This window comes from Salmo salar, chromosome ssa12 (assembly GCF_905237065.1).
Source record: "Salmo salar chromosome ssa12, Ssal_v3.1, whole genome shotgun sequence".
In the NCBI taxonomy this organism is placed as follows: domain Eukaryota; kingdom Metazoa; phylum Chordata; class Actinopteri; order Salmoniformes; family Salmonidae; genus Salmo; species Salmo salar.
Window position 1 is genome coordinate 68529373 of NC_059453.1, and position 144179 is coordinate 68673551.

General features: G+C 42.0%; 2 protein-coding genes across 3 annotated transcripts; both read right to left on the reverse strand.

Moving 5' to 3' along the window:
• Positions 1 to 1896: 1896 nt before the first annotated feature.
• LOC106565628 (major facilitator superfamily domain-containing protein 4A) lies at positions 1897 to 10481 on the reverse strand. Its single transcript, XM_014132940.2, has 10 exons — positions 10085 to 10481; positions 5639 to 5837; positions 5191 to 5445; positions 4519 to 4648; positions 4115 to 4230; positions 3847 to 4020; positions 3271 to 3418; positions 3123 to 3193; positions 2923 to 3043; positions 1897 to 2837 (listed from the first exon to the last, which is right to left on the reverse strand). Exons 1-10 carry the CDS (start codon positions 10315 to 10317, stop codon positions 2791 to 2793), a joined length of 1494 nt encoding a protein of 497 aa, XP_013988415.1. The 5' UTR covers positions 10318 to 10481; the 3' UTR covers positions 1897 to 2790.
• A 478-nt stretch (positions 10482 to 10959) lies between these two features.
• Positions 10960 to 72630, reverse strand: LOC106565629 (cyclin-dependent kinase 18). Of its 2 annotated transcripts, XM_014132942.2 has the most exons (16): positions 72337 to 72630; positions 39152 to 39287; positions 27210 to 27358; positions 25277 to 25423; positions 23433 to 23489; positions 20769 to 20883; positions 19982 to 20076; positions 19807 to 19869; positions 19593 to 19716; positions 19017 to 19137; positions 14469 to 14566; positions 14248 to 14353; positions 14118 to 14160; positions 13934 to 14024; positions 13729 to 13806; positions 10960 to 13612 (listed from the first exon to the last, which is right to left on the reverse strand). In XM_014132942.2, exons 2-16 carry the CDS (start codon positions 39258 to 39260, stop codon positions 13578 to 13580), a joined length of 1431 nt encoding a protein of 476 aa, XP_013988417.1. In that variant the 5' UTR covers positions 39261 to 39287; positions 72337 to 72630; the 3' UTR covers positions 10960 to 13577. The 2 variants fall into 2 exon arrangements, with proteins under 2 accessions (XP_013988417.1, XP_013988419.1); XM_014132944.2 differs by lacking the exon at positions 39152 to 39287.
• Between the last annotated feature and the right edge of the window lie 71549 nt (positions 72631 to 144179).

The following is a 144179-nucleotide window of genomic DNA, read 5'->3' on the forward strand; positions in this document are numbered from 1 at the left end:
GATGGAATCCGCAGTTGGTGGAATCCACGCCCCTGGCCACACCACCACTGTTGTTATTATTGTTCTGGCCGAGCTGAGAAAAAAATGCAGTACATAGTGGTCTTCTATGTTGCGTACAATGATGTCCGAGGGGGAAAAAACTGTTTGCAGTAACTTCTTTGTTCTAATATTGCAAACGGACGTGGCTGTTTCACAATTAAGGATTCCAGCTTTAAGTATGGAATATCGTCACCCACATTTGCAAGTCCTGTGAATCAGGAACATGAATGAGGTTTTAATGTACCAAGAATCCTGTTTAGAGTGATTCTGCTAAGCTCGATTTTTGCACAACTAAGACATTTTCAGTACACAATCAAAGCTCCCTTTCCCTCTTTGTATCTGACAAGTAAATAAGACAATCAAATAACAAAAGTGTGTATGTACTTAAGCTGAATTCCACCCCCCCCCACTGAATTGTAATGTGTTTTTGTAATATGGCCAGATGCTAGGCTCAATGCTGTTCTGTAGTCTGTTTTTAACGCTGATGTCTTGTTTGATTTCATTTTTTCCGTGGGTTTTCTTTACTCACTGTTGGGAAGTGGTGATGACATTGACTATTTGCAAATCAAAGCCTTACAGAGGGAAACTTAAACTTAAATCCGTCTTTGTTAAGTAGGCCCAGTGCAGTCAGACTTGATTTTCATGTGTTTTTATGTATCCATCCATCCACACAGAGGTTGGAATAATAATGAAATTGTGAAAATGATAATGCCCTTTTAGTTTAAGAGCTGTTTGAAAAGACTGCCTGAAATTTCAGCCTGTTTTGGTGGGATGGAGTTTTGGCCTTCCATGGTGACACCATGCGGTAAATTAGTTAATAGACCAATAAGAAACAATTCCAAGCCTCTGCCAATAACTCCTTTTCAGTTTCCCCTCCCCACTCAGACCACTCCGACAGTCCTAGCAAAATTATTGCTTGAGATATTGCTCTTTGATAAGAAGCTATTTTTGTTGCTTTTTTACAAATTGTATTAAACAATCAGTAAGGTAATTGTTGCCCATAAAATATTTGATGTTGACAATGCATTGGACTTTAATATTTGTGTGTGTCAACATTGGCACTTAGAACAATAGGTTACCTGTAGTATTGGATTTGTCCTTTGTTTTAAATGACTTTTCTTTCCCTGTGTTTGAAAAATCTATAACCCTAATTATAGCTGTAAATGAATTCTGTACATTTCTTTTCCCAAATCAACAGTAAAGCTATGCACAAAATACTTTAATATTGCAAATCTAAAGATTACATTTAAAATGTTTAATTCTAATGAAGTGCGTCTTTAAAGGGGCAATCAGCAGTTGCTACATCCATTTGACTTATGAATACGTACCTATTGATTCTTGAAGAATATAACTTAATGGTTCATGAGCTTAGTTCAACTCTCCTGGCCAACAGAACCCAGAATAAGCTTGTTTTACTCGTGTTTGGAAACAAACACTATATAGCCTCAAAACATGGTTAAAACTATAGTTTTGATATAGTTCTTGCATCCATCTGAATTTGAGTGCTTACATTTCTCCAGCCCCATCCTTCAGCTTTTTACCGAAACAAGGGCGAGCCACCGCTTTATCATTTCAACTGCTGATTGCTTCATTTAAAATCCTAATGCCTCTTAAAGTGGCAGAGTCCCTTTAGTTAAGCCCTATTACAAATGTGTATTTTCTAAAGAGTTAGATTTGTTAACTTGATACAGTAGTCGGAGTTCTATAATAGGACCATAGTTGTGATAAAGACAACCTCTGAATAGGCAGCCATATTGTAGATGAAGGTAGGTGTGAACATTCTGATTCAGGTTTCATTCATTAGACCCTATTCAACCCAGCATTACACCTAGTGCATATTTCTGTAAAAAAAAAGTATTTTACATTTTAACAATTGTTTTTATTTGAATCACAATTCAATTATAAAACCAGTACTTTTGCAGTTGAAATGACAAACTGTTTGCTTCTACCGTTCTTTTCTTTTGTTCACTTCTGTAAATGTATTTGTTCAATGCTTTTCAAATGTTTACAAGCTACTTGTCTTGGAGTGGCATGTTTGAGGTGAAATAGGAAACGTTTAACAGAAGACTATTAAAAAAAAACTTGCTCTAGTCTCCCTGTTTGTTCCTTATTTCCAAATCTAGTCTTCGAGGCTATGTCCCCACAAGACTTGTTTTCCTAATCCAGTGAGTTTTACGAGGTAACCAACCACCACACCTTGCTCACATAGCAACACCATCTGTCCTCATGTGACCACTCCAGAGTGGATCCAGCAGGATACCAGCTGCCGTTGAGTTTAAATAAACAGCATGCCAATGGAGGAAGCTTTGGTCTCCACCTGTTCATGGCTTTACACTGTATCATGGGTCAGAGCATTTAAAAAGATACATGAACAAGCCAAGTTAACATCTATTCTTCCAACTCCTGGTTTATGAATGCTACAGTCATGGTCAGACAGGTAGTGCATAAAACATAATACTGTCTCCACTCATACTGTTAAGAATGATACATTGGAAGATGTATATAAGGCCAGCTGACTCAGTTTGTTTGATCTGGAGGAGTACTGGGTAGGATGGGATAGTCTTTGGGGATTAACTTGATTGTCTGGGTGTTGAGAGTGGGATGAAAGGAGCAGAGGGACTGATGTCTAACATTGGACTGTCTTTCCTCCAGCCATTTTAAACATTTGGGTCATTTCTGTTTTTCCTTCACTTTGTCATTTGTTTAAACAGTCCTCTCTTTCCATTGATTCATCCTCACGGCCTCTCTCCATTACTCACTTGAAGGCTTCTCTGTCATGGCGATTTCCTTACTAGTGGCTGTGGAGGGAAATAAATCAGATTTGAGATTTAGTTGACTAAAATAGTTTCATCACAACCTGTTGGTGTATGTGTGAGTGTGTACCTGCTTGGGAGCTCCTGTGTTGATGCTGGATATAGAGTAGGCCCAGGAATACTGTGAATCCGATGCAGGATGATATCATACCAACCAACATGAAACTATAACTGCCTTTACTGTGGATCAACTGAAGAGAGAAAGACACATTACACCTAGACAACACAGGCTAGCCTATTCAGAGCAGTAACCCCCCCTGAGTTTCTTACCTGTCCCGTGAGAAGCTGCAGCACCATCTCTCCTGTACCAGCACTGGTCACCAGGACCGTAGTGGCACACCCTAAGATAGGGAGAGGACACTTTACCCTTTAACATTTAAAATGCAAGCATTCTTACTGTGTGTGTGTGCACACATACCTTTATAGTTGACCATGTCTTCTGTGAGGGCCACCATGCAGGGGAACACACTGCTGATGAAAAGGCCTAACACACATGTCCCCATGAAGAGGAACACAGGGCTGGAGTACAGGATCAACAGCAGACACTGCACCGCCATCATCCCCACCTGAAACACAGAGAGGGAGGGAGCGCAGGACAGTGGAAGTAAATTATTTATTTTCACATGGTCATATCATGTCCATGCCTTTTTCCCTAAATAATGTAAGGAGATCAATATATCTACCACCTGTAATCTATACACTTGTTAAGCATCTATATGCTTGTTATGCATTTCGCATGACACAAAATAACATTGATGCAGATATGTATGACTATTTGAATTCAAATTGCGTTTTGCGCTCTTCACATGTGCATGGATGCATTGTGTGTGTGTGTATACTGTGCGTGTGCAATAAAGCCATCCACCGGACTTTTAAAAACACCCATCAAATATTTCATCATCTCTCAAATAACATCTGTTTTAAAAGCAGTTTCACTTCAATACACACACACTACTAATACAGTATGCAAAAACACTAGAGTGTGTGTCCGTACCAGGCTGACCGAGATTAGTCGTTGTTGTGTGTATCTGTATGACAGATATATAGACACCAGTCTGCCCACGGTGACGGATGCCCAGAACACACTGGTCAGACAGCCTGCCGTCTTGTGAGGCAGAGAGAGGGGAGGAGACACTGCGTAGGTGTAAATGAATCCTGTGTAAGAACCCTGTGTAAGAGAACAAATCTATATGTTAGAAGGCTGATGGTGATAGTTAGCACTAACAGTCTGTGTGTTGGGGGGGGGCAAGGTTCAGTCTCACTATTATGCCGTCAGTGATGAAGAGCACGGCTCCACCCAGAATGTAGAGGAGGAAATAGGAGGCAGGGCGATCCTTCACATCAGCATAGTTACAGCAGCCAAACAAACCCCCGTGACCTGGATGGACAACACAGGAAGGTTTAGTTTAGGGGTCTTCAACCCCAGACCTGGAGAGCTGCAGGTTGTGCAGGCTTTTATTCCAGCCCAGCACTAGCCATGTTTTAGTTGGTGAGACATTTGGAGATGGGGCTGTATGGGATTCTACCCTGGCAGCCATTGTATATATTTGAGGGGGGTCTTTCCTTGGGTTGCGTGAATGTGTTGGGGGGGCTTAACACTGGATTTGTGGAGGTGTGAGGGGAGCATTGTGAGACTTACCCTGAGTTGGGTAAGGGGTGGTCTTACCCTGGATATTGTGGTCCTGTTGGTTCTTCTGTGAGTTTTTCTCCTTGTCCAGTAGACGTGGGCTGTGGTTCGAGCAGGGAAACAGCCTCTCACGGTACATCAACACATACACTGCTACTGGTACAGGCAGCTAGCGAGAGAACACGCATGCAGTTGTAAAAAATAAAAGTCTCTCTCTGTGACTCCCTCGTTACGGTCTATGCAAAAGAACCATCGCTCTCTGATCGAGGAAGCCTGTCCTGCAGAACAATCTCCCTTTTGTTTTGCTATTCAAATGTACCAGTTGCTACTGCTAATCTGCAGCTACAGTATCAACCTACAGCTACAGTATCAACCTACAGCTACAGTATCAACCTACAGCTACAACACCAACCTACAGCTACAGTATCAACCTACAGCTACAACACCAACCTACAGCTACAGTATCAACCTACAGCTACAACACCAACCTACAGCTACAGTATCAACCTACAGCTACAGTATCAACCTACAGCTACAGTATCAACCTACAGCTACAACACCAACCTACAGCTACAGTATCAACCTACAGCTACAACACCAACCTACAGCTACAGTATCAACCTACAGCTACAGTATCAACCTACAGCTACAGTATCAACCTACAGCTACAACACCACAATCCAACTGCTAACAAAGTGTTCATACACTTACATTGATAAGAGCCATGATCCAGAATGCGTAGGACACATTGGTGGTGATGATGCCCTCTGTGTGGAGGTGGTAGTGGTGGGATACGTTGTGCAGAGGGGTTGTCCCCTTACCTGCCAGGGAGCTGCGGAGGTGATGGAGGTCAGTGGAGGAGTTGGCTGTCAAGTTCCCCCCCAGAACACAACTCCCCTCCGACAGGAATGGGTCTGCTACCAGGGGACTGACCAACGCTCCCAGCCCTATGAAGAAATGCAGGACCTGGGTAGAAGACAGGGAGGAATAGGAGAGAAAGAAAGGAACATGGAGGGGGGTATGGTGGGAGATGGAGAGAAAATTACCACCTGTTCTTTGAATCATCTTTGCATAATTTGTGATCAAAATACCCCTGACCCCCATTACTTTCTCCTCCCCTCCATCCCTTCCTCCTCCTTTACTCCTGCCTCTCCCTGACCTGTAGGAAAATGGCTGAGTCTTTCTGGTAGAGCTTCACCAGCTGCAGGTTGGCGATGGTGTCAATCACCCCCATTGCCGTGCCAGATATCGCCATGGCAACAGCCAGCATCAGCACATGGTGGCAAAGTGGGATGATGGCAAACACCACGGAGATGACAAGACTGGAGACGAAGAGAGCTGAGAGGGAGCAGCGGAGCCTGGAAAGGGGTGGGGGGAGAGAGGATATTAGAGCACTCTTGTGGGTAATAGTGGCTTTTGGGAAAGAACTGTTTTCATTTAACTACAATTTATAGCTCCCTCTGTTTGATTTAATTGAGCACCCTTACTGACCCTCTCTCTCCACTTCCATTCTCATCTGGTCTGCCATCCAGGAAGCGACGGGACCCAGCCCTCTTTTGCTCCCTCTCTGGCCTTAGCCCGGTGCTAGAGGCAACTCCATGGAGGGGTAGATGAGGGGCTGTTTTTCCAGCTCTGCTAACGTGGGCCGTATTGTAGCTGGAATGTCACCTTGACCCAATACCTAGGTAAGAGCTATTTATTTACCTGGTTTATCACAGTTTATCAGACCCCCTGATGCACCTAGTGTACAGCGGAGACGCCTTATCTACACCGCCGCCTTGCCAACTTTCCACTAACTCTCTGTGTAGTGGCCTCAGTAGTAATGTTCTGTTCAACAAGCTGCAATTAAAAACAGAATGTAAATCTCTATTTTTTCTAGGTCTCTCCCTCCCCCACATCTCTCGTGCTTTTCTCACCATATCTCCCCCTCCCCTTCTCTTATCTCTTCAGCTCTGATAGAGGTGTATGTGTATTTAAACACCAGTCATGTGGCAGTAGCTCAGGAAACGTATCGGAGCAGAACTATTGGACTGGAGATCTGTGAAGGTCACGAGGACAGACAGATACATTTGGTTCAAACAAACGTAATTAGTATAGGAACAATATTTCCAGTTGTCAGAGGGAAATCATTTGTTATATTCTGGGGTGGTGAGAGAGCAAAATACTCAACTTTCCAATTCATGAGCATCACTGAGATTCACACTCAGCCAGGCTCAAGGCCTTGTTGGCATTGACATGTATACCGAACAAAAGTCATTGCATGGGCATCTCGGCCCTCACAGCTAACGTCCATTTGGAGAGCATAAACTGGGGAGTTTGAGTCGTTCAGTCAGAGTTTCCTCTTGATTGCTAGCAATAGCATAAATGCTTTGTTTAACAGTTATCTGACAAAGGTATTGATGTGAGTTTCTGTGCCTCCCCACACATTTTTTTCACCATATCAATTGTGGCCGCCGGCCGGTAAAATAAGTGTTCTGCAATAGTGTGTGGTTTCATAGCGTAGCGAGCCTAGCCATTCACTGTGGGAATGATTCAAGTGTAATGGTCAAGTGCGGCTTTTACCCATAATCTAAGGGTGCTCTCTGGTTGAATTTAACGTTAAGGTTAACCACAGTACAATGATTGAGATACAAAGACGGTATTCTAATATATATTTTGTTGTATTTTTTTCTGGATTTATATCAGGCAACGCCACATGGGGTCGCGACCCCTAGTTTGGGAACCGCTGCCTTAACCTTTTTTTAAACGGACTATCATATTTGTGGATTAAATCAGACTATTAATACACTTAACAAAAATATAAAATGCAACATGAATCAATTTCAAAGATTTACTGAGTTACAGTTCATATAAGGAAATCACTCAATTGAAATAAATTAATTAGACCCTAATCTATGGATTTCACATGACTAGGGTAACATATGCATGTGTTGGTCACAGATACCTTAATAAAAGGAAGGGGGGTGGATCAGAAAATCAGTCAAAATCTGGTGTGACCATCATTTGCCTCATGCAGCGTGACACATCCTCCTTCGCATAGAGTTGATCAGGCTGCTGATTGTGGCCTGTTGATTGTTGTCCAACTTCTCTTCAATGGCTGGGCGAAGTTGCAAGATGTTGGCAGGAACTGGAACACGCTGTCGTACATGTCGATCCAGAGCATCCTAAACATGCTCAATGTCAGGTGAGTGACTTCCTGGCGGCAAGTAAGGACCCTATGGTAGTAGAGAAGATCATGAGTGATCTGGATGAAAACAAAGACGGCGAAGTGGACTTTCAGGAGTTTGTCATCTTGGTTGCTGCGCTGACCGTGGCCTGTAACAAGTTCTTTGTAGAGAGCCTGAATGAATGAGTTCGGAAACAGTCTGTGACCTTGGCTTTCTACTCATTATTCCTGGTTAAAAAAAACATGTATGCTTTCATTTGATTGAAATAACTATAACATCGAAAAACTGGGACATTTTCAGCTTCCAGGAATTGTGTACAGATCCTTTCGACATGGGGCAGTGCATTATCATGCTGAAACATGAGGTGATGGCGGATTAATGGAATGACAAAGGCTTCAGGATCTCATCACGGTATCTCTGTGCATTCAAATTGCCATCAGTAAAATGCTATTGTGTTCCTTGTCCATAGTTTATGCCTTCCTGCCCATACCATAACCCCACCACCACCATGGGGCACTCTGTTCACAAGGTTGACATCAGCAAACCACTTGTCCACACAATGCCATACTATTGCCATCTGGCCGGTACAGTTGAAACCGGGATTCATCCGTGAAGAGCACACTTCTCCAGCGAGCCAGTGGCCATCAAAAGTGAGCATTTGTCCACTGAAGTAGATTACGACGCCGAACTGCAATCAGGTTAAGACCCTGGTGAGGATGGCGAGCATGCAGATGAGCTTCCGAGACAGTTTCTGACTGTTTGTGCAGACATTCTTCAGTTGTGCAAAGCCACAGTTTCATCAGCTGTTTGGGTGGCTGGTATCAGACGATCTAGCAAGGTGCTCACTAACAGGGATGTAAACTAATCTGTCCACAAAATGAGAGAAATAAGCTTTTTGTGCGTATGGACATTTTTTGGGATCCTATTTCTGTTCATGAAAACAACACTTTACATGTTGTGTTTATATTTTTGATCATTATATAATGAGCATTCCAGTAATGTCACAAGTTAATTGACACGTGAAAACTCAAGAAAATAGCAACTCTACAGAGCGCAATGACTACAATAAATGGCTAAATTACTTCCGGACACAAAGGGTCTGTTATAGCGCTGCCCATGCTGTCACAGAAGCTATAATGGCACAGATACAAAGATCAGCCCTCTACCTATCTCTATGTCCTGTTACAAGCATATCTGCCCTCATTGGCTAGAATGGACCCACCTGATCTCGCCTCCTCCCATCTTTGTGGACTCATTTCCATTGTTAGAGTGGTCACTTTCTTATCAATATTATAGGACCAGGGGTATTCAACTCTTTCCGTACGAGGTCCAGAGCCTGCTGGTTTTCTGTTCTACCTGATAATTAATTGCACCCACCTGGTGTCCCAGGTCTAAATCAGTTCATGATTAGAGAGGAACAATGAAAAACAAAAAGCAGTGAACCTGGCTTCGAGGTCCAGAGCTGAGTTTGAGGCTAGTAGACCATCTTTGTCATAGAGCAGTTCTGGTGGTAAATGTCAGATCCGCTCGGCCACCTTTAGCCTATTGGGCCTGCATAAATTATTATTTGGCTAATAATGGGGGCCTCAACATGAAAGGGCCGGTGTGTAATAGATGCTGGGCCATTTCTGGTCCCAGTCTGTACCTGCATAAATCTAGCTGACAATTCAACTCCATGGTGAACAAGGTTTCTGATAAAGTCCAACGGAGTTGAGCAGAGACCAGGCTTTGTGGAATTCAGCTCCAACTACATCGATTTGCCCAAGGTCAATACTTCCAAAAATGTAAATTATGAAACGCATACCTTGTACCTATGTTTGTCCTCTGTAGTTGTGTGCGTGCCTTTGTTTGCTGAAATATATACTTTTAAAATAAACATTAATCAAATACAACCAATGACTGTTTGCTCATTGCTGTTGCTCTAAGATGGCAACAAGGATACAGTCTGGTTGGATTTGATTAACATTTTATTAAAAAGTATGGATTTCGGTAAACTAATCATAACACTACAGAGGACAAACATAGGTACAAGGTAAGCGTTTCATAATACAATTATTGTAAGTATTGACTTGGGGCGAATGTAGTCCAAGCTGAATTCTACAAAGCCTGGTCTCTGCTCAACTCCATTGGTGGAGTTCATCAGAAACTGGGTGCAATTAGTGTTTTTCCCCCTAGCACTACACAGCTGATTCAAATAAGCAAAGCTGGATGATGAGTTGGTTATTTGAATCAGTTGTGTCGTGTTAGGGCAACAATCCAAACGTGCACCCAGGGAGGGGGGCCAGGACCGAGTTTGGGAAACCCTGGGCTTGCCTAACCCTTTTCCTAACCTTAACCCAATTCTCCGAACCTATGTAAATTATCCTAACCTGCTACGAGAAGTGAATAATGACATTAACTGTATAGCATCTAGTCAAAACCAGACAGCTTTCACTCACGTCTTCTTGAAGAGTCCTCCCAGGGCGCTCCCCAGCATGAGGAAGAACTGTTGGGCGAAGAAGACCCAGGTGATCTCCTGCAGAGTGGACTGAGTCTGACACCTCAGGTCCAGGATGGTCGGCCCCAGGAACGCGATACACAGCCCGAAACTGAAGAACACGCTCCAGTAAGTCAGTGTGTGCTGCCAGTGGCCCTTGAACAGAGCCCAGACACGATCATCTACTAACATCATCTCGTTGTTGCTAGTTGGTTGCGTGATGAACGCTGGAGCAGGTTATGGTTTCATTGGGAGGAAGGTTTTAAGATAACTTTACGCGCGCCGACAACACAACCCTTGACGTCTTTTGAAGTGGACTGGCAAAGTTGGGATGCCTGCATATGGCTAGCATATATGGTTAAGGAGAGTTGATAAACTTGTATTTGCCTTCCAGTCACGTCACGCTGATAGACTTCGAACTAGCAGTGCCCTCCCCTGGAAACTGATGTCCATCAGTTAACTGTGCTGCTGTGTAGGAGACTAGGGCATCTTCCACGGCGATGTGAATTGTCATGATTACACGTTATTTTTCGTGTAATGCATTTGTATGGATGACTACATTTTCTGTATCTCTATTAAATATATCTATAGACCTGTCAATTTGGTCTCTGTGGTGTAGCGCCACCTGTCGGTTCTCATGATATCATACAAAGGGTCATGAGTGACAAAATAAGGATGATTAGATACCCAAAGTGGTATTAAAGACAGATTGGGAATTGTGGCAAGGCCTATTGAACACTTAAAATGTTCTCTTTCTGTTTCTTTTCAAGCATAATGGAAGACACTCAGACTGTATTGTATACTGTATTAGTACTGAATGAGAGCTAGTCAATGTACTACAGTGATAATGTATTCATTTATTTGTTATTTCTTATTTGATCACTTTTGGCTTCTTGGCGGTCACAATACATTCAGTTTCTGGTTTTAATGATGGCGCAGTAAACAAATCACATAAAATATTGAATATCACATTTCATACAAAATCTAAATATACGTGTCTTATAAAACATTTAGACATCATCTACAGTCATTTAATAGAGTCCTCTCTTGTTTCATCTGGCATAAAATTCACTGAGAAAGAACATGAAAACATCTGTTAAAATACATATTTCTTTTCATTACAGTACTTAAAATATCTTAATTTACCACAACAAAACACATACAATAATACTTCTGCCTCATGGGTTGCTAAAATAGAGAGGGGAAGTTTTCAAGTGTAACACACATCGCCTTCTTTCCCAGTGGATCCCAACGATTTTACATGGCTTCACCTTCTTTCCTTCATGACCACTGACAGTGTCCACCATATAACTTTCACCTCTTCAATTCTTTCAGTTTGGGGGTGAGAAAGCAAAGGACACATGGAAAGGTAGCTCTGTAAGAGTATTGGCTTCTCCAGTGTGGGGTAAAGAGAACTGCATCTCATTAGTCTAAAGTGGCTTCTTTTCCTTGTCTCCTTTACTTCATCAGATGTGAAAGTGCTGGGCAGATCGCTTTTAGCAGATTCACGGTAGCCATGAACAGAAGGAAAGGAGGAATGGAAAAGGACAAGTGGAAATGGCGAAAAGAGAAGAGGTCAGTGAAACATGAAGAGTGATTGGTTGGCTTGGATGTCTGCATGGGGCTGAGGGGAGGGTACTGAGTAGGAGAATGGGAGAGATTTCCTGGTCAGTCCCCAGAATCAGCAGTGGGAATCCAGTGTGTTACTAACATGACAGTAGAATGCTAATATTCATGTTGCACGTTTTGTCACTATTGTTTTGAACATTCATTTTATGGCTGATGCCCGACTGCGCATCAAAGAGAATGGACATGAACCTTCTTATGACGGTATAAAAGGTCTGCCATTTTGGCAAGGGAGTTGATAAGCCAGTGCTGTGATAAGATATTTTGTAAAACAATGAATGTGAAGATTATCTGCACAGTATGTTTATCTAACTAGATAACCATTTTAAGTGGAATGATTCCAATATTTTGTCAAATTAACAGCCAATATGCCAACATTCCATACAAACAATGCAGTCAATCAACAGCCATACCCTGACAAGTTGCAAATGCAACAAGTACTGATTTTGTATCATATAATAACTCATAGCTTTTGAAGGAATCAATAATTTCGACATTTATGGTCTGTTTATATAATATATTCATTCTATAGGCTATTTATAGAGAATTGGTTAAAAAAAATCCCTATAAACGGTATAATTATATGACAATGTTTTACCAATTTCTGATATACCACGTCTTATTTTGTTGCATAAGTAAAATCAAGATTATGCCTCTACTGCCATTCATTCCAATTAGACTGTTTTGGATTTCTCCCTGACCAAAATAGCTGCCATTATCATCCCATTCTGCAACTTTGAGGGTTTATGACATAGTTCCTTTAGTAATTTAATAGGATCTGTATGGAGTGAGGGACCTAAGCTCCAAACCTTTTGAGGTGTAGTGCAAGTTCATTCTCAGAAACCCTGTCTGTGTCCATTCTCTGTTGTGGGGAGCGTGAGGGGATCAGATATGTGTTTGTTCATTTAACTTTAACCTTTATTTAACCAGGAAAGACCTTTGAGGTTGACCAGAGGGGTATACTACGAAGCAAGCTAGATCTATCTACTCAGCTAGCCAGCTTCAGTTAGCTTCCCATTCCAGCTCGGGCTTCAGCCGTACTACAGCGGTGGATATTGCTCGTCCGCCTGCCGCTAACCCTAGCAGGGTTGTAACTGTGCGTGCATGTGACTAGTCAAACCCCCAACTCGTCATTGAGACGATGCTGAAACATCAGTTCATGGGCAAGTCAGTGCCACATTTTCATTTGTGCCAAAATCAAAATTCAGCGGGATATTATTTCAAATCGACTTTCAGAAGGGACATTTTGATTTGTTTCTTTGGTGTGGTTATCAATGCATGAGCACATTTTCTCCCCACTCCATCAATAAAATACTTGTATAAAGTCATACAACATTTTTACTGTGTGTGATGTTTCAAATGCATATCTCATTAACAAAATGTGATAGGTATTTTAACATTAGGATTTTTTTATACACATTTTATTAATAAAATATTTAATCAGTTGTCTTCCTCAAATGAAGTGGATGATGCAATCATATGAGAGAGGGAGGGGATCTGATTTCATTGGTCCTTAACTCGTGGCTCAGACACTTAAATGTCTTTTAGTTAGACTGGCCCAGAGCAGGTTACATCTGAAGGGTTAGTTGACATAGAAATGTACCTGGCTAAAAGGTGACCAACTTTCGTGGTACCAGTTATCCCAAGTTGAACTCAGAGGTGACATCGCTAACTCCTCAAACTACATTCGTAGTATAGGGCTCTGGATATGACCTCGAAGTTTGTATTTGTATGGGGGATTGGGGTGTTTTTGTCTTCAAATCCGATTCCTCCTTGATGCTTTCTCAGAATAGACTCTCCCTGTCTGTACCCCTCTGGCTGGTCATCCTTTAGAATATGCTCTGTCTTCTGTTCTTTCCCCGACCTGGGTTTGGTAAAGAGAACACGGACATGACATGACTGAACATGGTTTCATGGTTTATTTCCAGTAGTCATTTCATATTGTTGTGATGATTTCTGGAAGTAATGTGTTGAGACTACCTGGAGGCTGGAACACTGAGCTCCGGTGGCCTGGGTCTTTCTGCAGTTGAATCTCTCTGAGGGAAAACACTGAGGAGGCTAAGGTGGGGGGTGAGAAATATTGGTCAATGGTGTTTTTTGCACATAATGCACAAAACAATTTGCCACTTAATACATCATCCTCAGCACATGACTGAAGTCAAATACGTGTGTGTGTGTGTCTTACTGTCTGCGAGGCTGTGGATGTTCTCTCCCAGGCTGAGGAAGTAGGGGTGTCTTAGAGATGCTTCAGCCGAGACTCTGGTCCTAGTGTCATACTGAAATAACACAGAGATACACACTTAAAACCAGAATAGCGGTTTGGTATACAACACTAGTGGTTAGAGGTTGGTGTAGGTGTGGTTTCTTACCAGGAGTAGAGCAGTAAGCATGTCAATCCCTTCAGTATCCAGCCTGGAGAAGAAACACAGTACTTGTTTAGTTGTGATTTGTGTTACATGAGCAAGTGGTTGGTAAGTGGTCTTATTGTGGTTGTGTAACCTGGGCACGTGGTTGATGAGTGGTTGAGGTCTGTACTGGGAGAACATGTAGGATCTGAACTCATCGTTATTGGAGATACCTGGCCAGCTGTCCTCTGTTGGTGTACCTGAGAGAGACAGGAGAGGGTCATTCTTCATATTCTATGTCTGTATGTATTTGAATCCTCACGACTTACCCCAGCAAGATGGCTCCCTGTGGTGTAAATTAAAAAATATAATTACCAATGAGTCTGAAGACCAAGTGCAGCTCCTCCTTCACTGTGGAGCCGGGGAACATGGGACGACCCGTCGCCATCTCAAATAGAATACAACCCACGCCCCTTTAACACACAGAAAGCACAGGATTTAAATGGAAAGTGAAGGGGCACGTTCGACATTGCAGCCGACTTTAAAGTTGAGTCAAGACTGACTGATCTACAAATCACCTTGCGTCATAAATAAATACTCTGGATTATTTGTAGATCAGTCAATCAGTCACCATTTACCCACGATGCATCATGGATTTGCTGCTCTCGAACACAGCCAAATTGATCTTTGGAGACTAATGCCTGAAGGGAGGTGGTAATGGTGGTACTGCCTTGAAAAATGAAAGGAGAGCCGCACACACTAGGAGCTCAGATGCAGTAATTGAATAACCAACGATTCGACAGACGAGCCATCAGGGTATAATGACAAACACTTTGGGTCACTAGTTTTATATAGTGGTGTCTAATCATGGCCGGGTGTGGCCTGGTCATTTGTTAATCTTCAGATATAAAAATACCATACCAAAAACATGAATGGATTGCATACGATCATAGATGCCACATAGGACTACAAACATTTACAATAGCAAATCACAATCACAAGAATGTCTTCAGATCAATGTCTACATTGAGTCCGAAGGGAGCAAGGGTCTTTAAATTAAAGATCCTGGCAGCCTCTCGTTTTAACAAATTGTCGAGGTCACCCCCTCTCCTAGGGAGGGTGACATGTTCGATGCCGATATAACGTAGGGATGAAATCGAGTGGTTTTCTTCCGAAAAGTGGGCTGCAACTGGGTAAGACGAGTTTTTGCACCTAATGGTGCTACGGTGCTCTGAGATTCGTACTTTTAATTCGCCCTTTGTTTTACTGACATTTTTATCGCAAGGACAAGTTATAAGATAAATAACTGCCTTAGTGGAGCACATGACAACACCTTTGATTGGGATCTGTTTCCCTGTTTGGGGTGTTTTAAAGGATCTACATTTATAAGTGCCATTGCATTGAGCACAGCCATTATTTACACTTGTAGTTTCCATCCAGTAAACGTTGTGCAGGGATATCTTGGGGTGGTAAATCAGATTACCAGTTGATCTCTGAGATTTCTTCCCCGCGAGAATACGATCAAGGGAGGGTCCGAAAACACATTACCGATACTGTCATCGGATCTTAGAATGTGCCAATATTTGAATTCCCTTAATTTGTTCAGAGCACTTTGAATAGCGGGTAGTTAGAACGCAAGAATGCTTCTTTTTGCGAGACTGTCCTTGAAAAAGATCATGTCTCGGTTTGTTTTGAATTTTCTCAATGGCAGTATTAATCTGACCATTTTTCTACCCCCTCTCCTTGAATTTTCTTTGCGTCTCAGCCATATTTCTGTCAATCAAATAGTTTTTTTTGATTCGACAGAATTGGCTGTAGGGCAAACAGTTGTCACCAGCTTCCCTTGAAAAACAATCAGCCCTCAACAAACTGCTATGATCAGTAGGTTTCCTGTAAAGATCAGTGTATAGAACATTATCCTCACACAAGATTAGAAGATCAAGGACACTGATTTGACGTGTGTCAGATTGCATAGTAAATCTCAGATGCTCAGAACAAGAGTTAAGAAAAGCATGGAATGCCTGGAGCTCTTTGGCATCACCCCTCCATAGAACAAAAATATCATCAATATACCATTTCCAAATAATGTTAGGCAAGAAAATGTTTTTGAGAGGTTTGAAAATGGACTGTTTCTCCATGTAACCCACATACAAATGAGCATAGTTAGGAGCCATGGGGGATCCCATAGCAGTACCCTTCGTCTGAATAAAGAAATCATTTAGAAACATGAAATAGTTGTGTGTGAGTACTATTTCAGCCAATGTTATAAAGCATGCACTGGAAGGTGTCACGGTGCAGAAGAAAATGTTCCATAGCTTCAATACCGCCCTCGTGTGGAATATTAATGTAACGACTCAACATCAAAAGTAACTAACAAAGTATTCTCAGGAAGAGGATCAAGAGATTCAGTAATAGAGATCATACTGCTGGTGTCCTTTACCAAGGAGGGGAGCTGTTCTGCAAGTGGTCTAATCAAAAAATGATAAAGGGGCCGTTTCTGCATCAATGCTCGCTACAATAGGGCGCCCTGGAGGTTTTGTAACATTCTTGTGTAATTTCGGCAAAGTATAAAAAGTAGCAATTTGAAGTGTTGAATAGCCAAAAAGTTATTTTTTTGTTATCTGACCAGAACTTAAATACCCATCTAGGACAGTAAAGATCGTGTTCTGAAATGGGGCAGTGGGGTCACTTCTGAGTTTCTTGTAAAAGGTGTTATCAAGCAGCTGTCTATGACACTCATTTATATAAACAATCCTCTCCATGAGTACAACCGACCCACCCTTATCAGCAGGGGGGTAAGGACTGACATATCGGATTGTACAACCGACCCACCCTTATCAGCAGGGAGGGTAAGGACTGACATATCGGATTGTAAATCAAGCAAAGCTTGTTTTTCATCCTGAGGTAAATTATGTGAAGATGTGGACTCCTGTTTGTTCTTAAGGAGATGAACAACATCTTTTTCAACAAGTCTGCAATATGTCTCAATAGAGTGACTGTGATTGGATGGAGGTACAAAATAACTCTTACTTCTAAAAGGAGTCTGAGAACGTGCAGGTGAGCAGCCTACTGGTTCAGTAGAAACATCACGATTAAGGAAGCAAAAATGTTCCCTTAAACTGATGTTCCTTAAAAAACCTTGAACATGTCTACCTCAACATCGAAATCATTGCACTGAGTTGTAGGCACAAAGGATAACTCTTTATTAAGCAAGGAGACATGTGCGGGGCTCAATATCTTGCTTGATAAATTGAAGACACTCAGTCCCATGAGTTCTGGGACCGTGTGAACGGTCCCCTCTGACTCTGGTTGTCTCCATGGAAATAACAAACCCCTGGAGACACGCACGTATGTGTGTGTGTGTGTGTGTGTGTGTATATATATATATATACACACTGATGGAATCATAACATTACATCACATGGGGGCCAGCATGCACACACACAGTTTTGTTTTGCTAACCTTGTGGGGACACACAATTGACTCCTGTTCAAAATCCTATTTTCCTAACCTTAACCCTCAACCTAACTCAAATATAGCCTTTAACCCCTAACACTAATTCTAAACCCCTTAGAAATAGCCTTTTTCCTTGTGGGGACTTGCAAAATGTCTCCAGTTGGTGTATTTTTTTTGGTTTGTTTACTATTCTTGTGGGGACTTCTGGTCCCCATAAGTATATTTAAAAATGTCCACACACACTAATCTGCCCCACCCCTGCATACACACACACACACACACACACACACACACAGACAGCAAGAGGTTCGTCGGTAGAACAGAGACACAGACACACACATCAAAGACTGTGTGTAGGGATCACAAGCAGGCCTATGTAAGAGGCAGGGTGTCATAGAGTACACTGCTTCCCTTTGTTTATCACTGAGGGTGTCTGCTCCGATGGAGACCCATCCACTGATGAAAGGAATGTTTTGCAAATGAGTTTATGAAAGGTTCTGTATTGATGTGTTGCTGGATAATAGCCTTTGGAGATTCAAGGTTAATGAATGTGATGCAGAAATTATCACCATGGTGATTGCTCACATCAGGAGTGGTGGCTTACATACGAGTTAAGTGAAGGAACAGCTTAGCTATATTGCTGTGATGATTCATAGTGTGGTAAACATATCTAATCAAAACATGTTCTCCCTCATTTAGGTTTTCACTCTGGTAGTGTTGATGAAGGTTAAAACTTCTTCAGGATCGGTGGGTCCCCTGCTGGACGGTTGAGCTAACGTAGGCTAATGCAATTAGCATGAGGTTGTAAGTAACAACAACATTTCCCAGGACGTAGACATATCTGATATTGGCAGTAAACTTAGATTAACAAGAATTTAACTGCACTGTCCAATTTACAGTAGCTATTACAGTGAAAGAATACCATGCTATTGTTTGACGAGACTGCACAGTTTTGAACATGAAGTTATTAATAAACAAATTAGGCACATTTGGGCAGTCTTGATACAACATTTTGAACAGAAATGCAATGGTTCATTGGATCAGTTTAAAACTTTGCACATACACTGCTGCCATATAGTGGCCAAAATCTAAATTGCACCTGGGCTGGAATAATACATTATGGTGTTTCTCTTGCATTTCAAAGATGATGGTAGAAAAAAAGTTTTGTTTTTCTTTGTATTATCTTTTACCAGATCTAATGTGTTATTCTCCTACATTCCTTTCACATTTCCACAAACTGCAAAGTGTTTCCTTTTTAAATGGTACCAATAAAATGTATATCCTTGCTTCAGGGCCTGAGCTACAGGCAGTTAGATTTGGGTATGTCAATTTAGGCTAAAATTGAAAAAAAAGAGGCCGATCCTTAAGAGGTTTTAATCTATGTGACACTGAGTAGGTTTGTTGAAATGTCTCTGAGTCAGAATGGAGGTGTGTGTGTGTGCTCGCATATGTGTGGTATGTACTCACCACATGTCGATGGGTGTAGAGTACTCTGTGGTACCCAGCAGTACTTCAGGGGGGCGGTACCATAGAGTCACCACCTCGTTGGAGTAGGTCTTAGTTGGCACAGACTTGGCCCGGGCCAGACCTGACCAATCAAACAGTCATGAGCTGGATCTCAGAGAGGGAGCATTTTATCTACTGATCTGGTCTTCTATCTACATGCAGGATGTGTGTTGAAAAGGTTAGGGATAATATTAGGGCTGGGACAATACCAATTTCGCAATATTTTGTTTGTATGCCAAGAATGAAAACAGGAAGCAGACCAAACTCTTTGCTCCTTTTAAAAACCGTCTGTAGGTAAATTAATGTGTGCAGTAGCTTGGAAAATAAATAAATTACTCTGGATGACAACATACTGATGTTTGTTTCTAACATTAGGGCAATTTCTCTAAAGAAGTTAAATCGTGTTTTGTTTCCTTGACACGATACTAAAGAGTAACGCGACGGAATCGGCCCAGCCCTAGATAATATAGAGGGAGATCTGTTACTAGGTTGTCAGTGTGTCTGTATGGTGAGACTATCTCTGTGTGTGTGTCATACCGAAGTCTGCTAGTTTGAGCTCTCCCTTGTCATTGATGAGCAGGTTCTGAGGTTTGAGGTCTCTGTGAAGGATCTTCCTCTTATGGCAGTAGGACAGACCACGTAACAACTGGAACATAAAGATCTACAGAGAGAGAGGAGAGGGGGCAGAGAGAGAGAAGACATAACGCCTCTGTCTGATGATGATTAACAGTGTTCAGTAGGGTGGACTAACCTTGACATTGTTCATGCACATGAGGTTTCCACAGTTGTCCAGGTACTGTTTCAGATCACTGTCCTGAGACACACAGGCACACATTTTCAGAACTTTAACTTGTAAGTAAAAAAAGCAGATAACACTGGTTAATATACTGATCATGAAGTATTTGAAAGATGTGTGTACTACTCACCAGGTACTCAAAGACTAGAGTGAGGGAGCGTTCTGTGTGTATGATGTCATGCAGCGTGACAATGTTGGCATGTTTTAGGTTCTTCAGTAGAGACACTGCAGAGATGCACAGAGAAAATGGTTGGATGCTGCTCTGGCTGCATGGGGGCGTGAGGACATGCGAATGACATTTTAGCGCCACTGGGTGGTAGTGTTCTACTCTTGAGTTCTGAAAAGCTACTGTAGTAAATCTGAGACAAAAAACCTGTTGGTACAGTATGTGTTTTGTGAGGAGGGTGAGAGGTTAGGAGAGGTTTGATGGTTGTATTAGTCTCTCTAGACGGACGGGATGCCTCCCACAATTTACCAATGTTCCAGCATACACATCTGTACTTTGTCCGCCGTCAGATTGGAAGGGATGAGTTGGATGCCAGAAAATCAGCCCAGAGCCCTGCCGTAAACGTGTCCAGCGGCTAGCTAGATGGAGCTCGCCGAGGATAGTTTCAATGTGTGCATTCTGCAAGCGAGTCGTTTGCATGCGCTATGATATTAGTGTTACAAGCTTACAACCACTGACTGTGGCTGTAGCTAGGTTAGTTTTAGCCATCTTCGCCCGTATTGTGTCCGCCTCTGTCATGTTTCCGAGGGGATTATTTTTAAGTGCCGCATACCCACTCCTGATTTGTTGGGAGAGTTGTCTGTGTGAAGAGCGTCCTCCAAATCCAACATAATTCCCAGACCTAGCGCTGTAGCACTAGGCCTGGCATTTCCGAGACAATGGTTGTATAGGGTGCTGTGTGTTTTTTTACCTTCTCTGATAGCTGTACAGGGCGCTCCTTCCTCGTGCTCTAACCTAATCTCTTTCAGCGCCACCAGGTTTTCCGTCAGTTTGCTCCGCCCCTTAAAAACCGTGGCGTATGTCCCCTACACAGGAACAGGAAGTAATTGAAACGGGAATAATTAGTTAATCACATCAGTACTTTTTTTGCATGTATAATGGTCGTCACTTTATGGCCATTCCAAATATCTAACCCTGACTACTGAGCCTAACCCTTAACCCTACCCCATAACCTTATCCCTACCCCATAGCCTTATCCCTAACTCTAACCTTATCAAATCAAATTTTATTAGTCACATGCGCCGAATACACCAGGTGTAGACCTTACAGTGAAATGCTTACTTACGAACCCCTAACCGACAGTGCGGTTTCAAAAAATACAGATAAGAATAAGAGATGATAAAAGTAACAAGTAATTAAAGAGCAGCAGTAAAAAATAACAATATATACATTGGGGTGCCATTACAGAGTCAATGTGCGGCAGCACCGGTTAGTTGAGGTAGTATGTACATGTAGGTAGAGTTAATTAAAGTGACTATGTATAGATGACAACAGAGAATGGCAGTGGTGTGGGGGGCAGGCAATGTGAATAGTCTGGGTAGCCATTTGACTAGATGTTCAGGAGTCTTATGGCTTGGGGGTAGAAGCTATCCCTAACACTAACCCTACCCCATAACCTTATCCCTAACCCTACCCCATAACCCTACCCCATAACCTTACCCCATAACCTTATCCCTAACCCTACCCCATAACCTTATCCCTAACCCTACCCCATAACCTTATCCCTAACCCTACCCCATAACCTTATCCCTAACCCTACCCCATAACCTTATCCCTAACCCTACCCCATAACCTTATCCCTAACCCTACCCCATAACCTTATCCCTAACCCTACCCCATAACCTTATCCCTAACTTATAAAGGTTTGTTTGGCTACCAGGTAGCTTTATGTCATTGCTGTCTCTTTTTTTGAAACACTGGCTTGTCTCATGGCAGGATGTAAGGTATTTTAAACATGACCACCTTGTTATGTAGATGAGCAGTCATGGTTGACCAACCAGACACTAGTTCAGTTAGGACATGTCTTTACAGTAAACTAACCCCCCCCCCGATTTCAGGTGACCTAGACTGCATGCCATTCCAGAACACTGCTCACACCCTGCGGTCTTCCATGTTCACCCCTTCACAGATCTGGCAGGACTGCATAGGTGTAAGCAATATGAAGGAAACTAAACACAGGGATTGCTTACACCTATCCAGCTATTGTGAAAGGGAGTGAATGAGGACAGATGGAAGGGGACAACTTTCTGTAATGAGATGCAGCCCAGTTGTTGACCCTAATGACTGAGCATGACTAGAACAGATGTAGCCTATTTAGTCTGACTGCTCCTCTGCACTAACAGTAACTCAGCATTCATGAGTACAGTCTGAGACAACAGATAAGTAACCACCGTGTGTGAGAGTACATACACCAGTTCTATAAATCAATCTAATATTGCTATGTAGAACTAGGTATGCAGTAGGGGAGACCAGTGTTGCTTGTCATACGTTTTACACTCGTGTAGTTCTCAGCACCAGTATATCTTACAAGACTCTCTTCAACATTATAGAAAGGAAGGTCTTGGGTTGAAATGGGGACCATTTTTATCCTCATCTTATTCCAACATGGAGTTATAAGCAATCAAACACACTCTGTCCACTTGTGACAACCAGTATGTAGTTGGTTGTCACAGTGTTTGCTAGTAGCTTATTCCTTTTGGAACAGGAAATGCATACATAGTCTTAGAAATAGCCAAGCTTTTCTTTGCTCAAACAATATTTCAAACAAAGTTCTGCATTTTATGCCTTGAGAACAACATATGACATTTTGAGTAGGTTTGTGTGGGTGTGAGACAGAAGAAATGTCTGAGGCAACAAACCCAGATGGCCCAGATTCCTCTGCCCAACGGATGTATATGTGATGCATCGGGAAGATGCAATTTAGATATCGTTTGCTAATTGGCAAGACGTCTCAGATGTATTTAGAATATCTACATTCTAAATTCTAAATCTGTTTATACGTCGGCCAGGCATCAACATTCTTTTCTGATGTCTCGGCGACGTCTTTCCAATGTGTAAACGCTTTCCACACTACATATTCCCTAGACATTTTGATATGTCGGCCAAAGGTGTTTGTGTTTACTGGTAAGGGGGGTCTTTATAACAACAGCACAAAAGAGCTTGGGATTTATTGTATACTGGCAGTGGCAATGTCCCCAATTAATATATGGTTATAATGGAGTTGATAGGGACAACCAACCCCACGTTCCATGTGACAATCCCACCCCAATGCTAATTACCACATTGCTTAGAAATAGGTTTGGAATGTAGTCTTTCTGCTTTTCAGCAAACACAATTTCATAATTCTAACATTTATACAAAACTTTATTTTACTTTCACTTATGAAATACACAAATTCCCCTCATCTCAGGGGTTAAATAGAAGGTGAAAACCCATGCACTGAATAACCACACTGGGAATACCCACACCTTTAGTTTCAACGATTCTAATTTCTCCGCATCCTGCACCTATTAAATCAGCTGGATGTGTGCCTTAAACTGCAGCTGAAAGCACGTAACCATAGAGACATTCTTACCTCTCCCAGTTTTCCCAGTTTCACGTATGTCTCCAGCTTTCCAAAGCCAATGTCAGACTGTATGGAAAAATACACAAGGTAGCCTAAAGTTAGCATAAAGTTATGCAACACCCAATTCCCCTTTTGTGAGAAAAGAATTGCCCCCTTACGCTCAATAGCTGTTTGTGCCACATTTGGCTGCAATGACTGCATCCAAATTCTTCATGTAGTTGTTGATCAGTCTCTCACATCACTGTGGAGACATTTTTGCCCACTCTTGCATGCAGAACTGCTGTACATCAGCAACATTTGTAAGTTTTCAAGCATGAACTGCTCATTTCAAGTCCTGCCACAACATCTCAATTGGGATTAGGTCTGGACTTTGACAGATGGCCTGACATTCTCCTGTAGAATTCTCTGATACAGAGCAGAATTCATGGTTCCTTCTATTAAGGAAAGTCGTCCAGGTCCTGAGGCAGCAAAGCATCCCCAAACTATCATACTACCACCACTACGCTTGAGTGTTGGTTAGTGTAGAATTCAGTGTTTGGTTTTCGCCAGGCATAATGGGACCTGTGTAGTCCAAAAAGTTGACTCAAGTTTGCCAAAAAAGCACCTGGAAGCATCTGGATGATCATCAAGACTCTGACAATGTTTTCAAGACAATGTTTTATGGACAGGTGATTCAAATGTATAACTTTTTGGATGACATGGGTCCCATTATGCCTGGTGAAAACCAAACACTGCATTCCACAGTAGAAACCTCATACCAACAGTCAAGCATGGTGGTCGTATGATGGTTTGGGGATGCTTTGCTGCCTCAGGACTAAGACGATCCAAAAGACACAATCAAGTCTACATGAAAATGGCTAAAAAGCAACACATTTAAAGTTTTGGAATGGTCAAGTCAACTTCCAGACCTAATCCCAATTGAGATGTTGTGGGAGGACTTGAAATGAGCAGTTCATGATTAAAAACCCACAAATGTCACTAGTTAAAGCAGTTCTGCATGGAAGAGTGGGACAAAATTCCTCCACAGCGTCGTGAGACACTGATCAACAACTATAGGAAGCGTTAGGTTGGAGTCATTGCAGCTAAATGTGGCACAACCAGTTATTGAGTGTAAGGGGACAATTACTTTTTCACACAGGGGCATTGGGTGTTGCATAACTTTGTTTATGAAATAAATGAAATAAGTATGTCATTGTTATTTGTTCACTCAGGTTCCTTTTATCTAATATTAGGTTTGGGTTGAAAATCTGATAACTTTCAGTATAAAAAAAAAAGAAGCAAAATCTGAGAAATGTAGAAATGGCACTGCATGTAAGGTTATGACCATATGGTTTAGGCATCATGGTATTGGGTACAGGGGGGTAGTCTACTGACCAGTAAAGCCCGCAGGGACATGCGGCTGAGGGATTTGATTTAGGGTATGCGTGTATTGGGGTACTGCAGTATGGGTGTAAGGGGGTACAGGGTACTTAACAGTGATGACTGTCACGACATGTGTTTGAGTGGATTGATTTAGGGTATAGGGGTATGGGTGTATTAGGGTATTGCAGTATGGGTGTATATACGGGTTTGAGGTATGTGATACTAACCAGTGAAGCCCGTAGTGACATGCAGCTGAGGGGTTAGGGTATTGGGGTATTAGAGCAGTTGTTCCCAACAAGGGGTACTAGGACCAGTTGGGGTACTTGGTCTATCCACAGGGGGTACTTGAAGACTCATGAGACCATAGGCCTACTGGTAAAATTCAAATGGGGGGGTTCTTCAGGGGTACTCCGGGCAGAGCAAAATTCACTTGGTGGTACAGTAACCGAAAAAGTTTGGGAACAACTGTATTTATGTATAGGGGTACTCACCAGTGAAGCCCGTCGGGACATGCGGCTGAGGGGTTTGCAGGGAGGAGAGTTGTTCTCATTCTCCATTTCTCTCTGCATCTGCAGCTTTTTGAGGATCTCTGGAGGCAGGCGGATGTCCATGGGCAGAGACATGCGTTTACTCACATCCTGCAGAGAATCAATCAGTCATCGATATGCAACACTCACACAATCATTATTTGTGCAAATACACACATCATAAATGGCCAATTTTCTCACATAATTCATGACACATTGCACCAGAACAGGTTTATTGTTGTTGTTATTGTTATTATTATTATTATTATTATTATTATTTATTGCTCCATCCACCACCCCGCCCTCTTCGGAGGACTTTGTTTTACAAAAAAAACTGCAATTTTTGTTACATACACATTATTCATAACTTTCACATACATGGTACTTCTATACACAGTATTACATGACACAAAATATAGTTTGATTTACACATGAAATGGTATTTTCGGTGCTAACTATTACAGATCATGAGTTGTTAATCCCACCCCGCTGCTACTCTCAGCCCACCCCGCCCATCTCCGTAGCCCACTTTTTTCTCAATTTCCATGTGCCATATATTTTTCAACTGTGCTTCTGAACCTTTCTAATCTCATAGTATCCAAAGAGTATTGCTAACAGTATTATTATGTAATGCTAATCGATTGACTGACTTTCCAAATGGCCAACAGTGCTATTTGTAGGGTTAGTTGCTCCAGTTTCAACTGTTCTGCCTGCGGCTATGGAACCCTGACCTGTTCACCGGACGTGCTTGTTGCACCCTCGACAACTACTATGATTATTATTATTATTTGACCATGCTGGTCATTTATGAACATTTTAACATCTTGACCATGTTCTGTTATAATATCCACCCGGCACAGCCAGAAGAGGACTGGCCACCCCTCATAGCCTGGTTCCTCTCTAGGTTTCTTCCTAGGTTTTTGGCCTTTCTAGGGAGTTTTTCCTAGCCACTGTGCTTCTTTCACATGCATTGCTTGCTGTTTGGGGTTTTAGGCTGGGTTTCTGTACAGCACTTTGAGATATCAGCTGATGTACGAAGGGCTATATAAATAGATTTGATTTGATTTAGTTTTAGGTTAATGCTGTGATCGGTTTTTACAGTGTAGAGGTAAGGAGTGATTGTGTCTACTTAAAGCTAGGGATGATTAGACGATCATTAGTTTGAGAAAGTCATCTTCTGTTCTGTCTGTGGTTCTGAATGCAGACCTGTCTTAATGTAGGACAAGACAAATCAATCCTCTGTTCTGTTAATCTGTTCTTCCACCCTATGACACAGTTTCTCCTGTGAGTGACTATCTATCTCACACTTCCCCCCTGCACCACACTTCTGGAACTGTCTGAAATAAGGTGTTTGTGTGTATGTGAATTTCCCCAGGGTGTGTGTGTGTGTGTGTGCATGCACAAACACGTGTTTGTGACTGTCGCTCTTTGCAGTTATTTTTGTTGAAAAGTAAGATGGCTGAATTTTCTAGCTAAAGGTGTCTGGCATGGCGGGTTATGTGGAAAAGAAAGAGCATTCAGATGATGGCTTGTAATTCCCTGTGGGCTGTGTAGCAGCTGCTGCTGCTCTGAGGCTGAGAGGAAGTTATGGCCACTCAGTTTTGAGAGGGAGGAGAGGAACCCAGTCAGTAGCTCTTATGATATCATAAAGGTGTAATAACAGGTTTTGTAAAGGTGTTATGAATGTTTAATGTATACCCCCTTCAAGTCAAGTTTTACCTAAATTTGTACAGGAGGCTATATTTGCTTTAGTGTCCCTCTCACTATAGCAGTTCTTCTCGGATTGGAACCACTTTCGTGTTGTGAGCTAGACTATACTAATTGGCATGTCAATGTGAACTTTATCATTTCTAAACTTTCCTATTTCTCCTTCTCTAACTCTCCCTCCCTGTCTCACCACCATAGAGAAGTGTCGGTGGGGTGCTTTGCTGCGGTACTGGTGATAGGAGGGGGACTGTGCTCCGGGCGCGGCTGGCTCAGGGCTCACTGGACTGGGACTGGCCTCAGGGTGCAGTGACGGCAGGGTCAGGCTGTCTGGAGTCAGTGCTGCAGGTCAGACAGAGAGGGAGAATGCACACTTTAGAGTTATGGAAAACATTTACCACACAGATGCTGAGAAATACTCCATATTGTAGCTTTAAACACGCACGGACAGGCTTGCTTGAACAGCCCCTCTTCAGTGTTGTACACAGCAGATTGAGTGGACAATTACACTTTACGAATAAAAGAAATACAGCACTCATTCAGACACTACACAAGGCTGCATCAGCTACAGTGTGGAAATATGTGCATGTGTTTACAGTCCTCTGAACAGCTTGTGTTTCAGCCTTGGTTTGATCCTGTGTGTGAATGGGTTGTTGGTCTAGCTGCTGTTGGATGTGTCTGTTCCATCGCATCGACTAACACCTCTGTGTATGTGGATACGTGTGTGCCTATGTGTGTATACTTATTGGATGTGTGTGTGCACATGCATTCAGCACGCTGCCTCTCGGGGTGTTTGATGTAGACTGCGGTGAGCTCTTTAACTCTGTTTCCATGGGGACACTGATTGTTAACAAAAACGTGTGAGCATGTGGCTAAAAGGAGGGAGATATCCTCTCTCTCTTCTGAGGAAAAGACGTCAACTCAATGACTATTCAATGTTGATTCAACGTAATTTCATTGAAATGACGTGATAACATCAAATCAATTTGTCACATGTGCCGAATACAACAGGTGTAGATCTTACAGTGAAATGCTTACTTACAAGCCCTTAACCAACAATGCAGTTAAGAAAGTGTTAAGTAAAAAAAGAAGTTAAAAAGAAGATAATCAAAGAGCAGCAGTAAAATAACAGTAGCCAGGCTATATACAGGGTGTACCAGTACAGAGTCGGTGTGCGGGGGCACAGGTTAGTCGAGGATTGTTTCAACCAGTGTGTGCCCAGCGAGCTCTCTGTCTGTATCCGTCTCTGTCTACGTATTCTCTCTGACCGATACAGTATCACAGCCTTTATTAGTGGAAATGAAAAAGCCCTGGCTACTTCTACATACACAGAGACTCACACAGAGACCATTTTTGGCTGTACATCCATGCAGGTGATGATGGAGATTTAGATGTTAGATTTGAGTTGAGCTAAAAGTTAGGAGGCAAGTAGCTCTCAGTATTTAGAAAAATAAGGTGACAAAAACAGATGGGACAAAAGAGCGATAGAGAGATCAACGAAGGAGAGAGAGGGGGAATTGGATGGAATGAAGTGGCAATAGATGAATGGTTCTAAGTTTGATTAATATTCCTGCTGTGAGTGGGCACAGAGAGGGAGAGAAAGAAAGGGAGCCTGTTTGGCTCATCATTTAAATATCACAGTTACAGCAACCCTTTGATCTGTATGCTCTTAATTGGGGTCAGGTGAGACATGCGCACACACAATGTTCTAGTCCTATCCTGTCTGAGATGGGAGATGTATATCTGATGAAGTGAATTATGTAGTAAAGGGCAGACTCTCACATGGCAAGTTAGGAAACACAATCATTGGAGAAGTGGACAAAGACACGAAGGGCTCTATTTCTTGCTGGCGTTAAGGCGGCTCTAGTGTCAAACGTATGTTAGTTTGTAATTTCGTCATGTAAAAACAGGTCCACTGGCATTTTCCAGCCATAATGCCATGTTCGGCAATTTACCTGTCTTATATCAGCTCGCTTGCGCTCAGATGGGCGGAGTGGAAATATGAGATGTGTCCTGTAAAAACATGATCCAAAGTGCTACTTTCAGGGTGCGCTGATGGGGATATTTAAGCCCAACCAAAAGCTGGTGTTGGTGGTAACAGTTTGTTATAGCATGCATTTTGACAGCGGAAACGCAGCCTATCCGGCACACTGCCCATATGCACATGGAACAAGAGTAGCCCAATGTGCTTTTGATGCCTGTATATTTCGTATTTAGAAACATTCATCTAATGTTTTTCCCATTTCGTTTGATTAAAAACCAAGCATAACCTGCCCTCCTCTCCATTAAAGCTTTTTTTGGCCTGCCCAATGCAATCGCGAAGTAGGCAAGACTGCCGATAAAGGGTTTGCCTCCTGAAACCTTCTTGAAAAAAATCTTAATCATTCATTAAAATATTATTAAATTAAAATATCAAGTTTGAGAGGAGTAAAACTGTGAGCTGAAATTCCCTTTTTATCTATGCATTGTAGGGAGGCCCACATTATTTTAGCCATGTAGGTCCCATTTTGGACGTGATTAAAACCCCCTCGATGATGTAGGCTACGTGTCCATGCCCATCATGAAACGAGAGATGAGAACCTCTGAATACCGGTGAACCTCGCATTTAGAAGTTCTGTAACCTGTAAAACTGTAAAAATAGCTTGGTTTCTGTTTCAAACAGCAATGCGTGTCTTTTCTCCTGTCGATTTGATGAAATCATTACATTTTACATTTATTTGCTTGTTTTTCAGTTTAATTTTATTACAACCAATCTTATTAATCTTATTGGGGTGGCAGGTAGCCTAGTGGTTAGAGCATTGGACTAGTAACTGAAAGGTTGCAAGATTGAATCCCTGAGCTGACAAGGTAATAATCTGTCATTCTGCCTCTGAACAAGACAGTTAACCCACTGTTCCTAGGCCGTCATTGTAAATAAGAATTTGTTCTTAACTGACTTGCCTAGTTAAATAAAGGTTAAATATACACTGCTCAAAATAACAAAGGGAACACTTAAACAACACAATGTAACTCCAAGTCAATCACACTTCTGTGAAATCAAACTGTCCACTTAGGAAGCAACACTGATTGACAATAAATTTCACATGCTGTTGTGCAAATAGATAACAGGTGGAAATTATAGGCAATTAGCAAGACACCCCCAATAAAGGAGTGGTTCGGCAGGTGGTGACCACAGACCACTTCTCAGTTCTTATGCTTCCTGGCTGATGTTTTGGTCACTTTTGAATGCTGGCGGTGCTTTCACTCTAGTGGTAGCATGAGACGGAGTCTACAACCCACACAAGTGGCTCAGGTAGTGCAGCTCATCCAGGATGGCACATCAATGCGAGCTGTGGCAAGAAGGTTTGCTGTGTCTGTGCATGTGTCTGCTCAAACGGTCAGAAACAGACTCCATGAGGGTGGTATGAGGGCCCGACGTCCACAGGTGGGGGTTGTGCTTACAGCCCAACACCGTGCAGGACGTTTGGCATTTGCCAGAGAACACCAAGATTGGCAAATTCGCCACTGGCGCCCTGTGCTCTTCACAGATGAAAGTAGGTTCACACTGAGCACGTGACAGAGTCTGGAGACGCCGTGGAGAACGTTCTGCTGTCTGCAACATCCTCCAGCATGACCGGTTTGGCGGTGGGTCAGTCATGGTGTGGGGTGGCATTTCTTTGGGGGGCCGCACAGCCCTCCATGTGCTCGCCAGAGGTAGCCTGACTGCCATTAGGTACTGAGATGAGATCCTCAGACCCCTTGTGAGACCATATGCTGGTGCGGTTGGCCCTGGGTTCCTCCTAATGCAAGACAATGCTAGACCTCATGTGGCTGGAGTGTGTCAGCAGTTCCTGCAAGAGGAAGGCATTGATGCTATGGACTGGCCCGCCCGTTCCCCAGACCTGAATCCAATTGAGCACATCTGGGACATCATGTCTCGCTCCATCCACCAACGCCACATTGCACCACAGACTTTCCAGGAGTTGGCGGATGCTTTAGTCCAGGTCTGGGAGGAGATCCCTCAGGAGACCATCCGCCACCTCATCAGGAGCATGCCCAGGCGTTGTAGGGAGGTCATACAGGCACGTGGAGGCCACACACACTACTGAGCCTCATTTTGACTTGTTTTAAGGACATTACATCAAAGTTGGATCAGCCTGTAGTGTGGTTTTCCACTTTAATTTTGAGTGTGACTCCAAATCCAGACCTCCATGGGTTGATAAATTGGATTTCCATAGATTATTTTTGTGTGATTTTGTTGTCAGCACATTCAACTATGTAAAGAAAAAAGTATTTAATAAGATGATTTCATTCATTCAGATCTAGGATGTGTTATTTTAGTGTTCCCTTTATTTTTTTGAGCAATATATATATATATATATATATATATATATATATATATATTCTTTAAATAGTATGGTTACAACGTCGGATGCGTTGTACACATTCACACATTCTGGAGATGTGTGAATGTGTAGGATTATGTTCATACGACTGGAAGCTGGTTGAGAGAATGCCAAGAGGTTGCAAAGCTGTCATCAAGGCAAGGGGTGGCTACTTTGAAGAATCTCCAAAATATTTTTGTTTAAGACTTTTTTTGGTTAATACATGATTCCATATGTGTTATTTCATAGTTTTGATGTATTCACTATTATTCTACAATGTAGAAAATAGTAAAAATAAAGAAAAACCCGGGAATGAGTAGGTGTGTCCAAACTTTTGGCTGGTACTGTATATTGGATCTTTTTCCAGCTACTGTGAAAAGTTTGGATGTGTGTAAAAACCTCCATAGTCTGCCTAGGTTTATTATTAATATTATATAATTATGGAGCCTGTAAGTGTGACAAAGCCTTTTTAAAACAAGTATTTTTTTTGTTCAGAATTTGATTAGAATTATTAGTTATCTTTTTAGGCCATATCAATAATGAATTTATCTTGCTTATTGACAATGTTTGGCATGTCCATGCTCAGCCATAATGCAATTTACAGTAAGCCTAGCCCCTATATCCGTGTGAATGCTATTGAAGCCATGCAATTACTTGGAACAATGTGGACTGCAGATGGGTTCAAGTTAACATACAGTGGGGGAAAAAAGTATTTGATCCCCTGCTGATTTTCTACGTTTGCCCACTGACAAAGAAATGATCAGTCTATAATTTTAATGGTAGGTTTATATGAACAGTGAGAGACAGAATAATAACAAAAAAATCCAGAAAAACATGTCAAAAATGTTATAAAATGATTTCCATTTTAATGAGGGAAATAAGTATTTGACCCCTCTGCAAAACATGACTTAGTACTTGGTGGCAAAACCCTTGTTGGCAATCACAGAGGTCAGACGTTTCTTGTAGTTGGCCACCAGGTTTGCACACATCTCAGGAGGGATTTTGTCCCACTCCTCTTTGCAGATCTTCTCCAAGTCATTAAGGTTTCAAGGCTGACGTTTGGCAACTTGAACCTTCAGCTCCCTCCACAGATTTTCTATGGGATTAAGGTCTGGAGACTGGCTAGGCCACTCCAGGACCTTAATGTGCTTCTTCTTGAGCCACTCCTTTGTTGCCTTGGCCGTGTGTTTTGGGTCATTGTCATGCTGGAATACCCATCCACGACCCATTTTCAATGCCCTGGCTGAGGGAAGGAGGTTCTCACCCAAGATTTGACAGTACATGGCCCCGTCAAATGGTGCGGTGAAGTTGTCCTGTCCCCTTAGCAGAAAAATACCCCCAAAGCATGTTTCCAACTCCATGTTTGACAGTGGAGATGGTGTTCTTGGGGTCATAGGCAGCGTTCCTCCTCCAAACATGGCGAGTTGAGTTGATGTCAAAGAGCTCCATTTTGGTCTCATCTGACCACAACACTTTCACCAGTTGTCCTCTGAGTCATTCAGATGTTCATTGGCAAACTTCAGACGGGCATGTATATGTATTCTTGAGCAGGGAGACCTTGCGGGCGCTACAGGACTTCAGTCCTTCACGGCGTAGTGTGTTACCAATTGTTTTCTTGGTGACAATGGTCCCAGCTGCCTTGAGATCATTGACAAGATCCTCCCGTGTAGTTCTGGGCTGATTCCTCACCGTTCTCATGATCATTGCAACCCCACGCGGTGAGATCTTGCATGGAGCCCCAGGCCAAGGGATATTGACAGTTCTTTTGTGTTTCTTCCATTTGCAAATAATCGCACCAACTGTTGTCACCTTCTCATCAAGCTGCTTGGCGATGGTCTTGTAGCCCATTCCAGCCTTGTGTAGGTCTACAATCTTGTCCCTGACATCCTTGGAGAGCTCTTTGGTCTTGGCCATGGTGGAGAGTTTGGAATCTGATTGATTGATTGCTTCTGCGGACATGTCTTTTTTACAGGTAACAAGCTGCGGTTAGGAGCACTCCCTTTAAGAGTGTGCTCCTAATCTCCAGCTCGTTACCTGTATAAAAGACACCTGGGAGCCAGAAATCTTTCTGATTGAGAGGGGGTCAAATACTTATTTCCCTCATTAAAATGCAAATCAATGTATAAAATTTGACATGTTTTTCTGGATATTTTTGTTGTTATTCTGTCTCTCACTGTTCAAATAAACCTACCATTAAAATTATAGACTGATCCTTTCTTTGTCAGTGGGCAAACGTACAAAATCAGCAGGCATTAGGTTTGTTAAAATGGAGCCCTTAGGTTTACCACTGCATTAGGTTTGTTCAAATGGAGCCCTTAGGTTTACCACTGCATTAGGTTTGTTAAAATGGAGCCCTTAGGTTTACCACTGCATTAGGTTTGTTCAAATGGAGCCCTTAGGTTTACCACTGCATTAGGTTTGTTAATATGGAGCCCTTAGGTTTACCACTGCATTAGGTTTGTTCAAATGGAGCCCTTAGGTTTACCACTGCATTAGGTTTGTTCAAATGGAGCCCTTAGGTTTACCACTGCATTAGGTTTGTTCAAATGGAGCCCTTAGGTTTACCACTGCATTAGGTTTGTTAATATGGAGCCCTTAGGTTTACCACTGCATTAGGTTTGTTCAAATGGAGCCCTTAGGTTTACCACTGCATTAGGTTTGTTAATATGGAGCCCTTAGGTTTACCACTGCATTAGGTTTGTTAATATGGAGCCCTTAGGTTTACCACTGCATTAGGTTTGTTCAAATGGAGCCCTTAGGTTTACCACTGCATTAGGTTTGTTCAAATGGAGCCCTTAGGTTTACCACTGCATTAGGTTTGTTCAAATGGAGCCCTTAGGTTTACCACTGCATTAGGTTTGTTAAAATGGAGCCCTTAGGTTTACCACTGCATTAGGTTTGTTCAAATGGAGCCTGAACTGTCTGCTGACTTTAGGTTCCTCACTACATGTGATTTCTAATGAAACCTATGGTTGTAGGCTACTAATATGTTTCTACATCTATTCTTCTCTGGCTGGCTCTGTTACAAGTTGGTATGACAGTGATTGATGTAATGAACTGATTTGATTAGATTTATCTTTCCATCAGTACACTTGTTAGAATATAAAAAATAATGATCTAATTGAGAAGCTGCACTGGATATTAACTAGGTATTAGATTGACTTAAAGATTAGACTGGCAGTGGCAGGTGAGTGGCCTCCCTGGTATACACACACACACACACAGCTAGGAGCTAGCCCTGCAGTAGTGGAGTAGTAATTGTGTTAGGCTTGTGTGTGAATCCAAACTGATTTGGGATGTCTCATTAGATTAGCTGTAACGCTGTAGATGTGCGTGTCTGAGTTTGTTAGCCTGTGGGATATGATACTGAATTAATCAGCCTAATTCAGGTGTGACTGACTTTTTTCTTTGTCATTTTAAGTTTGATGTAGCTGCTTACCAGCTGAGATGGGCGACTGAAGGGGATATTATGTTGATAAAACTTCCCTAACGAACCTAGATGGTAATTCTGATCTGCGAGGTGATTGTGTTATTCTCTTTTTTTGCAATAAATGTTACCACTGTAAAGACAGCTCCTCTGATGTGACCGCTGTAAAGACAGCTCCTCTGATGTGACCACTGTAAAGACAGCTCCTCTGATGTGACCGCTGTAAAGACAGCTCCTCTGATGTGACCGCTGTAAAGACAGCTCCTCTGATGTGACCGCTGTAAAGACAGCTCCTCTGATGTGACCGCTGTAAAGACAGCTCCTCTGATGTGACCGCTGTAAAGACAGCTCCTCTGATGTGACCAACTGATTGTGTGTTATGGTATTTCAGTGTCAGGGAATTTAATTGAACTATATTTTAATGTGGGAAAAATAATTATTTGAAGGTCTGTTGCTGATGTATCCCAACCTCATTAGGAGTTGAAAGGAATATCCAGGGAATGTGGTTAATCCTGGGAGAAATGTGAGCTAAGTCTGTCTCCAAACATGGACAGACAGTTGGACAGCATTGCCCTGATTCAAATCAAGAATTAATTTGACATTTTTGTTCAGTTATTGTCTGAAATAGGCTGTGATGGAAGAAGGGGTTGTGAAGGGCAGAATGTCTGGATTGACAGAGAGCCTATTAACACACTCACTCACTCAGACCTGGAGTTCTCTCTGCATCAGGGGGTACAGGACTCTCTGGGGTTAGATCACAGCTGCTTTCCCCAGACAGCTGACGACGGCTGGCATCACACAATGCTACATTCCCATCCATCCAGACCTCTATTCTGAATCCCAGTGTGCTCCATGTTCTTTTCTATAACTGTTCTGTAATCTTTCATTTGCATGTATTTTATGTGGAACCCAGGAATAGTAGCTGCTGCATATGCACCAGCTAATGGGGATCCTAATAAACTAAACTTCTGTACAAGGTTAGCTGCCTCAATAGTGAGAGAAGTAACTATGAGGTCAAGTGTTGCTGTGTCAAGAGTGCATGAGAAATGGTGAACAGCATGAGAAATGGTGAACACCAAGAACACAATGTTTAAAAGGTTTTGAATGTCTTCTCAATTTGCTTTATTGGCATGACGTAGAAATGTACATATTGCCAAAGCTCACTTTGGAGATTTACAATATTGATATAATAATAATCAATATTGTCAACATTTGTTTTCTATCACTGCTGCAGGGCAGACTGGTGCTAGATGAGAGGATGGGTGTTACTCTGACCCAGTAGACCACAGCGAGAGAGATTTGCTTGTATAAATGTGTCTTGAACCCTGCTTATCAGCCTCAGCTCCTGGCACCCCCTATTACTCTCTCACACCTCTCTTTCTCCTTCACTTCTCCATCTCTCCACTCAGAGCTTTTATAAATGTGTGACTTAACCTCTTCTAACCCCCAGCCTTCCCTCAGCCCAGCCGGAAATCAGTGTGACTAATCAGGCTGTGGAGACTAAGTGGGGCTGGTACAGAGATGACGGGGCTGGTGGTTTGATTATGAATGCATCCAAGAATGGCCTGATCCATGAATGAATGGAGGGAGTAATGCAAGATCTGGGATCAGGACTTTGAGCTTCCTGTGTCTAAATATAGTCCCAATATGCTGTGAAAGGGACTGGTCATTCCTTAGCAATGCTCATAACAGCAAGACCCACTGGAGACAAGGACAGAGGAGAGGATTGCTGTGTGTCATTGGGCATTGTCATCACTGTCAAACGCTCCCTGAAACACTTCAGCGAGCAGGCCTTTCTAATCGACCTGGCCCCGGTATCCTGGAAGGATATTGACCTCATCCCGTCAGTAGAGGATGCCTGGTTATTTAAAAAAAATGCCTTCCTCACCATCTTAAATAAGCATGCCCCATTCAAGAAATTTAGAACCAGGAAAAGATAAAGCCCTTGGTTCTCTCCAGACCTGACTGCCCTTAACCAACACAAAAACATCCTGTGGCATTCTGCATTAGCAGCGAACAGCCCCCGTGATATGCAACTTTTCAGGGAAGTTAGAAACCAATATACACAGGCAGGTACAAAAGCCAAGGCTAGCTTTTTCAAGCAGAAATATGCTTCCTGCAACACAAACTCAAAAAAGTTCTGGGACACTGTAAAGTCCATGGAGAATAAGAGCACCTCCTCCCAGCTGCCCACTGCACTGAGGATAGGAAACTCTGCCACCACCAATAAATCCACTATAATTGAGAATTTCAATAAGCGTTTTTCTACGGCGGGCCATGCTTTCCACCTGGCTACTCCTACCCCGGTCAACAGCACTGCACCCCCCCACAGCAACTCGCCCAAGCCTTCCCCATTTCTCCTTCTCCCAAATCCAGTCAGCTGATGTTCTGAAAGAGCTGAAAAATCTGGACCCCTACAAATCAGCCGGGCTAGACAATCGGGACCCTTTATTTCTAAAATTATCTGCCGAAATTGTTGCAACCCCTATTACTAGCCTGTTCAACCTCTTTCGTGTCGTCTGAGATTCCCAAAGATTGGAAAGCAGCTGCGGTCATCCCCCTCTTCAAAGGGGGGGACACTCTTGACCCAAACTGCTACAGACATATATCTATCCTACCCTACCTTTCTAACGTCTTCGAAAGCCAAGTCAACAAACAGATTACCGACCATTTCGAATCCCACTGCACCTTCTCCGCTTTGCAATCTGGTTTCAGAGCTGGTCATGGGTGCACCTCAGCCACGCTCAAGGTCCTAAACAATATCTTAACCGCCATCGATAAACAATACTGTGCAGCCGTATTCATTGACCTGGCCAAGGCTTTCGACTCTGTCAATCACCACATCCTCATCGGCAGACTCAATAGTCTTGGTTTCTCAAATGATTGCCTCGCCTGGTTCACCAACTACTTCTCTGATAGAGTTCAGTGTGTCAAATCGGAGGGCCTGTTGTCCGGACCTCTGGCAGTCTCTATGGGGGTGCCACAGGGTTCAATTCTTGGGCCGACTCTCTTCTCTGTATACATCAATGATGTCGCTCTTGCTGCTGGTGAGTCTCTGATCCACCTCTACGCAGATGACACCATTCTGTATACTTCTGGCCCTTCTTTGGGCACTGTGTTAACAACCCTCCAGACGAGCTTCAATGCCATTCAACTCTCCATCCGTGGCCTCCAACTACTCTTAAATACAAGTAAAACTAAATGTATGCTCTTCAACCGATCGCTGCCTGCACCTGCCCGCCCGTCCAGCATCACTACTCTGGACGGTTCTGACTGTTCTGACAACTACAAATACCTAGGTGTCTGGTTAGACTGTAAACTCTCCTTCCAGACTCACATCAAACGTCTCCAATCCAAAGTTAAATCTAGAATTGGCTTCCTATTTCGCAACAAAGCATCCTTCACTCATGCTGCCAAACATACCCTCGTAAAACTGACCATCCTACTGATCCTCGACTTCGGCGATGTCATTTACAAAATAGCCTCCAATACCCTACTCAATAAATTCAGTGCAGTCTATCAGTGCCATCCGTTTTGTCACCAAAGTCCCATATACTACCCACCACTGCGACCTGTACGGTCTCGTTGGCTGGCCTTCGATTCATACTCATCGCCAAACCCACTGGCTCCAGGTCATCTACAAGATCCTGCTAGGTAAAGTCCCCCCTTATCTCAGCTCACTGGTCACCATAGCAGCACCCACCTGTAGCACGCGCTCTAGCAGGTATATCTCACTGGTCACCCCCAAAGCGAATTCCTCCTTCGGCCGCCTCTCCTTCCAGTTCTCTGCTGCCAATGACTGGCACGAACTACAAAAATCTCTGAAACTGGAAACACTTATCTCCCTCACTAGCTTTAAGCACCAGCTGTCAGAGCAGCTCACAGATTACTGCACCTGTACATAGCCCATCTATAATTTAGCCCAAACAACTACCTCTTCCCCTACTGTATTTATTTATTTTGCTCCTTTGCATCCCCTTATTTCTACTTTGCACTTTCTTCCACTGCAAATCTACCATTCCAGTGTTTTACTTGTAAAATTGTATGTACTTTGCCACCATGGCCTTTTTTTGCCTTTACCTCCCTTATCTCACCTCATTTGCTCACATTGTATATAGACTTATTTTTCTACTGTATTATTGACTGTATGTTTATTTTACTCCATGTGTAACTCTTGTGTTGTACTCCATGTGTAACTCTGTGTTGTATGTGTCAAACGGCTTTGCTTTATCTTGGCCAGGTCGCAATTGTAAATGAGAACTTGTTCTCAACTTGCCTACCTGGTTAAATAAAGGTGAAATAAAAATAAATAAATAAATTGTTGGGTAGAGTTAAAGGTCTTACCCTGAGTGTGTTGGATGTTGAGCTGGTTGATTTGCTCGGTGAACTCGTTCTCCTCTATGGTTTCGGTGCGAGGGACGGACAGAGAGAAACGTCGCTTAAAGTTCTTCATCTTGTTAATGTCACAGAGGAGCAGTACCTGATGAAGAGAGCGCGAGACAGTCAGACAAGGCATACGTGTATGTGAATGACTGGGTATTGAACACTGTTTTTCTGTATTACTCCAAGCCATGTTAGCCCACTGAGGTAAAGCCAAAGCATTAGCCCAGGGAGCTACCACAAGTTTTCAGATCCAAAGCAAAGTTACTCAAACAACACCATGTCCTTTACTCTTACAGTAGAAGCGTCCAACTCTACAGGCTACAACCACATTTATAGAATTTCAACCACCACTAACCATCACCCCTTGGGTGAAAGAGAATAACGATTAGACTGTCTGAACAGAGGAAAGTGAATATGTAACTTCTTTGTTGATATTACTCCTGATATCTCCAGGAGTGGTAAGTATAATTTTTTTCTTCATCTGTTGTCTTGTACTGTCTTTTTGCTAGCTAGGGCCATCTACTTTAAAGGACAACTTCACCACTAGACAGTATTTGGGCTGTTTTTTTCAGTCTACCTACATGAGGCTGTTTGACATAATTATGCTGTATTAGCTGTATTAGCTGTATTTTTGTCCCGGGAGAGTTCAACCAATGATGTCATTGGTTGAGGGAGCCTACTGTCTTATCTTATGAATGGCGTCATGTTTTGTAGCAATTATTGTGGCCTTTGTGTTTCAACAATTGCACGATCACACTATCAGCGAGTAGGTAAGGTTGTCCTTGTTCAATAGAGCCATTGGTTCCCATCTGCCAGGACATTGCAGGATGTCTAGGTTGACTCATTTCCCCTCGCTTTGTAAAGACTAAAGCCTGACGGAGCCATATTTTCTTGTTCCCACTCTCGAAGGCAGGCTTTTCAAAACGTGAGCAGTACTAGTTTACAGTTTCACCGGAGCTATGTTACCTTGCACTGTCTATCCAAGATTGCTAAATAATTAGCAACAATGGCTGCTTCTGATGATTCCTTATTCCAAGAAGAGCTGGACGACCAAACATTTATGTTCTTTTACATAGGAACATACAGCCTTATTTAGTTGAGCCGGAATACACTGAAGAGGAGTTGAGACAGGGAGAATAATTGCGAGACCAGCTGGACCAGGACTCAGAATGGTAAATGACAAACGAGCAAGTTGTTTTGCTGTCGGTAGCAAGCTAGCAATATAAGCTTTTTTTTTTGCACAAGGCGGTGTTGTTCAATACAATTTGGTGATCAATTCAGGCATAACAGGGCTTGCTAGTACCACAACTGGCCAAATTTAGCTAGCTAGCTGTGTTTACTATACCTAAAATGTACTGTAGTCGCTAGCTAGGTAACTAGCCTAGCTAGCTTCAGTGCCTCTCATTAGGAGCAATACTGTAGAAATGTTTTGATGGCAGAGGGTAAAATAATGACTTTGGCTTGAGGACTCATATTATTCTTGGAGTAACTACACCTGTGTGTAGTAGCTAGCTAGCTAACGTGTCTGTGAGATGTCTCATGCTACACCATGTTGCTACAGTAGGAATACAGACAGTACACAACGATTGCTCATGAATGTGTAATAGCGTTTGTCTTTCTCACAGACAATACAGCTTGGATACAGAGGTTGATGACTCGAGGAGATGTGAAAGGTCCCATAACAACGATCTCCCCTTGTATCAAAGTGACTCAGAACACCTCACTGCACCACCCAAATACACCATTTGCAAGTGTTCCCTTTATAGAACTCTAGTATTTATTAAAAGCGTTAGTAGTATATTTTTCTTCTTCTGTATATGTCATACATTGCCATAACTGTTCCTGCATACTGCTGTGTAAACTCACCTCGGTCTCCAGAGCTAATAAATGCTTTCTTGAATACAAGCCATGTCTACGTATTTGCTATAGTAACTAGGTTTCCATCTAATTTGCAACAGACTTTCATGCGATTAATCTAAAATCTACATAAATAAAATATGCACATTTTCCCAGCAGAGATGTTTCCATCAAATTGACTTGTTGCAGATAAGTCTGTGCGTGATGATGTAGTGCACATAAAAAAAAGTTTGCGATTTAAATTCCCATTAAGTTAAGTGCGTTTCCATCGCATTTTCAACCCTACTGATGGTTTTGTATAGTGAATGTGCACAATCTGGTATTGGCACATGCGCTCTAAAAAAACAGCTTGCGGATACAGTGCAGGTATAGCCTACATGATGAGATTATTATTGACAAAAGAGCGATATTTTAATTTTTCGAATGGCAGCCAAGCATCAATCATCATGTCACCAGAATAGGACCCTCAATATTTATTGGAGAGGAGCATCAAGCTAATCACCAGCACTTTCACCATCCTGTGAAGTTCATCATAACTTATTTCATATGGAAAGTCCAATAAATTGCATGCTTTCCCGAGTCGTAGTGGGAGGACCACACCGTATCTTCACGTGATTAAGTTTACTTCGATATGATGGTTATTACGCTGATCAAAAATATAAACGCAACATGCAACAATTTCAGTTATTTTAGTTATAGTTCATATAATGAAATCGGTCACTTGAAATAAAGTCATTAGGCACTAATCTATGGATTTCACATGATTGAGAATACAGATATGAATCTGTTAGTCACAGATACTTTTTTTTTTTTAAAAGGTAGGTGTGGATCAGAAACCAGTCAGTATCGGGTGTGACCACCATTTACCTCATGCAGTGTGACATCTCCTTCGCATAGTTTGATCAGGCTGTTCATTGTGGCCTGTGAAATGTTGTCCCACTCCTCTTCAATGGCTGTGTGAAGTTGCTGGATATTGGGGGATACTGGCTGTCGTACACGTCGATCCAGAGCATCCCAAACATACTCTAAGGGTGACATGTCTGGTGAGTATGCAGGCCATTGCAGAACTGGGACATTTTCAGATTCCAGAAATTGTGTACAGATCCTTGCGACATGGGGCCGTGCTGAAACATGAGGTGATGGTGGCGGATGAATGGCACGACAATGGGCCTCAGGATCTCGTCACGATATCTCTGCATTCAAATTGACATTGATAAAATGCAATTGTATTCATTGTCCTAGCTTATGCCTGCCCATACCATAACCCCACCGCCATCATGGGGCACTCTGTACACAACGTTGATCTCAGCAAACCGCTCACCCATGTGACACCATACACACTGTATGCCAGCTTCCCGGTATAGTTGAAACCGGGATTCGTCTGTGAAGAGCACACTTCTGCAGCGTGCCGGTGGCCATGGAAGGTGAGTATCTGCCCACTGAAGTTGATTCCAACGCCAAACTGTAGTCAGGTCAAGACCCTGGTGAGGACGATGAGCACGCAGATGAGCTTCCCTTAGCCTGTTGGGGCTAGGGGGCAGTATTTGCACGGCCGGATAAAAAACGTACCCGATTTAATCTGGTTACTACTCCTGCCCAGTAACTAGAATATGTGTATAATTAGTAGATTTGGATAGAAAACACCCTAAAGTTTCTAAAACTGTTTGAATGGTGTCTGTGAGTATAACATAACTCATATGGCAGGCCAAAACCTAAGAAGATTCCATGCAGGAAGTGGAAATCTGATTTGTGGAATCACCTTCAACACTTTGCCTATGAGACACACCGTGAGTTAGGATTCATTTAGCACTTCCTAAGGCTTCCACTAGATGTCAAGTCTTTACAAAGTGGTTTGAGTCTTCTCCGGTAAAAACTGACCGAACGAGAGGCCTGGAAAGTTGGCCATAGGGGGAGGGCCATTACTACTATGACGCGGGCACCCGTGGGTACCCTTTCGTTACCGAAACGTTTAGTAAGACAATGCAATCGTCCGCCTTGAATATTATTGAAGCTCTGATTTGAAAAAGGCCCTAAAGATTTATGTTATACAACGTTTGCCATGTTTGAACGAACGTAAATATATTTTTTTTGCACATTCGTGAGGACAAGTCCCGCGCGCCTCGAACATTATGAGTAGCCTTCGGAACGCGCTAACAAGAAGGAGCTATTGGGACATAAATTATTAACTTTTTAGAACAAAACTACATTTGTTGTGGACCTGGGATTCCTGGAAGTTCCTTCTGATGAAGATAATCAAAGGTAAGGGAATATGTGCAATAGTATATTTGATTTTAGATGGTTCCAAGATGGCGCTAACCTGTAACGCCTAGCCTATTTTTCTGAGCATAGCACCTCGTTTATTGCAAAGTGTGATTTCCCAGTAAAGTTATTTTTAAATCTGGCAATGCGGTTGCATTCACGAGATGTTAATCTATAATTCTTTGAATGACAATATTACATTTTAACAATGTAATTGAATAGTAATTTTGTAAATTGTAGCGCTGATTCACCGGAAGCATTTGAGGGAAAATATTTTCTGAACGTCACGCACCGATGTAAAATGCTGTTTTTATATATATGATATTTATCGATTTTTTTTTTTTTTTTAATGTATTGTGTAACATGATGTCCTAGGAGTGTCATCTGATGAAGATTGTCAAAGGTTAGTGCTGCATTTAGCTGTGTTTTGGGTATTTGTGATGCATGCTAGTTGCTTTGAAAATGGCAGTGTGATTATTTCTGGCTGGGTACTCTCCTAACATAATCTGTTTTGCTTTTGCTGTAAAGCCTTTTTGAAATCGGACAACGTGGTTCGATTCAGGAGAGGTGTGTCTCTAAAATGGTGTAAAATAGTCATATGTTTGAGAAATTGAAGTTATAGCATTTATGAGGTATTTGTATTTCGCGCGATGCGATTCCACTGGCTGTTGACTAGGGTGGGACGCAAACGTCCCAGGTTCCCAGACAGGTTAGACAGTTTCTAACAGTCTTAGACGATCTAGCAGGTGAAGATGGGCTGGTGTGGTTACATGTGGTCTGCGGTTGTGAGGCCTGTTGGGCATACTGCCAAATTTGATAAAGCAGAGGCGGCTTTTGATAGAGAAATTAACATTAAATTCTCTGGCAACAGCTCTGGTGGACATTCCTGCAGTCAGCATGCCAATTGCACACTCCATCAAAACTTGAGACGTGGCATTGTTGTGTGACAAAACTGCACATTTTTAGAGTGGCCTTTTATCACCAGCGCAAGGTGCATCTGTGCAATGATCATGCAGTTTAATCAGCTTCTTGATAGGCCACACCTGTCAGGTGGATGGATTATCTTGGCAAAGGAGAAATGCTCACTAACAGGGATGTAAACAAATTTGTGCACAAACTTTGAGAGAAGCTTTATATGGAACATTTCAGGGATCTTTTATTTCAGCTCATGAAATATGGGACCAACACTTGACATGTGTTTATATACTGAAGAAATCTATAAATGTAACATGTAAAAGTATTTTTTTTCATGTCAATAAATCATGCATACTAACCTTCACACACTACCCACCCCCAACAGACATCAGTCAGTCACCCACCCACCCACCCACACCATCCCCTCCTTACTAATACCTCCCTTTCTCCAATTTAGACTTCAAGCCTTGCATGAAAAAGCAACTAAGCCTCCATAATACAGAAAACTACTGTAGAAGTTGTAGCCTACTTGTAAACACACGAACTATGACAACAAGACACGGATCATGTTTATGCCTAGCTCCAGCAGATTTTTTTGCTCATCATGGAGGAGTCAGGCAAAGATTGTCGATTTTAGAATGTGGCTTACACTAGTTCCTGGTGCTGAGCTTGATGTTGATGCAGATGGGATCAGACTCTAAATAGAAAACAGTTGCGTTAACCTCTGTGGTCGTTGGTTAGCTAGCTAGCTAAAGGTTAGCTTCATTAGGTTACGTTAGCTAATGTCAGCCTGCAAAGTTACAAATCACATTGCCAGATATAAGCTGACTCATTACATTGATATGCTTTGGAATGTCTTGCCAGTATATTCTGAAAGCTAGCTAGCTCTTTTCTGCTGCGCTGATGTTGGCTGATCGGATGCCTTCCTCTTTGAACCTCCACGGGGCAGTCCTCCACATCCTGAAATCACTGAATTGTGGGTATTGGGATTTGCTTACAACAAGGAAATGTAGCTGGCCCGTTTCTTCCGGTGAGATGCAGAAATGCTCATGTTTGCATGTAGTGAGGAAATTCCAAATGTTTATAACACATATGTTAACATTAAAAAACTTCTTAGGGCTAGGGTCCTTTTTTCTGAATTTTCACCTGACTGATGTGCCCAAAGTAAACTGCCTGTTACTCAGGCCCAGAAGCCAGAATATGCATATAATTGGTACCATTGGAGAGAACATGTTGAAGTTTGTAGAAATGTTAAAATAATGTATGAGCCTATAACACAATTGAGATGGTAGGAGAAAATCCAAAGAAAGACCAACCCAATTTTTTCTTTTTGAAATCCCATGCTCTCACAATGGAAAGCTATGGGTCCTATGCAATTCCAGCTCCAAGATTACAATTCGTATGGCTTCCACTAGATGTCAACAGTCTTTGTTCAAGGTTTCAGGCTTGTTTCTTACCAAACGAGGAAGAATTTTGAGTTTTGGTACTGGGAGTCACAGTTGGAAATCAGTCTTTGTGACGTATTTTAACAAAGTTTAGCGGTAGCTTTTTGGATTCCTTTGTCTGCATGTTGAAAGAGTGGATTACTCAAATCGATGGCGCCAACTAAATAGACTTTTTGGGATATTAAGAAGGATTTTATCTAACAAAATGACCATGCATGTTGTAGCTGGGAACCTTTGGATTGCAAATAAGAGGAAGTTTTTCAAAAAGTAAGTGATTTATTTAATCGCTATTTGTGATTTTATGAAGCCTGTGCAGGTAGAAAAATATGTTGTGGGGCGCCGTCCTCAAACAATCGAATGGTATGGTTTCGCTGTAAAGCCTATTGTAAAATTGGACAATGCAGTTAGATTAACAAGAATTTAAGCTTTTAACCGATATAAGATACTTGCATGTTCATAATGTTTAATATCCATAATTTTTATGATTATTTATTTGAATTACGCGCCCTCCAATTTCACCGGATGTCGACAGGTGTCCCGCTAGCGGGACGCCTAGCCTTGAGTGGACATACAGCTGAAGTCGGAAGTTTACATACACCGTAGCCAAATATATTTAAACTCAGTTTGTCACAATTCCTGATATTTAATCCTAGTAAAAATTCCCAGTCTTCCCAGTTAGGATCACCACTTTATTTTAAGAATCTGAAATGTCAGAATGATACTGTGGAGTGCTTTTATTTCTATCATCACATTCCCAGTGGGTCAGAAGTTTACATACACTCAATTAGTATTTGGTAGCATTACCTTTAAATTGTTTAATTTGGCTCAAACGATTCGGGTAGTCTTCCACAAGCTTCCCATACTAAGTTGGGCGAACATTTTTTCCCATTCCTCCTGACAGAGCTGGTGTTACTAAGACAGGTTTGTAGGCCTCCTTGCTCGCACACGCTTTCTCAGTTCTGCCCACAACTTTTCTATAGGATTGAGGTCAGGGCTTTGTGATGGCCACTCCAATACCTTGACTTTGTTGTCCTTAAGCCATTTTGCCGCAACTTTGGAAGTATGCTTGGGGTCATTGTCCATTTGGAAGACCCATTTGCAACCAAGCTTTAACTTCCTGACTGATGTCTTAAGATGTTTCTTCAATATATCCACATAATCTTCCTACCTCATGATGCCATCTATTTTGTGAAGTGCACCAGTCCCTCCTGCAACAAAGCACCCCCACAACATGATGCTGCCACCCCCGTGCTTCACGGTTGGGATGGTGTTCTTCGGCTTGCAAGCCTCCCCCCTTTCCTCAAAACATAACAATGGTCATTATGGCGAAACAGTTCTATTTTTGTTTCATCAGGCCAGAGGACATTTCTCCAAAAAGTACGATCTTTGTCCCTATGTGCAGTTGCAAACCGTATTCTGGCTTTTTTATGGTGGTTTTGGAGCAGTGGCTTCTTCCTTGCTGAGCGGCCTTTCAAGGTATGTCGATATAGGACTCGCTTTACTGTGGATATAGCTACTTTTTGTACCTGTTTCCTCCAGCATCTTCACAAGGTCCTTTGCTGTTGTTCTGGGATTGATTTGCACTTTTCGCACCAAAGTACGTTCATCTCTAGGAGACAGAACGCGTCTGATTCCTGAGCGGTATGACAGCTGCGCGGTCCCATGGTGTTTATACTTGCGTACTATTGTTTGTACAGATGAACATGGTACCTTCAGGCGTTTGGAAATTGCTCCCAAGGATGAACCAGACTTGTGGATGTCTAAAAAAAAATATATAAAAAAAAAAAATTCTGAGGTCTTGGCTGATTTCTTTTAATTTTCCCATGATGTCAAGCAAAGAGGCACTGAGTTTGACAGTAGGCCTGGAAATGCATCCATAGGTACACCTCCAATTGACTCAAATGATGTCAATTAACCTATCAGAAGATTCTAAAGCCATGACATCATTTTCTGGAATTTTCGAACTTGTTTAAAGGCACAGTCAACTCAGTGTATATAAACTTCTGACCCACTGGAATTGTGATAAGGTGAAATAATCTGTCTGTAAACAATTGTTGGAAAAATTACTTGTCAATAGTACTGGGAGTTGTGCTCTTCACCTCCAAGGCAATTTGTATGAGTACTTCAGTCTTCCTTGTTTTCTCAGCAGGAGCTGTGTACCGGTGGTCTTGTCAGTTGCAGTCTCGTTGTTTTGCGGAATTATTCGTGGAAGGAAAATTGAGGAAGGCTCCATACCACTCTCTCACTTGACTAGCTTTCCTTGTTATTTGCTCCACACCCCTTGGTTGCAACCCTTCTAATTTAGGTTGTGCGTGCAGGGTACACTATGTGGAATTCCTGGTCTCTGTCAGTGTTTTGGAACTGACAATCTGAGGTCAAGAAGGCAGAGTTCATCCTCAGTCTATGCTGCCCTTCAGTCCGTTGACTATTTGGCCCTGACGGAGACATGGATCACCCCAGATAACACTGCTACTCCAGCTGCTCTCTCTTCATCTCACTACGTTTTTTCTCATATTTCCTTTGTTACTCACCTGTCCATCTCCTCATTTGAATTCCGTGCTGTCACTGTCACTTGTCCCCTCAAGCTTGACATTGTTGTCATCTATTGCCCACCAGGTGCCCTTAGATTTCCTCAATGAGCTTGACACCTTGATAAGCTAATTTCCTGGCAATGGCTTACCACTTATCGTACTTGGCTACTTCACCCTCCTGACATCTGCCTTTGATTAATTTATTTGTAACTACCTTTCCCTTCCTTGCCTCTTTTGCTCTCTCCCTTTCACAGTCCCCTCCCACTCACAAGGCAGGCAATACGCTTGACCTCATCTTTACCAGAGGCTGTTCGCCTACTAATATTAGGGGTGGTAGGTAGCCTAGTGGTTAGAGCGTTGGGCCCGTAACCGAAAGGTCGCTAGTTCGAATCCTGAGCTGACAAGGTAAAAATCTGTTGTTCTTCCCCTGAACAAGGCAGTTAACCCACTGTTCCTAGGCCGTCATTGTAAGTAAGAATTTGTTCTTAACTGACTTGCCCTCCAGGTCTTTGATCACTACTTTGTTTCTTTTTGTCTCCCTCTCCAACCCTATCCACTCAGCTCCTACCCAGATGTTAATGCGCTGTCTCAATCTTCGCTCTCACTCTCCCCCTCTACTCTTTCCTCTTCTATCCTATCATCTCTCCCTTCTGTTAAATGCTTCTGTCTCCTGATTCTGCCTCTTCGACCCTACTCTTCTCCCTTTCCACATCCTATGACTCAAGCTCAACCTCAACAAGACAGAGCTGCTCTTCCTCCCAGGGATGGCCTGCCCGCTCCAAGACATCTATATCACCGCTGACAACTCTGCGGTGTCCCCCACCCAGAGTGCAAAGAAACTTAGCGTGACCCTGGACAACACCCTGTTGTTCTCTGCAAACATCAAAGTTGTCACTCACTCCTGCATGTTAATGCGCTACAATATCCATGGAGTACTACCCTACCTCACACAGGAAGTGGCACAGGTCCTAATCCAGGCTCTTGTCAACTCCCGTCTAGACTACTGAAACTCGCTGATGGCTGGGCTCCCTGCTTGTGCCATCAAACCCCTGCAACTTATCCAGAATGCTGCAGCCCGCCTGGTGTTCAACCTTTCCAAGTTCTCCCATATCACCCCTCTTCTCCGCACACTCCACTGGTTTCCAGTTGAAGCTCACATCCACTACAAGACTATGGTACTTGCCTACGGAGCAGCAAGGGGACCTGCCCCTCCCTACCTTCAGGCTATGCTCAAAAACCCTACACCCCAACCCGAGCACTCAGTTCTGCCACCTCTGGTCTCTTGGCCCTCCCACCCCTACAGGAGGACAGCTCCCGCTCAGCCCAGTCCAACCTCTTCTCTGTCCTGGCACCCAAATGGTGGAACCATCTGTAACCCTACCTCTTCCAAGAGCATCTTAATTAATCCCCCCCCCCCCAAATGCCTTTTGTGAACTAACACTTGCACTTGACTTTTTTCCCCGTACTAGCTCTGACTTTGCTGAAAGCTACTTTATTAAGGAGAAATGTGGTTGGCCCACCTAGCTATCTTAAGATGAATGCGCTAACAGTAAATCTCTCTGGATAAGAGCATCTGCTAAATGACTAAATTGTATAACTGAGGGATGGTGTCATCCTGCCAGCCCATTGCACAGGCGGACCTCTGCTGAGCCAACGTTCCCTTACCTAATGTGCACTGGATGCCCTTACACACCAAACAGAACAGCCAGTGATTGGGTTGTGGTCTTTGGTTGAGGTCAGGAACAGAGAGACAAAGAGGCACTCTGTGTGTGGTGTTCCTTGGCTGTTGTTGATGCTAATCTCAGATCACTGATGGATTGAATAATGAGGCAGAAAAACAGCAGGATAGCATTTAATCAATACAGTCACCTCTTGTTCACAACCCAGACACTGCTGTGTCAATACCTTATATAACCATACCCCCCCTCACACTCATTACATCTCTCTCTCTAGCCATCTCTCTAATCGTTCTCTCTCTCATCATTCTCTCATCTTTCTCTGTGCAGCAGTGAAGGCTGGTTTCTATGGTCTCCTACTCTCTATTAGTCTCGTGTGTGTGTGTGTCAGTCACACTATCAAAGAGCATCTGGTCGTATTGGGGTGCTCAGTCCAGCCGTTCATTCCCTCTGATCATTCCTGGACACAGACGGCCTTAATGGTGCTACCCTGATCCCTGACTCATCTCTCTCCGCTTTCTCTCATCTCTGTCCCTTTCTCTGTCTTTCCTTCTCTGGCTCATCCACACCTGAACCAGCCTGCAATAGGCTGAAATGTGTTTCTGGGCTGAGTAGTAGGAAAAGCCATTACCACCCAGTGTGTCAGCAGTCTAATCTGATGTGTGATTTTACAATAACTTCCTATGAACCTGGCAGACCTTCTGTCCACTCCAACATAATAACATTAGCTGTGGTCACCAGAGGGGAGACAACAGTCACACACAGACAGATATTTCCTTGGAAAAAGAGAGGATGAGAAAATTGAAATAGATGTTCAATGTCCCATGACAAGTATGCATCACAATCCTGAATACCACTTCAGCCATATTGGGTTTCCATTGACGTGGTTTGATGGACTTTGTCCATTCTAGGAATTCTGCAACGTGAGAGAGGAGTTTAGAAAGAGATGGAAAGCACATGCAGCAGGAATGGCATGTGATTAGAGGGGGGTGTGAGAAGAAGAGAAAAGATGGAGCGCTGGTGTTTATTTTTACAAATGAAATTCAGGAAGAATAATGAGTGTGTGTCTTTGTACTGTACTACGGACAGACTGCTCTTCTGCAGTGTGTGTTTGCCTAGCTGCGCAGTAGTGAGGATCACGCTGGGCCTTTGGTCATATTACCTCTCGCCCCAACAGTTCACACGCGCTGAAAGACTGGTCATTCAAGTGCTATCTGTGTAACCGCCAATAGCCACCCACACACACACACAGAGCCTAGTGGTTAGAGCGTTGTGCCAGTAACCGAAAGGTTGCTGGATCGAATCCCCGAGCTGACAAGTTAAAAATCTGTCGTTCAATGCCTGAGCAAGGCAGTTAACCCACTGTTCCCCGGGCGACGAAGACGTGGTTGCCGATTTTAAGGCAGCCCCCTGCACCTCTCTGATTCAGAGGGGTTGGGTTAAATGCGGAAGACACATTTCCCTTTATTTTCATGAAATCTCAGGACTTTTTGGAGAGTAAAAATGTTTGACCATTAAAAATCAGATTTTCCTTAACCTAACTCTAACCTGCAAAAAAACTGAACTTAACCTTAACCCCAAAACCAAACGTTAAGCTTAACATAGCATTTGAACAAATTCAGGACATGAAAAAGTTGACTTTTCAAAAATGTTCTTGTTTTACTACCTTGTCAGGACATTCGGGTGAATTGTTAGGACACTGGGGTCCTGATAAGGTAGGAAAACAAGTGTGTGTGTACACACACACACACACACACACACACACACACACACACACACACACACTCTCTCTCTCTACACACATGTGCAACATGCACAACTCACTCCTACAGAGAATGTCCCCAGAGGACGGCAGATGGACGGCAGACAGAAGGCACACACAGGAACATTGAACATCTGTCCCCCATGTACCAGATTACAGATCACATACGCACCAATGTACACGCGCAAGCTCACACAGACACATGCCGCCTCTGAGCAGTCCTGTGCAAAGTTGGTTATTTCCAGGTGCAAGAGAAAAGACAGGCTACTCTCAGAACGATTATGCACAAAGAAAAGAGAATTGGAAGCACTGATTTGCTTTAAAGAAATGTTCTAATTCTAAAGGGCTGTTGTGGTAATTGTGTGTGACTGTAGATAATAAGTACAATGGTGAAGAGCTGTGTTTCTCCTCTGGTCATGTTCCATGGGGACTGTTGTCATGTGTCCAACATCAGTCTTACGTGTCTCATGCACTCTAGAGACGCACCATGCATGGTGGGAGTTTTCCCCAGCTCTCTCCCTCCTCCCCATCCATCCCTCTCTCTAAACCGTGGTGAGACAATAATAAAGATGACCTTTTGTATTTTTCTCACCAGCGGCAGAGATGCTTCGTAATAAAACAAATGCTCCTTTCTTTGGTCTCTCTCTTGTCCTCCCTCGCTGTCTCTCCCCCTCTGGTCTGTTGTGTGCGTCTAGTGTATGTGCATCTGTCTCTCTTTCTGAATAGAAGGCCTACTGTAAACCATGTGCCTGAGTGAAAAACAAATATCTCACTCTGCTGGGCCAACATCAGAGTGCAACATTGTGTTCCAGGCCTGGACATACAGCTTTATGTAATAGGTCATTTATGTTACATTTCTTATCATGTTTGGTCAATTGCCTTTTGGTTATAGTCATATTGTGTTTGTAATTACAAGGGCTTTGTGGGCACTCAGTGTTTACAATATTTATACTGGCAAGTGTATATTGTAAATGTGTGTGAGCATGTCTGTTTGTGAGCCTGCAAAAATATATGTATGTGTGTGTGTGTGTGCGTGTTCATGTACTTATGCAGGTGCATGTGATGTGATAGCATCTGGCACATGCGATGTCGACCTTGGCTGTGTTGACCACAGTGTGCTGCAGAGTGTCATTCACTATACTCAGGAGGCTGGAAAACTCCTGCTCCGAGGGAAGACGAAAACAAACCCTTTACATGGACAAAGAGACAACCACTGCGATTGGACAATAAAACTAACAGGGCTGAGCTCGCTGTATGCAGGGTTTCATCGTGTAGGCCTTTGTATCTGTAATTAAAAATATACTCATACAGTCAATCAATCATTTTGGATTTAAAAGGCCTATGTAACCTAGCCAGCTGAAGTTTGAATATAAACCAAATTTGATCACATTCACATTTTCCAGAACACAAATAAATGGGCCTATTTTAAGCTATAAATACATAGCTTAGGCTATACAAATATGTTACGTTTCCCCTGGCCAGGTCCAGATGGTTTCTCTAGACTACCTGCAGCTGTGGTTAACAGTAGGCTACAGTTGATCAGACTAATTGTGCACGTTGACATATCATGAGTCATTTTATTTAAAAGAAATTGTGTGGCAGGTATGAGCTTCCATATAAAACAGCTTGTGGCAGTGAATTCACTTATACTCACAATTTGCTTTCACCACTTAATGAATTGCATGATGTTGATAAAAATGAAGCTTGGTTTGTTGTGATGTTGTATGGTAGGCTTACTGTACTTTTATATTCGTATGAGAGGGTTAATAGTTTAGTCTATTGTTACTTGATGAAGACTGCTGTTAGCAACTCTGTAATTTTGCCTTGAAGCTGAAAGGCAATGAGTGTAACCTACAGACGAGAAAATAAACCCTTTAATTGTCTGCACATGCTTGTGAATTCTTGCATTATTCAAGAGTGTAGTATGGTTTGGTTGCATTATTCAATAGTGGAAATAGGGCTTTAGATTCAACATCTGTCAATCAGTCTGTTCCACCACACACAGGAGAGAGCAGATAAGAACATGTTAGGGATGTCATCATGAGTAGTATGGCTCTGAAGGCTCTCTGGAAATGTCTCTGCTGATGATTGATCTTTTAAAATACTTAATCACTACCTTAAGAGGACAGAAAACAATTGGTAACACACTACGCCGTGAAGGACTGAAATCCTGCAGCGCCCGCAAGGTCCCCATGCTCAAGAATACATATACATGCCCGTCTGAAGTTTGCCAATGAACATCTGAATGACTCAGAGGACAACTGGTGAAAGTGTTGTGGTCAGATGAGACCAAAATGGAGCTCTTTGACATCAACTCAACTCGCCGTGTTTGGAGGAGGAGGAACGCTGCCTATGACCCCAAGAACACCATCTCCACCGTCAAACATGGAGGTGGAAACATTATGCTTTGGGGTGTTTTTCTGCTAAGGGGACAGGACAACTTCTCCGCATCAAAGGGACGATGGATGGGGCCATGTACTGTCAAATCTTGGGTGAGAACCTCCTTCCCTCAGCCAGGGCATTGAAAATGGGTCGTGGATGGGTATTCCAGCATGACAATGACCCAAAACACACGGCCAAGGCAACAAAGGAGTGGCTCAAGAAGAAGCACATTAAGGTCCTGGAGTGGCCTAGCCAGTCTCCAGACCTTAATCCCATAGAAAATCTGTGGAGGGAGCTGAAGGTTCGAGTTGCCAAACGTCAGCCTCGAAACCTTAATGACTTGGAGAAGATCTGCCAAGAGGAGTGGGACAAAATCCCTCCTGAGATGTGTGCAAACCTGGTGGCCAACTACAAGAAACGTCTGACCTCAGTACTTGGTGGCAAAACCCTTGTTGGCAATCACAAAGTCATGTTTTGCAAAGTGGTCAAATACTTATTTCCCTCATTAAAATGCAAATCATTTTATAACATTTTTAACATGCGTTTTTCTGGATTTTTTTGTTTTTATTCTGTCTCACTGTTCAAATAAACCTACTATTAAAATTATAGACTGATCATTTCTTTGTAAGTGGGCAAACGTACAAAATCAGCAGGGGATCAAATACTTTTTTCCCCCACTGTACGTGTGTCCGTGTTATGTTCAGCAGTGTGCTTGAATCCCAAGTAGGGGAGAGTGGGATAAGTTGAGCCCAAGGGTTATTTGAGCCACCCTTTGTTTCTAGGAAATCATATACACAATTATTAATGTGACCAACGATTTAGGAACAGGTCATTTCATGGAGTCTGAAAGAAGAAACCACATAGAAAAAGTGGTAATCAAAAATTATTTTCACAAAGTCAAAGGTATTTATTGCATTATAGGTTTCATGATGCTTGTATCTCAATCAAAGTGGATCAGTTGGTCTCTATAAGCTACAATATGAGGTCCTAAACCTAGCATGAAAGTGCATCATTGTAGCTTTGTTGGCTAATATAGTCAATTTTTGCCTTGGGGTAAGTTGAGTCATGAACTCAAGTTAGACTTTGTTTGTAAAGTGCACTTGTATTGTTACAGAGCAGCCATCATCATGCCCTGTGTTACAAACTGTACATTTAATGTAAAACAAGCAAAGGTCTAGCCCCCCGTGAGGTTCTTGGGAGAGCAGCCAAGGAAGTGAGAGAAGGGAAGAAGTCCATTCGAGCAGCAGCAAAGGATGAAAAAAATTTACTGAATGACACTGAAGAGGTACATTGACAAGAAAGAAAATATCTGAACGTAGACATACATTTAAGATATACCACACCCCCATTCCATGAATTAAACTTTGACCTACCAGCATCATCACCCACTTACCCCAAGGTGGCTCAACTTGTCCTGTCCCTATGCTCAACTTACCCCATATCCGGCATATGTTGTGCCAAGTGGACAATTTTTTGGACAACATGAATTCTGATTACTTCCAGGGATAGACAACATTTTGAAATATATGTAGATATCCTTGTTAGAAATAATACTACATTTCCCTTGATGTAGTGATGCTGAATGTATAAAATGGCTCAACATTCCCCACTCTCCCCTACAGCAATCACTGTTATTACTGTAAGTTAGTTTCTTCCGAGGTCTGATTCCGTATCCATCATGTACAGCATAATATCAGTTTTCTTAGTTTTCCTAAACAGCACACAACTGGGTACTACACATCAGCAAGTCCCCCCTTACAATACAAATCACTATTACACTGAACAAAAATACAATCGCAACATGTAAAGTGTTGGTCACATGTTTCATGAGCTGAAATAAAAGATCCCCAGAAATGTTCCTTACTCACCAAAAGCTTATTTCTCTAAAGTGCACAAATTTGTTCACATCCCTATTAGTGAGCGTTTCTCCTTTGCCAAGTTAATCCATCCACCTCCGGTGTGGCATATCAAGAAGCTGATTAAACAGCAGGATCATTATACAGGTGCAGCTAGTGCTGGGGACAATAAAAGGCCACTAAAATGTGCAGTTTTGTCACACATAACAAGTAACATAACATATTGTGTCCCAAAGTCTTATACACTTTAGCATGTCATACATTTTAGGATTCCAATGATAATTTGGTGTCTAAATAAAGTGTCATTGGTGTTACTCAATTTAAATTATATTACGAGCAAAAGGATTAATCATATCACTTTAGTAAATGGTTTTGAAAGGTTAAATGGCCTTAGATTTGAGAATACTGAATGTGGCATACATTTTTGAAAATCCTCAATTATCTAAAATGTGTTATTAGTGTTATCATCATTGGTGTTATTACTCCTACTGGTGGCATAATGTTATCATAATGCTAAAAAAAATCAAGAATGACCCAAATATAACAATGGCTGGCAGTGGGAATGCCTTAAGTGAGCTGAACAATTCTCTTTCATAAAGTATTCATGATGTCACAGCCTGGCCATCTAAACACTACTGATTGTCATTGATGATGTCACCGGCCTGACCATTTGAATGTGATCAGTTGCAGTGAAGTAATCATGTCCTGGACAGCTGAGTGGTGACATATTGGCTCTGTTGATGGTTTTATCTGGCCCTTATGTCAGAGTACTCTCAAATTGCCTATTACGATCTGTCCCCCAGCTCTCTCACAATCAATAACCTAACACTGTGTGTGTGTGTGTGTGTGTGTGTGTGTGTGTGTGTGTGTGTGTAATAAAGGCCAGAGAAGGTTAGCGCTGACTGCTGGCCTTTCGCCCATACGTCTGTGCCTCAGACCAGAAAATCAACATTACTCATATCATGGTTGAGGAGTGACCGCCACTACAGGTTTCAGCGCTAAGGCTAAAAGACAGTTTATGCTTGATTAGAAAATGTGGTCGGAGGCTCCGTATGGAGGGTGCGATGCAATTGCAGAGCCTCCAGAGGCATGCATAGGCCAAATTGTCAAAGAAATTAACTTTGTCCTGAATACAAAAGTGTTATGTTTGAGGCATGTTTAGGGGCAAACACAACACATGACTGAGTACCACCTCGTATTTTTAAGCATGGTGGTGGCTGCATCATGTTATGGGTAAACTTGTCATTGGCAAGTACTAGGGACTTTTATAGGATAAAAATAAATGGAATAGAGCTAAGCACAGGCAAAATCCAAGAGGAAAACCTGGTTCAATCTGCTTTCCAACCGACATTAGGAGACAAATTCACCTTTCAGCAGGACATTAACGCAAAACACAAGGCCAAATATACACTGAAATTGCTTACCAAGACAACATTGAATGTTCCTGAGGGGCCTAGTTACAGTTTTGACTTAAATCAGCTGGAAAATCTATAGGAAGACTTGAAAATGGCTATCTAGCAATGATCAACAACTACCTTGACAGAGCTTGAAGCATTTTTTAAATAATAATGTGCAAATGTAGTACAATCCAGGTGTGTAAAGCTCTTAGAGACTTACCCAGAAAGACTAAACAGCTGTAATCGCTGCCAAAGGTGATTCTAACATGTATTGACTCAGGGGTGTAAATACTCATATTCGACAGCATGTTCAAGTTCCAGCCAATACCCAGCAACTTCGCACAGCCATTGAAGAGGAGTGACAACATTCCACAGGCTACAATCAACAGCCTGATCAACTCTATGCGAAGGAGTGTCATGCTGCATGAGGCAAATGGCAGTCAAACCAAATACTGACTGCTTTTCTGATCCACACCCCTACCTTTTGTTTTTAAAGGTATCTGTGACCAACACGTGAAATCCATAGATTAGGGCCTAATGAATTTATTTACTGATTTCCATATATGAACTGTAATTCAGTAAAATTGTTGAAATTGTTGCATATTGCATTTATATTTTTGTTCAGTATATATTAGATATTTCTGTATTTCATTTTCAATAAATATGCAAACATTTCTAAAAACATGTTTTCACTTTGTCATTATGGGGTACTGTTTATAGATGGGTGAAAAAACAACAATTGAATCAATTTTGAATTCAGGCAGTAAAAAAACAGAATGTGGCATAAGTCAAGGGGTATGAATATCTTCTGAAGGCACTGTATGTCGAATGTGATAGTCTGCCTATAACCAACCTGAGTAGGCCTATAGATCCATTCCTATTCAGACTTTATTATTTGGCTGGCTCAACAACTAAATGTTTGTTGAATTTGGACAAATCAACTCGCACTCAGCCAATCAGGAGCCCATACTTCGTTAGCGCCATGGCATACTGCATACTTTTGACTAAACAGTACGTGATAAATAGTGTGCGACGATGAGTAAATGGTATGCAGTTTAAGTATGTAGAATGGGTATTCGGACACAACCAGTGTCTTTAATGAGCTCTTACCCAGCTAGAGTTAGCTTCTGGAGAACCAAGCTGGCAATTATCTAAAATCTCCTCACCAGACTGCCTCAGAACAGCCAGCCAGATTAGAATACAGTCTACCAGACCAACAGGCAGAGGTCTCAACAGTTCACTTCACCACTCAGAGGGGAAAAAAACACAAAGAGATAATTGGCAAAAAGTGTGATTGTGCCAGAGATGAAGAAGCCACTGCAATGATCATTGTGGAGAATTTGTTGCCTCAGATAAGTTTCTGTATGCATCTCGTTAGAAGTCACTGAACATGACTTTAAAGCTGGAAGACTAGAAGCTCTTACTATAAACAACTATGTGTCTGGATGTGAAAACACATCGTCAGATTAAAACATATTTTTCTCAAGGCAGAACATCAGGCGGATGGTTTCTGTGAAAACACTGTAGCTTTCAGGAATAAATGACTGATTGTTCTGGAATAAAGTTGACCCAATGTCTGCAGACTGCAAGGGTTGTGTGAATTTCATGGCTGCTGTTATGAGCAGCACACCTGATCTGCTCTCTCTTCTGCCGGGGGGCCTAGAGGTTAGGGGCTACTGTGTGTCTTTCATGAAAGCTCATATGTGCTGACTGTTCCTGTTGAGCTGCATTAGTGTCTCTGTTGTATCTAAACAGTGTGCAGGTATTCCCCTTCCTCCTCTAAGCTCAATCACACCCCCAGGAGAGTGAGGGAGAGATCACTGGATTTAGCATGGTGTCTGATCAGAGTTCCACTGAGTTGGTTGATAATGTTAGACTGACCTTGGCTTAGACACCTGGGCCCGGTTTCCCGATAGCGATGGAACTTAGGCTTACGAGTGTTTTAACACTGCATCTTTCCTACAACAGGCAAAAATGTAACATTAGTTTCCCAAAACACCACCCAGAGAGAACGTTGGCTAAGTGTGTCTTTGAGGCATGTGTCGATACTGATAGGATCAAAAGAAAGGCAAGCTGCGCTCGGATCAGCTTTCTCCATTGAAAGCTTACCTTAACTTTAGAATCATTCCACAATACTGATGACGGACCATCTCCTGGAAAGATATCATCTATGGCTGCAAGTATTGAGGCTGGTTATTCTAATGCTTACCCTATAATGATGCACTAAATCAAGATTTGGCACATCATTATGCACATGTTGTTACACATCATTAAATATATTGAGACAAATTACAGACAGTAGCCTACAAGTAGCAAAATAGAACTCAACTGATTGAACATTAAATGTATTTAAATCAGCGTCAGCCCACCAATTAGGGTGTTAAGGACGGCGCCCCACCATTATGTTTTAAATGCTCATAAAAGTGTGGTAAATGTGTACATTTTCCCGTTGAAAAAAGATATAGTTCATAACAAGCTGTTCAGTTACTACTCTGCCCCTTAGTGTCTGCTAGCAGCAGCAGCTCTGCCTCCATGGGGGCATAGGCCGTGTGATCATTGCTTGGATTGTTTTTCCAGCTATTTGATATGAGGGGGAATTGCCCTAATAAAATCTCAGGATTTCATAGCATAAATTATAACAGCACAAAGTTTCATCGTGGAACTGGTAGGACAAAAAAGTTTGGCCAATTGTATTGTTTCCCCTCATGTTGTTCATCGGGTTGTACTGTAGGTGACAGGGCGACATGTTGTGTGGACTAAAACAACATAAAACCGGGTGTATCACAAAGCATGATCAAATGATTTAGCCAGCTACAGTCATTGTTTTAAGCATTTCGAAATAGTTTGGTCGTTCTTTGGTGAAATTAACCAGTTATCTACCTTTGGTACAGTGAGGGAAAAAAGTATTTGATCCCCTGCTGATTTTGTACGTTTACCCACTGACAAAGAAATGATCAGTCTATAATTTTAATGGTAATTTTAATGGTAGGTTTATTTGAACAGTAACAACAAAAAAATCCATAACAAAAATGTTATAAATTGATTAGCATTTTAATGAGGGAAATAAGTATTTGACCCCTCTGCAAAACATTACTTAGTACTTGGTGGCAAAACCCTTGTTGGCAATCACAGAGGTCAGACATTTCTTGTAGTTGGCCACCAGGATTGCACACATCTCAGGAGGGATTTTGTCCCACTCCTCTTTGCAGATCTTCTCCAAGTCATTAAGGTTTTGAGGCTGACGTTTGGCAACTCGAACCTTCAGCTCCCTCCACAGATTTTCTATGGGATTAAGGTCTGGAGACTGGCTAGGCCACTCCAGGACCTTAATGTGCTTCTTCTTGAGCCACTCATTTGTTGCCTTGGCCGTGTGTTTTGGGTCATTGTCATGCTGGAATACCCATCCACAACCCATTTTCAATGCCCTGGCTGAGGGAAGGAGGTTCTCACCCAAGATTTGACGGTACATGGCCCCGTCCATCGTCCCTTTGATGCGGCGAAGTTGTCCTGTCCCCTTAGCAGAAAAACACCCCAAAGCATAATGTTTCCACCTCCATGTTTGACGGTGGGGATGGTGTTGTTGGGGTCATAGGCAGCATTCCTCCTCCTCCAAACACGGCGAGTTGAGTTGATGCCAAAGAGCTCCATTTTGGTCTCATCTGACCACAACACTTTCACACAGTTGTCATCTGAATCATTCAGATGTTCATTGGCAAACTTCAGACGGGCATGTATATGTATTCTTGAGCAGGGGGACCTTGCGGGCGCTGCAGGATTTCAGTCCTTCACGGCGTAGTGTGTTACCAATTGTTTTCTTGGTGACTATGATCCCAGCTGCCTTGAGATCATTGACAAGATCCTCCCGTGTAGTTCTGGCCTGATTCCTCACCGTTCTCATGATCATTGCAACTCCACAAGGTGAGATCTTGCATGGAGCCCCAGGCCGAGGGAGATTGACAGTTCTTTTGTGTTTCTTCCATTTGCGAATAATTTCACCAATTGTTGTCACCTTCTCAACAAGCTGCTTGGCGATGGTCTTGTAGCCCATTCCAGCCTTGTGTAGGTCTACAATCTTGTCCATAACATCCTTTGAGAGCTCTTTGGTCTTGGCCACGGTGGAGAGTTTGGAATCTGATTGATTGCTTGCTTCTGTGGACAGGTGTCTTTTATACAGGTAACAAGATGAGATTAGGAGCACTCCCTTTAAGAGTGTGCTCCTAATCTCAGCTCGTTACCTGTATAAAAGACACCTGGGAGCCAGAAATCTTTCTTATTGAGAGGGGGTCAAATACTTATTTCCCTCATTAAAATGCAAATCAATTTATAACATTTTTGACATGCGTTTTTCTGGATATTTTTGTTGTTATTCTGTCTCTCACTGTTCAAATAAACATACCATTAAAATTATAGGCTGATCATTTCTTTGTCAGTGGGCAAACGTACAAAATCAGCAGGGGATCAAATACTTTTCCCCTCACTGTAGCTTACTAGCTAGTTAGCTCCCATGCCAATTTCAAGTCTTTCTAAACTAATATATGACTAACGTGGAAATATAAAGTTATTTCAGAATTAAAGTGAACTGGCTAACGCATCATGCTTTGTGATATTATGTTAGCTAGCTATCCCCAGGTACATAATATGTTTTCACTTATTGCATCTGCGTGCTTGTTGCATTCTCCCTGGTGCACCCGTTCTTTCATGACGTGAGTTGGCTGCTCATTATCAATAGTTATCAATAATGAAATCTGTTCAAGACATTGGCAGCATGTGTAGCAGTGGTCATTCGGTTTTTTACATACAAAAGTGAAATAGGTGTATTTATGCTGTTGTTCAAATGCGCAGATCGCTTTATATACATCTTTTCAAAGAAACTACCATTAGTTCAAAAACTTGGCTTCATATTTCTGTCATGCTGCAACCACTCACGTCCCGGGTATTCAGCCAATCAGTGGCCGCCGCTGATTTCAATATGATTGAAATAGGCCTAGCCTATAGCACACTGTATTTATATTATATTATCTCCATTTTAATTTTAATCTCCATATTTTTATACGTTGCAGTTATTTTTTTTAATCTATTTCAAAGACATTTGCAACTTGTATTTGTAGTCAACTTTGTTCTGAATTTATCGGTGGTTACAGGGAGGCGGATAAACGATGTTCAGCAGAGATCTTCAGTGTATAAAGGGACGCAGGAGGGCAAAAAAACATCTAACGATGCACTTAGCTGTTCTACAAATGGCCTGAGGCAGGCGTTAGATTCCGAGTGTTAATAACGATGGTTTTGGGAAACAGATCAGAGTTTTTCTCTCTCTCTCTCTCTCTCTCTCGCCCTCTCTCCCTCCCTCTCCTCACACCAAGGGAATCACTTTCCAGCCTGGACATCTTGTAGTGGGAGAGGTGAGAAGTTTGACTGAAACACACACGCTTTTCCGCGTTCACAATGATACCAGCTTGGTATGTGGCTTAGCATGTGTGTATAAATCTGGGCTTGATTGTATTCCCAATGAGTGTATTTATATCCGTGGTATTTTTTTGATGAATCCAGGCCCATTGTTTCTCTATGCCGGGGCTCTTGCTTCATATTAACATGATTAAAAATGGTTTGGGGTGTTAGATGAGTCAGAGCCAACAATAAGACGTGAGTTATATAAATAGTGTAATGTGCCCCATACAACCCAACATGACACAAATCAACTGCCTGCTTGTAATTGGGGTCAGTGCAGGTGAGACACACACACACACACACACACACACACACACACACACACACACACACACACACACACACACACACACACACACACACACACACACACACACACACAGCCAATGAACATTGGGCAATCTCCATTCCTGGCACAGAGCAGCCAATCATGGCAGCATGCACACGTCACACACACTCTACAGCAGGGGTGTCAAACATACGGCCAGCAGGCCCATTCAATCCGGCCGGCGAGGTGGTTTGAGTGGCGTATCATGCACATGCCACTGAACACCCATAGCCTCCACGAGTTAGTATGTACTGTATGTATTTATACTGAACAAAAATATAAACGCAACATGTAATGCGTTGGTCCCATGTTTCATGAGATGAAGTAAAAGATTCCAGAACGTTTTCAAACAAACAAAAAGTTTATTTCTCTGAAATGTTATGCACAAATGTGACTCATTTCAGCAAACTAGGCATATGTCGCAAGTCACGACCTTCACAGGAGAAGCGTTTGAACATTTCTTTTTTATCAAAATGCGTTTTTTGGCCGAAATGCCTTCAACATTTGAACTTTCATGTGCCTTAGTAACAACCCTGTATGTCATCTGTAAATACGAATGAAGTTGTTAAATTACAAGCCTAGTTGGTTTAGCCACAGAAAAAGACAAGAACCTTTCCGCTAGCCATGACTGGCTGAGATAATGAATGGGCTGGATCCGGCGAGAGATGAGTTTCGGATTGGTCTGCCTTATAGCATCTTCTATATAATGAGATGCTTGTTATGAGTAGATAATCCTTTCAACAGCAGTTTTTTCTAAAGATATAACGTTCACCGTGGAGAAGTGCAAATGTGTTGCTACTGCTCTCAATAACATTGCTGCCCTGAATTTATCAGGCGCTATCGACTATCAGTCGATAACGCTACATATCTGGGCGCTTATCAGGCGCTTCCCGCTATCAGTGGGAAAAAGTTGTGATGTACTACTTTCAGGAGGACGACCAAACCATGCAGGCTCTCTCTGACTCTGAAAATGAATCAGACGATGTGAACCAGAGTGACATGACCCAACGGGCCAAGCAAGCTGTACAAACAAAATGGAAATGACACAGGACGTCTTATTTAATGAAAGGGGTTGCAGTCTGTCGTGAAGAGTTCATTCATGTATAGGGGCAAGAGTCTAGCTACAGTTTCATATATTATACATTTCTAATTTTGGCAGAAAATTGTTTTCATTGCAAGTTAGAGCTTACTGTTAGCTAACTAGCAGACGTTAGGTGGCTGGCTCGCTAGCTAACATTACGTGTATGATCTGTGGAGTAATATTATCTCAGAAAGCCATTTGCATTGCTAGTTATAGCCTAATGTTAGCTAGCTAACTAGCTGCCATTGAACTTATTTTGTTAACTTTAGCTAGCTATGACCATCAGTTTGTATTGCTAGTACTCTATGGATTGGGATTTGGTTAATTGTTTAGCTAGCTAGCTAGCTACATGTCTAAAACAAAAGACTCCACTTCGCCAGATGATCCCATGGCCCATCAAGTTAGCCAGGTGTGTCTGATGGTGGTTACGGCTATCTATTGTATAATAATGCATCTGGAATTTGTCTTTCAGCATCAGTAGAACACGCCTGACTCTCCTCCACCAGTCATACAAGGAGAATGGTCTAATGCCTCCAATCAAAAAGAGAGCTGGTCCAAGCAAGCACTTGTTCAGAGTGAGCGGTCTGTCTACCAGAAGATGGTTGCTGACTGCAAGACCACCTGTCAAGACCTACAGTTGTCTCTGGGGGACTCTACTGAACCAGCAAGCAAAGACATCAGGATGCATTACAGCTTTGATTTTGCTCAACAAGTAAGCAATATGTCCTCCTATATACTGATTAAGGACATAGATGGATAGATGCACACACAATATATATATCACTGAGCTGTGTAAAGACAGACTGACGGGGGTGAGCCAATTCATTTTAATTTATCTTAATGTTCTTTTGTTGTTTGCAGGTGCACTATCCTTCTGACCCTATGCAGCCAGGTCCCATCTACTTTTTAACTCCTCGCAAGTTTGGTGACTGCTGTGAAGAAATACCACAACAAGTCAACTACTTGATTGATGAAGGCATGACATCCAGCAAAGGTAGCAGCGCAGTCATTATTAACTACATGCATTTCTTCACCAACTACTGAGTTGAGGAAATATGTGTGGACCTGAATTATCATAACTGCAGTGGCCAAAACAAGAACAAGTTTGTGCTCTGGTATTGTGCCAGGTGGACCATGCACAAGCTCCACCACAGTCTGGCCCTTCACTTCCTGATCACAGGCCACACCAAGTTTGCCCCCGACTGGTGCTTCGACCTCATCAAGCAGTGCTTCAGAAAGACCAGAGTAAACACTGAGATTGCTGGTGTTGTGAAGGACAGCACTGTGACAGGGGTCAACATCCCAACAGCTGGTTGGACTGGAGGATGGTACGGTGCTTGTGGAAAGCTATGGCTGGCAACAACACCTGACTCCGTACTTCAGGCTGCTGCCACAGATCAAGCAGTACCAGGACTTCAGGTGAATATAATTTTCATTGCATTGTATGAGGTTATTATTCTTATCTAAACTTTGGAGGTGAATTGATGTTATGCAAGGTTGTAATGTCTTAAATTTTCTTTGTTATTTCCTGTTTTACAGCTTTGATGCTCTGGAGCCTGGTGTTATTGTTTCCAAGGAGTGTTCGGACTTAGAAGGGACCAGGTTTCAGCTGCTGCGCAACGCTGACATCCTTCCTCCCATAGATGGTCTGCCAGTACAAGCACCACCTGGACAGGACAAAGCTAGACAAACTTATATTTTTGAGAAGATCAGGGAATTTTGTGACGAAGATGCTATGGACATCACATGCCCTGCACCAAAGTCAAGGGCAGGACAGAAACAGGCTCTCCAAATATAGATTCCCTTGTTCATTTGTGGTTCGGAAGGACCAGTTCACTGGGGGCGAGTTCCCAGTCAGCTGCACTATCTGCAGTGCCTCTATTCACATGACTCTCTCCTAACACACAAATGCCATACGTTGCTGCTACTGTTTCTTTTTTTATCCTGCTGCTCAGCCACTTTACCAAGGATTGTATGCATATAACTACCTCATCTATCACTGATATCGTTATTGATATTGTTCTTGTACATACTGTACAATTTTCTCAAAAGTGGGGTTACAAGTTTATCAACTTTCAAAGCAGAATTACTTTTTGGGGGGCAGAAATGGCTTTTGGAACATGTGATCTTTCATGTGCCTTAATAACACACTTGTATTCCATCCATAAATACAAATAAATTGTTAAAATATGATTTGGTTTAGCCGCAGAAAAAGTCAGGAACCTTCCTGCTAGCCATTATTGGCTGAGATAATGGATGTGCTGGACATGACGGGAGATGAGTTTGGATTCAAATCAAATCAAATTTATTTATAAAGCCCTTCTTACATCAGCTGATATCTCAAAGTGCTGTACAGAAACCCAGCCTAAAACCCCAAACAGCAAGCAATGCAAGTGTAGAAGCACGGTGGCTAGGAAAAACTCCATAGAAAGGCCAGAACCTAGGAAGAAACCTCGAGACTTGGTCTGCCTTGTAGCACGCTTCTGTCTGTAACATGAGCTGTTCAGTATGTGTTGATAGTACTTTCTACTGCGACGTTTTTGAAAGATATAACGTTAGCCATCGAGAACTACACAAGTTTTGCTACTTTTCTCAACAACGTTGATGCCCTGAATTTAACAGGAGCTTTAGCTACCTGCAGATTCATACTACAGCTATGACAATGTTTGTATTGGTAGTAGTATGAGTTGGGATTATGCCGGTTCATTGATCTAAACAAAAGACTCCACTTTGGCCGTATTATTACATGACCCATCACATTAGCCTGGTGTGTCTGGGGGTGTTTATGGCCATCTATTGTATTTCATGAACATGTCTAGACTATAGTGACCCATCCACTTAGCTAGATGTGGCTGGCGGGGTGGTTAGCGCATTTCCTTCACATGACCCATCAATTTAGAAAAGAGTGTCGGGTAACCGTCATCTAATAATGATAAAATATTTTTATCTGGACACTTTCTGTTTTGATAATGCTACTATGCAAGTAACCATTTCAGTGCACCATTTACACCTTCTGTATCCTGTGCATGTAACAAATAAACATAGATTTTGTTTGATATAGTGTGTGTTTACCACGTCAAATAAAAGTGTATTAGTCACATGTGCCGAATACAATTACAGTGAAATGCTTACTTACAAATCACTATCCGACAGTGCAGTTAAAAAAAATATGGATAAGAATAAGAGATAAAAGTAACAAGTAATTAAAGAGGAGCAGTAAAAAATAACAATATATACAGGGGGGTGCCATTACAGAGTCAATGTGCAGGGGCACCGGTTATTTGAGGTAGTATGTACATGTAGGTAGAGTTAATTAAAGTGACTATGCATAGATGACAACAGAGAATGGCAGTGGTGTGGAGAGGGGAGGGGGGGGCAATGTGAATAGTCTGGGTAGCCATTTGACAAGATGTTCAGGAGTCTTATGGCTTGGGGGTAGAAGCTGTTTAGAAGCCTCTTGGAGCTAGACTTGGCGCTCCGTACCGCTTGCCGTGTGGTAGCAGAGAGAACAGTCTATGACTAAGGTGGCTGGAGGCCGAGCAGTTGCCATACCAGACAGTGATTCAACAAGTCAGGATGCTCTCGATGGTGCAGCTGTAGAACCCATGCCAAATATTTTCGGTCTCCTGAGGGGGAATAGGTTTTGTTGTGCCCACTTCACGACTGTCATGGTGTGCTTGAACCATGTTAGTTTGTTGGTGATGTGGACACCAAGGAATTTGAAGCTCTCAACCTGCTCCACTGCAGCCCCGTCGATGAGAATGGGGGCGTGCTCTGTCCTCTTTTTCCTGTAGTCCACAATCATCTCCTTTGTCTTGATCACGCTGAGGGAGAGGTTATTGTCCTGGCACCACACGGCTAGGTCTCTGAGCTCATCCCTATAGGCTGTCTTGTTGTTGTCGGGGATCAGGCCTACCACTGTTGTGTCATCGGCAAATTTAATGATGGTGTTGGATTCGTGCCTAGCCGTGCAGTCATGAGTGAACAGGGAGTACAGGAGGGGGCTGAACACGCACCCCTGAGGGGCCCCTGTGTTGAGGATCAGCGTGGCGGATGTGTTGTTACCTACCCTTACCACCTGGGGGCGGCCCGTCAGGAAGTCCAGGATCCAGTTGCACTGGGAGGTGTATAGTCCCAGGGTCCTTAGCTTATTGATGAGCTTTGAGGACACTATGATGTTGAACGCTGAGCTGTAGTCAATGAATAGCATTCTCACATAGGTGTTCCTTCTGTCCAGGTGGGCAATAGTGTGGAGTGCAGTGTGGAGGGCAATAGAGACGGCATCATCTGTGGATCTGTTGGGGCGGTATGCAAATTGCAGTGGGTCTAGGGTTTCTGGGATGATGGTGTTGATGTGAGTCATGACCAGCCTTTCAGAACACTTCATGGCTACAGATGTGAGTGCTTTTAGGCATCTTACTGGGCAGGTTACCTGGCAGGTTACCTCATTTAGGCAGGGTACCTTAGTGTTCTTGGGCACAGGCACTATGGTGGTCTGCTTAAAACATGATGGTATTACAGACTCGGACAGGGCGAGGTTGAAAATGTCAGTGAAGACACTTGCTAGTTGGTCAGCGCATGCTCGCAGTACCTGTCCAGGTAATCCATCTGGCCCTGCGGCCTTGGGAATGTTGACCTGTCTGAAGGTCTTACTCACATCGGCTGCGGAGAGCGTGATCACACAGTCTTCCGGTACAGCTGGTGCTCTCATGCATGTTTCAGTGTTATTTGCCTCGAAGCGGGCATAGAAGTAGTTTAGCTCGTCTAGTAGGCTCGTTTCGCTGGGTAGGTCTCGGCTGTGCTTCCCTTTGTAGTCTGTAATGGTTTGCAGGCCCTACCACATCCGACGAGCATCAGAGCCGGTGTAGTAAGACTTGATCTTAGTCCTGTATTGACACTTTGCCTGTCGGAGGGCATAGCGGGATTTCTTATAAGCTTCCTCATTAGAGTCCCGCTCCTTGAAAGCAGCAGCTCTAGCCTGTAGCTCAGTGCGGATGCTGCCTGTATCCATGGTTTCTGGTTGGGGTATGCACGTAGGGTCACTGTGGGGATGACGTCATCAATGCACTTATTGATGAAGCCAATGACAGATGTGGTGTACTCCTCAATGTCATTGGAGGAATCCCGGAACATATTCCAGTCTGTGCTAGCAAAACAGTCCTGTAGCTTAGCATCTGCTTCATATGAGCACTTTTTTATTGATCTAGTCACTGGTGCATCCAGCCATTCACATGGCCTCGCATGTGAATCCTTAAAGAGATGGGTGGGGCTCAGGCTTAAGCAGGTGTGAACTTTCAAAGCAGAATTACTTTCCCATTGTTCCTCAACTACAGTGTATGATATACCATTTTCTAGCGCTTAGTCTCTACTTTTATCCAATGTAAAAAACACCATTTCAAATTTTGCTACAAAAGACCGAATCGAGGCGGTCCGTCACAAATGTGTTTACATCCCTGTTAGTGAACATTTCTCCATTGCCAAGATAATCCATCCACCTGACAGGTGTGGCATATCAAGAAGCTGATTAAACAGCATGATCATTACACAGGTGCACCGTGTGCTGGGGACAATAAAAGGCCACTCCAAAATGTGCAGTTTTGTCACACAGCACAATGCCACAGATGTCTCACGTTTTGAAGGAGTGTAGAATTGGAATGCTGACTGCAGGAACGTCCACCAGTGCTGTTGCCATATAATTTAATGTTAATTTCTCTACAAAATGTTGTTTTAGAGAATTTGGCAGTACATCCATCCATCCTCACAACTGCAGACCACAGGTAACCACGCCAGCCTAGGACCTCCATATCCGGCCTCTTCACCTGTAGGATTGTCTGAAACCAGCCACTCGGACAGCTGATGAAACTGAGGAGTATTTCTGTCTGTAATAAAGCCCTTTTGTGGGGCCCACCCAGTGGGTAGGCCTATGTCCTCCCAGGCCCACCCATGGCTGTGCCTCTGCTCAGTCATGTGAAATTCATAGATTAGGGCCAACTGAATTTATTTCAATTGACTGATTTCCTTATATGAACTGTAACTCAGTAAAATCGTTGAAATAGTCACATTTATATTTTTGTTCAGTATATATATATATATATATATATATATTTTTTTATTTTATTTTTTATTTATTAGTACAAGTCATAAGTTTGGACACACCTACTCATTCCAGGGTTTTTATTTTATTTTTACTATTTCCTACAATGTAGAATAATAGTGAAGACATCAAAACTATGAAATAACACATATGGAATCATGTAGTAACCAAAAAAGTTAAACAAATCAAAATATATTTTATATTTGAGATTCTTCAAAGTAGCCACCCTTTACCTTGATGACAGCTTTGCTCACTCTTGGCATTCTCCCAACCAGCTTCATGAGGAATGCTTTTCCAACAGTCTTGAAGGAGTTCCCACATATGCTTGCTTGTTGGTTGCTTTGCCTTCACTCTGCAGTCCAACTCATCCCAAACCATCTCAATTGGGTTGAGGTCAGTTATTTGTGGTGGCCAGGTCATCTGATGCAGCACTCCATCACTCTCCTTCTTGGTCAAATAGCCCTTACACAGCCTGGAGGAGTGTTTTGGGTCATTGTCCTGTTGAAAAACAAATGATAGTCCCACTAAGCGCAAACCAGATGGGATGGTGTATCTCTGCAGAGTGTTGTGGTAGCCATGCTGGTTAAGTGTGTCTTAAATTCTAAATAAATCACAGACAGTGTAACCAGCAAAGCACCCCACACCATCACACCTCCTCCTCCATGCTTCACAGTGTGAACTACATATGCAGAGATAATTCGTGCACCTACTCTGCGTCTAACAAAGACACGGCAGTTGGAACCAAAAATCTCAAATTTGGACTCATCAGACCAAAGGACAGATTTCCACCGGTCTAATGTCCATTGCTCGTTTTTCTTGGCCGAAGCAAGTCTCTTCTTATTATTGGTGTCCTTTAGTAGTGGTTTCATCAGAAATGTCTTCAGCAGTCTCCTCTGAACAGTCAATGTTGAGATGTGTCTGTTACTTGAACTCTGTGAAGCATTTATCTGGGCTGCAATCTGAGGTGCAGTTAACTCTAATGAACTTATCCTCTGCAGCAGAGGTAACTCTGAGTCTTCCTTTCCTGTGGCGGTCCTCATGAGAGCCAGTTTCATCATAGCGCTTGATGGTTTTTGCGACTGCAATGAAGAAACTTTCAAAGTTCTTGAAATTGTATATCACCCCTACCTTGTCACAACACAACTGATTGGCAAAAACACAGTAAGATGGAAAGAAACTCTACAAATTAACTTTTAACAAGGCACACCTGTTGAAATGCATTCCAGGTGACTACCTCATGAAGCTGGTTGAGAGAATGGCAAAAGTGTGCAAAGCTGTCATTAAGGCTAATGGTGGCTACCTTGAAAAATCTAAAATATATTTAGATTTGTTTAACACTTGGTTACTACATGATTCCATATGTGTTATTTCATAGTTTTGATATCTTCACTATTCTTCTACAATGTAGAAAATAGTAAAAATAAAGAAAAACCCTTCAGTAGGTGTGTCCAAACTTCTGACTGGTACTTTACTGTGTAAGTGAACACAATACTTTTGGTCCCCTAAAATGAAGGGACTATGTACAAAAAGTGCTATAATTTCTAAACAGTTCTCCCGATATTGCTGAAAATACCCTCAAATTAAAACTGACAGTCTGCACTTTAACTTCATAGTCATTGTATCGTTCCAAAGTGCTCAAGTACAGAGCCAATAAGAAAATGTGTCACTGTCCCAATACTTTTTGAACTCACTGTATACACACTGACACACACACACACACACACACACACAGTTAGTCATTTCTCACAATAACATTTCTGACAATAAAATACTGCGGGAGTCAAACACAGAGTGACTAGGATTAACTGAAACACACAAAGTTCCAGATATGTAAAAACAGAGCATGGTCCATAGCACAGTAGATAAGATGCCCTTAGACCTGTCCTAGGGTCAGTCTAAACCTGATGTCACCTTTTTAGTTCTGATCAATCATAGTCAGGATGATTGTGACAATCACAGAGACATAGAGGAGGGGGGAAGGGGTGAGAGAGGGGGTATAAATAGAAAGACAAAGTAAGGAGACAGAAGTAGATACAAAGAGAGCGAGAGAGAGATATACAGAGAAAGATATTGAGTGAGAGAGGGATAAAGACAGAGAACAGCAACAGTTGTACTTACAGGAGTGAAGAGGTCGTCCGCGAAAGGAAACAGAAGCCTCTCTCCTTCTATTCACGGTGTCCAAAGACTTCCCAGGTGTGTCTGTGTGTTTTAATGTTATTCTGACGGAGCAGGCAGAAGACGCAGACCAGAGGGAGAAACAGAGAGAGAATGGTAGAGACAACAACTCCAGTCTTCCCCTCTGACAGCGCACGACTCAACCCCTCTGTCCTCCTGCATGCAATCACTCCGCTGCCTGAAAAAAGAAAAAAGAAAAAGAAAAACTGAAGAGAAAATCCCCAGAGGAAAAGAGAGAGCAATATGGAGGGTTTTATAATCAGCCTCTCTCTCCGCCCCCCTACCTCTTTCTCCCCCTCCCTCATTGTTATAGCAACAGCCAATCACAGCTCAGCATAGCACAAGCCTTCCTCAGCCAGCCCTGCAGTGTTGACATGAATCTCACTTTAATCAGCTAATGCAATATGCCTCCTAGTCTGTGTGTGTGTGTGTGTGTGTGTGTGTGTGTGTGTGTGTGTGTGTGTGTGTGTGTGTGTGTGTGTGTGTGTGTGTGTGTGTGTGTGTGTGCGTGCACGTGCGTGTGACAGGAGAGAGAGAACTATTTGAACATGGTGACAGTTGACTGGTGATGTTTGAACTGGGGATAGTTGTAATGACATAGCATCTAGAAGAGCCATTTCAAATCAAACTTTATTTATTACATGCACCGAATACAAGAAGTGTAGACCTTACCATGAAGTGCTTACTTACAATCCCTTAACCAACAGTGCAGTTCAAGAAGAGTAAAGAAAATATTTACCAAATAAACTAAAGTAAAAAATGTAATAAAAAAATTATAAAAAGTAACACAATAACAATAACAAAAACGAGGTTATATACAGGGGGCACCGCAACCAAGTCAGTGTGCGGGGGTACAGGTTAGTTGAGGTAATTTGTACATGTAGGTAAGGGTGAAGTGACTATGCATAGATAATAAACAGCAAGTAGCACCAGTGTACAGAACAAATGGGGGGGGGGTCAATGTAATAGTCCGGTGGCCATTTTCTGAATTGTTCAGCAGTCTTATGGCTTGGGCGTAGAAGCTGATAAGGAGCCTTTTGGTGCTAGACTAGGTGCTCCGGTACCGCTTAACCATGCAGTAGCAGAGAAAACAGTCTATGACTTGGGTGACTGGAGTGGCTTTCCTCTGACAACGCCTATTATATAGGTCCTGGATGGCAGGAAGCTTGGCCCCAGTGATGTACTGGGCTGTTCGCACTACCCTCTGTAGCGCCTTACGGTCAGATGCCGAGCAGTTACCATACCAGGCAGTGATGCAACTGGTAAGAATGCTCTCAATGGTGCAGCCGTAGAACTTTTTGAGGATCTGGGGACCCATACTAAATCCTTTCAGTCTCCTGAGGGGAAAAGGTTTTGTCTTGCCTTCTTCACAACTGTCTTGGTGTGTTTGGACCATGATAGTTTGCTCGTGATGTGGACACCAAGGAACTTGAAACTCTCGACCTGCTCCACTACAGCCCATTTCAGCAGTGTGTGTGTGACTGTGTGTGAGTCAGCATCTATGAGTGTTGAGTGGTGAACTCAGTGACATGTGAATGTAGCAGGGGTAGTTCCCTGAGCAATCCTCACCTTATGAGTAACCTTCCCTGACACCTGAATACCCAGGTTAACCCTTAAAACCTTAACATCTAGGCTTCAGCTTAGCTGGCTAATGTGAACGGTCATACATGACTGTTAGGACAGTAAGGCTGTATTGTGATCATGACTTACAAGGCCACTGAAAGGAGACATACAATCATTCACTATGTCTGTAGAACCGTGAGTGGTCACCAAACCTGACCTTGAACGGAGAGCTAGGAAAAATACAATTCTAAATGTTATCTGTGGAGCTCATATTGCTTTAACGTAGAAGTGAACATTCCTCAGACAGACATGACCTACTCTCCCAGCATCTGATTCAGGCTTGTCTGCATTCCATTGGCATGGTGATGCCCACATGGCCACAGATGTTTGATGCCAACACAGGACTACTCTTCTGTGCCTGCCTCTGTCTATATTTGCCTGGTGCTGTCTATTGGACAACCAACCAACAACATTTAAAAGACATTCAGACATGAAAGTATTGAATAACTCGGGGACATGTTGAACCTCCCAATGGAGGTGTACCGGTGTGAACAGTGGTCTTTGCAGTGCATAAGCTTGTTTTGTAACTGATGGCAATGGTGCTGAGGGTTCAGATGTCAGGATCAGAGTGCCGGGCCGGAATGAGGCCGGGAAACAGGAAGTAGGGTAACAAAGGCCCGCTGATGATTGGATGCTTATAGGATTAATTGTATTATTGGCTTGCAGTGGAATTAACACAAATCCCTCCAAATGTAACTAGCAACAGTCCCCATAGGCAAGACTGTCTGGAAGGAAGGGAGAGAGAGAGGGGGAAAGAAGGACAGAAGTTCTGTTTTCTTCCTCTCCTCTCCTGTCTACCTACAGTAAGTAAGAATGTCAGTGGCTATTTTCGTTATGTTTTCATGTTCTACATAACTGATCTGCATCGGTGCGTTGTTATGTCGCCTCTGCTGGTGAATTATCAACACAACCATCTCTCAACTATCCCACCTTCAAATCAAATCAAATTTATTTTTATAGCCCTTCTTACATCAGCTGCTATCTCAAAGTGCTGTACAGAAACCCAGCCTAAAACCCCAAACAGCAAGCAATGCAGGTGTAGAAGCACGGTGGCTAGGAAAAACTCCCTAGAAAGGCCAAAACCTAGGAAGAAACCTAGAGAGGAACCAGGCTATGAGGGGTGGCCAGTACTCTTCTGGCTGTGCCGGGTGGAGATTATAACAGCACATGGCCAAGATGTTCAAATGTTCATAAATTACCAGCATGGTCAAATAATAATAATCCTAGTAGTTGTCGAGGGTGCAACAAGTCAGTAACACAAGAGTAAGTGTCAGTTGGCTTTTTCATAGCCGATCTTTGAGAGTATCTCTACCGCTCCTGCTGTCTCTAGAGAGTTGAAAACAGCAGGTCTGGGACAGGTAGCACGTCCGGTGAACAGGACAGGGTTCCAGCAGGTCTGGGACAGCAGGTCTGGGACAGGTAGCACGTCCGGTGAACAGGTCCGGATTCCATAGCTGCAGGCAGAACAGTTGGAACTGGAGCAGCAGCACGGCCAGGTGAACTGGGGACAGCAAGGAGTCATCAAGCCAGGTAGTCCTGAGGCATGGTCCTAGGGCTCAGGTCCTCCGAGAGAGAGAAAGAAAGAAAGAGAAAGAGAGAATTAGAGAGAGCATATTTAAATTCACACAGGACACCGGAAAAGACAAGAGAAATACTCCAGATGTGACAGACTGACCCTAGCCCCCCGACACATAAACTACTGCAGCATAAATACTGGAGGCTGAGACAGGAGGGGTCAGGAGACACTGTGGCCCCATCCAATGAAACCCCCGGACAGGGCCAAACAGGTAGGATATAACCCCACCCACTTTGCCAAAGCACAGCCCCCACACCACTAGAGGGATATCTCCAACCACCAACATACCATCCCGGGACAAGGCCGAGTATAGCCCACAAAGATCTCCGCCACGGCACAACCCAAGGGGGGGGCGCCAACCCAGACAGGAAGACCACGTCCAATGACTCAACCCACTCAAGTGACGCACCCCTCCCAGGGACGGCATGGAAGAACACCAGTAAGCCAGTGACTCAGCCCCTGTAATGGGGTAGAGGCAGAGAATCCCAGTGGAAAGAGGGGAAACCGGCCAGGCAGAGACAGCAAGGGCGGTTCGTTGCTCCAGCCTTTCCGTTCACCTTCACACCGCTGGGCCAGACTACACTTAATCATAGGACCTACTGAAGAGATATGTCTTCAGTAAAGACTTAAAGGTTGAGACTGAGTCTGCGTCTCTCACATGGGTAGGCGTGTGGCTCAGTTGGTAGAGCATGGTGTTTGCAACGCCAGGGTTGTGGGTTCGATTCCCACGGGGGACCAGTACGGAGAAAAGAATGTATGAAATGTATGCATTCACTACTGTAAGTCACTCTGGATAAGAGCGTCTGCTAAATGCCTAAAATGTAAATGTAGGCAGACTATTCCATAAAAATGGAGCTCTATAGGAGAAAGCCCTGCCTCCAGCTGTTTGCTTAGAAATTCTAGGAACAATTAGGAGGCCTGTGTCTTGTGACCGTAGCGTACGTGTAGGTATGTACGGCAGGACCAAATTGGAAAGATAGGTAGGAGCAAGCCCATGTAATGCTTTGTAGGTTAGCATTAAAACCTTGAAACCTTCCACCTCAATGACCTAATCTCATTTTACCCTCCACAGCCACCTTAGCTCCCAACACCTTCTCTGTTCACTCATGGTCTATCTGACCCTCTCTGGAGGAGGTGTCTTTTTCAACACCTTTCCACCACAGGTAGTGGGTCACAAAGGGAAAATCTGCCATGACAACCTATACCTCATATAGTGCATTACTTCCCCCGAGGAATAAGGTGTCATTTGACTTGAGACACAGCCAAATTAAATGCACAGGTATCATCTTGCATTAAATATGATGTGTGCACAGCCTAGGAAACCCAAGTCATCTCAGGGTCTCAGTTTCCTGATATTGATGGAACTGATGCAAATAATAACGTACCTTACAGAAAATCACAGCAATCCATCTCCATCTTGTTTGCTAAGGTCGTCGTTAGAGCAGTAAGAAGGTTATGCTCATGATATAATTATTAGGGCCGGAAGGGCGGCTCTTAAAGCAGCTCTCTATCCCAGAATAGTCCATTATATTCTCTATTTACAATCACCATTGTTAGTTCATATAAATAACATAATAGAATTAGGATCGATAATGTGGTCTTATACTGTATTTACAACAGCAAAATCCATTGAAACACAAATGAACACATGGATGAAATGTAGTCTCTCTCACGGACACACACACGCACGCACGCACACACACACACACACACACAGTGCTGGATGAGGAGATGAACATAACAGAAAATGTAAATCTATTCCAGCATGGAACAACTGCCAGAAGCTCAGCCTGGAACATTCTTCAGACTGATTAGATTGGCCGTGTCCTTCATTACAGAGTGTACACACACACAGAAACATACACAAACACACACAGCGCTGGGTTAGGAGAAGAACATAACAGTAAATGTAAATCTATTCCAGGGAGATGCTGGCACCAAAGTGGTGTTTTACTATTTAATAAACAAACAGAGAGCAGGACATGGAGCTGAGTCTCTCTCTCTCTCTCTGTCTCTCTCTCTCTCTCTCTCTCTCTCTCTCTCTCTCTCTCTCTCTCTCTCTCTGCTCAGGTATTTTAATGGTCCAATGTATGCAGAGGAGAGGGGACAATCTGTGTGTGTTTGTGTCGTCATATTTTGGCGACAGAAATCAGTATAATCAATATACTGTGTGTGCCCAATGCAGGAGCTGAATCCAACACTTTGAACCAACCAAGTCAACTGGACCAGTTGGATAGCCTGTAAAGAGCTCATGTCCAGTAGGATTTCTGATGGATACAGTTTCAAGACCAGAATGGGTTGTTGCACACACGTTCCTTTGGAGATCACACACACACGTTCTCACACACATCCATGCACAAACATGCACACATGAATGCAAACTATCCTGCAATATTGTGGTTTGCACATGGGTTACTCAGAGGACTTTGAGTTCTGAGTGTGGGAGGAGAGTCTCACCATCAACTGACTATATTTCAACATATACAGTAGAGTTAACTGTCTCCTGCTTCACTCACACACACACACACACACACACACACACACACACACACACACAACTTTTGGTAAGCAGGGGCAGATGACTAGCATCACATGAATCTCAGAGGAAGAGGAAGGAACCCTCCAGCCTAGACCAATTACAGATGTAGGATCTTAATTTGAGCCAGTTTGCTACAGCAGGAAAATAATCCTGCACCAAAAGGAAATGTGGATTATAATTAATGTACATTTTTGTAGGGGTTTCTCAATATGATTATACAGTATTGACAGGTAATAATGTATTCACTGTCTGTTTAAAATATTGTCTATTTACACAATAGTGTAACTCTCTGTCAGCCACATACTGGAGAACCACACTGTAGACTATTATTTTATTATCCGTTTGGTGATGGTGACACCAAAGACTAGAGGGAAGATCGCAGAGGCAATTATTCCTGTGTGTGTGTGTGTGCGTGCATGCGTGCGTGCGTGCGTGTGCGTGTGTGTGTGTGTGGATGCATTTAACTATATTTGTTGGGACCAGAAGTTCTCACAAGAATAGTAAACAAACTTAAACTGGGGACATTTTGTTAGTCCCCACCAGGTCAAATGCTATTTCTAGGGGTTTAGGGTTAAGTTTAGAATTAGGTTAATGGTTATGGAAGGGTTAGGAGCTAGGGTTAGGTTTAGGGTGAGGGTTAAGTTTTGGGGTTAGGGTTAAGGTTTGGGTTAGGTTTAGGGGTTAGGGAAAATAGGATTTTGAATGGGACTGAATTGTGTTAGTTATACAAGACTGTTAGTTATACAAGACAAGTGTGTGTGTGTGTGTGTGTGTGTGTGTGTGTGTGTGTGTGTGTGTGTGTGTGTGTGTGTGTGTGTGTGTGTGTGTCATTCAGTCTGCCCCATTCATAGAAATTCAATTCTCAGTGATAAAATGGCTCTTTTAATTATGCTATCCAGAGAGAGAGGCTTTAGAAGACAGAGATGAAAGGGGGGAAATGAGAGAGAATGGACCCATCCTCAGACGGAGACCAACAAGCTCTCACAGTCTCACTGCAAAATCTGACGTTTGTCCATAATGTCAGATTTCAAAGGTTAAGTTCAAGCATTCATTCAGAATGGTTATGTTAAAGGTTAAGGTTTGGGATAGGATAAAAACAAAAATAACTCCACCGTTAAGTTTAGTCATTAATCCAGAATGGTTTGTGATAGCGTTAGCCACCTAGCCACCTAGCTAACATTAGCCACAACAAATTGGAATTCGTTAACATATCATAGACATTTTTATTTGGAACATAGCATACTAAATGGATGATGGACATCCACAAATGAATACATACCATACGAAACGTAACATATCATACCAACTGGAGTGTCTCGGATTTACGCTTACTCTGTTACGTCTACCCCTGAGTCCAGTTTGGTTGAGTTGTGTAACTGAGTGGAGGCATGGAGGTATTTGGACATGTGGCCAGTAAAGATCTGATCTATAGATTCCCCTCAAACTCTGCAACTCTTTTCAACTCCCTCACTTTAACATGGCTTCAGTGTGTACCTACAAGAGCCTCAACAATGGATTAAATCTTAACCTGTTCTATGGTTCCTTACTGACAAGCTCTATTGCATAACGTATCATCATACACAAATATTATATAATGCATAGGATAGGTGTACGTTAAAATCATGTAAATCATTGTTTGGTAGGTTTTCAGGTGTAGGTAAACATCTCTCTCTCTGTCTGCTGTGGTGAGGCTCAGGTTGCCAAAACAGGTGACTGTTCTTTCCTCTGCCTGCTAAATGTACTCCCAGAGAGGTGACATTAATTGGGAGAACTGACAATTTGATATGCTGGAGACTCGGGTTATTACCATTAATTATCATAACTGACTGTATAAGACGTGTTCTCACTGGGTTTCTGGTTATGTTTGGACCGGGGCTGTCCCTACCAGCTGCGACAGAGAGGTAGAGAGCTGGGGGGGAGATAATCCGTTGATCAGTATTGCAATAAATGAAGTAATCTTCTTACCGCATTCCACAATAAATTTTGCCAAATTAGCCAAATAGAATTACAAAGGGGGGACTTAGAAGGGGGACCTCATACTGTGTACTTCCCCAACACACCAGAAGGTAGCAATGTTTACCCATTTAACCTTCTTACAGGCTGAGAAAAGTATATTTCAGTTTGAAGCTCTGCTCAAGAATCTACTTTACATAGCACTACTGACCAGTTAAGGTTAATCTCCTAAAATTCAGATACATTCTAAAAAGGTCAATCTGGTAATTTTATCTTTGTGTTTAGCTATAGAAAAAGAGTGCAGAAGACATAATAAATAAAATAATTCTCCAGTTAATAGTTTTGCTGTGTCTGTGCCACTAGATGTCAGACCAGAGGCATGTCTCTCTCAGACCAGTACAGAAGAGACCACTCAGGATAGGAACTATTTTGCCTATTCCTTCCTATTCTGAAACTACAAAATAAATGGGATTTTAGCAAAGTCATTGTTGTTAAAAAATAATCTAGACATTACCAAAATACATTTGTTCCACAGTTTTGTGCATTGACTAGTCTATGTTTAATATTATGGTGATATAATACCATTCCCTTTCAGATATCTCAGGGTCTTCAAACACCTTATTGATGTGTGTGTGTGTGTGTGTGTGTGTGTGTGTGTGTGTGTGTGTGTGTGTGTGTGTGTGTGTGTGTGTGTGTGTGTGTGTGTGTGTGTGTGTGTCATTCAGTCTGCCCCATTCAAACAAATTCAATTCTCAGTGATAAAATAGCTTTTTGAATTATGCAATCCAGATGCGCTATAGAAGACAGAGAGGAAGAGGAGAGAGAATGGACCTTGAGAGGGAGAGGCAGAGAGGGAGAGGCAGAGAGATTTTGAAGGTTAAGTTTAAGTATTCATTCCGAATGTTAAAGGTAAGGGTCAAGGAGCTCGTGGAGCTTGCTGCTTACTCTCATCCATCATCCGCCCATCCACAATATTCAGAGAGGAGCAGGTAGATACATGACCCATTCTAGCAAAAAATGGCTGCTGTGCATCACTCAGGTTAGGTACTTGGAAAACCATGTGAAAAGCACTATTTAAATGTTATGTAATCCATCCTTATTATATGGAGAAAGGTACATGAATACCCCAAAAGATGTAAGGAAATACTTTGATTCAAATTATTACCTTTTGTGCTTGTTCTTTCCCCTCCTTTCTGGCTTAAAGCTGAAAGCCTAACATCTCCCAGTCATACACGTTATTTCACACCTCTGAGGGCTAACAGTCTTAGCCCTAACAAGCGTGTAATTCGTTATGCGTGCTATAGCATGTTCTGTTCAGCATGGCTGTATAGAACATAGGCCTACACCCTGTAACCCTGTTGTTTTAAACAACTCATGAGCGTGGCGTGTTGCATATGTAAGTGACACATTGTCTTTTATCAAGACAGGTCTTAGGCCTCCCTCATCTCCGCATTCCACCTCCTTCCCCTTCCTCCCCCTCTCTGCTCTGCCTCTCCCTTCCTCCCACCTCTCTTCTTCTCTTTTTTCTGCTCTACCAACAAGATCGCTTGCCACAAACCCAGCAGGTAAGACTGACTTTACAGAGATGGAAGGAAGGAAGGAAGGAAGGAAGGAAGGAAGGAAGGAAGGAAGGAAGGAAGGAAGGAAGGAAGGAAGGAAGGAAGGAAGGAAGGAAGGAAGGAAGGAAGGAAGGAAGGAAGGAAGGAAGGAAGGAACAAATAGAACACACATGAAGCCTCAAATGTTCAGTTGACATACTAACAAGAATATAGCTCAAAAGTGTGAAAAAGACTCAAATTCACAAAATAATCAGTAGATCAGCATTGCAATAATGTATGTGATCTTCTAACCGCAGCTCACAATTAGTTTTTGCCAAATGAGCGAAATGTAATTACAGAAGGGGGACTTAGAAGAGGGACTTCATACTGTGTACTTCCCCAACACACCAGAAGGTGACAATGTTTACCCATTTAACCTTCTCACAGCCCGAGGAAAGTCTATTTCAGGTTGGAGCTCAACTCAAGAATCTTATTTACCAAGCACAAGCTTTTACTGACCAGTGAAGAGTTTTTTCTTAAGATTTCAGAGACATCCTAAAATTGTCAACCTGGTCATTTTATCTTTGTGTTTAGCTATAGATAAAAAGAGAGGGAGACAGAATAACACTTTTTTCCCCAGTTAGTGGTTTTGCCATGTTTGTATCACTAGATGTCAGATTAAAGGCATGTCTCTCTCAGAGTAGTACAGAAGAGAGCACTCAGGATAGGAACTCCAGCGAAGTCATTGTGATGAAAAAATAATACATTTGTTTCACAGTTTTTTCTATTGACTAGTCTATGTCTATCAGGTGTGCGTTCGTATTTCTAGTTATATGTCATAGGCATAGGTACAGTATCTTTTCATGAGAGACTCCTGTCATTTGACTGGTTAAACCTGTATCTTGTGGCTATGAGGGAGAAATGAAGTTGGCGCTGTATCTTTCGGACCTTCCTTCACTTGAAGCAACACAAAGGAAGATCATTTTTGCAAACCTGTCAAATGAATATTAACCTGTGCTTTACTTCTTTTCTTATAATGCAGAGCTATCATCTTTTTAAGTTTTTAATCAATTAGCTCCTCATACAGATTGTATTATGAACATCAGTGGTTTAGTGCAGTTTTGCAAGGTTCGAGCAAGCAAAAATTATTATTTGTATTTATTTTTGTATATATATTTTCTGCTGCCATGGGGCAAAGGGGAAAATGTGCAGTTTTATAGCCAATCTCATGCTATTTTGCAATGAGACTGAGAGAAAATATTGCTGTTTTAGAGCTCAGGGATTCTTGAAAGAAGGTACAATCGCAAATATTTGTCTTAACAAAATTAGAAATATATATTTTGATAGACCGAAGTATCCGCTATCACACCATGTAAAGGAACAACCATTAAAAGAAAATTGGGGCTATTTATGTCAACTCTGTCAGGCACCAGAAAAGGTATTTAATTTTTACAATTATTTTCCAACAAGTGTTTAAAGGCATTGATTGTTTAATTATAACATTAGATTATTGAAATATGTAATAAAAATCTCCAAACTTATTTTTATTTTATTTTAGCACTATTAAAGGCTCCAGGGCTAAATGTGTTAGCATTTTGTCATGTTTTTTTAGATTTAGAACATAAAAAAAAACATTTATAAAGCGAACGTTGTCCCTTAGGTCTAGCACAGCAAATAGTTCCATTGTTTAAGCACATGTTGCTGAATGGTGATTACCATTCTATGGAGGTTAGCCATCAGTGATGGAGTTGACAAGCCAATGACAGAGTTGACAACACATACTCAAAACAGACTTGTTTTTGCCTCTAAAAACAAAAGTTCAATACAAACATTAGTAAAATATGGAAAATTATGAATAAAAACATAAAACATAACATAAAACATAACATAAAAACATTCTATCAGATCTTTCAGCACTCTGACAGAGTTGATGTTTAACAGAGTTGGCAAAAACTTTAACGCTTCTTAGACGTAGTCTATGACCTACACTCCAAGTTAGCTCTAGTTATCCTGAGGTCACCCTCACCAGTTCCGTCACTCTCCTTATCTCCTTCTAGGCTTGCCCTAGACTGTAATCACAGCCAACCACCCACAGTTATTATCGGCCACGTTATCATCCTACCCGACTTCTAAAGGAATATGAAGGAATAATAACCTGCATGATTTTTGCCACATTCAACATAAAAACTCCACCCACAGGTCAATTAGGCATTGGAAAGATCTAAGGGCAGGTCTGTTTGTGACAGCCCATTCACAGAATCTCCTTCACAACCAGACAACTAACCATTCCACTACTGAAGTATCTCCAGCATCATTCAGCCTGAGATAACGTTCCAATTAGTCAATGGGCACACATGTCCTGTCACCTCAATAAACAAGGGTAACTTATATGCAGGCGATTTTATTGAAAATGTATTGAAAATGAAATACAGAAATATCTAATTTACATATGTTCACACCCCTGAGTCAAGACTTTGTAGAAGCACCTTAGGCAGCAGTTATAGCTGTGAGTCTTTCTTGGTAAGTCTCTAAGAGCTTTTCACAAATGGACTGTGCAACATTTGCCCATTTATTCATTTCTAAATTCTTCAAGCTCTGTCAAATCCGTTGTTGATTATATAGACAACCATTTTCAAGTCTTGTCATAGATTTTCAAGTCAAAACTGTAACCAGGCCACTCAGGAACATTCAATGTTGTCTTGGTAAGCAACTCCAGTGTTGATTTGGCATTGTGTTTTTGGTTATTGTCCTGCTGAAAGGCAAATTCATCTTCCAGTGTCTGGTGTAAACTGAACCAGGTTTTCCTATAGGATTTTCTCCGGTGCTTAGTTCCATTCTGTTTAATTTTTATCCTGAACAAATCCTCAGTCCTTAACGATTACAAGCATACCCATAACATGATGCAGCCACCACTATGCTTGAAAATATGGAGAGTGGTACTCAGTAATGTGTTGTATTGGATTTTCCCCAAACATAACATTTTGTATTCATGACAAAAAGTGAATTGCTTTGCCACATTTTTTGCAATATTACTTTAGTGCCTGGTTGCAAACATAATATTTTTATTCTCTACAGGCTTCCTTCTTTTCACTCTGTCAATTAGGTTAGTATTGTGGATTAACTACAATGTTATTGATCCATCTTCAGTTTTCTCCTATCACAGCCATTAAACTATGTAACTGTTTTAAAGTCACCATTGGCCTCATGGTGAAATCCCTGAGCCTGTGTCTTTGTAGAGACTGGGTGTATTGATACACCATCCAAAGTGTAATTAAAAACTTCACCATGCTCAAAGGGGTATTCAATGTCTGCTTTTTATTTTATTTTTACCCATCTACAAATATGTGGCCTTTGTGAAACATTAGAAAACCTCCCTGGTCTTTGTGGTTGAATCTGTGTTTGAAATTAACTTATTGACTGAGGGACCTTACAGATAAGTGTACGTGTGGGGTACAGAGATGAAGTAGTCATTCAAAAATCATGTTAAACACTATTATTGCACACAGAGTGAGTCCATGCAACTTAATATGTGACTTGTTAAGCAACGTTTTACTCCTGAACTTATTTAGGCTTGCCATAAAGTCCTTGAATACTTATTGACTCAAGACATTTCAGCTTTTCCTTTTAAATGAATTTGTAAACATTTCACTATTTTTTTAAATAATTTATTTGACATTATGTGGTATTGTGTGTAGAACAGTGACAAAAAATCTAAATTTAATCCGGTTTAAATTCAGACTGTAACATAACAAAATGTGGAAATGGTCAAGAGGTGTGAATACTTTCTGAAGTCACTGTAGATAGATCATTGGCTGACAGAGGATGGAATTCCCCCAATCTCAGTAATGATCAAGACAAAGACTGTTTTTTGTAGAACAGTGAAAGAGTATGGAGTTGCTTAAACATCAGACTGTTACCATGGTTACTACATGAATATCAGTCTTAAAGAAGTCGCTGTAAAAAATATGAAATAGTCTCTTCAAGGCAGAATGTTGAATAAAAGTATGTTTATACTTACTTTGCCGGTTGAACATGCTGTTGGTCCTTTTGACGGTAGGAGGTGGAGAGCGTTGTTTACCCGACTGTTTGTGGCGCAGGAAAGTTCTGTCACTTGCATTTTCAATCTGTTGACACATTGCACGCGATGCACAATGTGTAAACAATAATCAAATGTAACTGAATGTAGTCGACTGAAGCACATTTCCTTGCAATCAGCTGGAAGTGTTTGCCGTTCAGTTAGGCTCAGCCATATTATGCAAGTGTTTGTCACGTTTGATTTGCAACAGTATTGAAAATAAAAACTGGAAATACAAATGCTATACAGACCAGCATACTTAAGGTCGAGTTGATTACACTAATCTGTGGATATTTTGTCTCACATTTATACCTGCAAAAGGACCAACCAAACAGACAACTGGTAAAGTATAATTTTATTCAGCATTCTGGCCTGTAGAGGTCGTGAGAAAATTTGTCCTAAAGTATCTTAACATTTGTAAATGAGATTACTTGATTTATGAAACTATTCTTATAGTTTATTTTGTGAGATTTATGTAAATCATTTCCATCTCTCCTTTTGTCATCAGAACTGAAGATTGTGCTGCTGGGGACGAGACAAGTTGGGAAGAGTTAGTCAGGAAACACCATCCTCGGCAGAGAGGCTTTTAACACAGGCGCAACCTTTAACTCAGGGGCAACGCTTATGTCTGTGAAGAGAAAGGGAAGAGTAGCAGGGAGGCAGGTCACTGTGAAAATAGACATTCTGTGCAGTGTGTCTCGGGGTACTCTAGGACTCCATACTTTCCTTCTATTCATTGATGTGAACTTTGAGAACTTCTATGAGAAATTCTGAAGAGTAGCAGAGGAGCACTTGGAGCTTTTCAGTGAGAGAGTCTGGAGTCACACAATAGTGCTGTTCACTAAAGGAGACGAGCTGACATCCATTGAGCAGTATGTTGACAGTAAAGGGGAGGCACTTCCGTGGCTCTAAAAGAAAAGTGGGAAAAGGTGTCAGGTCTTCAACAATCAGAAAAGCGGTAATGGCACTCAAGTCACAAAGCTCCTCAAGAAGATAAAGAAGATGGTGGAAAGAAACAGAGGCCAACATTATGAAATTGACAGAACGATTTCACAGGAAGTTGAAGAGAAAAAGGAAGAAGAAAACAAAAGATCAAATGAGTGGTGGAAGAGGATGCAAACCAGATCAGGCGGTGAGACGTTTATGTCAAAAATATGTTTTATTTTATTGAATCAGATATTTATCTGACTGATACTGATTTGCAAGTTATATACTGTTTTCTCTGCTACCGCACGGCAAGCAGTAGCGGAGCGCCAAGTCTAGGACCAAAAGGCTCCAGAAGGCTCAACCGCTTCTACCCCCAAGCCATAAGACTGCTGAACAATTAATAAAATCGCCACCGGACAATTTGACTCGGTACCGGTGCCCCCTGTATATAGCCTCGTTATTGTTATTCTTATTGTCTTACTTTTTATTATTACTTGTAATTTTAGTCTACTTGGTAAATATTTTGGTAAGCATTTCACGGTAAAGTCTACACTTGTTGTATTCGGCGCTTGTGACAAATAAAGTTTGATTTGATTTGAAGTTCAACGATCTAAAACTAATGTTCTTTTTGGTCTACTCCCTCCCTTGTTCAGGTGATATTGCTCATCTCTCAGAGCTGAGTATTGTGGTTCTAGGCTCCAGGTATGGTAGGAAGAGTGCTGTAGGAAACAGCATCCTGTGAAGCATTCAATTTCACTACTCAATACTGTAGAGAACTGCCCAGTTTGTTAAGGGACAAGGGAATGTGTTAGGGGGCAGGTCACTGTGGTCGATACACCAGGCTTGTGGCGATACAGCCCTATAGAAAACACCATCGAGCTGGTTCAAAAGGAGATTGTGCGCAGTGTGTCACTGTGTCCTCTGGGACCCTGTGCACTCCTCTTTGTCATAGATACAGATTCTTCATTTAAAGAGGTACGTAGAAGACCAGTAGAGGAGCACCTAGTGCCTTACGGTCAGATGCTGAGCAGTTGCCATACCAGGTGGTGATGCAACCGGTTAGGATGCTCTCGATGGTGTAGCTCTAGAAATTTTGGAGGATCTGGGGACCCATGCAAAATCTTTTCAGTCTCCTGAAAGGGAAAAGGTTTTGTCGTGCCCTCTTCACGACTGTCTTTGGACCATGATAGTTCGTCGATGATGTGGACACCAAGGAACTTGAAACTCTCAACCCGCTCCACTACAGCCCCGTCGATCTTAATGGGGGCATGTTCGGCCCGCCTTTTCCTGAGGGAGAGGTTGTTGTCCTGGCACGGCACTGACAGTTCTCTGGCCTCCTCCCTATAGGCTGTCTCATTGTTGTCGGTGATCAAGCCTACCACTGTTGTGTCGTCAGCAAACTTAATGATGGTGTTGGAGTCGTGTTTGGCAACGCAGTCGTGGGTGAACAGGGAGTACAGGAGGGGACTAAGCACACACCTCTGAGGGGCCCCAGCGTTTAGGATTCAAATGACAGACGTGTTGTTGCCTACCCTTACCACCTGGGGTGGCCCGTCAGGAAGTCCAGGATCCAGTTGCAGAGGGAGGTGTTTAGTCCCAGGGTCCTTAGCTTAGTGATGAGCTTCATAGGCACTATGGTGTTGAATGCTGACCTGTAGTCAATGAACAGCATTCTCACATAGGTGTTCCTTTTGCCCAGGTGGGAAAGGGCAGTGTGGAGTGCGATTGAGATTGCGTCATCTGTGGATCTGTTGGGGCGGTATGCGAATTGGAGTGAGTCTAGCTCTTGTGTAGTCTTAACATTCTGTATACTCCCCTTGTCCTAAGGTTAAAAAATAACCCGCCTTCACTAAAACCCTAAAATAAAGCAGCTTAATTGTATTTTATACCCCAAATCTATGTTGCATGAAGAAACAACCTGTCATTCATCACAAACTTTGTAAATATTTGGGTTTTCCCTCTTCACAATGCAGAAAGACTGCATTTAATCAGTTGACACCACTCTTTTTATTACAATACACCTGTCATAATTGTTTGCTTTACTAAAGTAGAGGTTTATTATTATTATTATTATTACTAAAGGTACTGCATAGGTGTAAACATATTTTTTTAGTAAGAGATATCACTTGTATAGCCTAAGAAAGTAGCAGAAATGTGCAGAAAGTAGTTTTGAATGCATTTTATTGAAGGGAAACAGTAACAGTCTTTTTTTGGGAACATAGTGATATATTCTTAAATACTGTACAATGAGGAATTCAACTACAAAATACTAGTCTTCTCCCATTTTTTAAACCATTGCCCCCACCCACAAGGTGTATAAACAACAACAATAAATAAGAATGAAATAAGATAATAGATGCACAACAAAAACATGAAGAACATAAATCAATTAACTCTAATTAGCACATGTAGGACAGTATGCAAGTGTGTGTGCATGAACTTTGCAGATGTATTTCTCACATGTGCAGCACATTTCATTTGTTTTACAGTCCTTCTTTGGGGGGCAGAATTGGCATCTCCTCCTCTTGCCTGCCCCAGCTGCAGCCTCTGGTGAATCAGGACAAGATTCAGCCCCCTGAACAGCTTTCACAAGTGCTGCAGAGGCTGCTGTGCAGGGGAGGCGCTCCCTTCTTTGAATGTGTGGAATTACAAGTGCCTTTCCCAGCTGCTCCAGGAACACCCTCCTCTTGTTCTGCTTATCAGGCATCCAGGTAGGGTTGATCTTGTTCCATATCACGAAGGCATTGTATGAGGACACATCAATGATGTTATGGAAGATGACCAGGGGCCAGCGGCCAGTCATCCTCCTGCAGCTGTAAGTTCCAATCACCTTGTACAGATTGTCCATGCCTTGTTTGTTGTGGTTGTAGTCCAGGATGATGGCTGGCTTCCTGCCCTCACGATCACTGATCTCAGCCATTTTGTGCAGTGCTCAGGAGGACCACATTCTTGTTTCTCTTTGGGAGGTAAGAAACTAGAGTGGTGGTGGGGGTGAAGGCAAACTTTGATGAGAAGGCCTCTCTCCCCCTTGTTGCGAGGAGAGCAGGAGGGAGTTCAGGCTTGTTCTTTCTAACTGTGCCAACTATGGTAATCTTCCTCTTCAGGAACTGCTGGCTGAGTTCAATCAGTAGCACACATAATCTCAATTTTTCATTGTGTGTGTGTATGTGTGTGTGTGTGTGTGTGTGTGTGTGTGTCTTTGTGGTTTTTGTGGTGTGTAAATGATTTTATAACTGCCAGGTCAAAAATGACCCTAAGACAATCTTTGTACCCTGGTGGTGTACAGCTTTCATGGAAATATGAACAAAGGCGATGTTTCACTTTTTATAATGTTGGGGTCACTCTAGGAAAAGTCAACAAATTTCAAGTTGAATTAAAATCATATAGGGGGTTTTCTCTGCTGTTTCTCTGCGGGTCATTTTTGACCCTTAACCTCTATGGGCTAGGTGGGACGTTAGCGTCCCACTCTATTCAACAGCCAATGCAATAATTTCAATAATTCAAACATACGACTATTTTACACCATTTGAAAGATAAGACTCTCATTAATCTAACCACATTGTTTGATTTCAAAAAGGCTTTACAGCGAAAGCAAAACATTAGATTATGTTAGGAGAGTACATCGACACAAATAACCACACAGCCATTTTTCAAGCAAGCATATATGTCACAAAAACCCAAACCACAGCTAAATGCAGCACTCTTGATAGGTAGTTTGGTCTACAGCTTATCATATGGTAGTCTACCTCAGGCGAGCAATACCTTGAGACTTCTTTAATATTAGACATTGCGCACCAGCTGTTATTGACAAAAAGACAAACACCCCCACCCCTCGTCTTACCAGACGTAGCTTCTTCTCTGTTCTGCCGGTGCATGGAAAATCCCGCCAGCCCTATATTATCCGTGTCGTCGTTCAGCCACGACTCGGTGGAACATAAGATTTTACAGTTCTGTAATAGAGAGATCTGTTGTGCACTTATCAGGAGTCGCCTGCATATCTTACTTTATGGACATAGAGATATTAGGTAAATGTAGCCAGATAAAGAAGAAGGTATGAGACGTGTTTAGAAAACTAGAAGAGAAGATATAAAAAGAAAGGGGGAACAGAGTGAGAGTGGAAGGGGAAACAGAGCAGGAACATGGAGTGATACATTCCTCTATGCCCACATTGTGTGTGTGTGTACTGTATGTGCTGGTGTTTGCAATGGGCTCGCCCACCCAAGCCCCTCACCCAGGCTATGACATGGAGAAACTGGGAAGAAAGGGATGATATTTAGTGAGGAGGAGCAAATGAACTTGTTGATGCACTGTGTTTGTGTTTACTGTGTCTTCGTAAAGTATTCAGACCCCTTGACTTTTTCCACATTTTGTTACATTACAGCCTTGTTCTAAAATGGATTGAAAAATAAATTATCCTCAGCAATCTACACACAATACCCCATAATGACAAACCAAAAACAGTTTTATTTTATTTTAGCAAATGTATAAAAATGTTTAAACAGAAATAACTTATTTACATAAGTATTCAGACCCTTTGCTATTAGACTCAAAATTGAGCTCAGGTGCATCCTGTTTCCATTGATCATCCTTGAGGTGTTTCTACAACTTGATTGGAGTCCACCTGTTGTAAATTCAATTGATTGGACATGACTTGGAAAGGCACACACCTGTATATATAATGTCCCACAGTTGACAGTGCATGTCAGAGCAAAAACCAAGCCATGAGGTCAAAGGAATTGTCCGTAGAGCTCCGAGACACGATTGTATCGAGGCACAGATCTGGGGAAGGTTACAAAAAATGTCTGCAGCATTGAAGGTCCCCAAGAACACAGTGGCCTTCATCATTCTTAAATGGAAGAAGATTGGAAGCACCAAGCCTCTTCCTAGAGCTGGCTGTCTGGCCAAACTGAGCAATCGGGGGAGAAAGGCCTTGGTCGGGGAGATGACCAAGAACCCGATGGTCACTCTGACAGAGCTCAAGAGTTCCTCTGTAGAGATGGGAGAAACTTCCAGAATGATATCCATCTCTACAGAACTCCACCAATCAGGCCTTTATGGTAGAGTGGCCAGACGGAAGCCACTCCTCAGTAAAAAAACATGACAGCCTGCTTGGAGTTTGCCAAACGGCACCTAATGACTCAGACCATGAGAAACAAGATTCTCTGGTCTGATGAAACCAAGATTGAACTCTTTGGCCTGAATGCCAAGTGTCAGGTCTGGAGGAAACCTGGCACCATCCCTACGATGAAGCATGGTGGTGGCAGCATCATGGTGGTGGCAGCATCATGCTGTGTGGATGTTTTTCAGCTGCCGGGACTGGGAGACTAGTCAGGATTGAGGCAAAGATGAACGGAGCAAAGTACAGAGAGATCCTTGATGAAAACCTGGTGAACAACACCGCTGGCTTCAAGCCCAGCAGATAAGACTGACTTTACAGAGAGAGAGGGACGGAGATTAAGGGAGGGAAGGAGTGAGAGGCGAGCACAAATAGAACACACAATATGCCTAAAAACAAGTAAATATACTAATAAGAATATAGCTCAAAAGTGTAAAAAATACTCAAATTCAGAAAATAATAAGCTTATCAGCATTGCAATAAATGATGGGGTTTGCTTACTGTACCACATAATTATTTAGGAAATTAGCCAAATGTACTAACACAGAGTCTCGGTGTTAGTAGTTCAGCAGGGAGTCTTCACATGCTGTACCAGAAGGTGGTAATGTTCATCATTAACATCCTACAGCCAAGGAAAGCCCATTTCAGTTTGGAGCTAAATAATCTTGTTTTACAAAGGAAAAGCTCAATTGACCAGTTAAGATTTCAGAGACATCCTTTTTTCTTTGTATTTAGCTATAGACAAAGAGAGAGGTAGATAGAGTAACACTTTCTTTTTTTCCCAGTTAGTGGTTTTGCTGTGTTTGTAACCCTAGATGTCAGATCAAAGGCATCTTCTCTGTAAGAAAAGTACAGAAGAGACAACTCAGGATAGGAACTCCTTTGCCACACGACATCATTCCTATTCTGAAACTCCAAAAGATAGGGCGTTTCAGCAAAGTCAAAAGAGATCTAAACAGTACCAAAACCCATGTTGTTGATGCATTTGTTTAAATTGATTATAGAAGTCAATGGACAGTATAATTAATATATATACACTGAACAAAAATATAAAATGCAACATGTAACAATTTCAAAGATTTTACTGTGCTACAGTTCATATAAGGGAATCAGTCAATTGAAATAAATTGAAATACATTTATTAGGCCCTAATCTATGGATTTCACAGATATGCATCTGTTGGTCACAGATACTTTTAAAAAAAAGGTAGGGGCATGGATCCGAAAACGAGTCAGTACCAGTCACCATTTGCCTCATGCGGTGCGACACATCTCCTTCGCACAGAGTTGATCAGGTTGTTGATTGTGGCATGTGAAATGTTGTCCCACTCCTCTTCAATGGCTTTGAAAAGTTTCTGGGTATTGGTGAGAACTGGAACACACTGTCGTACACATCGAACCAGAGCATCCCAAACACGCTCAATGGGTGACATGTCTGGAGAGTATGCGGGCCATGGAAAAACTGGAACATTTTCCGCTTCCAGGAATTGTGTACAGATCCTTGCGACATGGGGCCGTGCATTATCATGCTGAAACATGAGGTGATGGAGGCGGATGAATGGCACAACAAGATCTCGTCACAGTATCTCTGTGCATTCAAATTGCCATCGATAAAATGCAATTGTGTTCGTTGTCTGTAGCTTATGCCTGGCCATACCATGACCCCACCACCACCATGGGGCACTCTGTTCACAACATTGACATCAGCGAACCGCTCGCCCCCCCACAACGCCATACACGTGCTCTACGGTTTTCAGGCCGGTTGGACGTACTGCAAAATTATCTAAAACAACGTTGGAGGCGGCTTATGTTAGAGAAATTAACATTACATCCTCTGGCAACAGCTCTGGTGGACATTGCTGCAGTCAGCATGCCAATTGCACACCCCATCAAAACTTGAGACATCTATGACAAAATTGCACATTTTAGAGTGGCCTTTCATTGTCTCCAGCACGAGGTGCACCTCTGTAATGATCATGCTGTTTAATCAGCTTCTTGATATGCCACACCTGTCAGGTGGATGGATTATCTTAGCAAAGGAGAAATGCTCACTAACAGGGATGTAAACAAATTTTTGCACAACATTTGAGAGAAATAAGCTTTTTGTGCATATGTGTATTTCAATTGACTGATTTCCTTATATGAACTGTAACTCAGTAAAATCGTTGAAATTGTTAGATGTTGCATTTTATATTTTTGTTCAGTGTATATATATTAATTATACTGAAATTGTTGTCCTGTGTTTTAGTTCTCTGAAGATGTTACTGTAAGGTGCACACCAGAGAGAAATTTCAACGTAATTCGACGTAATTCCTGTCCTACAGTGGAAATAAGGCTATGGCTGGTTCTGGATGTGTCACAGCTTACCATTTAGGGAAAACTTCACCATTTATTGTTATCTCCAAAGTATTGGCATTTTCTATAAATTGCAGCCAGTTAAAGAACTGATTCTATCTCTGAAAGATTCCAAAAAGCTGTCAATTATTTCAGGTCCGGTACCATCATTGTGCCGCAGGTATGAAAGATTGGCATTACACACCTGGCTAAAAGATGCTACTGGCAGTAGCTAAATGCTACTGGCATTACACACCTGGCAAAATATTACTGTAGCTCTGTTGGAATACCTTTTATAGATAACTCTGACACGTTCTGGAAATGACAGAGTCCATCCAAATCATCTTGGCTCCTGGACTCTGTCCACGCATTTCAAGGCTGCTTTGAGACAATTACTTATCAATGACCCAAGCCCTGCTCAGATAATCCCTACCATTGTGTCGCTGAGTTGTCGTAATGCTGCAACAAATGTACATTATCCCAGGGGCATTGACAGTCACAATGTAAGTAACCTCATTAATGCCCCTTAACTTCTATGGGCTAGCGTCCCACCCTAGTCAACAGCCAGTGGAATCGCGTGGCATGAAATACAAATACCTCAAAAATGCTATAACTTCAATTTCTCAAACATATGACTATTTTACACCATTTTAAAGACAAGACTCTCGTTAATCTAACCACATTGTCCGATTTCAAAAAGGCTTTACAGCGAAAGCAAAACATTAAATTATGTCAGGAGAGTACCCTGCCAAAAATAATCACACAGCCATTTTCAAAGCAAGTATATATGTCACAAAAACCAAAACCACAGCTAAATGCAGCACTAACCTTTGATGATCTTCATCAGATGACACTCCTAGGACATTATGTAATACAATACATGCATGTTTTGTTCAATCAAGTTCATATTTATATCAAAAACCAGCTTTTTACGTTAGCATGTGATGTTCAGAACTAGCATACCCACCGAAAACTTCCGGTGAATTTACTAAATTACTCATGATAAACGTTGACAAAATACATAACAATTATTTAAAGAATTATAGATACAGAACTCCTTTATGCAATCGCGGTGTCAGATTTTAAAATAGCTTTTTGGCGAAAGCACATTTTGCAATATTCTGAGTAGATAGCTCGGCCATCACGGCTAGCTATTTTGACACCCACCAAGTTTGGGGCTCACTAAACTCAGAATTACTATTAGAAAAATTGGATTACCTTTGCTGTTCTTTGTCAGAATGCACTCCCAGGACTTCTACTTCAACAACAAATGTTGTTTTGGTTCCAAACAATCCATAGTTATATTCAAATAGCTCCGTTTTGTTCGGCGTTCAGGTCACTATCCGAAGGGTGACGCGCGAGCGCATTTCGTGACAAAAAAAATTCAAAATATTCCATTACCGTACTTAGAAGCATGTCAAACGCTGTTTAAAATCAATTTTTATGCGATTTTTCTCGTAAAATAGCAATAATATTCCAACCGGGCAACGTTGTATTCATTCAAAGGCTGAAAGAAAAAAATGGAATAGACTCGTGAACGCGCATCTCAGTCTCACTGTCCCCAGGCTGACCACTCACAAACTCTGCTGATGTTCTTTGCCCAGAGACATCAGACACCCCATTCCACTTTCTGGCGGCTTTAGAGAGCCAATGGAAGCCTTAGAAAATGTCACGTTACAGCACAGATGCTGTATTTTTGATAGAGATGCAACAGAAGGACAACAAATTGTCAGACAGAGCACTTCCTGTATGGAATCTTCTCAGGTTTTGGCCTGCCATATGAGTTCTGTTATACTCACAGACACCATTCAAACAGTTTTAGAAACTTTAGAGTGTTTTCTATCCAAATCTACTAATTATATGCATATTCTAGTTTCTGGGCAAGAGTAGTAACCAGTTTAAATCGGGTACGTTTTTTATCCGGCCGTGCAAATACCGCCCCCTAGCCCCAACAGGTTAAGCTCCCCTGAATGCCTCTTTTGATCCTACAACTATTGTATGCAGTAATCATGTGCCTATTAACCAGTTATACTGTTAGCACTGAGGCATTGTGCCCTAGTAGGAAGTCCACTGTGTGCAGCTCACCCTACACTATCAGCTCAAACATAAATAACATTGGCATGTCTACTTCTGATAAGCTTCCCAGTAAAGTAATAAAAACAATCAAGCATCACAGAAAACTGCTAAAAATAGCCCACATTGCATTTGGAAAGTATTCAGACCCTTTCCCTTTTTTCATATTTTGTTACGTTACAGCCTTATTCTAAAATGGGTTAAATAAATGTTTTTCCGTATCAATCTACAGACAATACCCAGTGGCGATTTTAGCATGTAAATCTTGGTGGGGCAAAATAAATTTAACAAGTGGGATGCACACTACAAACTGTTAGGGCCTACATAAAGCCGTCCCAACAACAGTGCCAACATCTTACCACTGCTACACCTTGCTATCAGCGAAGCCTTGTCTGGCAGCGAAACAGTTCATTCAGCCTAATTTACTGCCTTTTAAAAAAACATAGCTGATATGGCTGACTTGCTTAAACAAATGTGGTTTCTAATGACAACTGAGATATACAAACTATGGCATAAGGGGACGACAAGCAGATAAGAGGCAATCCGTAATTTTGATTAATTGACAGCTTCATCGACAGCATGCCCAATAATGTTTATCATTTTAAACTAGGAAAAGAGCCCCATAATCCCAGTTTTGGACCACACAGCCACTGTCACTGATTCCTTCCAAACCACTCATTGTTGAATTTGTGATTTTCAGCTTGTTGTGGAATGTTGATGTCCAATGGCCGATGAGCACCGATACGTTGTATCTATAATTTCACTTCATTATTTCTGTTCATATGACAAGGATTAAAAAGGATTTGCCAGTAGATTGTCGAATTGATGCATGATGATGACTGCTTGTCCATCTTGCTAGCTAAGATTTTGAAAGTATGACGTTGACATGATCAGTCCAATCAAAGCTACTGTACATATAACGTGATTTGACGTCATTTTATCTGTGGCCAATGACCTTGAGCCTTCTTGCAACGGCACTTCTAATGTAACTCTAATTTTTGAGGTCTAACCTTAGACGTGGCGGTGATATCACGGCGCAACGCTCCGTATTTTCTGCTGGCTTGCCCCATCACCACAGAAAGCCTGAGCTAGGCTGAAACACCTGCAGTTTGGAGCTGCCTTAGAAACTAAAAAGAGACCATGTTTGTATACGGCTTTATTAATACATTGTTTTCAAACTGATATGTGAACCTATTAATGCCAAAATAACATGCAAAACAGGCAAGCCCTGTGGGGCTCAAAACAGGCAAGCCCTGTGGGGCTCAAAACAGGCAAGCCCTGTGGGGCTCAAAACAGGCAAGCCCTGTGGGGCTCAAAACAGGTTGGGCCCTGAATGGCGGGTCGCCACTGACAATACCTCATAATAACAAAGCGAAAACAGGTTTTTAGAAACGTTTGCAAATGTATTAAAAACAAAAAACTGAAATACCTTATCTACATAAGTATTCAGACCCTTTGCTATGATACTCAAAATTGAGCTCAGGTGCATCCTGTTTCCATTGATCATCTCTGGAGGGACCTGAAAATAGCTGGGCAACGATGCTCCCCATCCAACCTGACAGAGCTTGAATGGATCTGCAGAGAACAATGGGAGAAACTCCCTGAATACAGGTGTGCCAAGCTTGTAGCGACATACCCAAGAAGCTCGAGGCTGTAATCACTGCCGAAGGTGCATCAACAAAGTACTGAGCAAAGGGTCTGAATGCTTATGTAAATGTGATATTTCTGGGGGGTTTTTAATCTAAAAGCCTGTTTTTGCTTTGTTGTTATGTGGTATTGTGTGTAGATTGATGAGGAAGAAACAAGGTTCATGAAATCGATAACTTGCTAGTAACCGGTGACATTCATATTCTGATTATCTCTGAAACTCAATTAGATAATACCTTTGATGATACAGTGGTAGCAATACATGGTTAAATACCAATGGGGGCGGTGTTGCAGTCTATATTCAGAGAAACATTCCTGTAAAGCTTAGCGAGGATCTCATGTTAAATACTGTTGAAGTAATATGGCTACAGGTTCACCTGCCTCACTTTAAGCCCATTCTTGTGGGAAGTTGCTATAGACCACCAAGTGCTAACAGTCAGTATCAATGTATCAATGTACACTACTGTTCAAAAGTTTGGGGTCACTGCCAAATGTCCTTGTTTTTGAAAGAAAAGCACATTTTTTGTCCATTAAAATAACATAAAATTGATCAGAAATACAATGTAGACATTGTTAATATTGTAAGTGACTATTGTAGCTGGAAACGGCAGATTTTTTTATGGAATACCTACATAGGCGTACAGAGACCCATTATCAGCAACCATCACTCCTGTGTTCCAATGGCACGTTGTGTTAGCTAATCCAAGTTTATCATTTTAAAAGGCTAATTGATCATTAGAAAACACTTTTGCAATTATGTTAGCACAGCTGATAACTGTTGTTCTGATTTAAAGAAGCAATAAAACTGGCCTTCTTTAGACTAGAGTATCTGGAGCATCAGCATTTGTGGGTTCGATTACAGGCTCAAAATGAAACAAATAACTTTCTTCTGAAACTCGTCAGTCTATTCTTGTTCTGAGAAATGAAGGCTATTCCATGCGAGCATTTGCCAAGAAACTGAAGATCTCATACAACGCTGTGTACTACTCCCTTCACAGAACAGGGCAAACTGGCTCTAACCAGAATAGAAAGAGGAGTGGGAGGCCCCGGTGCACAACTGAGCAAGAGGACAAGTACATTAGAGTGTCTAGTTTGAGAAACAGACGCCTCACAAGTCCTCAGCTGGCAGCTTCATTAAATAGTACCCGCAAAACACCAGTCTCAATGTCAACAGTGAAGAGGCGACTCCGAGATGTTACCTTCTAGGCAGAGTTCCTCTGTCCAGTGTCTGTGTTCTTTTTCCCATCTAAATCTTTTATTTGTCAGTCTGAGATATGGCTTTTTCTTTGCAACCCTGCTTCAGGTCCTGAGCTAAAGTCAATTAGATTTGGGTCATTTTAGGCAATTTTCTTTTTTAAAGTTCAGATTTAAGAAAAATAAATCCTTATCTCAGATTCTAGAGTATGAGACTATCAGTCCCCTAATGTACACGTTAAAAGCATGCCAAATTATGTCTGGGGTCGGCTTTTCTCTGTCCTCTATGTCTACATTTGTAATGGGAAAAGTTTTTATATTTTCGTTTACATATTTAATTTCGGGTCTTGAAGATGTGCTCTGTTCATTCCCCATATTCTGTCACTAAGCGTATTTTCTGTTGGTGCGATTAAGCATGATACAGGAGAATGATCCTATATCACTATATCATTGATTTTAGAACCCAGTATATTGTTGAGTGCATTTTTGGAAATAAAAATGTAGTCAATTCTTGAACAGTTTTTCTTACTTTGAGAGAAGAAGGAGTGGTATTTTGTAGTTTGGAATAATAATCTCCAGGTGCCCTGTAAAATATTTGTAGAGATTAAATCTTTCAGCCTCTTTGGAGGTTCCTTGAATTTTCGTTTTTTATTCCTATGTCTGTCTAATTTGCTGAACGCTTGATTTAGGACACCTGCTAAAATAATAGTTCCTGTCTGGGATTGATCTAATATACAGTAGCTTGAATTCTATCTAAGAAGGCCAGGTTTGTCCCTGGGGATTTATACAATTAAATCAATGTATATTTCTGCCCATGTAAGGTACAATTGTAAATGAGAAAACACCCTTCTTGATCTGTATGCTAGGAAATAATGGAAAAAGGTGTATTCTTATTTATCAGGATGCCTACTCCTCAGCTGTTACTACAATAGGTGGCAGCATAGGCCTCTCCAACCCAGCTTCTCCTCCAACCCATCTTGTCTTTAAATATTACTTTTTTCATTTTTTTAAGTGTTGCTCTTGCAGAATTATTTTTCTAAATGTTCAAGAACCTTAGGATTTTTTTTGCTATCGTGAAGCCCATGCACATTCCATGTAATACGTTAGATTTTTTTTGGCCTTTACTTGTGTAGAATCAAAGTTAAACATGTCTGTTCCATCTGTCATTGAAGAACCAGATAGATTTTTTAAACTCCCAATCACGTCCAGATGTGATGTGATACAGCCGCAGGTGCTTTTTCATTATAGAATAGACACTTGTGATTTTTAGCTGCACCAATCAAAACAGCAGAGCATGTAGTGAAGCAAAACGTTAGTGGCCAAAAGCATTCATCTTGGGCTGACAGGGGAGCGGGGTTGCAAAATGCAATCATATCAAGCAAATAAACCATTTATAAAATGGTGAGATATTTTTTTTTATACAGACTAGCTAAAATATAAATGAAATCATAATTTTGGGTTAAAAATGTGGAGGTGCAAAGACATAAATTTGCCCCCTCTATTTTAATTTGTTCGATGGCTCAGGCCAGTGGATGTTGAAAGGCTGTTGGCTCAGCTCAGTCACGAATTGATCAGTGCTATCCGGATTCCTTGGGACATCCCTATCCCATTGAAGTTGAAATGTAAAATGGTTAGTATTATTATTATTTATTTTATTTAACCTTTATTTAACTAGGCAAGTCAGTTATGAACAAATACTTATTTACAATGACTCTGCAAGGTGGCGAAAGCGTTCCACAGGGATGCTGGCCGATGTTGACTCCAGTGCTTCCCACAGTTATTTCAAGATGGTTGAATGTCATTTGAATGGTGGACCATTCTTGATACAAACAAGAAACTGTTGAGTGTGAAAAACCCAGAAGTATTGCAGTTCTTGACACAAATTGTTGCGCCTGGCACCTACTACCATACCCATTCAAAGGCACATTTTTTATCTTGCACATTCACCCTCTGAATGGCACACATACACAATCCATGTCTCAATTGTCTCAATGCTTAAAAATCCTTCTTTAACCTGTCTCCTCTTTGTCTACACTGATTGAAGTGAATTTGACAAATGACATAAAGGATCATAGCTTTCACCTGGTCAGTCTGTCATGGAAAGAGCAGGTGTTCCTAATGCTTCGTACTGTCAGTGTATACTTTCAATGTCTCAAAGTTGGTATGTCAGAGTCCTGGTAGCCTGTGTGCAAATCTATTTTAAGATCTAAAATCTGTTGAGTGAATAAGGGAATGGTTGTGTGCATTTTTGTTTGTCATGTTCTGTGTTGGTTTGCTGACTACATTATTAGCCCAAATTCTTGTTGGTTTAGTATGCGAGCTAATTCAGAAAAACTTGCCATCAATTTAAAGATGAATTAAAAACAGTATTTGTTCACTATGAACATTATCTTAAAGCTAAAACAATTTAATATAGACATTATTGTGGACAATATTTCAAATAATAATTAATCTAAAGAGCTTTTATGAATTGATAAAGTTTCACATGGTTGCTAAGCCATTTGTCACGCACTTCCTTCTAGAGAGTTAGGGTGAGACAAAAAACTGCTCTGTAATAAGCATCCAAAGTCTAACGCTCAGCCTCGCCACCCTGCTTGATGTACAGTACAACCACGAAACTTGGAATATCAGTGTTGATCATCATAAGGAACACATTTGCCTCCAGGACCCATTAGGTCCGCCACATTAGATTTTCTGCCATGTTGGATTTAAAAATAATCTTCTTCATGAACTGATTCACTCGAGATATGGCCAGTACAGTGTTTATTACTGTAGTCCCTACGCAGTTTGCAAAAAAATAATTGCTACGTAAAACATTCCCATTGTTAAGCCCCTTCTGTCCTATCTTTTGGTTAGTTATCATCATCATCTTTGCATGCACATAAAGTGTTTTGAATTGTTCCATGTACAAGAGGGATTTCTCTTTCAGCCTGATCATAAGCTAACACCTACTGTAGCCAGCACCTAGTTTCATTGCTGTTAAAAGCTACAGATTTATTATTCTGCTTGTGAAGAGCCAATAACTCAAGCCCTTACTGGTCAGGCGTCTTTTGTATTCGTCTTGTCGTGTTCCGTGTATATATCTTTATATATATCTTTTTATATCTTTTTTCTTCGCATATATTTTTGTTAAATATTTTTCTTAACCCCAACTTCAACATACTCTCCTGCAACCCGCCTCACCCAATGTGGTATGGATTTGCTATTTTCTTTACTTTAGAACCGGAACCCCCAAGCTAGTAGTCAGCTAGCCACTGTTTGCGGTCATCAGCTAACCTTTAGCCCGGACAACTCCTGCCAGTCTGCACAGCGTGATTCCTCCCAGAGCTTATCGGACTCCTTTTTCTCCATATCACCGGATTCCTACCACAAGCTCTGAACCTCTTCACCTGGATCATCGCAGCTAGCTAGCTGCTATCCGATTGGCTTCTCCTGGCTAACGTCTCTGTCCCGGAGCAAGCACCAATTAGCCTGGAGCTAGCCTATGCTAGGCCCATCTCACGGCTAGCTGAAGAGGTCCATCAGCCACTCCTTGGGCTACAATACCTATTTTGCCAATTGGCCTGGACTCACTTTTATTGCCGATACAGAGCCCCGCCGATCCATCACGACTGGACTACCGACGTAATCCGCCCGAGGGGGTTTTTCAACAGGCTCCTTCGACGTCCCCTGAATGCCCATCTGCTAGCCTGCAAGCCGCTGCCCGCTAGCTGTCTAGAGCATAGAGGACTGTTAGCTGAAGTGGTCTATCAGTCAATTTCTTGAGCTACTGTACCTATTTTGCCAATTGGCCTGGACCCTTTTACTACACGGACCCCTGCTGATCCATCACGACTGGTCTGCTGACGTAACCACACGAAGGGGGCTACAATAGTCTTCTTCGGTCGCAACGTCCCTCTTAAGCCCTTCTGCTAGCTTGCTAGCCCCGGCCCACTAGTTGTCTGAATCGCCGTGTCTCCAGCCCCTCCAGCTACTCATTGGACCCTATGACCACTCAGCTACGCATGACTCTCCCTAATGTCAATATGCCTTGTCCATTGCTGTTTTGGTTAGTGATTATTGTCTTATTTCACTGTAGAGCCTCCAGCCCTGCCTCAGCTAACCCTCTTGTCCCACCTCCCACACATGTGGTGACCTCACCTGGTTTAATTGATGTCTCTAGAGACAATACCTCTCTCATCGTCACTCAATGCCTAGGTTTACCACAACTGTATTCACATCCTACCATACCTTTGTCTGTACATCATGCATTAAATCTATTCTACTGCGCCCAGAAACCTGCACCTTTTACTCTCTGTTCCGAACGTACTAGACGACCAGTTCTGTTAGCCATTAGCCGTACCCTTATCCTACTCCTCCTCTGGTCCTCTGGTGATGTCACGGTTGTCGTCTGGAATGGAGGACCAAAACGCAGCAGGAATGTGGATGCTCACCAAAATAACAAAACAACGAACAACAGAACAGTCTTGTAAGGCTCACACAGGCAAAACAAGAAACAATCTCCCACAAACACTAAACCAAACACATACCCATATATAGGACTCTCAATCAGAGGCAACGAGAAAGCACCTGCCTCCAATTGAGATTCCAAACCCACATTAACCTAAACATAGAAATACAACTAACTAGACTAAACATAGAAATACATTAACATAAAACAGTGCCCAAAAAACCCCGGAATACATAAATCAAATACCCTTCTACAAAACCACCACCCCGAACCACATAAAACAAATACACTCTGCCACGTCCTGACCAAACTACAATAACAAATAACCCTTATACTGGTCAGGACGTGACAGGTGATGTAGAGGTTAATCCAGGCCCTGCAGTTCCGAGCTTCCCTCCTACTCCCCAGGTGCTCTCAGTTGTTGACTTCTGTAACAGTAAAAGCCTTGGTTTAATGCATGTTAACATTAGAAGCCTCCTCCCTAAGTTTGTTTTATTCACTGCTTTAGCACACTCTGCCAACCCGGATGTCCTAGCCGTGTCTGAATCCTGGCTTAGGAAGGCCACCAAAAACCCTGAAATTTCCATCCCTAACTATAACATTTATCTGACAAGAACTGCCAAAGGGGGCGGAGTTGCAATCTACTGCAGAGATAGCCTGCAGAGTTCTGTCTTACTATCCAGGTAGGTGCCCAAACAATTTGAACTTCTACTTTTAAAAATCCACCTTTCCAGAAACACGTCTCTCACCGTTGTCGCTTGCTATAGAGCACCTTCTGCCCCCAGCTGTGCCCTGGACACCATATGTGAATTGATTGCCCCCCATCTATCTTCAGAGCTTGTGCTGTTAGGTGACCTAAACTGGAACATGCTTAACACCCCGGCCATCCTACAATCTAAGCTTGATGCCCTCAATCTCACACAAATTATCAATGAACCTACCAGGTACAACCCCAAATCCGTAAACACAGGCACCCTCATAGATATCTTCCTAACTAACCTGCCCTCCAAATACACCTCTGCTGTCTTCAACCAGGATCTCAGCGATCACTGCCTCATTGCTTGTGTCCGTAATGGGTCTGCAGTCAAACGACCACCCCTCATCACTGTCAAATGCTCCCTAAAACACTTCAGCGAGCAGGCCTTTCTAATCGACCTGGCCCGGGTACCTGGAAGGATTTTGACCTCATTCCGTCAGTATAAGATGCCTGGTTATTCTTTAAAGTGCTTTCCTCACAATCTTAAATAAGCATGCCCCATTCAAAAAATGTAGAACCAGGAACAAATATAGCCTGTGGTTCACTCCAGACCTGCCTGCCCTTGACCAGCACAAAAACATCCTGTGGCGTACGGCATTAGCATCGAAAAGCCCCGCGATATGAAACCTTTCAGGGAAGTTAGGAACCAATATACAAAGGCAGTTAGGAAAGCAAAGACTAGCTTTTTCAAACAGAAATTTGCATCCTGCAGCACAAACTCAAAAAAGTTCTGGGACACTGTAAAGTCCATAGAAAGTAAGAGCACCTCCTCCCAGCTGCCCACTGCACTGAGGCTAGGAAACACTGTCACCACCGATAAATCCACAATAATTGAGAATTTCAATAAGCATTTTTCTACGGCTGGCCATGCTTTCCACCTGGCCACCCCTACCCTGATCAACAGCCCTGCACCCCACACAGCAACTTGCCCATTTCTTCTTGACCCAAATCCAGATAGCTGATGTTCTGAAAGAGCTGCAAAATCTGGAACCTTACAAATCAGCAGGGCTAGACAATCTGGACACCCTCTTTCTAAAATGATCAGCCGAAATTGTTGCAACCCCTATTACTGTCACGACTTCCGCCGAAGTCGGTCCCTCTCCTTTTTTGGGCGGTGTTCGGCGGTCGATGTCACCGACCTTCTAGCCATCACTGATCCATTTTTCATTTTCCATTGGTTTTGTCTTGTCTTGCTTCACACCTGGTTCCAATCCCATCAATTTCATGTTGTGTATTTAACCCTCTGTTTCCCCTCATGTCCTTGTCGGAGATTGTTTATTGTAAGTGTATGTGTACGTCTGTACTGGTGTGCATCGGGTTATGTTACCCATTGATTTTTATTATTATGTTTTCCAGTGGGTTTTTTGTAAATAAACTACGCCGTTGGAAACAGTTATTTATCTCCTGCGTCTGACTTCTCTGCCGCCAGTTAAACACCCTTACAATTACTAGCCTGTTCAACCTTTCTTTCGTATCGTCTGAGATCCCTAAAGATTGGAAAGCTGCCGCAATCATCCCCCTCTTCAAAGGGGAAGACACTCTAGACCCAAACTGCTATAGACCTATATCTATCCTACCCTGCCTTTCTAAGGTCTTCGAAAGCCAAGTTAACAAACAGATCACCGACCATTTCTAATCCCACCATGCAATCTAGTTTCCGAGCTGATCATGGGTGCACCGCAGCCACGCTCAAGGTCCTAAACAATATCATAACCACCATCGATAGGAGACAACACTTTGCAGCTGTATTCATCAACCTGGCCAAGGCTTTCAACTCTGTCAATGACCACATTCTTATCAGCAGACTCAACAGCCTTGGTTTCTCAAATGACTGCCTCGCCTTGCTTACATTTTACATTACATTTTAGTCATTTAGCAGACACTCTTATCCAGAGCAACTTACAGTAGTGAATGCATACATTTCATTTCATGCCTTTTATTTATTTGTAACTTTTTTTATTATTCGTTTTTTTGTACTGGCCCCCCGTGGGAATCGAACCCACAACCCTGGCGTTGCACACACCATGCTGGCGTTGCAAACACCATGCTCTACCAACTGAGCCATAGGGAAGCTGGTTATCAACTACTTCTCAGACAGAGTTCAGTGTGTCAAATCGGGGGGACTGTTGTTCGGGCCTCTGGCAGTCTCTATGGGGGTGCCACAGGGTTTAATTCCCGGGCCGACACTTTTCTCTGTATACATCAATGATGACGCTCTTGCTGCTGGTGATTCTCTGATCAACCCCACGCAGACGACACCATTCTGTATACTTCTGGCCCTTCTTTGGACACTGTGTTAACTAACCTCCAGATGAGCTTCAATGCCACACAACTCTCCTTCCGTGGCCTCCAACTGCTCTTAAATGCAAGTAAAACTAAATGCATGCTCTTCAACAGATCGCTGCCCGCACCTGCCCGCCTGCCCAGCATGACTACTCTGGACGGTTCTGACTTAGAATATGTGGACAACTACAAATACCTAGGTGTCTGGTTAAACTGTAAACTCTCCTTACAGACTCACATTAAGCATCTCCAATCCAAAATTAAATCTAGAATCAGCTTCCTATTTCGCAACAAAGCATCCTTCACTCATGCTGCAAAACATATCCTTTTAAAAGTGACTACCCTGCCTGATTCTGGACTTCGGCGATGACATTTACAAAATAGCCTCCAACTCTCTACTCAGCAAATTGGATGCAGTTTATCACAGTGCCATCCGTTTTGTCACCAAAGCCCCATATATTACCCACCACCTGTATGCTCTCGTTGGCTGGCCCTCGCTTCATATTCGTCGCCAAACCCACTGGCTCCAGGTCATCTATAAGTCTCTGCTAGGTAAAGCCCCGCCTTATCTCAGCTCACTGGTTACCATAGCAGCACCCAACCATAGCACGCGCTCCAGCAGGTATATTTCACTGGTCACCCCCAAAGCCAATTCTTCCTTTGGCCGCCTTTCCTTCCAGTTCTCTGCTGCCGATGACTGGATTGAATTGCAAAAATCACTGAAGCTGGAGATCCATATCTCCCTCACTAACTTTAAGCTCCAGCTGTCAGAGCAGCTCACAGATCACTGCAACTGTACATAGCCCATCTGTAAATAGCCCATCCAACTACCTGATCCCCATACTGTTATTTATTTTTTTGCTCCTTTGCACCCCAGTATCTCTACTTGCACATTAATCTTCTGCACATCTATCACTCCAGTGTTTAATTGCTAAATTGTAATTATTTCACCCTATGGCCTATTTATTGCCTTACCTCCCTTATCTTACCTCATTTGCACACACTGTATATAGACTTTTTTTTCTCTATTGTGTTATTGACTGTATGTTTGTTTATTCCATGTGTAACTCTGTGTTGTTGTTTGTGTCGCACTGCTTTGCTTTATCTCGGCCAGGTCGCAGTTGTAAATGAGAATTTGTTCTCAACTGGCCTACCTGGTTAAATAAAGGTGAAAAAAAATGTAATAATAGTAAATAAAACTACATGGTGAGGCTTTTGCAAATGTCTTTCTTGTTGCTCATCATGCTAAAATTGTCTGTCGGTCTTTGTGCCAATCATGGACCCACCTCACCTTGCTCTATGAATTTGAAACTGGTAATGGAGTTTAGATGGCTTGCTTTGTGTGTGTCTTTGTCTATGTGTCTATCAGCAGCAAGAAAATCATGATTATAAAGGTTTTCCTATGAAAAGATCTTAACACTAGTGACCTTCGTCTGACTAGCTACCTGTATGTCTGCCTGTCTATGCTTAGGAACCTGCATTGCGGCATGCGGCTACATTGAGTGTTATTGCTTATGCTCATTAATAACACTTGGAAAATTTCATTAACAAACACGAAAACAGAGGGTGCATGTCTATCATCATATGTTTTTATGGTAATATCTCAAAATGTACTTTAAAGAGCAACTACCACTAAAAAGCAACTTCTCTTTTTGAAAACGGCCTATATGGCATCGATATGAGTGAGAAATATATATGCTAGTGTCAAAAATGTACTACAAAGTGCAAATAGGATAATTTGGGTAATAAAGTCAGTCTCATCCAAAACGGATATTGGCGAGATTAAAGGAATGAAGGGAACCATAACTGTTTTCCTTGTGTTGCTGGGTTTATTTCAATCCTGCCCACAGCTGGCAGCACCCAAGTAATCATCAATTCAGAGCGCAGCTGCACTCGGCCTGATCGTAAAGCCCATGGTCAATTTGGTTTGACATTTTATATCCCTATGAGGCTAGTTAGGGATCATCAGTAAATTACACAATGTACATGGGACAATATTTTTAAATGTCAATAGCTCCAAATTACAATGACTTAAAAACATCAAACCAACTATAAATTGTAGAAATTCATATACAAATATTGAAAGCATTAATAGACAACTAAAAGATGTGCAACATGAAAATATTGTCCCATTTACATTGTGTAATTTATTGACTTCAAGACAAAAGACCTGGTTAGACTGTTTCAAGTTACAGAGAAGGTTGAGTGACTGTAACTGTGTACTGTTTTGTCAGAGTGAATGTACAAACTCTTGCCATGTGCAAACACACACAAGGGACACACACATTAACCCCCCTCCAAGACTACTCTCGTTTGGCTTCAGCCATGGCCAGGCCAAAAAAATTAAATTTAAATTTGAAACAACTTAAATAGCAATGAGTTAAAACAAAAACCTACTGAAGCTATTTAAATCATTGCCCATTCATGATTTTGATTTCAGTTTGTCTTTCAGAATCTGTTTTTTTAAACAACTACTGCATTCAGAGTTACAACAATTCAAATTTGATGAAATTTAGCCCAGTTCCACAAGGTAGATGCAGCTGATTTGAACTTGCCTATTTGTCAGGGGTTAGGTGGATTACGTGCCCCTTTGAAAATAAAATGCTTAAATGTTAAATAGGAATGTGAAAATGATTAATCCATTTATATTTTCATATCATGCCACAATGAAATTGCAAAGATAAAATGAAAATAGAAAATTCCCACTAGGCACAGACGTCAATTCAACATTTATTACGCGTTGGTTCCACGTCTTGATTCAATCATTGTGTGCCCAGTGGGTGGTTAATTGAAGGTCAACAGAAATTCAGAAAATTCTACATGAAAATGGTCAACAGAAAATGTTTTATTTGAAGAAATGACATTTAACCTTTATTTAACAAGGCAAGTCAGTTCAGAACAAATTCTTATTTACATTGACGGCCTATCCCGGCCAAACCCGAACGATGCTGGGCCAATTGTGCGCCGCCCTATGGGACTCCCAATCACGACCGGATGTGATACAGCCTGGATGGCAAGAGGCAAACAGAAAATGGCAAATGGAATGTGCAAATTGAAAGGGGCTTCCAACTATCCAATTTAGCCTTACATTTTTTTCATTTTCATTTTCAAAGTGTATGAAAATTGCTTATTGGAGGCATGAACCAGAAAAGTAACACGACGCCCCCATGCAATAGTACATCCTAGTCATGTTGGGCTCTCTGTGTATTACTTTTAGACTAGTGTAACCAACAGAAAAGCATTGGCCGGCCTATTAAGCTGAAGCATTGGCATTTAACCAATGCAACTCTTCAGGTTTCAGGGAAGGTTAGGCCTACTCATTATGCATTACTGGTTACTGAACTACCTCAGTTACAATTCCCCATCCTTTGACCTCCTCTTCCTCCTCCTCACAGAGACCCATCTGAGCCACGGCACAAATATGACTGACAGGATTTGAAAAAAGGGTATTTTGCACGTCAGAAGAGCACATTAGCCCGCTAAGTCCAAGGCTGTAGCCAATGCAGCTCTTCAGGCAAGGAGACTGTATGTTGTGCTCAGATTGTTGTTCTCTTTTAAAGTGTGCCTGCTGTGTGGTCAATGAGCTGTTAATGTAACGAAGGTGGTTCAGTGACCACACACGTGTTAAGGGACCATGGCAAAATGTAGATTTCCGCTTAAATAGATATACACAAAAGTAACTGCTGTTCATGTGTAATTACATGATCCTGACATGCAAAAATGTGGTATATTTGGAAAGAAGACATCTGGGAGATTATGAGGAAATGATCAGAAGATAGATAGGAGTTACATAGTTCAGAATACACAAGATCAAGCACACACAAAATAACCGTTTTTTTTGAAAGTCATCTTTCATTGACAAACTATAAGTGAATTTTTGATGACTAGAGCTGGAAACACATCAGATGGCTTCCACAACATGTGAACAATATTAAAAAAAGGGATTGATAGACCTAATAACTAGAAATGGGCAGATGTTTTAGTAAGTGGTGTCAGGTGTGGTCAAGGGACATTTCCAACTGTCCCTAAACCTCTGCAAAGTGGCATATGTCTCTAAATGAGATAATTCCAGTGCTATTACATATTTGCAATCCCTATTTGTTCAGTATTAAAACACATTTTCTACCATATCAACTTCACTCAAACATTGTGGTGGTGTTATGGGGTATCCAGGGTGCATTCAAGTGTCCTTTCAACCTCTCCAAAGTGTCCGAATGTGGTAATTGCACTGTTTTTGCACACTGGATGTGCCTAAAAGTTATTGTCCATAAAAAAACAAAATTTCTACAACACCAACCTCTCTCAAACATTGTGGTGGTGTCGGGGGACATACAGGGGATATGGATGCCTACAGCAAGTAAGCAGGCAACATCATATTTATTATGCGCAAAGATATATAGTCACTCGGTGGACATTCGATGTTGGCTTTAAGTCATACATCGTCAGATAACATTGTCCCTACCAACCTAAGGATTCATTTGATACCTCCCATGTAGCTATAGCTCAAACACAGACCAAAGGTGAGGAGGAGGTGAGGGCCCTCGGAGTGTGGTGTCAGGAAAATAACCTCACACTCAACGTCAACAAAACAAAGGAGATGCTTGTGGACTTCATGAAACAGCAGAGGGAGCCCCCCTATCCACATCAACGGGAGAGTAGTGGAGAAGGTGGAAAGTTTTAAGTTCCTCGGCGTACACATCACGGACAAACTGAAATTGTCTGTTTTAGGTCAGTTAGGATCACCACTTTATTTTAAGAATGTGAAATGTCAGAATAATAGTTGAGAGAATGATTTATTTCAGCTTTTATTTCTTTCATCACATTCCCAGAGGGTCAGAAGTTTACATACACTCAATTCGTATTTGGTAGCATTGCCTTTAAATTGTTTAACTTGGGCTAAACGTTTTGGGTAGCCTTCCACAAGTTTCCCATTAGTTGGGTGAATTTTGTCCCATTCCTCCTGAGCTGGTGTAACTGAGTCAGGTTTGTAGGGCTCCTTGCTCGCACACGCTTTTTCAGTTCTGCCCACAAATTTTCTATAGGATTGAGGTCAGGGCTTTGTGATGGCCATTTTGCCACAACTTTGGAAGTATGCTTGGGGTCATTGTCCATTTGGAAGACCCATTTGCGGCCAAGCTTTCACTTCCTGACTGATGTCTTGAGATGTTGCTTCAATATATCCACATTATTTCCTTTTTCATGATGCCATCTATTTTGTGAAGTGCACCAGTCCCTCCTGCAGCAAAGCACCCCCACAACATGATGCTGCCACCCACGTGCTTCACTGTTGGGATGGTGTTCTTCGGCTTGCAAGCCTCCCCCTTTTTCCTCCAAACATAACAGTGGTCATTATGGCCAAACAGTTCTATTTTTGTTTCATCAGACCAGAGGACATTTCTCCAAAAAGTACGTTCTTTGTCCCCATGTGCAGTTGCAAACCGTAGTCTGGCTTTTTTTTATGGCAGTTTTGGAGCAGTGGCTTCTTCCTTGCTGAGCGGCCCTTCCGGTTATGTCGATATAGGACTCGTTTTACTGTGGATATAGATACTTTTGTACCTGTTTCCTCCAGCATCTTCACAAGGTCTTTTGCTGTTGTTCTGGGATTGATTTGCACTTTTCGCACCATAGTACGTTCATCTCTAGGAGACAGAACGCGTCTCCTTCCTGAGAGGTATGACGGCTGCGTGGTCCCATGGTGTTTATACTTGCGCACTATTGTTTGTACAGATGAACGTGGTACCTTCAGGCATTTTGGAAATTGCTCCCAAGGATGAACTAGACTTGTGGAAGTCTACAATTTTCTTTCTGAGGTCTAGGCTGATTTCTTTTGATTTTCCCATGATGTAAAGCAAAGACGCACTGAGTTTGAATGTCAATTAGCTATCAGAAGCCTCTAAAGCCATGACATCATTTTCGAGAACTTTCCAAGCTGTTTAAAGGCACAGTCAACTTAGTGTATGTAAACTTCTGACCCACTGGAATTGTGATACAGTGAATTATAAGTAAAATAATCTGTAAACAATTGTTGGAAAAATTACGTGTGTCATGCACAAAGTAGATGTCTTAACCGACTTGCCAAAAAAATGGTTTGTTAACAAGAAATCTGTGGAGTGGTTGCAAAACAGGTTTTAATGACTCCAACCTAAGTGTATGTAAACTTCCGACTTCAACTGTAGCTATTGTGCTGCTCTGTGTATGGACCCAAACGTTTGGTATGCATATTAGTTCAGAACCTAGCTATGAACCTCAGCTATTATAGCCAGTTGTATCAACTTCAAAACAGTCTGAATGACATTAATGAAGCTTATGGTTTGAGTAGAATATAACTTTGTGTCAAGAATGCAAGTCGTATATATATGTAGTTACCATTACCATTCATAAGATCCCCACATTGTAGCCTGTACATTTACAATTATACACTTCAACAGTGTTTGCCAATCTTGGTCATGGGACATCAATGGTTACACATTGTAACTAATAGACTAATAGACTACAGAAATATAATTTTTAAAAGACAGTACACTCCCATTCCTCTGCATCATGTAAATACTCTAAAACCAGTTCATCTCAATATATAATGCCCTTCATCTCCATTGATCTGATAAACACAGGATAGGTGTAGTATTTCATTAAATGAGGGACTTAATTTCAACCAGTAGAGAATTCTGAAACTTTTTGTTGAAAGAAGTTCATTATCCAAGTATTATAAATACATGCATTATAAATATACTTGTAATATCTGTTGTGGATCATAAAAACAGAGGAAGAAAGAGGCGGCGAGAGGTGTAAAAGACAAAGGGAAAGAGGTAAGAACATAGGAGCAGGGAAGGCAGCACATGATTAATGAATCAGTGCTACCCAAATATTCTCTCAGTTCATCACAATTACACAAGTGTCTCTAGTCGGCCCGAAGGTTATCTTAAGAGCGGGTGAGGTGGTGATGATGGGACTGGGGGTTGGCATCCTCCCACTCATCAAAACATATCTGCAGACAAGAGACAGATTGAGAGAGAGAGAGAGAGAGAGAGCATGTTTAAGCCTTGTGTTTTTATTTTTTATTCTAACATTGTAAGTCATCATAATCATCAGGAGGGGACATGCAAAACTGACCTGGGATCATTAACTCTGGGACTACTGCATTTTTATCTGTATTTCAATGCAAAGCATCTCTTTAACCTCTAGAGGACCCCTTCGAGATAAAATCCCGTTAACGGGATTGGTTGGACAACAACCAGTGAGATAGCACGGCGCGAAATTCAAAAAAATAAAAATCTCAAAATTAAAATTCAAGTATTATACGGCATTTTAAAGATACTCTACTCGTTAATCCAATCATATTGTCTGATTTCAAAAAGGCTTTACGGTGAAAGCAAAACATTAGATTATTTTAGGATAGCACATTAGCAACAAAAAAAAACCAATTTTCCAAGCACGGATTGCCGTCACAAAACCAGATATACAGCTGAAATTAAGCACTAACCTTTGACAATCTTCATCAGATGATACTCCTAGGACATCATGTTAGACAATACATGCATTTTTTGTTCGATCAAGTTCATATTTATATCCAAAAACCCAATTTTTACATTGGCGCGTTAATTTTTGGGGGAATTTCGCGCCGTGCTATCTCACTGGTTGTTGTCCAACCAATCCCGTTAACGGGATTTTATCTCGAAGGGGTCCTCTAGAGGTTAAAGACACACTGTTCAACAGGAATCTGTGTGTGTGGCCTCATCTGGTGTCCACACCACACTAAGTGGCTGCAGAGTACTTTAAGCAGAAAAACATGAACGGACACACGAGGACAAACAATATAGCGCAGTTATAGAAATAATGAAGTGTCTTACTATTCTCCATGGTTGGCCCTCTTGCCGATTCTTTGAAGGTGGAAGGAGCCACAGTTATACACCTGAGCCTGCACAACACAATCCATCAATCAGATTGATACATGAGTGTGTAGGTGTGCGTTATAGGGTGTCTAATAGTTCTACATTTTTTCAATATGGGTGATTTAAAATAGCCTGTTGTTGTACAGACGTCACACCCTTACCTAAACAGCACCCTCACCTGAGAAGTAGAAATCAAAGGGAGAGAAACTGGGAATTGAATAACTGCAGTTGACATAGCTAAGTAAATGGAAGAATACTCATTGCAATGTGAATGGCTCTAAAAAGAGCCTTTGGCTGTGCATGGTGTAGTCTATGGTGTTGCCAGGAAACAGCGCCCTCTTCGAAGAAGTAGGAGGTGAAGAGCTCCCGCACACGGATTGCCTCTCTTGCTGCATGGTTGGACCCCATCCTTGAAACATCCTGCAGAACAGCAGACTTCTCCTCTGGCGCACGGCAGCGAGCTACAGATCCCCTTGTGTCCATCCTCATGAAGTTATGCAGGACACAGGAAGTCTTCACACACCTGAATTCCTCCAGGTCAGGTTACCCAACCTCCTCTGGCGCATCCAACCCTCCAGGTCACCCAACCTTGCAGTGCCCTACACGTTAACTGTAGGCAATCGTTTTGAAGAAATCTCCAGTTACAAGGTATCTGTAGGAATATGGAGGACAATGTAATTATTAGACTTTTACATCACCAGGTCATTGTGGATTACTAAAGTATAATATCCCTGATAACAAATCATGATAATATTGGATTGATAGATGCATGGGCACACATATGTTCATGTGTTGATGTGACAATAACAGGATCATATCAAGGATAGCATCACAAATGAATACATACTGTAAATACCACTTGAAGCTTGATGATGAGTTCATACAAACTTGCTATGCTGAATTCTTGACGCACAATCGAACATGCTGTTATATGCTGCCAGCACGCCCTAAAGCGAGTCGCAATGGGCGGCCTAAGCGGCACGTGGCAATTTACCGCTATCTAGTGTACATTCACCGTTATGTTCCCCCCACTTCGAAAACCAAATTTGCACCCCTGGACGGATGCATTTAAAATTCCAATAGCGTTGGATGGAAGACTTATTTTTGCAAATTTAGGTTCGAATCCCTGAGCCGACTAGTGTAAAAATCTGCCAGTGTCCTTGAGCAAGGCACCTAACTGTAATTGCTCCTGTAAGTCGCTCTGGATAAGAGCGTCGACTAAAATGCCAAAATGTGAATGCATTTTAAGGTGTCTTTTCAGAAGTTATAAATGTTAACTCATTTGATAATGGTCTGTGAATTTAGAGTTGAATTTAAGCAGTTTTTTGCCAGTTAAAATATTGGTAACGTATTATTAAATGTTAATAGGTCTGCTACTTTAAAATAATGTATAATTTTGAGCAGTTTTAAATGATGATAATGTATTTATAAATGTTCATATGTCTGCCACTTTAAAATAAGGTATTCTATCAGCAGTTATACATGTTGGGAAAGCATTTATAGATGATTTGAGCACTTATTGGAGTGTATACAGTATCTTCCATAGGAAACCTAGTACAATAATAAAAGTATAGATAATAGAATAGACATTTCCATTGAAGTTGCACTTTTGAAATTTTGCACTTAACACACAGAAACAGCACATCGTCCACGTAATTCATATAATAGGCCTAATAGTACTGTAGAGCTCTTTTTACTTGCACACAATATAGCTGGGTCACCCCGTTCTGTCCTTAGGGGTCCTCCACCCTGTAGCGCCCCAACCCAACACACCCCACTCAGCTTTAGGATCTTAGTGAAACATTCATTATTGGTTGCGGGTGTGTTAGGCCAAGGCCAGAGTGACAACCCACAGGACAGCAGACCCCCAGGGCACTAGCAATTGCCTAAATAGATATCTCTTCTGACGTGGGCATGTTTTCAGTACAGACTAATCATACTGTATTTCATATAAGTCATCCAGACCTTATGAAAGTTGCCCAGTATACCCTTAATCTTGTAATAGATCAAATCTAGTGATACATAACTTGACATTTCTGTCGTCCACTATGACATTGTGGGAGGATAACCAATCTTCTCATTAATGGCAATGCATTTCTTAGACGCTATAAAATGCTTGGTTACACATTTTCCAGTATCAACATTTCCAAGCAAACAAAAACAGTGAGAAGGGAGAATCTGTAGACATGCTAATATAAAGCAACATACTTTTTGCCGGAATTCAGCCAACCTTCTTCACAAGACCATAACATAAAAATATGTCCCCTTTTGTGTTTTACACCTCCAGCAGAGAAATTACATTTCTGAGTACATGTTATTCAGTTTCACTGGCATATAGCACGTTCTATGGATGGTCTTAAACTGCAGCAATTTATGTCCGAGATGATTTGAACATGACTGGGCATTCAAACATATCTGTATCGATTCATCATCATCAATAGCTTCCATCTGGAAAAGCCTCCATCAACCCTTGATACAGTTTGGAAATCAACTTTGGAGGTTTATCAGACTGCCTTAAAATAGTTTCAATATGTGAAGCCTCTGGCTTGTCCAGTGTTTGCAGCACAGAGAGAATAAAGTGTTTTATCTGCAAAAATTCACCTCAGCTCCGTCACAGACTGGCTGCCTGAACCTGCTGAGACCTCTGTCCCCATCTGATCCTCCTAAGATGAGGCATGACAAAGAATTATCTTGGTGTACATTTATACAATATATTATCCAATAATAGAATCAATGGTTCAATAATTGAATTGACCATTATTCCCAGACCCCAGAATGTAGCTTTAAGATCAACTCAAGATGGAACTTTGTATCATTCACTAATATTGTTAATATCACCTGAGCTCCGTAGACTGGTCTTCCCTGGCTTTCTAACCCTGCTGGGACACCTGTCACCATCTGATCCTGCTATGAAATGATGAGCATAGTGTTGTGTACCGACTGTGAACCATGACAGTCAAGCCTGTCGAGCTGTTTATTACTGTGTCAGTGTGAAAAGTAGGGAATTGGCTAGGATAACGGACAGATCAATAACATTACATTGCTATACTGACTATAATAAAAACTCACATTGCACTGAAAAAACATCAGAATGTCGGTCTTCAAACATTTGGCCGCTGGTTTCATCAGAAATTGTATTTGCATTCCATCATTTTTCATTTCTATTAGGATCTGGAATTTTGAATGTAATATTTTTGAATTTGCAATGCACAAATTGAAGTAGTTGCAAAGTAGCTAAAAAGTTGTAAATAAAAAATGAAAAGTTGCTAAAAAGCTTTTGTTTTTGCATGAAGTGACCATGTGTCTTATTTAACCAAATGTAACATATCATACTCATTTGAGTTTCTCGTATTTATGTTTAATATGTTCGTCTATGAGACCAGGCTGGTCAACTAAAGAATAGCCAGTTGCTGCTCTGCTTGCTTTACAACTTGGAGAAAAAGCACAACACTTACACACTGTCAGCAGCTGCATCTTTTTAACTCTCTCGTGCTAGTCCAGCCAGCCTTTCAGAACAGAAAGCTAGACCCCCCCACACACATAGACTTCCTGAAATTGCATTGTCCCCCCCCCCAGTTTTATCATTGCAGTTTTGTCATTGCACTGATATAATTGGGGGAGACAAAAATGCAATTTCATAATGTGTAGGGGGGGGGAACAGCCTGCCCCAGTGAAAGTTGCACGCCTGCACCCGTCTAGATTTCGTTTCGGTAACTCTTAGCCAGCTGAATAGAGTGAAGAGACATAATGTAGGTCCATTATCATTACTACACACTTTGGATTTGGTTTTAGTCATTTCAATGTTGTTCAATATTGATATATATTATACATTTTATACTCAAACCATGGGCTCGTGGGACAAAGTTTGACACATGAGCCTCATTAATGAGTTACAAACATTTATAACGACATATAATCCCTTCCTAAACATGTAATACATAGTAAGACTAGCATTTTATTTTATATAAAGATACATTGGGACAACCATTTGAAATTGCTGTGATTTAAATCTGTAGTCTATAATTATTATGGTGAGTACACTAGCTATTCAGTTAAACCAGGATTGTCTCTTTGTTTCTTTCTCCCCTAAAATTACAAGAATAGAGATTGACGACATTACCAATTTACAACTTGAACTCTAAAAGACTGTTGAATTCTGGTGTGACTTTTCTACCAAGCCAACATCAACATTCTCATGGCAAAACAACAATATGCCACCATCCATTTCGAGATGTGGTACAACAGTTGAAGTCAGAAGTTTACATACACCTTAGCCAAATACATTCAAACTCAGTTTTTCACAATTCCTGACATTTAATCCTGGTAAAAATTCCCTGTCTTAGGTCAGTTAGGATCACCACTTTATTTTAAGAATGTGAAATGTCAGAATAATAGTAGAGAGATGTCACACCCTGACCATAAAGATCCTTATTATTCTCTATGTTTGGTTAGGTCAGGGTGTGACTCGGGTGGGAAAATCTATGTTTTCTGTTTCTTTGTTTTTGGGCCAAGTGTGGTTCCCAATCAGAGGCAGCTGTCTATCGTTGTCTCTGATTGGGAATCATACTTAGGCAGCCTGTTTTCTTCATGTGTTTGTGGGAGGTTGTTTTCTGTTTAGTGTCTGTGCCTGACGGAACTGTGCGTTTTCGTTTTCGCTTTTGTTATTTTGTTTGAGTGTGTTTATGAATAAAGTAATCATTAACACTTAGCACGCTGCACCTTGGTCCGTTCCTACACACAAGCGTGACAAGAGAACGATTTATTTCAGCTTTTATTTCTTTCATCACATTCCCAGTGGGTCAGAAGTTTACATACACTCAATTAGTATATGGTAGCATTGCCTTTAAATTGTTTAACTTTAACTTGGGTGAATTTTGGCCCATTCCTCCTGACAGAGCTGGTGTAACTGAGTCAGGTTTGTAGGCCCCCTTGCTCACACATCCTTTTTCAGTTCTGCCCACAAATTTTCTATGGGATTGAGGTCAGGGCTTTGTGCTAGCCACTCCAATACCTTGACTTTGTTGTCCTTAAGCCATTTTGTGATACAGCCTGGAATCAAACCTGTAGTGACTCCTCTAGCAGTAAGATTCAGTGCCTTAGATGGCTGCGCCAGTCGGGAGCATAGACACTCTACACTACCCTACTAGGTAATACTATCATCATCAATACGTGTCACATATCAGTTTGCAAAAAAATATTATTGAGTTAATAAAGCAGCATACAAACTTGGTCTTTCTTGAGTAAGGCAGTTCCAAAATGCAGGTGTTTCAGCCTAGCTCAGTGCTTTCTGTGGTGGTGGGGCAACCAATGGAAAATACGAAACATAGGGGTTGGTAATGTTCTCTAGTTGCGTTGCAATTGGCTCAGTGTTCTGCCACTAATGGTGACACTATGTCACCGCAAAATCTAAAGGTAGAGCTCGAAATTCAAGCCCCTTGGGTCTGCCATAGAGTTACATTAGAAGTGCCCATCCAAGAAGGCTGAAGGTCATTGGCCACAGATAAAATTACATCACAATCACATATGCTTTGATTGGACTGATCATGCCAACATCATACTTTCAAAATCTTAGCTAGAAAGCTAGCAGTCATCATCATGAATCAAGTCGACAATCTACTGGCAAATCCTTTTCAATCCTTGTCATATGAACAGAAATAATGAAGAGAAATTATAGATAAAACGTATCGGTGCTCATCAGCCATTGGACATTACACAACAAGTTGGAAATCGCAAATTCAACAATGAGTGTTTTTTAAGGAATCAGTGACTAACTGCAAGCATTGCAAAGCAATCATTAGCCTGCTAATCAGTGGAGTGGGTGTGTGGTCCCAAGTCTGGGTTTAAGGGTCTCTTTTCCAAGCTTAAAAGGATAAACATTCAACGTTGGCCATGCTGTCAATCCAGCATGACTTCTGCCGCGCTCAAAACAACTGGAAACTCGGAACTGGGAAATCTGACTTCAGTGAGTTCAAGACAATTGGGAACTCTGGAAAAAAATTGCTCCGACTGGGAAAATACATTTCGAACTGTCATCCAACTCAGAATTGCAAGTCGGCAACTCAGGCCTCTTTCTAGAGCTCTGACCTGAAGATCACTGACGTCATCATGATTCGACCTTGTTTTTTTCATCAGAGTTCCCAGTTGTCTTCAAAGCACCATAAATTCAGAGACTTTGATGACAAAGTTTGATGTCAAAATGTGTCTACGAAGGACCACCACAGCAAATATCTTCTTTCTGGCCTTGGCACACTTCTCCTACTAGTTCTAGGTAGCTAGCTACCACCATCCTGATGCTTCAGGACGCAGTGTCACATGACATCAGTTTCAACACAAATCTATGGGCACGTTCCAGGTTGTCTTTATTTGAGGCGCATTGAAGCAGATGGTTAGATCAACAGAAAGTCTGTAGAATTTCTCAGAAACCAATGAGCTGCGTACCATACCAAATAATATGGCTTGAGATTAGTATGCTACTGTAGCTGTTCCATTAGACTTCCAGCTAATGCTAGTTAGTAATGATTCACAAAACTACCTCCTTCAACTTCCTTCAAACTGCACTCAGAGACATAAAAATGGTATCCATGAGTTCATCAGACTTTGGGTAAGTAGAATATGGGCTTAATCGCCCAAATCTCGCACTATCCCTTTAATTGCTAGGATAAATAATTGCTCCAATGCATCATCAGGGTTTCAAATGTGGGGCAAGACATTTCATGGGAGTTTACAATTGGTCTGAAAACCAAACATTTATGTTCCTGGGACTGAGCAACAATGCATGCATCTTCACACCCGAAAGTGAGAATAACTATTGTTCAATTCTGCAACTTTTGTAAAAAAGTTGCATGATGATACATAAGGGTTCATGTTATAAGCATTAGCAAGCTCATTTATAAATGGTTAATAACTGGAGGTAAATAGTGTTGCTATTTGGCAAGCACTGCCTGGCCATCACACATTTTATCAATGTGTTATAACTAGTTTATTAATGGTTTATAATGTATTTCTAAATGATTAAATAACCATTAATAATGTCATTATAAATCCTTCATAAATCCTTTAGGCACCTTATTGGACAGTGTTACTGAAAGATTTGATCTAAAATCTAAACTGCTGGAGTATAGAGCCAAATTTAAAAAAAAAAAATGCTTCACTGTCCAAATACATACTGTATGGTGAGGCCTGTATTTGAAGAAGATATACAGCTAGTTTTAAAACAATATTTTTTTGTTCTTCGGTTGTGATTGCACATTTCCTCTGACATCCTTTGACTTTTCTCAGAACCACCACGCTACCCTCTCTCGCCCCCAAGAGGCAGCATTGTGCAATACATATTGAACAGCTAAGGCAGAAAGGGTATTCTATGGAGTTACTTTGGTGCCATTAATGTCAAGCAAAACTTTTGAAGTTGAGAACGACATGCTTAGTATTGCAAAAAAAATAATGATATTGAAAGCAAAACATCAACCCAAAAGTATTGAGAGCAAAATAAGTATTTGCAAGGAAATCATTTTGAAACATGAGAACAAATTCATTGTAAATGAATGCAACAACAATAATGTCAGTGCAATTTTCACCATCTTTGGTTACATTACCCAGGCTTTTGCTTTTGCTCACATTTAAAAAAAATATATGTATTATTATTAGTATCCATCAATGCTGACTTTTTTTGCGGTTGCAAGTTCTGGCACACATTCCAGCAGCATAGCACCCCGCATCCCACTGCTGTTTGTCTCTGAAGCTAAGCAGGGTCGGTCTCTGGATGGGAGATCAATTGTTGCTGGAAGTGATGTTGGAGGGCCAGTACAGAGCACCCTTCCCTCTCAGCAAAATACCACACTAAGGTGTTTTTTTGTTGCATTGCAATTAAATGCAACATGTTACTATTTTATTAACCATATATAAACGATTAGTTAAAATTGTATTTCAGGTGCATTTGAAAGGTTTTATGAAATAATGTCACATGCGTCGTAAGGAGTGGACCAAAATGCAGCAGGTATATTGCTCATCTTCTTATTTTATTAAAGAAAAAAACAGGCGCACTAAAGGCCTGATGCGTGGGGCTGGCTTTGGAGGCGCCATACTATTGACACGCACCTCAGGGCTAGTGCGAGGAGCAGGAACAGGACGTACTGGACTGGGCAGGCGCACTAGAGGCCTGATGTGTGGGGCTGGCTTTGGAGGCGCCAGAACAGTAACACGCACCACAGGGCTAGTGCAAGGAGCAGGAACAGGATACACTGGCTCTTGAAGACGCACTGGAGGTCTGGAGCGCACAGCCTGCACAACCCGTCCTGGCTGAGTTGTCACTGTAGCCCTGCACGGGCGTAGTGCTGGCACAGGGCGAACTGGGCTGTGCTGAGGAATGATGGCTGCCGTGCGTAGAGCAGACGCAGGGTAGCCTGGGCCTTGGAGACGCACTGGTGGCCAGATGTGCTGAGCAGGCATACTCCTCCCAGGCTGGATGCCCACTCTAGCACGGCACTTGCGGGGGGCTGGTATCGGCTGCCTCCTCTCCTCCTGAAATGGAGGATATAATGCCTCATACCTCCGTCGTTCTGCCTTTGCTGCCTCCAGTTCCTCCTTCGGTCGCCGGTACTCCCCAGCCTGCCTCCAGGGTCCCTTTCCATCTAATATTTCCTCCCATGTCCACGACTCCAAGTAGCTCACCTGCTGCTCCTTCCTCCGCTGCTTGGTCCTTCTTTGGTGGGTGGTTCTGTCACGTGCGTCATAAGGAGTGGACCAAAATGCAGCGGGTATATTGCTCATCTTCTTATTTTATTAAAGAAAAAAAACACTTAAACAAAACAAACGACGAAAACAGTCCAGTAAGGTGCACAGACTATACTAGGAACAACCACCCACAAAACACAAATGAAACAAACCCCAACTAAATATGGCCTCCAATTAGAGGAAACGACAACCAGCTGCCTCTAATTGGAGGTCCTAACAAAACCCCAACATAGAAATAGAAAAACCACACAAAACAAACACCCCCTGCCACGCTCTGACCAAACTACAATAACAAATAACCCCTTTTACTGGTCAGGACGTGACAAATAAGTGACATTTTCACATAAATACATTATCCGTACTTCGGTTTTTGACTACATCTCTGACAGTCACACAGTCTTGAAAACCCAACCCTAGGCAAGTGACTTTCAACTCTTTTGGCAACTTCAATAAAGAAGAAAAAAAAATCGATGTTAGGTGTTCTTCTGAGAAATCGCGAGGCAGACATACCACAATGTCTTGAATCAAAACCAACGTTTGCAGGCAAAACCTTGGCAGTGGTTTTAGTGAAGGTAGTTGTTGCAAACTAGCCACTTGCGAAAATAACCTCCCTGATCTCCATCTTGCTAACTACTGTTATGTATTTATTCAAGAGGATAAGGTAGTGATGTAAGCAATGACATAGTTCCTCTATATCAAAAGAGTCCGCCATTGAAACCAGACCCTATTCAATGTTGCCTAGGGTCGAGTTTTCAAGACTAACGGTAACAAGTATTTTGTATTTATTATGGATCCCCATTAGTTGCTGCCAAGGCAGCAGCTACTCTTCCTGAGGTCCAGCAAAATTAAGGCAGTTATGCTATTTTAAAAACGTTACATGTTCATGTGTCATGTTCCAGTCATGTTCCAATCATATCTATTGCATTATGGGATTGAACCCATAATATAAGCAGCATGTGTCAGTATTCCTATCTAGTGCGAGACCAGCTAAAGCATGTCAAGACACTTTACAAACAACCCCTCTCAAATTCCTAGAGTGAGCTCTCGATGCAAGGACTGACATCCAGAAATCCACCTGATAGTTTTAAACATATTTTGAAGCCATACATTGTTCGTTCACATTTTTGTTATTTTCAAGAATCAATAGACGATTACCTTTTATTGTGTTACATCCTTGCAGGTCAGTGTGTGCCAGAGCCAGACAGACAGAATCACAATGGACTCAAATAGCGATTACTTCTATAAGAGCATGCCATTGCCTTCTGTCTGAATCTTCCTCACACTTGCAGGCGTTATGGTAAGTAATGGAATTGCTTATTGCATCTTTCGACTTTCAAACTTCTCTGACACTAGCTTGTGTTGGCCTGATCCAGCGTGACAATGGGTAAGTGCCTAATGGGTAAATATCAAGAATTGAAATAACCCAGATCCCAGAGTCTACATTAATAAAAGCTAAGTTGATTTTGATTTGGAGTCGATCAATCCATTTACTAGGCCTGACACAAGACAGCTAATACATGTCGTTTTCTTTTCGACTCTCCTTCCGTCTCCATTTTAGATCGTCCTCTTCTCCGTCACATAAGGATTGTGATGCTGGGGTGCAGGTTTAGTGGAAAGAATGGAGTAGGGAACACCATCCTGGCCAGATTAAAATTGAACTATTCCTTACTGAAGAGAGCTACTCTGTGTGTGAAGAAACAAGGGAAAGTAGAAGGGTGGAAGGTCACTGTGGTTGATACGCCAGGCTGGTGGAATTCCTGTCTTGAAGAAAAAACTCCTGTGCTGGTTAAAAAGCAGATAAAAGCAAGTGCATCTTTGTGTCCTCCAGGACCCCATGCTATCCTCCTGGTCATAAAGGCATTCCACTCATTTACAGAGGAATGTAGACGAGCAGTGGAGGACCACCATGAGCTTCTCAGTGATAATGTCTGGAGTCACACTATTGTGCTGTTCATCAATGGAGAATGTCTGGGAAAGGCAGGAGTACTTATGAGTGAAGGGGAGGCCCTCCAGTGACTGGTTGAAAAATGTGGAATCAGGTATCACGTCTTCAACTTTCAACGGATCCCAGAGCTTCTATGGAAAATAGACAACATGGTGGCAGACAAAGATGGTAAACATTTTGAAATGGGTAGAGTAGTTGTAAAGAAGACAGAAAATATGAGGAAGAGAAAGGAAAAGGCTGCAAAACAGAGAGTGAAAAAGGTGAAGAAAGAGAGAAAAATCCTCAGGTCATTGAAAGGTCTCGAATTAAAGTCTCAAATTAAAATCAATGCACTGTGGTCGGCATAAAAAAGAACAGAAACGTTTATCTAGGGGAGTGTTTGTGTATCGACCAATCTCAATAACAAGAGGGGCCACTCCACATCTAAAATGTGCAAATAAGTGTCCATATTGATTAGATAAAACTGTACGTACATATGATGCTGTCCCAAAAGTGCTTTAAAAAAGCAGTATGTGTGTAGTTTGTTACTTTCGTGTTTGTTTATCAGTTGCCACTTAAGTTCTTCACTCATTGAAAGTGCTGATTCGAAAACATTTAGGTAATTTCTTGAAAACACTGTGTCAGTGAGGTGAGTTATATAAATGGAGCAAAAATAAAAGACTGACATGGTATATTTTTTGTTTTTGTTGCAATTGCAACATCACTAGCCATAAAAATACGAGCTTATATAAATGTTCATTTGGCATGGCGCATAATCTCTGTCAATTATAAAAAAATACATTGGTTATGCCAAAAAGAGTTTTCCAGCCCACATCGCTTTGGCATAAATGTATCAACTCAAGATAAAATCTGCAGGCACGGTTAAAAACAGAATTAACACAATAATAAATTCTTTGCCCCCATACTGCTGCAGCATAAGTAATGATACGTAGCACCAATGAATCAAACAGTTTAGTAAAACATTGAAAATGTAGGCCACCCATGGCTTTACACTTTGCAATTACGGCACCAAGGGCAAAATTTGCAAAGTTAGATAGGTACTTAACCCTCCTGTTGTGTTTGTTTCATGTTAATTAATTCTGTGTTCCCGGTCCAAAATGAGCGCCACATTATAGCTGATTATAAATCCATAATAATACATATATTATCACCTAATATTGTTTTAGATCTTTTTATCAACTTAAGTTCTTCTGAACGTAACACGTTTTGAACTTCTATTTGCTAGTTATGGCCTGTAGGCCTCATTGACCTGAGCTCATACAACTTGTTTTCGACTATAACAAATACATAGATGAAACATATTGTGCTATTTATCACAGACTACTTTGTGTCAAAGTTTAACAAGGACATTTGTTTTGAAACCATTTCAAATGTTTAAATAGTGGCAGGATTTTATGTCATTAACCCGGGATATGGTGTATCTCATTGGCCCTGGTGTCATCCTGACAACATTTTCAGCCGACAGCCGACCGCTCCTCTCAGGTGGGGATGAAGACCAGGACAAATTCCCATTCTTTGTAATGGGACAACAACCTCAGCAGGGCCCTCTTCCTCATCACTGGATTGTTCCACATCGGTTGTCTCTTGGTCTGAATCATATTCTGTGTTGTCTTCAACTTCTGACACTTCCTCTAATGCATCTTCACTGTCCGTTTCCTGGCCTCTCTCCTCCTCACCAGTGTCATGATCAAAGATATGATCAAGAGCCTCACATACAGTATATCGTTTGGTCATTGTGTTGCCACAGAATGAATTGTGAGCAAGGCCTCAAAAAGCTTTATATACCAGAGCTGCGAGAAAAGTTCTATATATTATTGAAACAATGTTGGCCTTGTTTGTGAGAATGCCAACAGGTGTGATTCTCGTGGTGGAAATATTCTATTGGGGAAAGGTTCTGTGGGGGTTGCCATGGAAGCCAAGAAGGGGAGTGAGGTGTGTGTGTGTGTGTGTGTGTGTGTGTGTGTGTATGCTCAGACACACATGCATGTGGGGGTCTGGGAGAGGAAGTGTGTCCATCTGATGAATGGGAATGTGCCTGAACTCAATTTTATACACTAATTGTGCTGTAGTCTCACCAAAAGGCTCCTCAACAGCTTCTACCCCCAAGCCATAAGACTGCTGAACAATTCATAAAATCGCCACCGGACATTTTACATTGACCCCCCCCCCCCCTCAACTAGCCTGAACCCCCGCACACTGCCTCGGTACCAGGGCCCCCTGTATATAGCCTCGTTATTGTTATTCTTATTGTGTTAGTCGCTCTGGATAAGAGCGTCTGCTAAATGACTTAAATGTAAAATGTAAATGTAAATGTGTTACTTTTTATCATTACTTTTTATTTTAGTCTACTTGATAAATATTTTCTTCTTCTTGAACTGCACAGTTGGTTAAGGACTTGTAAGGAAGCATTTCACGGTAAAGTCTACACTTGTTGTATTCAGCGCATGTGACAAATAACATTTGATTTGATTTGATTTGACCCATTCATTTCTAATGACCGGTCATTTTTGACTGGGAACACCAGAGGTGTACAAAAGTTAAATAAAACACCCAAAATGTAATGCAAATGATCAAAATGCATTTTGTGTGTTCAGATTCCCTGCATGGGCAAAGTAATGGAACCTTATGACAATCAGATTAAATGAACCACATTTTTCAGAGAGAAAACGTGTAAATCGGTCCAATTTCACCAGGACACAGCAGGAGGGTTGAGACACATTATAAAAAATAAAAAGAACATTAATAATCAACCTCAGATACTTGTACTCACTGACATCTAATGTGGCAGGACCACAGGTGAACATACTGTCACGACTTCTGCCGATGTCGGTTCCTCTCCTTGTTCGGGCGGTGTTCGGCGGTCGACATCACCGGTCTTCTAGCCATCAGCGATCCATTTTTCATTTTCCATTTGTTTTGTCTTGTTTTCCCACACACCTGGTTTTCATTCCCTCATTACGTGTTGTGTATTTAACCCTCTGTTCCCCCCATGTCTTTGTGTGGTATTGTTTGTTGTTAGTGCTTGTGCACATTGTTGTCTGGTGCGCGACGGTGTAACGGCTGTCGTAGAGAGGGGACCAAAGCGCAGCGTGTTGAGTGCTCATTATGATATTTATTAACTCGAAAAACACTAAAGACAAAATAGCAAACGAACAGAATACAGTTCTGTCAGGTACAGAGACTAAACTAAACTAAAATAACTAACTAAAATAACTGCCCACAAACACAGGTGGAAAAAACTCCTACTTAAATATGATCTCCAATTAGAGGCAACGAGGACCAGCTGCCTCCAATTGGAGATCAACCCAAAAAACAACAACATAGAAATAGAAAAACTAGAACTTAAACATAGAAATAGAAAACATAGAAAACCACCCAAAACACCCCCTGTCACGCCCTGACCTACTCTACTATAGAAAATGACATCTCACAAGGGTCAGGATATGACAATACCCCCCCCCCAAAGGTGCAGACTCCGAATGCAACAAAAAACAACAACAAATGAAACCACAAAACAACAAGGGAGGGTAGGGAGGGTGACAATTGTCTATGGCGGTTCTAGTGCAGTACCCAGAACCTTACCATCCAGCAGATCCTCCAGCAGCGGAGGTGGCTCCGGTTCGGGGCGTAACCCCCGCTCCGCCCGCAGATCCCTCTGCTTCTTTACCACCGGACCGTGGATCGTCGTCGGCTGAACCAGACTGTAGATCATCGCCGTAGGCTCTGTACTGCAGACCGCCGCCACTTGAGGTTCTGGGCTGCAGGCCGCCGCTTGAGGTTCAGGGCTGCAGGCCGTCGCTAGAGACTCCGGGCTGCAGGCCGTCGCTGGAGGCTCCGGGCTGCAGGCCGTCGCTGGAGGCTCCGGACTGGGGAGCGTCGCTGGAGGCTCCGGACTGGGGAGCGTCGCTGGAGGCTCCGGGCTGGGGAGTGTCGCTGGAGGCTCCGGACTGGAGAGCGTCGCTGGAGGCTCTGGACTGGGGAGCATCGCTGGAGGCTCCGGACTGGGTATGCGCACTGGAGGTCAGATGTGTGGGACTGGCATAGGTGGAGCCAGACTGGTAACACGCACCTCAGGTCGAGTGCGGGGAGGAGGCACAGGACGTACTGGGCTGTAGGAGCGCACTGGAGGGAGAGTGCGAGGAGCAGGCACAGGACGTACTGGGCTGTGGAGGCGCACCGGAGGTCTGATGCGTGGGACCAGTACAGGTGGCACCGGGCTGATGACACGCACCTCAGGGCGAGTGCGGAGAGGAGGCATAGGACGTACTGGGCTGTGGAAACGCACTGGAGGGAGAATGCGAGGACCGGTACAGGTGACACCGGGCTGATGACACGCACCTCAGGGCGAGTGCAGAGAGGAGGCACAGGACGTACCGGGCTGTTGAGACATACTGGAGACCTGGTGTGTATAGCCAGTATCACTTGTTCCGGAACTTCCACACACTTCTCAGGACGAGTACGGCGAGCTGACTCAGGTGGCACCAAACTGACGACACGTTCCTTTGGGAAAAACTTGTGCATCCTCCACCAACTCAATAACTCTCCCTTCTCCAAATTTTCCCTCTTCTCCCGGATTGGCTCTGGTTTGCTCCGCCGACTGCTCCATGTGCCCCCCCCAAAAAATATTATCTTTGGGTTTCTGTAGCCTCTCGTGTCTCCCTGGCAGGCTTCTATATCTGTCTATTACTTGGCCCCAAGTCCAGTTTACCCTCTCAAGCCTCTCCTTCAGAGACCAGGTATCCATCTCCTCCCAAGCACACTGCTTGATCCAGTTGTGGTGGGCAGTTCTGTAACGGCTGTCGTAGAGAGGGGACCAAAGCGCAGCGTGTTGAGTGCTCATTATGATATTTATTAACTCGAAAAACATTAAAGACAAAATAGCAAATGAACAGAATACAGTTCTGTCAGGTACAGAAACTAAACAGAAAATAACTGCCCACAAACACAGGTGGAAAAAAACCCTACTTAAATATGATCTCCAATTAGAGGCAACGAAGACCAGCTGCCTCCAATTGGAGATCAACCCAAAAAACAACAACATAGAAATAGAAAAACTAGAACTTAAACATAGAAATAAAAAACATAGAAAACCACCCAAAACACCCCCTGTCACGCCCTGACCTACTATACTATAGAAAATTACATCTTACAAGGGTCAGGACGTGACAGACGGGTTATGTACCCATTCTTTATTTATTCTGGATACCGGTGGTTATATACTTACTTCCCTCATTAAAATGCAAATCAATTTAGAACATTTTTTACATGTGTTTTTCTGGATTTTTTGTTGTTCTTCTGTCTCTCACAGATAGAATAACAATAAAAAAATCCAGAAAAACGCATGCCAAAAATGTTATAAAATGATTTGCATTTTAATGAGGGGAAATATGTATTTGATCCCTCTGCAAAACATGACTTAGTACTTGGTTGCAAAACCCTTGTTGGCAATCACAGAGGTCAGACGTTTCTTGTAGTTGGCCACCAGGTTTGCACACATCTCAGGAGGGATTTTGTCCCACTCCTCTTTGCAGATCTTCTCCAAGTCATTAAGGTTTCAAGGCTGACGTTTGGCAACTTGAACCTTCAGCTCCCTCCACAGATTTTCTATGGGATTAAGGTCTGGAGACTGGCTAGGCCACTCCAGGACCTTAATGTGCTTCTTCTTGAGCCACTCCTTTGTTGCCTTGGCCGTGTGTTTTGGGTCATTGTCATGCTGGAATACCCATCCACGACCCATTTTCAATGCCCTGGCTGAGGGAAGGAGGTTCTCACCCAAGATTTGACAGTGCATGGCCCCGTCCATCATCCCTTTGATGCGGTGAAGTTGTCCTGTCCCCTTAGCAGAAAAACACCCCCAAAGCATAATGTTTCCACCTCCATGTTTGACGGTGGAGATGGTGTTCTTGGGGTCATAGGCAGCATTCCTCCTCCTCCAAACATGGTGAGTTGAGTTGATGCCAAAGAGCTCCATTCTGGTTTCATCTGACCACAACAATTTCACCAGTTGTCCTCTGAATCATTCAGATGTTCATTGGCAAACTTCAGACGGGCATGTATATGTATTCTTGAGCAGGGGGACCTTGCAGGCGCTGCAGGATTTCAGTCCTTCACGGCGTAGTGTGTTACCAATTGTTTTCTTGGTGATTATGGTCCCAGCTGCCTTGAGATCATTGACAAGATCCTCCCGTGCAGTTCTGGGCTGATTCCTCACCGTTCTCATGATCATTGCAACTCCACGAGGTGAGATCTTGCATGGAGCCCCAGGCCGAGGGATATTGACAGTTGTTTTGTGTTTCTTCCATTTGCGAATAATCACACCAAATGTTGTCACCTTCTCACCAAGCTGCTTGGCGATGGTCTTGTAGCCCATTCCAGCCTTGTGTAGGTCTACAATCTTGTCCCTGACATCCTTGGAGAGCTCTTTGGTCTTGGCCATGGTGGAGAGTTTGGAATCTGATTGATTGCTTCTGTGGACAGGTGTCTTTTATACAGGTAACAAGCTGCGGTTAGGAGCACTCCCTTTAATCACACCAAATGTTGTCACCTTCTCACCAAGCTGCTTGGCGATGGTCTTGTAGCCCATTCCAGCCTTGTGTAGGTCTACAATCTTGTCCCTGACATCCTTGTGTGCTCCTAATCTCAGCTCATTACCTGTATAAAAGACACCTGGGAGCCAGAAATCTTTGTGATTGAGAGGGGGTCAAATACTTATTTCCCTCATTAAAATGCAAATCAATTTATAACATTTGTTACATGCGTTTTTCTGGATTTTTTTGTTGTTATTCTGTCTCTCACTGTTCAAATAAACCTAACATTAAAATTATAGACTGATCATTTCTTTGTCAGTGGGCAAACGTACAAAATCAGCAGGGGATCAAATACTTTTTCCCCCCACTGTATGTTGTAATTTGTGGGAGAACTATGCAGTCAAAGGCAAAGCGCAATAACTACGTAATTGTTTTACGGTGAAATCTGACTTCAACGTTTTTTTCTGTCCAGACAGACAGCAATTTCTGATCTGCATGGTATATTCTGATCAACTGGCTTGTTCTTGTGTCAGGAAAATAAATACCACATTAATCAGATATAATACCACAGCATTGTTGAATACTTGTTTCTGATTGGCTAGAAGGGCATTCTAGAATGGACATTAAAACCAGATAACGGGACAGTTGAAAAAGATATCGGAACACCTTGCAATCATGATGCATTATACGCCTACACATGCAGACTGTTCTTGCTACAAGTAACAGAAAGCTAAACCAACAACCACCAAACTGAAATTGCATACATTGTAAACGCAAGTTCAACAAGGTATTTATGTAACTAGCTAGCTAGCAAGCATTGATTTGTTTTTGCAGAAACATATTTTTTTGGAACATCTGATGACCTAACGTGGTGACTGATGAACATGGTTTGCTCGCAACAAACTATATATTTAGCTAGCTTCTAACCTGGTGTTTGATATGCAATAGGATCTCGTCGTAATTAACAGTGAGTGTTGACAAGTGTCCTGACGAGAAGGCAAACTTTTCTAGCTATGCCATGCAAAATCGGGCATTATCAGCTCATTGTTATGGATGTATCCAAATGAATGTCAATAGAAAACAGGGGTTGTGCTGGGTTGCGCCCATATATATAACGTTAGAACTAATCAAATGAGTGACTGGGTCGCGTCTCTAGCCACCAAAAGATGAGAAAGTATGAATTTGCTTATATAAATGAAAATGTCAACTAAATGATTTTATTTCTACTGGTAAATATGTGCTTAGTATTGTTGTCTTTGGCAATTGTGGTATAAGTGAGATAAACATCTTAAAAAAACGTAATGCAATAAACTGCTGATATTCTGGCTGCAGTGGTTGTGACTCTGTAGCCATAGCTAGTTGGCTAACTAGCAGCAAGCAAGGGATAAGACGTTGCCAGGAACATAAAGAACGACTGGGTCGCATCCGTAATAATCGAACTATTCAAACGAACGACTGGTTCACGTTTCTAGCAACTAAAAGATAAGTAAGTTTGAATTCGCTAATAAAAATAAAATATCGACTTAAAAAATAAAAATGTTTGACGTCTTACAGCTCTTTAAGGATATGGGGCAGTATTGACAATTTCGGAAAAAAATATGTGCCCATATTAAACTGCCTCCTACCCAAACTCAGAGGCTAGGATATGCATATTATTAGTAGATTTGGATAGAAAACACTCTGAAGTTTCTAAAACCGTTTGAATGGTGTCTGTGAGTATAACAGAACTCATATGGCAAGCAAAAACCTGAGAGAAATCCTACCAGGAAGTGGAAATCTGGATGCATGGGCTCTCTTCAAGTTGTTTCCTATTGAATACACAGTGACGTAGTAATAATTGTGCACTTCCTAAGGCTTCCACTAGATGTCAACAGTCTTTACAAAGTTGTTTGAGTCGTCTACGATGAACAGAGACCGAATGAGAAGGTGGGGAAGTTGGTCACCAAGGGAATGACATCACTTCATTGGCGCGCATTCACGAGGGTGGATCCTTTCAAGACACAGGAACCGTCCGGTTGAAATATTACTGAATCTTCACGTTCTAAAGGCCCTAAAGATTGATGTTTTACAACGTTTGACATGTTTGAACGAACGTAAATACAACTTTTTTTTACTTTTCGTCGCGACATTGTCCGTGCGCTTTCTACATTTGGAGTAGCTGAACTGAATGCGCGAACAACAAGGAGCTATTTGGACATAAATTATGAACTTTATCGAACAAAACAACATTTGTTGTGGACCTGGGATTCCTGGAAGTGCCTTCTGATGAAGATCATCAAAGGTAAGGGAACATTTCTAATGCAATTTATGATTTTAGATGACTCCAAGATGGCGGCTATCTGTATAGCCTAGTGTATTTTTCAGAGCTCAGTACTCAGATTATTGCAAAGAGTGCTTTCCTCATGAAGCTTTTTTGAAATCTTTGATAGCGTTTGCATAAAGGAGATGTTCATCTATAATTCTTTGAATGACAGTTTAATATTTTATCAATGTTTATGACAAGTATTTTTGTAAATTGTGGCGCCGATTCACCGGCAGTATTTGAGGGAAAATATTTTCTGAACGTCACGCGCCGATGTAAAATGCTGTTTTTATATGTAAATATGAACTTTATCGAACAAAGAATTCATGTATTGTGTAACATGATGTCCTAGGGTGTCATCTGATGAAGAACGTCAAAGGTTAGTGCTGCATTTAGCTGTGTTTTGGGTATTTGTGATGCATGCTAGTTGCTCGGAAAATGGCTGTGTGGTTATTTGTGTCGATGTACTCTCCTAACATAATCTAATGTTTTGCTTTCGCTGTAAAGCCTTTTTGAAATTGGACAACGTGGTTCGATTCAGGAGAAGTGTATCTATAAAATGGTGTAAAATAGTCCTATGTTTGAGAAATAGAAATTATTAGATTTGTGGTTTTGAATATGGCGCTCTGATTTTTCACTGGCTGTTGTCAGGTTTTAACGATAAATGTGTGCTTTCATATTGTTTACTTTGGCAACTGTGGTATAAGCAGGATAAACACCTCCGTTCGAAAAATGTACTACACAAAGGGACTCGGCTCCGTCTCGTCCCGCTGTGTCATCTACTATTTCAAAGGTAATGTACAAAATGTTGGCGTTTATCGCATACATAAATCTGATCATTACAACAGATCTAAGATTTTACACCAAATTCGTAGATACTGTATTTTGGCTTTGTAGGGCAGTATGGACACATCCCTTGACAAAAAGTATCTGTTCCAGACAGTACTCTCACAGGCACAGCCCAAGGCTGGATATACTTCCATGGTACAAGCTAGAGAAAAGGAAATGAGCTCTGAGACACACCTTCACACCCCTCTCTCCTCCTCCCCAGACTCCCGTCTAAAACAAGGTCATCAAAAACTCATTACCCTCCACAGCCTGCCCATGTTACCTACCAGCCAAGTGGAGCTATTCCTCATTTTAAATCACTCTTTATGGAACAGTATGATGACACAAGCAGAAGGAATCTGCACTATTGACTCATCACTCAACACTTTTTATATGTGCAATTGATTGGTTGATTGATTTTGATGATAAAATTGCATATACAGGGATCACCTCTCAATTATTTTGTTAAAATATTAACAGAAGTGAATTTATGTTAATGTCAAGTGTCAGAGCATGGTTATGTTATTGTAAATAAATCCTGAGTTCATGGTTGGGCAACTCCAGTCCTCAGGGGTCTGATTGGTTTCCCACTTTCCCCCCTGCCCTATAGCGAACACACCTGATGAAAGTTATTGCATTCTAAACTGAAGACCATGATTAGTTGATTATTGGAGTCAGCTGGGGCTGGCGCAAATGTGTGACACCAGTCAGGCTTGTGTTCATATCACCACAGTTAACTGTGGGACTGCACAGTGTACCTCCCAGACAGAACTGCATGATACTGTTTATTTCTACAGTACAATGCAATCAGACTTATATTGAACTCCTGTATTCAGTGGAAAACTGAAATGTCATTGCCTATTAGGTTTTATGGTCATGTATTTATGGAGTAATCATGTCTGGTTTGTACGGTGGCCTGTAAGGACGAGATGGCAGTGTGTGATAATAGTAATACAACTCTAATCTGAACTGTCTGTGCTGTCTGGATATCTGAAAGAGGAGAAAGAGAGCAACACAAAAAGAGATTGTGTGTACTGTCTTGTGAATACGTATACTTTATCTTGTATTTGGTGACTACTCTTTTTCATATGATTATTATTGCTATTGTTAACTGTAATGATATTGTTTGTTGTTGTTGTTGTTAATGCCATAATTTGTTTGGCGATGTACTATAAGTTCCCTTACTTTTTATGCCAACAAAGGTTTTTTAACAGATTTGAATTGAACTGAATGCAGTTGAATTGATTAGAATGGACAGAGGGAGAGATAAGGACAGACTGTTCCATGCTCATTCCTATTCCGTTAAACAGGAACAACGATAAAGAGACAAATCCATACAGGTGCAGGAAGAACGCTAATGGGGAGGAGGTGTGTGCGAGTGCGATAGAGATGGAGACGTGCCGAGCTATCTGTTGCAGGCGTTGAAACCAAAATGATTTTCCAATCGTTTCGTTCTGAACAGAACCATTCTTTTTTCTCGTTCCATTCCACTGTTCCGACGATGCAAAATAAAGTTATGAACCGTTTCGAACCCCAAAAAAGTACCGGTTTATATCGTTCCTTTCTGTTCTTTTTTAAACCTCTGATCAACATTAAATTACTGCACCAATCCATACGGTTAGAGCAGCTTGCTATGGAGCAGGCAAGCTATAGTTGTTTTAATCTAGGCAGCATATTTAGTTATTTTCCGGTTTTCTGTTTCCAACCCCTGATCTGTTGTGCATTTATCAGTGGTTGCCATCATTTCTGTCTTCATAAACATAGAGAAATTAGGTAAATGTTGCCAAATAAAGAAGGTATGTGACGTGTTTAGAAAACTACGAAAACTACGAGTGAAGAAAACTACGTGTGTGTGTGTGTGTGCGTGTGTGTGTGTGTGTGTGCGTGCGTGTGTGTGGGAGTGATGGTGATGATGATATTGTGTGACGGGATGGGGAGGGGGTGAAGTTTTGTATTAGGGTTTGTTGGAAACTGACTAATTGACTTGAACATGTTTTAGTATGTTTATAACTATATAAGTGGCCTAGCAGTAGTGATTAAAATGTTATGGGTTAGACAGAATGATGTATGTGCAAATGCATTTGTGGCCGGAGGCAAAGTAGATAGAGGGCCTGTCTCTGATACAGTATGTTTCCATAAGACTGAGATAGGTGGCATATGATAGAGTTAATACTCCAGATTGTGAACTATTGAACTAACCTCTTGTGAAACCTGCAGACTGAGGAGAAAGGGTACAAGCATGAGGACGTGTATAGAGTCTTCATTTTTGTAGACCCCAGCAGAACAGGTATAGGTATAGAGTATTGATTGGTTGTTGCCATTTATGTCTATCTATAGCTTGACACATTACTAATAGTCATATTTTGTGTTTTCTTTTTCTTTTCCATTTTTTTTTCTATCACTCTCTTAGGATCCTGATGGAGGAAGAGAAAGTCAAAAGCTCCAGCTGAAATGTCATTATCAGGAGGGGGAAGAGGAATCCCATTTAGTGTGATTAGAGGTCAGAGGCCTTGTAGGTGGAAACACACAAATCAACTGAGAATATTGATCATGTTTTCTTTTCTGTTCATTCATAAGTAATTTCAAAGTTCATATAATGTTGAACAGTATGGAGTTACTATTCAAAAAGGAGGGACTTTTGGGTTCTAGCTTGAAGTATATTTATTCATGTTACCATACTAGAACTTATTGATTACTGTACAAGTATATACACTGGGGTCAATAGAGGGTGGATAAGAACTAGGTGTATGGAATGTTACTGAGTGAGACAAGGGGGAGTGCAGGAAGTTGACATTCTGTAAAAACATGTTATTGTTAAATGGCTCCTAAGGAGGGAGGCAAAAGGCAACAGTCTGGTTTCAGTCACTGTTAAGGTATGATATTCGTGGATCAGGGAGGAGTGCGTAATTCGGACCGAGGTCAGATAAGATGAAGTGAGAAGGAACACACATATAATTCCACGCCCACGAAGGTTCTAGCATGAGACTACACCAGTGAGAAGAACAAATTAAGTTACTGACTAGCAACAGAGATGTATTGGCTGTCTAGATGTGCAAGGAGTTGACACCAGCTAGTAGGAGGGTATAAATATATGTGCTTGTGTAAACATGTCTTTGTCTTTTTCAGCTGTTTGACCCAGTGGGTGAATAAACTTGGTTTGAGCTTTTTCTAGTTGTCCGTGAGTTTTTACTCTGTTTGTTCAGAACCTAACATGTTTGAAAATGTGTGGGGCTTTGAAGCGTGATGATGATAGCCTAATTCTGTCCACTTTACACTCCCACATCCAACTGGCCTCATACTATCATAATTCTCTCTGTCACTTGTGTGTGTGTGTGCGCTTGCACATGTGGTTGTTTTTTTATTTTAAAATATATACATATATTAACCCTTCCCCTCCGGAGGACAAATATCTTTTAGTTTTTTTACAGCTCTTTTGCTACATTTTGCATACATATTTTACATACACATTTTTTTTTACCATTCCTGAACCAGACACAAGCTACATAGGGGCAATACCAGAACAAATGATCTATTGATTCTGTCTCTTCGCAGAAAAATCTACAGAGGTGAGATTGTTGTATGCCCCACATACAGTGGGGAGAACAAGTATTTGATACACTGCCGATTTTGCAGGTTTTCCTACTTACAAAGCATGTAGAGGTCTTATTTTTATCATAGGTACACTTCAACTGTGAGAGACAGAATCTAAAACAAAAACCCAGAAAATCACATTGTATGATTTTTATGTAATTAATTTGCATTTTATTGCATGACATAAGTATTTGATACATTAGAAAAGCAGAACTTAGTATTTGGTACAGAAACCTTTGTTTGCAATTACAGAGATCATACGTTTCCTGTAGTTCTTGACCAGGTTTGCACACACTGCAGTAGGGATTTTGGCCCACTCCTCCATACAGACTTTCTCCAGATCCTTCAGGTTTCGGGGCTGTCTCTGGGCAATATGGACTTTCAGCTCCCTCCAAAGATTTTCTATTGGGTTCAGGTCTGGAGACTGGCTAGGCCACTCCAGGACCTTGAGATGCTTCTTACTCCTTAGTTGTCCTGGCTGTGTGTTTCGGGTCATTGTCATGCTGGAAGACCCAGCCACGACCCATCTTCAATGCTCTTACTGAGGGAAGGAGGTTGTTGGCCAAGATCTCGTGATACATGGCCCCATCCATCCTCCCCTCAATACGGTGCAGTCATCCTGTCCCCTTTGCAGAAAAGCATCCCCAAAGAATGATGTTTCCACCTCCATGCTTCACGGTTGGGATGGTGTTCTTGGGGTTGTACTCATCCTTCTTCTTCCTCCAGACACGGCAAGTGGAGTTTAGACCAAAAAGCTCTATTTTTGTCTCATCAGACCACATGACCTTCTCCCATTCCTCCTCTAGATCATCCAGATGGTCATTGGCAAACTTCAGACGGGCCTGGACATGCGCTGGCTTGAGCAGGGGGACCTTGCGTGCGCTGCAGGATTTTAATCCATGACGGCGTAGTGTGTTACTAATGGTTTTCTTTGAGACTGTGGTACCAGCTCTCTTCAGGTCATTGACCAGGTCCTGCCATGTAGTTGTGGGCTGATCCCTCACCTTCCTCATGATCATTGATGCCCCACGAGGTGAGATCTTGCAGGGAGCCCCAGACCGAGGGTGATTGACCGTCATCTTGAACTTCTTCCATTTTCTAATAATTGCGCCAACTGTTGTTGCCTTCTCACCAAGCTGCTTGCCTATTGTCCTGTAGCCCATCCCAGCCTTGTGCAGGTCTACAATTTTATCCCTGATGTCCTTACACAGCTCTCTGGTCTTGGCCATTGTGGAGAGGTTGGAGTCTGTTTGATTGAGTGTGTGGACAGGTGTCTTTTATACAGGTAACGAGTTCAAACAGGTGCAGTTAATACAGGTAATGAGTGGAGAACAGGAGGGCTTCTTAAAGAAAAACTAACAGGTCTGTGAGAGCCGGAATTCTTACTGGTTGGTAGGTGATCAAATACTTATGTCATGCAATAAAATGCAAATTATTTACTTAAAAATCATACAATGTGATATTCTGGATTTTTGTTTTAGATTCCGTCTCTCACAGTTGAAGTGTACCTATGATAAAAATTACAGACCTCTACATGCTTTGTAAGTAGGAAAACCTGCAAAATCGGCAGTATATTAAATACAAATACTTGTTCTCCCCACTGTATATAGCATTCTGTTGGTGGCAAGAATTTTGTATAATAATTTAAATTGAAAAACTCTAGTGTAGTTTTTTGTACCAGTTTATAAACCATGTGCCATGGAATTAGTACATCGAAAATCTCGTCCCATTTATTTTGCAACCTGTATGGCACAGCTGTCAACATTTTTGTCCTCACATGAAACTGGTATATTTTTTTATTTATGCCAATCCCTTTCAGCCAATTTGTATCTTTAATATATGGCAGGCAAACAAGTTCCTTACCTTCTCCCTTTTCCACTTGCCTCCTCCATTTTTGTGGTAGTGCTGCAATCAGTTGGTTGTAAGTTTGGATTGAGCAGATATTCCCATATATTTTCGATAACAGCATATGTGACATACTGTAACTCCTCCGTTTCCATTCCGTTTGCATTTATTCGATAAATAATGTTTTTTTATTATTAATTACTATATTTGAGTTTAACCATAACATTTGTTGTAATAATTGTTCTATCTTTTCTGGAGGATAAAACTGAAATTGTAACCAGCTTTGAATGGCTTGTTTAAGAAAGGGCGATACTTTAAACAAAATTTCATTTTCAATTTGTCGGAAATGAGTAGTAATCTGTATAAAGGCAAAAAGGCAATTTTTTTAACAAAGGATGAGCCTTTCTTAATAATCTACTGGAGAACCATTTTGGGTTTAAGTATAACTTATGTATCATTGAAGCTTTTAGTGAGAGGTTTAAAGCTTTAAAATTTAATAATTTTAGCTTCACAAACTGATAGTCATTATATAAATAGGCAGCTTTAAATTTTGTCCGGCTTAGCATTCCAAATAAAATTATATAAAATTATACTTCTAGACCTATCTGCTGCCTTTGATACTGTGAACCATCAGATCCTCCTCTCCACCCTCTCCGAGTTGGGCATCTCCGGCGCGGCCCACGCTTGGATTGCGTCCTACCTGAGAGGTCGCTCCTACCAGGTGGCGTGGCGAGAATCTGTCTCCGCACCATGCGCTCTCACCACTGGTGTCCCCCAGGGCTCTGTTCTAGGCCCTCTCCTATTCTCGCTATACACCAAGTCACTTGGCTCTGTCATATCCTCACATGGTCTCTCCTATCATTGCTATGCAGACGACACACAATTAATCTTCTCCTTTCCCCCTTCTGATAACCAGGCGGCGAATCGCATCTCTGCATGTCTGTCAGACATATCAGTGTGGATGACGGATCACCAGCTCAAGCTGAACCTCGGCAAGACGGAGCTGCTCTTCCTCCCGGGGAAGGACTGCCCGTTCCATGATCTCGCCATCACGGTTGACAACTCCCTTGTGTCCTCCTCCCAGAGTGCTAAGAACCTTGGCGTGATCCTGGACAACACCCTGTCGTTCTCCACTAACATCAAGGCGGTGACCCGATCCTGTAGGTTCATGCTCTACAACATTCGCAGAGTACGACCCTGCCTCACACAGGAAGCGGCGCAGGTCCTAATCCAGGCACTTGTCATCTCCCGTCTGGATTACTGCAACTCGCTGTTGGCTGGGCTCCCTGCCTGTGCCATTAAACCCCTACAACTCATCCAGAACGCCGCAGCCCGTCTGGTGTTCAACCTTCCCAAGTTTTCTCACGTCACCCCGCTCCTCCGCTCTCTCCACTGGCTTCCAGTTGAAGCTCGCATCCGCTACAAGACCATGGTGATTGCCTACGGAGCTGTGAAGGGAACGGCACCTCCATACCTTCAGGCTCTGATCAGGCCCTACACCCAAACAAGGGCACTGCGTTCATCCACCACTGGCCTGCTGGCCCCCCTACCTCTGAGGAAGCACAGTTCCCGCTCAGCCCAGTCAAAACTGTTCGCTGCTCTGGCACCCCAATGGTGGAACAAGCTCCCTCACGACGCCAGGACAGCGGAGTCAATCACCACCTTCCGGAGACACCTGAAACCCCACCTCTTTAAGGAATACCTAGGATAGGATAAAGTAATCCTTCTAACCCCCCCCCTTAAAATATTTAGATGCACTATTGTAAAGTGGTTGTTCCACTGGATATCATAAGGTGAATGCACCATTTTGTAAGTCGTCTGCTAAATGACTTAAATGTAAATGTAAATGTATATATTTTTTGCTCATATGATTAAAAAAACTAGTGATCTGGAGTAGGCAGTGCCATTAGCAAGGAAGTAAACTGTGATAGGACCAAAGAGTTAATCAATGTAATTTTCCATAAATAGACAAGTATTTACCTCTCCATGGTTGCAGAATCTTATCTATTTTTGCTAACTATCTATTGAAATGAATTGTGGTAAGATCATTTCTATTTTTTTGAGATGTGAATACCAAGTATGTCTTCTTCAACATCCGTCCATTATATTGGTAAACTACAAGGTAGTGTAAACACTGTATTTTTAAACGAGCCAATACGTAATATTGTGCACTTGTCATAATTAGGTTTTAATCCAGAGAGGCTAGAAAAGTGATAAAGATCTTCAATGAGACTGTGCAGGGATCCAGATTACAGATTTAAGAAAAATCTAGTCATCGGCATACATTGACACTTTGTTTTTATCCCCTGGATTTCTAACCCCTTGATGTTCTTGTTGGATCTAATTTTAATAGCTAGCATTTCAATGGCCATAATAAATAGATATTGAGACAACGGACAGCCTTGTTTTTTCCTCTTTAAAGCTCAGTACTTTCTGACAAGTAACCATTATTTACTATTTTACATCTGGGGTTGCTGTACATAACTTTAACCCATTGTATAAGAGATTCACCAAAATTAAAGTAATCACGGCATTTATATATAAATTCTAGTTGTACTTTATCAAACACCTTTTCAAAATCTGCTATGAAGACCAGGCCTGGTATCTTCAATGTTTCATAATGTTCAATTATGAAACATTGTGTGTGTGTTATACTAACTGCGTGGAACCTGGATGGTGTAACTCAAAGTGCTTGCCTACTCTGAAATGTTTCTGTGTGGCGTGGGTACGATTGAGCTCTCGTGTGTGTCATCCCTGAATTAGATGCTTTTCCTGGCTGCAAAACCATTCACTTGTGCCAATTACACTCTAGACAGCACCATTCATGTGTAGCATGAAACAGACTAGTGAGGACAGGAAGGAATGGGCTATACACTCTTAGAAAAAAGTGTTCCAAAAGGGTTCTTCAGCTGTCCCCATAGGAGAACCCTTTTTGGTTCCAGGTAGAACCCTTTTGGGTTCCATGTAGAACCCTCAGTGGAAAAGGTTCTACATGGAACCCAAAAGGGTTCTACCTGGAACCAAAAAGTTTCTACTTGGAACCAAAAAGGGTTCTTCAAAGGGTTCTCCTATGGGGACAGCCAAAGAACCCTTTTAGTTTCTAGATAGCACCTTTTTTTCCTAAGAGTGTAGGAAGAGAGGAAAGCAGAGAGATGAGACTAAGGAAGACAGTAGAAGAGAGGGGGAAGGATAAGAGTTGATAAGAAGGTGAGAAGAGGAGTAGAGGAGCAGAAGAAGAGAGATGACTCATGCATCTTAATTAGCCACTAACCAGCAGTGTGTCAGTGTTAGCGAGGGGAGGAGAGGCTGTCACAATGTATTAGCACCAGTGTTGGAATAAGTTACTTGAAATCTATTACATATTATTTGTTACATATCGCAAAAGTAACACTTTACTTAACAATATTACTTTGCATGGGAAATAATGTGTTACATTACTTTGAGTTACTTTCATGAAAAAAATCTCAAACCCTCACTGTTTGTTTGAATGTCGGAGGGGGCGTGCTCTACCAAAGGCTACTTAACACAGGTATCATAAGTTTCTCCTTTCATCTGTGGCAGAATACTTTCCTGTGCTAGTAAACAAGTGCTGCGCTTTCATCTGGGCTTAGTTAGCATCATATATTTTAAGCTAAACATCTGTACAGATTTCCTTCCTTTTCAAAATCTTTCTCTCTAGCTGCCAGTTCTGCATATACCGCTGCATAGAGATGTAGAGCGGGCACACTTGCCACTAGACCGTGAAGCCCTCTATTGGCTCTGCTATCACATAAGCGATCAATGGCAAAGATCAGAGGTGCCCCCTTTATACATTTTTACGGACAGCAGCTGCCATGACATTTCTCCAAGCAGCCTTTCTTTGCTCGCTCGAGAACAAAATGAGGAAGTCAAGATTGGATCATGGAAACACTCGCCCGGTAGAAATATTATTCTGAAAGTAATGCATGCGTTACTTTACAAAGTAACTATAATTATATTACCCAGTTTAAAAAGTAACGGGGTACATTACTAGTTACTCATAATAAGAAATCTTATTACGCAGTGC

Excerpts from the sequence above, each read along its gene's own strand:
- LOC106565628 (XM_014132940.2), bottom strand. The coding sequence starts at position 10,317 with ATGATGTTAGTAGATGATCGTGTCTGGGCTCTGTTCAAGGGCCACTGG. Across the intron at positions 5,838-10,084 it reads GGAGGACTCTTCAAGAAGAC|GCTCCGCTGCTCCCTCTCAG; the intron begins GTGAGTGAAAGC and ends ACCCCTTTCCAG. Across the intron at positions 2,838-2,922 it reads ACACAGGAGCTCCCAAGCAG|CCACTAGTAAGGAAATCGCC; the intron begins GTACACACTCAC and ends TTCCCTCCACAG.
- LOC106565629 (XM_014132942.2), bottom strand. The coding sequence starts at position 39,260 with ATGAAGAACTTTAAGCGACGTTTCTCTCTGTCCGTCCCTCGCACCGAA. Across the intron at positions 19,717-19,806 it reads TGTGCATGAACAATGTCAAG|ATCTTTATGTTCCAGTTGTT; the intron begins GTTAGTCCACCC and ends CTCTCTCTGTAG. Across the intron at positions 14,354-14,468 it reads CTTGGTCTTCAGACTCATTG|GTACACCAACAGAGGACAGC; the intron begins GTAATTATATTT and ends TGTCTCTCTCAG.